This window comes from Salmo salar, chromosome ssa16 (assembly GCF_905237065.1).
Source record: "Salmo salar chromosome ssa16, Ssal_v3.1, whole genome shotgun sequence".
NCBI lineage: Eukaryota > Metazoa > Chordata > Actinopteri > Salmoniformes > Salmonidae > Salmo > Salmo salar.
In genome coordinates, this window is record NC_059457.1 from 35,484,926 (window position 1) to 35,628,051 (window position 143,126).

The 143,126-nt window shown below is 41.7% G+C and overlaps 8 protein-coding genes and 2 long non-coding RNA genes across 19 annotated transcripts; 6 read left to right on the forward strand and 4 right to left on the reverse strand.

The window, feature by feature from the left end:
• Positions 1 to 11,138: 11,138 nt before the first annotated feature.
• Positions 11,139 to 25,273, reverse strand: LOC106573643 (casein kinase II subunit alpha'). 3 transcript variants are annotated; one of them, XM_014148881.2, is made up of 12 exons: positions 23,957 to 25,273; positions 16,731 to 16,842; positions 16,368 to 16,469; positions 15,491 to 15,541; positions 15,153 to 15,212; positions 14,933 to 15,016; positions 14,456 to 14,566; positions 14,193 to 14,294; positions 13,811 to 13,911; positions 12,132 to 12,280; positions 11,942 to 11,988; positions 11,139 to 11,698 (listed from the first exon to the last, which is right to left on the reverse strand). In XM_014148881.2, the coding sequence occupies exons 1-11, from the start codon at positions 24,058 to 24,060 to the stop codon at positions 11,948 to 11,950; spliced, it is 1,017 nt and encodes a 338-aa protein (XP_014004356.1). In that variant the 5' UTR covers positions 24,061 to 25,273; the 3' UTR covers positions 11,139 to 11,698; positions 11,942 to 11,947. The 3 variants fall into 3 exon arrangements, with proteins under 3 accessions (XP_014004356.1, XP_014004355.1, XP_045553165.1); XM_014148880.2 differs by having other exon boundaries at positions 11,942 to 12,024; positions 23,957 to 25,253; XM_045697209.1 differs by lacking the exon at positions 15,491 to 15,541 and having other exon boundaries at positions 11,942 to 12,024; positions 23,957 to 25,263.
• Positions 25,274 to 26,263: 990 nt separating this feature from the next.
• On the forward strand, positions 26,264 to 35,257 carry cfap263 (cilia and flagella associated protein 263). 2 transcript variants are annotated; one of them, XM_014148877.2, is made up of 8 exons: positions 26,264 to 26,398; positions 26,537 to 26,675; positions 27,067 to 27,228; positions 29,339 to 29,494; positions 29,690 to 29,926; positions 30,188 to 30,295; positions 30,427 to 30,582; positions 30,817 to 35,257. In XM_014148877.2, the coding sequence occupies exons 1-8, from the start codon at positions 26,268 to 26,270 to the stop codon at positions 31,030 to 31,032; spliced, it is 1,305 nt and encodes a 434-aa protein (XP_014004352.2). In that variant the 5' UTR covers positions 26,264 to 26,267; the 3' UTR covers positions 31,033 to 35,257. The 2 variants fall into 2 exon arrangements, with proteins under 2 accessions (XP_014004352.2, XP_014004353.2); XM_014148878.2 differs by having other exon boundaries at positions 30,854 to 35,257.
• Positions 35,258 to 35,259: 2 nt separating this feature from the next.
• On the reverse strand, positions 35,260 to 44,025 carry LOC106573640 (zinc finger protein 319). 4 transcript variants are annotated; one of them, XM_014148875.2, is made up of 3 exons: positions 43,670 to 44,025; positions 39,404 to 41,028; positions 35,260 to 39,238 (listed from the first exon to the last, which is right to left on the reverse strand). In XM_014148875.2, the coding sequence occupies exons 2-3, from the start codon at positions 40,719 to 40,721 to the stop codon at positions 38,919 to 38,921; spliced, it is 1,638 nt and encodes a 545-aa protein (XP_014004350.1). In that variant the 5' UTR covers positions 40,722 to 41,028; positions 43,670 to 44,025; the 3' UTR covers positions 35,260 to 38,918. The 4 variants fall into 4 exon arrangements, with proteins under 4 accessions (XP_014004350.1, XP_014004347.1, XP_045553164.1 ...); XM_014148872.2 differs by having other exon boundaries at positions 35,260 to 41,028; positions 43,670 to 44,023; XM_045697208.1 differs by having other exon boundaries at positions 35,260 to 41,028; positions 43,746 to 44,022.
• A 17-nt stretch (positions 44,026 to 44,042) lies between these two features.
• On the forward strand, positions 44,043 to 46,108 carry LOC123727817 (uncharacterized). Its single transcript, XR_006759747.1, has 3 exons — positions 44,043 to 44,725; positions 44,900 to 45,071; positions 45,192 to 46,108. It is a non-coding gene; the product is annotated as an uncharacterized lncRNA (long non-coding RNA).
• Positions 46,109 to 60,033: 13,925 nt separating this feature from the next.
• On the reverse strand, positions 60,034 to 67,477 carry LOC106573641 (phospholipase A2 group XV). Its single transcript, XM_014148876.2, has 6 exons — positions 67,182 to 67,477; positions 66,063 to 66,219; positions 63,083 to 63,201; positions 62,862 to 62,960; positions 61,618 to 61,842; positions 60,034 to 61,465 (listed from the first exon to the last, which is right to left on the reverse strand). The coding sequence occupies exons 1-6, from the start codon at positions 67,327 to 67,329 to the stop codon at positions 60,954 to 60,956; spliced, it is 1,260 nt and encodes a 419-aa protein (XP_014004351.1). The 5' UTR covers positions 67,330 to 67,477; the 3' UTR covers positions 60,034 to 60,953.
• Positions 67,478 to 77,464: 9,987 nt separating this feature from the next.
• Positions 77,465 to 82,311, reverse strand: LOC106573639 (phosphatidylcholine-sterol acyltransferase). The gene is made up of 7 exons (XM_014148870.2): positions 82,240 to 82,311; positions 81,805 to 82,041; positions 79,393 to 79,549; positions 79,069 to 79,184; positions 78,891 to 78,986; positions 78,531 to 78,755; positions 77,465 to 78,252 (listed from the first exon to the last, which is right to left on the reverse strand). Exons 2-7 carry the CDS (start codon positions 81,953 to 81,955, stop codon positions 77,705 to 77,707), a joined length of 1,293 nt encoding a protein of 430 aa, XP_014004345.1. The 5' UTR covers positions 81,956 to 82,041; positions 82,240 to 82,311; the 3' UTR covers positions 77,465 to 77,704.
• A 7,952-nt stretch (positions 82,312 to 90,263) lies between these two features.
• LOC106573799 (uncharacterized) lies at positions 90,264 to 91,782 on the forward strand. The gene is made up of 3 exons (XR_001321428.2): positions 90,264 to 91,035; positions 91,132 to 91,307; positions 91,512 to 91,782. It is a non-coding gene; the product is annotated as an uncharacterized lncRNA (long non-coding RNA).
• Positions 91,783 to 95,913: 4,131 nt separating this feature from the next.
• sae2 (SUMO-activating enzyme subunit 2) lies at positions 95,914 to 121,409 on the forward strand. Its single transcript, NM_001141649.1, has 17 exons — positions 95,914 to 96,082; positions 96,654 to 96,737; positions 97,368 to 97,438; positions 97,525 to 97,589; positions 97,722 to 97,822; positions 97,948 to 98,069; positions 103,444 to 103,511; positions 103,652 to 103,773; positions 103,901 to 104,000; positions 106,716 to 106,864; positions 107,005 to 107,098; positions 107,666 to 107,778; positions 108,051 to 108,206; positions 108,466 to 108,562; positions 120,081 to 120,186; positions 120,293 to 120,432; positions 120,654 to 121,409. Exons 1-17 carry the CDS (start codon positions 95,942 to 95,944, stop codon positions 120,857 to 120,859), a joined length of 1,935 nt encoding a protein of 644 aa, NP_001135121.1. The 5' UTR covers positions 95,914 to 95,941; the 3' UTR covers positions 120,860 to 121,409.
• Positions 121,410 to 124,354: 2,945 nt separating this feature from the next.
• LOC106573638 (SUMO-activating enzyme subunit 2-like) lies at positions 124,355 to 125,068 on the forward strand. The gene is made up of 2 exons (XM_014148868.1): positions 124,355 to 124,532; positions 124,754 to 125,068. Exons 1-2 carry the CDS (start codon positions 124,370 to 124,372, stop codon positions 124,957 to 124,959), a joined length of 369 nt encoding a protein of 122 aa, XP_014004343.1. The 5' UTR covers positions 124,355 to 124,369; the 3' UTR covers positions 124,960 to 125,068.
• Positions 125,069 to 126,370: 1,302 nt separating this feature from the next.
• On the forward strand, positions 126,371 to 139,028 carry LOC106573636 (carbonic anhydrase 5B, mitochondrial). 4 transcript variants are annotated; one of them, XM_014148866.2, is made up of 7 exons: positions 126,371 to 126,389; positions 129,382 to 129,579; positions 130,037 to 130,155; positions 131,116 to 131,211; positions 133,899 to 133,961; positions 136,259 to 136,417; positions 136,553 to 139,028. In XM_014148866.2, the coding sequence occupies exons 1-7, from the start codon at positions 126,386 to 126,388 to the stop codon at positions 136,721 to 136,723; spliced, it is 810 nt and encodes a 269-aa protein (XP_014004341.1). In that variant the 5' UTR covers positions 126,371 to 126,385; the 3' UTR covers positions 136,724 to 139,028. The 4 variants fall into 4 exon arrangements, with proteins under 4 accessions (XP_014004341.1, XP_014004339.1, XP_014004342.1 ...); XM_014148864.2 differs by lacking the exon at positions 126,371 to 126,389 and adding an exon at positions 126,625 to 127,189; XM_014148867.2 differs by lacking the exon at positions 126,371 to 126,389 and adding an exon at positions 126,629 to 126,743.
• The last annotated feature ends 4,098 nt before the right edge of the window (positions 139,029 to 143,126 follow it).

The window sequence follows — 143,126 nt, forward strand, 5'->3', positions numbered from 1 at the left end:
CCAAACTGGAAGTCTTCCGACTAACTTGGAAAGACAGTACCGTGCAGTATCGAAGAGCCCTCACTGCTGCTCGATCATCCTATTTTTCCAACTTAATTGAGGAAAATAAGAACAATCCGAAATTTCTTTTTGATACTGTCGCAAAGCTAACTAAAAAGCAGCATTCCCCAAGAGAGGATGGCTTTCACTTCAGCAGTAATAAATTCATGAACTTCTTTGAGGAAAAGATCATGATCATTAGAAAGCAAATTACGGACCCCTCTTTAAATCTGCGAATTCCTCCAAAGCTCCGTTGTCCTGAGTCTGCACAACTCTGCCAGGACCTAGGATCAAGGGAGACACTAAAGTGTTTTAGTACTATATCTCTTGACACAATGATGAAAATAATCATGTCCTCTAAACCTTCAAGCTGCATACTGGACCCTATTCCAACTAAACTACTGAAAGAGCTGCTTCCTGTGCTTGGCCCTCCCATGTTGAATATAATAAACAGCTCTCTATCCACCGGATGTGTACCAAACTCACTAAAAGTGGCAGTAATAGAGCCTCTCTTGAAAAAGCCAAATCTTGACCCAGAAAATATAAAAAACTATCGGCCTATATCGAATCTTCCATTCCTCTCAAAAAAAATTGAAAAAGCTGTTGCGCAGCAACTCACTGCCTTCCTGAAGACAAACAATGTATACGAAACACTTCAGTCTGGATTTTGACCACATCATAGCACTGAGACTGCACTTGTGAAGGTGGTAAATTACCTTTTAATGGTGTCAGACCGAGGCTCTACATCTGTCCTCGTGCTCCTAGATCTTAGTGCTGCTTTTGATACCATCGATCACCACATTCTTTGGAGAGATTGGAAACCCAAATTGGTCTACACGGACAAGTTCTGGCCTGGTTTAGATCTTATCTGTCGGAAAGATATCAGTTTGTCTCTGTGAATGGTTTGTCCTCTGACAAATCAACTGTAAATGTCAGTGTTCCTCAAGGCTCCGTTTTAGGACCACTATTGTTTTCACTATATATTTTACCTCTTGGGGATGTCATTCAAAAACGTAATGTTACATTTCACTGCTATGTGGATGACACACAGCTGTACATTTCAATGAAACATGGTGAAGCCCCAAAATTGCCCTCGCTCGAAGCCTGTGTTTCAGACATAAGGAAGTGGATGGCTGCAAACTTTCTACTTTTAAACTCGGACAAAACAGAGATGCTTGTTCTAGGTCCCAAGAAACAAAGAGATCTTCTGTTGAATCTGACAATTAATCTTAATGGTTGTACAGTTGTCTCAAATAAAACTGTGAAGTACCTCGGCGTTACTCTGGACCCTGATCTCTCTTTTGAAGAACATATCAAGACTGTTTCAAGGACAGCTTTTTTCCATCTACGTAACATTGCAAAAATCAGAAACTTTCTGTCCAAAAATGATGCAGAAAAATGTATCCATGCTTTTGTTACTTCTAGGTTGGACTACTGCAACGCTCTACTTTCCGGCTACCTGGATAAAGCACTAAATAAACTTCAGTTAGTGCTAAATACGGCTGCTAGAATCCTGACTAGAACCAAAAAATGTGATCATATTACTCCAGTGCTAGCCTCCCTACACTGGCTTCCTGTTAAGGCAAGGGCTGATTTCAAGGTTTTACTGCTAACCTACAAAGCATTACATGGGCTTGCTCCTACCTATCTTTCCAATTTGGTCCTGCTGTACATACCTACACATACGCTACGGTCACAAGACGCAGGCCTCCTAATTGTCCCTAGAATTTCTAAGCATACAGCTGGAGGCAGGGCTTTCTCCTATAGAGCTCCATTTTTATGGAATGGTCTGCCTACCCATGTGAGAGACGCAGACTCGGTCTCAAACTTTAAGTCTTTACTGAAGACTCATCTCTTCAGTAGGTCCTATGATTGAGTGTAGTCTGGCCCAGGAGTGTGAAGGTGAACGGAAAGGCTCTGGAGCAACGAACCGCCCTTGCTGTCTCTGCCTGGAAGGTCCCCCACTCTCCACTGGGATTCTCTGCCTCTAACCCTATTACAGGGGCTGAGTCACTGGCTTATTGGTGTTCTTCCATGCCGTCCCTAGGAGGGGTGCTTCACTTGAGTGGGTTGAGTCACTGACGTGGTCTTCCTGTCTGGGTTGGCGCCCCCCCTTGGGTTGTGCCGTGGCGGAGATCTTTGTGGGCTATACTCGGCCTTGTCTCAGGATGGTAAGTTGGTGGTTGAAGATATCCCTCTAGTGGTGTGGGGGCTGTGCTTTGGCAAAGTGGGTGGGGTTATATCCTGCCTGTTTGGCCCTGTCCGGGGGTATCTTCGGATGGGGCCACAGTGTCTCCTGACCCCTCCTGTCTCAGCCTTCAGTATTTATGCTGCAGTAGTTTATGTGTTGTGGGGTTAGGGTCAGTCTGTTATATCTGGAGTATTTCTCCTGTCTTATCCGGTGTCCTGTGTGAATTTAAGTATGCTCTCTCTAATTCTCTCTTTCTCTCTTTCTTTCTTTCTTTCTCTCTCTCTGAGGACCTGAGCCCTAGGACCATGCCTCAGGACTACCTGGCATGATGACTCCTTGCTGTCCCCAGTCCACCTGGCCGTGCTGCTGCTCCAGTTTCAACTGTTCTGCCTGCGGCTATGGAACCCTGACCTGTTCACCGGACGTGCTACCTGTCCCAGACCTGCTGTTTTCAACTCTCTAGAGACAGCAGGAGTGGTAGAGATACTCTCAATGATCGGCTATGAAAAGCCAACTGATATTTACTCTTGAGGAGCTGACTTGTTGCACCATCGACAACTACTGTGATTATTATTATTTGACCATGCTGGTCATTTATGAACATTTGAACATCTTGGCCATGTTCTGTTATAATCTCCACCCGGCACAGCCAGAAGAGGACTGGCCACCCCTCATAGCCTGGTTCCGCTCTAGGTTTCTTCCTGGGTTTTGGCCTTTCTAGGGAGTTTTTCCTAGCCACCATGCTTCTACACCTGCATTGCTTGCTGTTTGGGGTTTTAGACTGGGTTTCTGTACAGCACTTTGAGATATCAGCTGATGTAAGAAGGGCTATATAAATCAATTTGATTTGATTTGATATACAGCAGCTCACCTTTATGCTCAGTGGAATCGCACCCCTGGTCACAGAGTAATAAAAGAGTCCTCTAATGTGGTCTAAGTCAAGAATGAGTGCCAGGGGCCCATTAAAACAATTAAAGTATGACACAAAGCGCACCTGCTACTAAGCTTCTCCCTCATCATTCCCAGAATTACACTTTAATTCACACCCCTCTGCTTCTAAATTTACCCCCAGGGACAAAAGCCTTCTTAATAATTAAAAGCTTTGTGGTGCTGATTTTCTGAAACATGAGACATCCTCTTTGCTGTGTTCTGTGTGTGGTGTGTGGGTGCATAAAGAGCAGTGAGCTCACTGAGTGATGTCAGAAGTGGGCAGGTCTGTTCTGTATTGACTGGAATGTAACTGGGCCTGCCCTATTCAGCATCACTGTCTCAGAAAGCTATAAGAAGGTGGCATGTCCGCAGAGTGGCTCAAAGTTACCCTCCCAGCTGAACTACAGCACTTTGAACAGATCAAGCAGTCTCTCTATCTCTCCATCTCAGTCCATGGCAACTGTAGTGCCCGTGAGTATTTATTTATGTGTTTGGGTTATAATAGTGGTATGTGAAAATGTGGGGTATTTTTACGAACGATCCTCAACAGAACTGGATCAGCAGAAAAGTTTTTATGAAATGATGGTTATTATGTTAAATAGACAAAGGGAAAAATAGGAAATATTGGACAGGAGCCTCGGTTGATAAACTCCTATGTGTCACTGTACCCATGGAGGGGCTTCAGTTCAACTGTGTGTCTGTAGCAGACTAGGTTGTCTGGTAGTCAGAGTGAGGATGTTCAGTCAATGCTCTCCATGAAGATCAGGTGTCACGTAAAATAATCTGTTTGTCTGGAGCCTCACTGTGAGGTAGAAAGAAGGATGCAGTCTGTGTGTGTGTGTGCTAGGCTTGGGTTTCTGATGGAGAGGGGGATTTTTTTCTCAACTTCTCAACTGTTTACTGAAATTCTGGACAGAGACAAAACAGTTTGCATTGTGTGAAAATGATGAAATTAATGAAACAATGTTCACTGTGTAAAACTAAAATGAACAGAACTTTTTTTATTTTTGTGCTTTTGAAAACAAGTTTTGAATTATTAGGGTCCTTTATTTTGGCACTTAAATCCACAAAATAGACATTGTGTTGCTTCAAAATGCTTAGCAAAAATCTGTATTTTTCTCTCCCCATGTCTCCTCCAGTTTGCTTCCTGTTATGGAAACAGCACTCTCCATCAGCCTCTCCAACTATTTGGGAAGGGCCCCAAGTGTGGTTACATGTCCCTCATCGCCTACCGCGGCCCTCGTAATGACCCCCACCCACGTCTGGCATGCAATACTCCTAAGTTGACCCTACGTCAGATCTACAGAATGCTGTGTGTGATGCGTTATGAGGCTGCTGCTGCAGCCAACAAGAGGTGAGGCCAAATCCCAATGCTGTACTACCCTGCAACATCTCTCTGGATGCACTGTTATCAGTCTTATTTCTCTTCAAGCCCTGTGTGTGTAGGTAGCATACACAGTGCATTCGGAAAGTATTCAGATCCCTTGACTTTCTCCACATTTTGTTACGTTACAGCCTTATACTAAAATGTATTAAATTGTTTTTTCCCCCTCATCAATCTACACACAATACCCAATAATGACAAAGCAGAAACAGGTTTTTCGAATTTTTAGCAAAGTTATTAAAAATAAAAAGCTGAAATATCACATTTACATAAGTATTCAGACCCTTTACTCAGTACTTTGTTAAAGCACATTTGGCAGCGATTACAGCCTCAGGTCTTCTTGGGTATGACGCTACAAGCTTGGCACACCTGTATTTGGGGAGTTTCTCCCAATCTTCTCTGCAGATCCTCTCAAGCACTGTCTAGTTGGATGGGGAGGGTCGCTGCACAGCTATTTTCTGGTCTCTCCAGAGGTGTTTGAGATGGGGAGATGTCATACGTGACGCTTGGCATTCAGGCCAAAGAGTTCAATCTTGGTTTCCTAAGACCAGAAAATCTTGTTTCTCATGGTCTGAGAGTCTTTAGGTGCCTTTTGGCAAACTCCAAGCAGGCAGTCATGTGCCTTTTACTGAGGAGTGGCTTCCGTCTGGCCACTCTACCATAAAGGACTGGTTGGTGGAGTGCTGCAGAGATGGTTGTCCTTCTGGAAGGTTCTCCCATCTCCACAGAGGATCTCTGGAGCTCCTTCAGAGTGACCATCGGGTTCTTGGTCACCTGCCTGACCAAGGCCCTTCTATCCCGATTGCTCAGTTTGGTCCGGCGGCCCGCTCTAGGAAGAGTCTTGGTGTTTCCAGGCTTCTTCCATTTAAGAAGGATGGAGGCCACTGTGTTCTTGGAGACCTTTAATGCTGCAGAAATGTTTTGGTGTCCTTCCCCAGATCTGTGCGTCGACACAATTCTGTCTCGGAGCTCTACGGACAATTCCTTCGACCGTATGGCTTGGTTTTTTCTCTGACATGCACTGTCCAACTGTGGGACCTTATATAGATAAGTGTGTGCCTTTCCAGATCATGTCCAATCAATTGAATTTACCACAGGTGGACTCCAAGTTGTAGAAACATCTCAAGGATGATCAATGGAAACAGGATGTACCTGAGCTCAATTTCGAGTCTCTTAGCAACGGGTCTGAATACTTATGTAAATAAGGTATTTCTGTTTAAAAAATATATATACATTTGCTAAAATTATGAAAAAATGTTTTTTCTTTGTCATTATGGGGTTGAATACATTTTAGAATAAGGCTGTAACGTAACAAAATGTGCATTAAAAGGGTCTGAATACTTTCCGAATGCACTGTATCATCTAGCACTGTCAAAATGTGCTATATTCGGGGTAGGTGATACACTCTCAGAAAAAAAGGTTCTACCTGGAACCAAAAAGGGTTCTACTATGGGGACAGCCAGAGAACCCTTCTGGAACCCTTTTTTTCTAAGAGTGTAGGGTCTTAAGCTGTTTTGTCAATTGAATGAAAAAAAAATCCCGTTCTGAATATTTTAGAGGATGTAGATGTTAAATAATTACCTCAATTTATAGATCTCTGACTCATGGTCAAACTCTTTGTGTTTCAGGAAGCAAGCATCTTCTCCTCCACCACCCGGTTCTCCGACCAGGTCAGACAGGAGATGTCTGCCTTCCTGCTTTCGTCGTAGACGTATTACTCCTAACATAAAAAGATTTGGATGATAATAGCACCTTAAGAGTCCCCCCCCCCCCATTGGGAGCTACGATTAATTTGGGGATGAGCCCCCTTTACGTCTCCACACAAACCAGTACATAGGGGCACAGACACCAGGACACTCCTGAGACACAGCACACCTGTATTTTTCCATCTGGAGGGGTCAGAAGTGGAGTAGTGACTGATAGACTTAGCTTCATGTTAGAGCCCAGTGGGCAATGATTCACCATTGATTCAGAAGATCTACTATTTTTTCCTTTCTCTATGGCAACCACAGTGATTTTTTTTTGTCCTATATATGTAATTTCAGCAGGTGAGACTCACCTTTGCTCACTGCACAGGTCCGACAGTAAATAAACCTGTGGAAAGTTACCAGCGGTCAGGAAAGGGGACTTAACTTTTTCATGTTCCTCTGGTGTGGGCTGGGGGGTTAGGTGTTGGGTTGTTGTCTTTTTTAGGTGTGTTGAAATCTGGGTGTACATTGCTAAATGAAAGGTGTAATTGACTTACATTTGCACTGTGAAGATTTAATAAAGCTTTGACTGTTTAGATCAACTTAACTCGTCTGTTGTATTTTGCTGTTAAAGGTTTGTGTTTCTGCGACCATTTTATCAAATAGATTACTGTCCATTGAAGTGTATACTCTGGGTTACATAGAATGACACTGTATTTACAAAGTAACACACATAATACCATCACCTGTATACTTGTGTCATACATCATTTAAAGCATTTGCCATTCATTCCAAATGGAGGTAAGTAATTACCACAATGCAGTAATTATTGGCTGGGGGGAGGTTTTACTGACTTACTTCTCAATCTCGTTCCACCCCATGCCAGATCTTTTACTATCTACTTCTAGTTCCTGCCTCCAGGTGTTTTTTGGGTGCACTGTTTTCCATTTTCCTTGCAGGTTCCAGGATAGAGCTGGAGGGAAGTTCAGACACAATCAGGAGAAAAACATGATGAACTGTTATGCTGTTCAGGTTTCATTGTTTCATTGTTTAATTGAGAACATGAATCCAGAAGACTCACATGAATTATCCTCTTTCGCACAGAGGCAGACAGACAGAAAGAAAAGGGAAGAATAGGTAACAATTAGACACACCAGACAGTAGGCACTTAAAATAATAGAATAGACTGGACACTTTAAAATAGGCTACAACGCTACACTAGAGACTTAAAACAATAAAAAGACACTGGGCCCTTAAAAACAACACTAAACACCTAAAATAAGCCCTCCTATCAATTTCAAATGATTAATATGGTTGTTAAACGACATAGAAAACCCCGCTCACAGCCCCTGCTGTAAACACAGATTCCTGTTCTCTCTCTTGACTACAGCCATGCTGACCGGTCCACAGCTGACCAGAGCCGGGCCCCAGCTGATCTGACAAGGCCCCTGCTGAAACTTTGATGGGGAGAGATGTTGTCTGAACGTGAGGAGCAGAGGAGTCAGGTTGCAGGACAGGAAACTCGCTCTCAGTTTTCATCTTGAGGAGGAAGTGGATATTTCAGTCATGCTACCCTGGGATTACGCACGTGCATCTCCTTTAAACTGCTACTGTGCGTGCAGGTGCATGGAGCAAACATCTTGTCCTTCACTCAGGGTCAATTCTCATAGAAATGGTGATCATAGCTTACTCATTCAGAATCATGGAACAGTCGGATTTTACACTAAAACACAACTCCATAGTCCAGCCACCACCGCCTTGCACAGAATGGTGAACAGGGCTCTGAGGCTGGGCTACACACTCATTACCAAAAACAAGACGTGATGCAGCTGCACATGCAAAAATAGGTCCCAATGGCATAGCTAAACATAAACAGATGTAGGATCTTAATTTGAACCAGTTTGCTACAGTAGGAAAATAATCATGCAGCAACAGGAAATGTGAATTATTATGTGGAATATAATTAATGGACAAGTTCTCCTGCAACAGGGTGATCACGATCCTTCATCTGTAGAGTGAAAAGCAAACCCCTGTGGTGCAGACACTGGATACACAATCAATAACAACGCCTCTCAACAAAAGGTTCTTCTAAACGTAGGTCTGCGCAGGAGGGCTCTATGTTGTTACTGATAGAAAAACACACATTTAGCTAAGTGGCTGTTTGGCTCCAGCACCAGTTACAGTACTTATTTACATCATGTTAATTGGCCTCCGGTTCCTTTGGTGGAGACATACTAATTAAATGGTCAATGGACCCCCTATACAAGTCAATGTAGTTTGTTACATTTTAGTCATTTAGCAGACCCTATTATCCAGAGCGACTTACAGGAGCAATTAGGGTTAAGTGCCTTGCTCAAAGGCACATCGACAGATGTATCACCTAGACAGCTCGGGAATTTGAACCAGCAACCTTTTGATTACTGGCCCAACCCCTTAAATGCTCGGGGTGTGAGAGACAACCCACTAGGCACAGACATCAATTCAACGTCTATTCCACGTTGGTTCAACGTAATTTCATTGAAATGATGTGGAAACAAAGTTAATTCAACCAGCCCAGTGGGAACAAGTTGATGTATGTGGTCTGAGAGGGACATCAGATCTGTACTGTACTATACACGCACATCTTCTCCATCTCACCAAATGTTCTTACTCCTGTATTCTGACATCGAGGTCAAACAAATTAAGGAGCCAATTAGTGTGACCTGCTACAGTCTCACCACAAAGTGTACTGCATGGTGTCCATAACACTTACCAAGATTACCATTAGCCTACATGTATCAGCTAAGCTTGCCTCATTATTACAGACATACAAAGAATCAGGGGCTCTGATTCAGATAGGTGGACATTTTGGCAGAGGATAAGTGTTGTGGAGAAACTGAATCAGTTCCTGAGTTGATCACAGACACTTGTGAGCAAAAGTGAAGGACACTGTACTAGGTCACCTGCCCTCCCAGTAATTCCATTCACAAGAGCTCCTCCTGTGGAACAAGGATGGGGCTGCGCCTTATGCACTCAGGCACAGCAAGTGTCCGATGACAAAGCTTTCCAGTAGCACTGCTCTACTTACAGTAAGGGTCACAGCATGAATGCATCTACAGTACCTTCATAAAGTATTCATCCCCTTGACTTATTTCACATTTTGTTGTGTTACAGGCTGAATTCAAAATGGATTAAAAAAAATGAACTTCTCACCCCTGTACACTCAATACCACGAGTGAAAACATGTTTTTAGAAATGTTTGCAAATGTATTGAAAATTACTAATTTACATAAGTATTCACCGGGGCAGGAGAAAGAGAGGATAGGCCGGGGACATCATTTTTTATAGGCTACTCTGACACTGACAAGCTGAGATCAATCTGGTCTTGAATTCAAACAATAGTCCAGGCCATATATATATATATAATAGGCTACAGTAGGCTACTAAATAGTGTCCAGTGGCACACTGACTCACCTAATGACGAAGATGAAGCCATAGGCTACTACTCACGGAGATGGCCGATGCGCTCCTCTTGGCAATAGTCAATCACTTCTATGGATTATGTCTATGCAGTGGTGTAATGTTTTTAAGTAGTACTTTAAAGTATTTTTACTGAAGTAGTTTTTGGAGTATCTATACTTACTATTTATATTTTTGACTACATTTACTCTACTACATTCATAAAGATAATAATGTACTTTTTACTCCATACATTTTCTCTGACACCCAAAAGTAGTGGTTACATTTTGAATGCTTAGCAGGACAGAAAATGGCCCGATTCAAACACTTATGAAGAGAACATCCCTGGTCATCCCTACTGCCGCTGATCCGGTGGACTCACTAAACACAATTGCTTAGTTTGTAAATTGTCTGAGTGTTGGAGTGTGTCCCTGGCTTATATATATTTTGAAATAACATTTACTTTTGATACTTAAGTATATTTGAAACCAGATACTTTTAATCTAGTAGTATTTTACTCTGTGACTTTCACTTTTACTTCTGTCATTTTCTTTTAAGGTATCTTTACTTTTACTCAAGTAAGACAGTTGGGTAATTTTTCCACTACTGTGTTTATGGCCACAATGCAACAAGCTGTATTTTTGGTGAGCATGCTGCCCAAATTGCAGCCTTTCCGACTGTAAGCAACTGGTAACTGCCCAAATAAAGGAAACACTTGAGTAAATCGCACAAAGCTGAACAGATTACTCACTCAGTGAATGAGCACTGATGGTTCACATTGGATGGTTTGTCAAAACATTTTCTCTGTGTCTAGGGTGAGTGTGTTTTGGAGCCAAGACCATTAAGGGTTGTGGTAGCAACTTGGTGTCAAGACAAGACTTTGCCACCTTCCTCAGCAATTAATGGCATATGACCCACTGTTCATTGACCACCAGATACTGGGGTTGTTTGTGGTTGTCTCTGAATAATTACTGTAAGACTGTCTGAACAACAATAAGTAAGATAAAAATGGAACACACCATAACAGGTAGCCTAGTGGGGCGGCAGGTAGCCTAGTGGGGCGGCAGGTAGCCTAGTGGGGCGGCAGGTAGCCTAGTGGGGCGGCAGGTAGCCTAGTGGTTAGAGCGTTGGGCCAGTAACGGAAAGGTTTCTAGATCAAATCCCTGAGCTGACAAGGTATAAATCTGTCGTTATACCCCTGAACAAGGCACTGTTCCTAGGCTATCATTGTAAATAAGAATTTGTTCTTAACTGACTTTCCTTGTTAAACAAAGGTTAAATAAAAAACAAAGGTCGGCCGTGTGCAGCTGTCCTATCGCCTCTGACCACAGAACTGTGGCAGTCATTTTCTTTTCATTTCCTGACAATTCTACATGTTGTTAAACCACCGTTCGTCAAACACCCAGCAGGTGATCTACTGCTCATGGCAAATACATTTCACAAAAAAAAAATCACACTAACACATCAGTCTAAATAAAAATCATTTATTTTCATTAATATTATTATCATCATTCTACCTAGAGCAGAGAAAAGGTCCACCATGCCACTTCAGTACTACAGTGTGTGGAGGCTGAGCTCAAGTCTGCCGAGGGGCTGAATACTGAACACAGACGGACAGACAGACAGACCGAGGGAAGGTGGGGGGCAGGCTCACGCTCCTTTTCATTCTTCATGCTTAGTTTGGGGGGGGATAATGACAGGAAAGTATCCTTTTTTTCTAGTCTTTGAAACTTTCTGTATACCTAATGATAAGAGGAAGGGGGGCAGGGGCAGCAGTGAGACATCAAGCTCATTGGTCTGGCTGCTTCACATGTAACTGGGGCAAGCCAACCATAGACTGACACAGAGGAGGGTGTGAGTGTGTTCATGTGTGTGTGTGTGTGTGTGTGTGTGTGTGTGTGTGTGTGTGTGTTCCGTATGAACATCTGAGTGTATTATTGGTCGGCGGTGCTTTGATCCATTGTCACTGTACACTTGAAGAGGATTCTGCCACAAAGGGGTCAAAATTTGAGGTAACAAAATGTTCTTCTGAAAGACAAAAAGGGAAGAGAAATGATACTGTTGATGCTTATTTATCTTAAGAAATCTAAATGTGATTTTATAAAAAATATTTAAATAGCAGCGTTACCACAGAGCAATAGAATAATTGAGAACAATGGAACAATTTCAGTGAAACTGCTTGGACACCTGACACGGAGCTAAATTTCTCTCAGACCAAAAGAATGTCAGAATTTACAATAAGACCACAGTGTTGGTGTTTCTCTCACTCACCTGCTTTCATCGAGCTGTAGTGGATCCACTGGACACCATATTGCCATCTGCATTAGAGAGAGACTGTTCCTTCAGCACAGGATCTTAGTAGAAGAGTCATCATGTTAAAGATCATATCCTCAATGCCATAATAACCGGCAATTCACAACAGAGGTAGTCAAACAGGAGTCATTCAGGTTGTATTACTCACAGAAGTAGGGGTGCTCCATGGCCTCTGTGGCCGTCAGTCTCTGCTGGTGGTCGTAGCGCAGCAGCTTATCCAGCAGGTCCAGAGCCTCAGGGCTCACCAGGTGCTGGTTGTCTGTCTGGACAAACTGCTCCCAGCGTTTCCGTGTCTGCCTGAGGGTGGAGACAGAGAGCTAACTTACCCTAGGCTGTCACTTCAATACAACAGTATTATCACCTGGGAAAGAATGTTTCCTTTTCTGGATCTATAAGGCCACTGTCTGATAAAGATGGTCTACATCTATAGGGATTCATCTAGCGTAGAATTGGTACTTGTGTGGAACTGACCCATCTCTATAGTCTACACTCAGTTAAGTTAAATACAGTGCCTTCAGAAAGTATTCACACAACTTGACTTTTTGCATATTTTGTTGTACAAATTAATTAAAAATGAAAATCTGAAATGTCTTGATTGAATAAATATTCCACCCCTTTGTTATGGCAAGCCTAAATAACTTCTGGAGTAAAAGTCTACAATCTGCTTAACACGTCACATAATAAGTTGCATAGACTCACTCTGTGTGCAATAAGTGTTTAACATGATTTTTGAATGACTACCTCATCTCTGTACCCCACACATACACTTAGCTGTAAGGGCCCTCAGTCAAGGAGTGAATTTCAAACACAGATTCAACCACAAAGGCCAGGGAGGTTTTTCCAATGTCTTGCAAAAAAGGGCATCTATTGGTAGATGGGGTAAAAAAAGCACACATTGAATATCCCTTTGAGCATGGTGAAGTTATTAATGACACTTTTGATGGTGTATCAATACACCCAGTCACCACAAAGATACAGGTGTCCTTCCTAACTCAGTTGCCAGAGAGGAAGGAAACCGCTCAGGGATTTCACCATGAGGCCAATGGTGACTTTAAAACAGTTACAGAGTTTAATGGCTGGGATAGGAGAAAACTGAGGATGGATCGACAATGTAGTTACTCCACAATACTAACCTAAATAACAGAGTGAAAAGGAAGCCTGTTCATAAAACAAATATTCTAAAACATGCTTCCTGTTTGCAATAAGGCACTAAAGTAAAAATGCAAAAAACGTGGCAAAAAAATTCACTTTATTTCCTGAATATTAAGCATTATGTTTGGGGAAAATCCAACACATCACTGAGTAACACTTTTCATATTTTCAAGCATGGTGGTGTCTGCATCATGTTATGGGTAGACTTGTCATCAGCAACTACTAGGAAGTAAAAACTTGTTTTTATTAAATGGAATAGAGCTAAGCACTGGCAAACCCCTACAGGAAAATCTGGTTCAGTCTGCTTTCCAACAGACACTGGGAGACAAATGAACAGGTAATTATAATTTTAGGTTACTACCTTTCAACAGGTAATAACCTAAAACACAAGGCCAAATATACACTAGAGTTGCTTACCAAGATGACATTGAATGTATCTGTGTGGCCTAGTTATAGTTTTGATTAAAAAAATTGTCTTGAAAATATTAGAGACTTGAAAACTACTGTATAGCAATGATCAACAACCAATTTGACAGAGCTTGAATAATAAAACAATTTTAAAAAATGGCAAATATTGTACAATACAGGTATGAAAAATGTGGAATAAGTCAAGGGGTATGAATACTTTCTGAAGGTACTGTACATGTCTCAATGGCACTCCCTGTTGGTACTCACTGGCCAAGAAGGTCCTTGAAGCGTGGATCCAGTTCAATGTGGTATTTGCGCAAGTAACCAAAAAGCTCATCTGTCCCCAGGACTTTGGCAATTCGGACCAGCTGAAACCAGAACAGTGTCAAATTTACATATGTTTTTCTGTTTGTCTTAGGAAATATTTGTTCATGTTTAATCTAATTTGGTAAGTACATGTTATCATCAGGTAGTGAATGTGTTATCTGCTCTAATAGATTGTAGCAGTCAGTGTTATCATATTATGAGAGGTCTAGATGAGACAAGTTAGTAGTTATAAAGGTTGGAATAAGATGGGTTGTAGTGAGATTAAAGGAAGTTTGGTAGTGACAACAGAAAGGGTCAGTTCAGTGGTAAATGAATGGGATACCTGGTCATAATTGTCCTGGCCATGGAAGAAGGGCTCTTTCTGGAAGATCATACTGGCCAGCATGCAGCCCAGACTCCACATGTCCAAACTATAGTCATACATCTGACAGGAAACCACAAAACACATCAGTTACGGTTATACATCAATACACAGACAGCTACCAATTACAATTAAATTGGTACACAATAACACTGGAGCACTATTCATTTACAGGATGACCTTGTGTCAGTGTGTCTGTTTGCTTGCATGTGCTAGGGATTTACCTGGTAATCCACCAGTAACTCAGGTCCCTTAAAGTAGCGAGATGCTACTCGGACATTGTATTCCTGTGCAGGATGGTAGAATTCTGCAAGGCCCCAGTCTATCAGGCGTAGCTGCAGCACAAAAACAAACCACATAGTGTTAGAATAGAAACCACACTGAAAATGTGCCACACAAGGGATATTGCTGCTGTGACTAAAAAAGTTTTGAAGTCCTGTATGTGCCGTGATGCCATCTGGTGGCAATGACAAAACTGTATTTGACAAAGACTAAAATACTTTAAACTGCCATTCAATATTGGCAAAGAAATAACTGAAGTCACTTCAGACAAATCTCTGACAATTTATGTAAGCTTTGTAGACTTTTCAAACAGCTTGAGCAGAGCCAAAAAACTTTTGGACAAGACACATATCATCTGACTCCGAGCTTAGCAAGGTTGTACACAACTAAGGTTGAAAAAGGTTAAGAGCTCCCCCTACCTTCCTCATCTGGTGGTCAATCATCACATTGTGGGGCTTGACGTCACGGTGCATAATACCCATACTGTGACAGTAGTCCAGAGCCTGAAAACACAAAAACACAAATCATGTCAGAGGCAGCAAAATAATGACCTAGACACCACAAACTAATCCTAGGAAGGTGTGAAGGTAGGACTGGGAGTGCATATGAAAACACACAGGGTAAAACTGCAAGGCTCACCTTTAGTAGTTCATACATGTAAAAACGTATATCAAAATCTGTTAACTTCTGGTAGAGCTCCTGGGGAGAGAAGAACAGTTTAAGATTTAATTTGCAGAAAGCAAGTATCATGATGCAACACACACTGTTTAACTAAACGCTTTCAACCAACCATACAGACACACAGAAACACATTGGGTGCAAAATTCTCTGGACAATGCAATGCTAAGTCATGGCTACCAACATGGTATTTGAAACTAATAAGCTATACAAGCCTTATTGGGTAACATGACCAAGTTCCCCACTCATGACACCATCCCAAACCAGTAAAACCCCATGCCTAGAGGGAATGATTATACCTTAAAATCTGTGTTATTGATGCATTCAAAGACAAGAGCAGGCGTTCGGGACTGCAGAGAGATGAGAGAGAGAGAGAGAGAGAGAGAGCGAGATGAGAACACATAGAGGGGGGGGGGGGAATCAGAGAAACTTGGAAATATTCCAATCTCATTGATAAATCATTGATAAATCAACATTAAAAATGACATCAGGCTATGAGCCATATTTACTGGAAAGAAAAGGTAGAGCACACATCATTGTGCAGTGGCTTAACACCCTTAACACCCATCACACACAGCAGAAGCACATCAACACAGATAAAGCATGAAATAATATAATTACAAGGCATCACATCCCAATTTTGTCCCGGCTGCTATTGAAATCATATGTTTTGTAATTAAAGATAAAGCCATGTTAATATTAGCCTTATTAATTCCCATGATCAAAATTCCCATTTATGTTATTGTAGGTAGCAGCATAGTGAACATGTGATGAAGAAATTATTTGATGAGGTAATTGTATCTCCCTTGCATCCATAAACATTCTCAAAATAACCCTGCCAAAATGTGAGAAAGACTGAGTCCTGTTTCACCTGCTTTAGATCATTAGTCTAAGACTTCATATCTGAGTAAGACGACTAGTTTGCAGAACTTTCAAACAGTCAAGTGAACCCCACTAAAAGAATATCAAACACGTTCACAATCTGTAAAGTAAATTGTGCTGATATTATAAAGTGTAAGAATGTTAATTCAACAGCCATTATATGTATAGGAACATTCACAAAATGAATTCACAATATAAACAAATCTGATCTTTGAAGGGGTAAGGAAGTGGCCAGGTAATCAGGTGACTAAGAACTAGCCCATGGCTAGAAGAAAGCAGAGCTGAAAGACATACCACAGGGTCTTTCACTGTGTCTACCAATCGGATGATATTGGTTCCCCCTCGCAGATTCTCCAGGATCTTGATTTCCCGCTTGATTTTCTTTTTCTTGACAGGCTAATCAGGGTCATAATAACAGAGACATACAATCAGACCAGGATGTAGCCTAAACGTTTGACCATGCAGGATGTAACTTCATTTATAACAACATATAGCCTAACTGTAATGGTGACAGTATCATCCAGGTATCCACCTTACCTAGATACTTAGATGTTTTCCTGGTTGATTCTTACTTAGACTAGGTGTTTAAAGAAAAAGACTACAAATCCACCTCTACTGGGGTATACAGACAAACAAAGCAGCCCTTGAACAACTTACCTTGAGGATCTTGACCACCACCTTCTCATTGTTGCTGATGTTGATGGCCTCAAAGACCTCACTGTACTTCCCCCTGCCGAGCTTCCGCACCAACTGGTAGTCTTCCTGGTTACTAGATGAGAGAGAATAGGGGAAAAGATACAGAAAGTATTCACACTCCTTGACTTACTCCACATTTTGTTGTGTCCCCCTGACCCATGTACACACACACACAACACCCCCTAATGACAAAGTGAAAACATGTTTAAAAATGTTTTTGCAAAATAGTTGAAAACGAAATACAGACACAGTGGATTCGGAAAGTATTCAACATTTTGTTACGTTACAGCCTTATTCTAAAATGTATTAAATCGTTTTTCCCCCCTCAATCTACACACAATACCCCATAAATACACATTTATTTAAGTATTCAGAACCTTTACTTTGGCAGCGATTACAGCATTGAGTCTTCTTAGGTATGAAGCTACAAGCTTGGCACACCTGTACTTGGGGAGTTTCATTCTTCTCTGCAGACCCTCTCAAGCTCTGTCAGGTTGGATGGGGAGCGTAGCTGCACAGCTATTTTCAGGTCTCTCAAGATATGTTAGATCGGGTTAAAGTCCAGGCTCTGGCTGGGCCGCTAAGGACAGAAGCCACTCCTGCATTGTCTTGGCTGTGTGCTTAGTGTCGTTGACCTGTTTGAAGGTGAACCTTCACCCCAGTCTGAGGTCGAGAGCTCTCTGGAGCATACCCTCAGCATGATGCTGCCACCACCATGCTTCACCGTTTCCTCCAGACGTGACACTTGGCATTCAGACCAAATAATTCAATTGTGGTTTCATCAGACATATCAAATCCCACTGTTCCTAGGCCGTCTTTGAAAATAAGAATTTATTCTTAACTGACTTGCCTAGTTAAATAATGGTAAAATAAAAAAAGTATTAGCTAAGTTGCCACTTGTTGTTTGCCTATTGAAATTGAACTTCAGATCATGAAAATAAATAGCTAGCTAGCAACTTAACCCTGTTGCCCAAAACTAATGTTATAAGCAGCCAGCTAGCTTCATCTGGCTAGTGAGGCTCGACCGGACTGGGTTATGTGTTGTGAAGCTAGCCACAATAGTTGAATTTGCGGTTTGCCTTCAAAATAAAGGTATGTAATTGACAGTGATACAAATAGTACAATTATACCATACTTTTATTTTAAAGGCTAACCGCAAATTCCACTATTGTGGCTAATCCTTATTGTGGCTAGCTACACATAGATGGGTCCAACCACCATTAATCAAATTAGAAGGGTTTTATAAATTAGGGTTGTTTTAGATGACGACACCTAGATTATGACGTTTTGCTATGTTTTTGGGGAAGAACATTGTTTGCATCCATGAGCTAACTAGCTTTTTTTTTTATGACCAGCACTGTAAGTGTGCGAGACAACTTTACCAGCATCATAGCATATGTATCGATGAATGTTGTGACGAGTGATAGTGTAATCAATGTGTCATAACTACGTGAAAAATTATGAACGTGTTAAATTATTATGTGACGTGCAGTCATATTCAGGTCCTGATTAGTTAACAGGCTTATTTGACACGTCAAATAGTGTTATTTGACACGCAAAGACCCAAACGGCGTTCCATAGAAATCCTGGTTGAGAATGAAACGACTGAACAAATGAACAACGAAACAGCACAGCAAGTAAGTGAAAGAAATAGGTTTTGATCATGTTTTACTGGTAATGGGGACATATGTAAATGCCAACAAACTAACTTTTTGGTCAGAATGGTTTGTGTGTAACCTTTATTTAACTAGGCAAGTCAGTTAAGAACAAATTCTTATTTACAATGATGGCCTACCCCGGACGACGCTGGGCCAATTGTGCGCCGCCCTATAGGACTCCCAATCACGGCCGGATGTGATACAGCCAGGATTCGAACCAGGGACTGTAGTGACGCCTCTTGCACTGAGATGCAGAGCCTTAGACCGCTGCGTCCGTGTGTGTGTGTTAACTATTTAACTGTACTAGAATGCTTAAAACGCCGCTAAAACTTTAAATATCGGTTATCTTATTTTTTTGCCAAGGAAAATATCGGATATCGGTCAAAAATATAATATCGGTGCGTCACTAATACCTATATGATTAATTTAGAGTTAATATAACTTTAGTTGTTCCACAAACATTGGGCTATGTTTTTATTTTTAATACATTGTCAGTCTGCATGATTCGACTAATGAGGATTTGAAAAAAAGTAACTTGAAAAGGCATGAGCTCTGCTTAGTTTTTTGCACAGGCTGTACACGCTATATCAGTCACTCATTCACAATTTGACAAGCACTTGACAATGCCTAGAATTGAACGGTGGCATCCCGTTTGTGTGCAGTAATGCACCCTAAAAGAATCCAAGCCGTTTGCAGCCAGTGGCCGTTGTGCCCTTCTCCCTGAGTGCTGCACGCTCCAACACATGATCAGGTCTTTCTCACAGGCTACAAGTGAAAACAGACACATCGGGGACGCAACTGTGCGTGTCCTTATCCAATTCCAAGGTGCATATTGAAGATATTGGAAGAACTGTCCACATTTACTTTTCGTCAGCCAACAAGATGTGTTGGCCTAACGAACAGCAAAAGCACTAGCCTATGTCAACCTACTATCTCCCATAGCACAAAGGTCAACCTATTCTATTCTGTGTGAGAAATAAATATTCCAAACATTGTCTGGGACAGTTGTGGGATGCGATAGATCCCACATTAATAAAACCACTAGCATCAACAAAACTTTCACGCAACCGATCAGAACGTTTAGCTTAAAATGTTGATCAACTATTAGGCTATATCTTCACATTATAAGCGCAGCAATGCGCACATGGTAGAAGGCTATAAACGCAAATGTTCCATTAGCGGAAAAAACATTATCAAAAGTGACTGCAAATGCAATTATGCATGTAATGCTTTTATTATAAAGGTGCATTTTTATGGTGAAAATTATCTTCCCCAAACTTGAAACTCACGTGCCGCTCATGTATTCCAGTTAATCTGCTTTACAAGGGGTGTTGAGCCTAATGTGCTTAATTTTAAGAAGTTATTTGGCCACTTTAGATGTGATACAAAGCTTATTAAAACATATAGGCCTATAGGCTAGGCTACATGAAGTGTGTGACTATGATTTGAAAAAGTAGCAAGAAAAGGCTTTGTTTCATATGCTGGGCATCATTCACAAGTGATAAGCAATATTGTCACCAATATTGTTGATTTAATTTTGTATTTACATATACTAAATAATATATGTGTGAAATTTGTTTTGATTTAGAATGGAACATTATCATGCACCTGTATCGAAACAGGGGCAGCGGAAACAATAAGTAATCTATGCACTTAAATAGTGAATGGAGGATGCTTTTCCCCATGGTTTATTTTCATGCCAGCCAGGTAGGTTATACTCCTGTTGTAAATATAAGCAATGTGCTTAATATTAGGAAAGTTAAGAAATAAACAGAGTAGGCCTAGCCTGTAGAAAGCGAATCCTCCTCTTTGTAGAGGCCATCACTCTGTTTTCTTGCGCAACTGCATAGCCTATTGAAATGTTGCGCAACATGAGCTCATGGGCTCTGATTAAGTATTTGATTAGATTTTCAAAAAACCATTTGCATGGATGTCAGAGTGACAATAGAGTGTTGAGTAACTAATGACCATCAGCAGCATCAGAGCTTGGAGAAGCCTAATTACCGTGACTAAACAGTCATGTGGAATTTGACTGCTTTCATGACTCGTGATTGCCGGTGTGGTGATAATACGGTCACTGCAACAGCCCTACTCATGGGTAGGTGTCAGTAAGAGCTGGAAGAAGTGACATTAACTGGAAAATTTGAGAGAGAAAGGCAGGGGGAGGGAGAGGTTGTCCAGACTGTTAAAACAGTGTTGGTTTGACCACCAGACAACAGAAAGACAAAGAAAACTGCTATGAGCTGAACATAACAATATGCCAGTAAAAGGGAGGACAGTAGCAGGTGAACCAACTGTGGTTTGTGACTATTATGATTTCCCATTGTAGCCAATTCAGCTGCAGTAATTCCGTTCGTTTTTTTTGTAATTCTGTTACCAATTTGATAACGGAATTGAGTTTTAATCACTTAATAATTCATAAACAAAATGTATATCAGTAAAATCAATATAACTAATTGGTAGGTCTACTATTACTTGTTATGGAATGGCGCCGGAGAGGATGGCTGCCATTTTACGGGGATCCTAACCAATTGTGCTATTTTGAGTGTTTTTTTTTGCATTGTTTGTAACTTATTTTGTACATAATGTTGATGCTACCATCTCTTAGGACCGAAAAGAGCTTCTGGATATCAGAACAGCGATTACTCACCTCGAACTGGACAAAGATTTTCTTTAATGAGTTGGACACGAAGGACATAATGTTGCTCCCAGACAAGTCCCAAATCCCATAATTCACATGAAGAAAATAAGGAAATACAGGGAGCGGAGATCAGGGTGCCTTGTGAGAATTCGTCAGCAAGTGGGTAATCCGCCTCTACCATCCGTTCTATTAGCCAACTTGCAATCACTGAAGAATAAACTGGATGAGCTCCGTTTGAGACTATCCTACCATTAAAAACGGTAATATCTTATGATTTACAGAGTCGTGGCTGAATGACGACACGGATAATATACAGCTGGCTGGGGTTTCCGTGCATCGGCAGGACAGAACAGCTATGTCTGTTAAGACGAGGGGTGAGGGTGTGTGTCCATTTGTCAACAACAGCTGGTGCGCAATGTCTAATATTAAGGTAGTATTGAGGTATCGCTCGCCGGAGGTAGAATACCTCATGATAAGCTATCTACCAAGATAATTTAATCTATATTTTTTGTAGCTGTCTATTTACCACCACAAACCGACGCTGGCACTAAGACCACACTCAACGAGCTGTATAAGGCCATAAGAAAACGGTCATCCAGAAGCGGCGCTTCTAGTGGCCGAGGACTTTAATGCAGGCAAATTTAAATATGTTTTACCTCATTTCTACCAGCATGTCACATGGGCAAGCAGAGGATTAAAAAATTTAAAAAAAACTCTACACCACCTTTACTCCACACACAAAGCTTTCCCTCGCCCTCTATTTTTTATTTTTTAAACCTTTATTTAACTAGGCAAGTCAGTTAAGAACAAATTCTTATTTTCAATGACGGCCTTAACTGCCTCGTTCAGGGGCAGAATGACAGATTTTTACCTTGTCAGCTCGGGGATTCGATCTTGCAACCTTTCGGTTAGTAGTCCAACGCTCTAACCACTAGGCTACCTGTCCGACCTATTTGGCAAATCTGTCCATAATTCTGTCCTCCCGATTCCTGCTTACAAGCAAAAACGAAGTCAGGAAGTACCAGTGACTCGCTCAATATGGAAATGGTCAGATAACGCGGATGCTACACTACAGGACTGTTTTGCTAGCACAGACTGGAATATATTCCAGGATTCATCCAATGGCAATGAGGAGTATACCAGCTCAGTCACCAGCTTCATCAATAAGTGCATCGACGATGTCGTACTGAGAGTGACCGTACGTACATATCCCAACCAGAAGCCATGGATTACAGGAAACATCCGCACCGATTTAAAGGCTAGAGCTGTTGCTTTCAAGGAGCGGGACACTAATCCAGATACTTACGAGAAATCGCGCCACGCAATTTCTCACCGACAACGATGGGAGAGCCTATAGGGAGGAGGTCAGAGGCCTGACAGTGTGGTGCCAGGACAACAACTTGTCCCTTAACATGAGCAAGACAAAGGAAATGATCGTGCACTACAGGAAAAGGAGGGCCGAACACACCCCCATTCACATTGACGGGCTGTAGTGGAGCGGGTCGAGAGTTTCACGTTCCTTGGTGTCCACATCACCAACAAACTATCATGGTCCAAACACACCAAGAAAGTTGTGAAGAGGGCACGACAATGCCTCTAGTCACCCAAGTCATAAACTGTTCTCTATGCAACCGCATGGCAAGCGGTACCGGAGCGCCAAGTCTAGGTCCAAATGGCTCTTTAACAGCTTCTACCCCCAAGCCATAAGGCTGCTGAACAATTAATCAAGGGCATACCCCCCCTCCCCCACCCACTTTACCCCTACCTACATGTACAAATTACCTCAACTAACCTGTACCCCCACACATTGACTCGGTAGCAGTATGCCATTATTGTTATTTTATTGTGGTATATTTTTTTTTTTTACCTTAGTTTATTTTGTAAATATTTTCTTAACTCTATTTTCTTAAAACTGCACTGTTGGTTAAGGGCTTGTAAGCATTTCATGGTAAGGTCTACACCTGTTGTATTCAGCACGTGACATAAAATTAGATTTTAACTTTCATCATCCTCCCTCCTTATGAGGGAGAGAAATGTGAAAATATCTTAAAGATTTGTGGGTTTCTGGTAACTGAATTTCAAGGCACAAGGCAATATTTCATAAACTTACAGAAGGTAAACAATTTATCTAAAACTAAAGTGTTGATATTAGTTGGCAGGGGTCTTTATGTCAGTATTGTGTTTTGATGCATTGATGCATACCTTTTAAGACTTTTTCTGGTAGCTGAATTCTAAGACCCCTTTTCCATCTGTTTATCCAGAAAAATGTATCTATCTATGCCTTTAATTTCCCCAAAACATACTTGGTTTTCATTTGACATGCCCCTAAGAAGTCCACATGTTGGTGCTTATGTGGAAATATCGAAAAGTAGAAAATAAGAAGTAGCTACAGTAGTAAAATTCACAAGCGTCATTCGGTACTGCCTTGTCAGCGTCAACTACCAGCTTGGCCTGCTCGATCTTGCAGATTGATGACTTTCCCATCCCAATCAAGAGTGACATAACCATGCACGTTCCCGACAAAACTTTAGATCACCAAAAAGACATATTATTCTCCAAATTAGGTCGTTTTCAAAATACGCCTTATTGATACTAATGTATTATTATGATATATAAAATATCAATATTGCATCCGCCCACAAAGAACCAAAAGCAATCGAACAATATTATGGCCATTGGAACATAATCCAGTAGTAAAAGATTGTGTCGTTGTAGTAGCTGGACATCGCTGAGTATTTAGACATACAATAAAACAAAAGACAAATAGAATACACATGTATCGACATCAACAGTGTTATCATACGGTTGATAAAGCATTTGCCAATAAAATACTAATTAGTGCATTATGATGTTTTAATATCTTGGTCTTGAATATCTAAACATCTCACCTCCAGCTAGGCACGTGGGCTTCATAGTCCCAATATTCCCTGCTCTTCAAAGTGTTGACATCGGCGTACACCCGAGATTTACTGCCGGCCGCCGGGCCGGGCATTGCGAGCACCGGAGCACCGTCTGTGTGGAGGATTCGATTGCCACAGAGCTCTTTTCCTGGCAACACAGACCACCGTCTTCGTGTCGGAGCCCGAGGTCTCGCGCTGTCCGAGTAGGGGGGGTCCAATTATGTGATATCTTCCCCACGAGAGATGACCACAGTGTGCTGCGAGCTGTTACCACTGAGCAGCGATCGTTGCACAGATTGCCAGAAGCAGCTAAACCGAATTGGACTCCAAGGTTGATGGGGAGGAAAGGGGCCGTCAGATATAGCTAGTGTTAACTAAGACGGCTGGGAGGAGAATTGAAATGAAGTGTTGAGGTAGAAAGGAAAAATCACGAACTGGTCCTATTTACGTAAAATAAGTTTAAACATTGTATTAAAACTGACCAAAACACTGACCGAGATGCCAGGCTTTGGGGAGTTTATGAATGAAATTATTGCGGGTTAAACCCCCGGGGGCCTTAAATCCCGAATCCGATGCAGGGATCCTACAAGAATAGTCTTGCGATGGCCCTCCCAAGTCAACAATCTTCCAGTGGTGTGGATGGATGTGATGAGGAGGAATTGAATGGGCAAGTTGGGTTTTGCAGCTCACCCCTAGCTGCTGGGTATTGCCTAGTAGCTACAGCCGGTTAGAGAGGGGGTGGAGTAGAAATCGATGTTGTTAGCTAGTATGCTAACGCAGAGAGAATTGCACCACCATTGAGCGCCGGTGCAATGCACCCTCGCCGGGGCGCGTAGCATATGAAAGCGGAGGGAACACCGCTTCAAAATCCCTTGAAAAGCCTGTTGGAGGTCGGGTTTTGAGGCTTTCTTTTAGAAACGCCCCGGTCCTTATTCCGAACCGCAGGGAACCGGATTGCGATATAAGGCGCACCCGGAAACGAACATCATCTAGATACGCTTGTGGAATGGCCATATCAAAGACAGTACAGTATGAAGATAGGCTCAAACTGCTTCTCCAATTTAAATCCCCGATCACGTTTGTAGGCGACGTTGGCTAGCAAAGCTCATGCGTAGAGATATGTTATAGGGTCCAATGGTCGTCTCGCGCCAAACTGCGCGTGTGCACACAGTATCAAAGACACTCTTTGATATAAAAACTAAAATGAAAACGTTTCAGTTTGTCACTTTCACGAAGTTGGAGTAGTAACATGTTCATCTACTTTAGACATAGGCTCGAATCTAGGTTTAGAATTCGATTAAAAAACAACAACTAAGGAAGACATTTCCACTTCTCTCATTGACTTCTCAAGTCCCAGACCCTGGACTGTTTGTTCTGTTTCGCGAACGTTCCCGGAAGTCTCGCGATGTTGCACTTCTAGGTTTAGAAACTCTGTGGCCACATGGCTCCAGGTTCAGCCAAGGCTGCAGCGCCTTCTAGTGTGTAGGATATACAAATGCATTGGAAACAATTGTTCCATCACTAACCACGTTCTCGTTCATTTTTTATGCGATTAAAATCATACAATTTTTTTTTAAATGGTGGAAACAGGTAGTTTCTGTACAATTTTATAAATGGCAACAGATCATTTGTTCATTTGACATGGTGGGATCTATTTGTGTCGGTAAAATTAATTTTGTGATGGAAACGCCTTTATGCGCAAATATTAATATAATAACCATCATATCAAAGTACATTTGGAGTCACACGATTGGTGTGTGGTCCTCCCACTATGACCATGCAGTTATTAGTCTACAGATGAAATACAATTATGATTAACTTCAAGGGGTGCTGAAAGTGCTCCTTTCCTAAAAATATCGAGGGTCTTATTCTTGTGACGTGATGATTGTTGCTTGACTGCTGTTTGACAAACTCGCATATTATCGCTGTTATCCATAATAATCTTATCATGCAGACTAGCCTACCCGCACTGTATCTGCAAACTGCTTGACCCATCTGCCGAAACCAGAGTAGGCACGTATACTATTTAACGCAACAGTTTTTGTGACAAAACTATCCATAGAGTTGAAAATATGATGGAAAGACATTGAACGATTTTTACTACTAATATTTGCATGAAAATCGATCGCTGATTGGATAGAAACCTAGCTACTATATATATATATATATGTTTAGATAATTGGTTTCCATCCAATTGGCACAGATTTTCATGCGAATATTCTAAATCCGCAACACTTTCCTCTTATAAATGATCAGATTTTACGTGTGCTAGTCACGTAATTTAGAACTCTATCCGTTCATGGCTGGTCTGCGCAGACGCAGCAACCGCCTCCCCACCAGTTTGTTTACCTTAGCAACCATGGCAGAGACGGTTCAAGATGTTTCTGAAGCAGATAAGCGACATCTCGTTGAACTCGTCAAAGAACTCAGGTATAAACATATTTTTCAGTTTCAACACTTCTTAACTCTTGTCTTAACTCACAGATTTGCTACATAGAGTAGCAATTTGTGGCCGCAAAAAAACAAAAGGCCTAGCACAGCCGTGTCCCTCACTGCCTCTTTTTCCAGACGCTCCAATGCGGTGCTACGGGCAGAAACTGATATGTATGAGCGGTATATAAGCCGCTTGGACCCCAGGGACTTGGTTCCTCAGCCTTTATCAGATTCCCTGGGAGCAGCTGCAGCATCACAGTTGGAGATTGGAGGGGTATGAGAAAGCATCTTGCACAACTTCCATAAACTTAATGTGTTGAATGAAATGGATTTCCCTACCCTATATGTTCTTTGACCTCTTGTGATTGACTCATGCACTATTGTCTCGTCGTCCACTATAACCACGTAGGTATAAGCCTTCTACTGTGCAAGTTTGAAAAACATATCCATCCTCGTGTTGGCCGGTTATTAGTTCCAAGTATGAGTCCTGTTAACTTTCTCAATTTCAGGATAGTGGGGCTGGGGATGTATAGCCCTAAGCCTTCTCTGTATTATTATATGGTTGGCTAAGGCTTGTGTGGGAAATACAAAGTGTGTGTGTTATTACCATAGAAAAATAAGGGTTTTTACTGCATGTTTGAATGCTTGTATTTCTGTGGCTTTAGGGCCGTGGGAGAAAGATGAAAACACGGACAACGGCTCTGGAGCAGTTACAACGTCTGACATTGGAGCAAAAGTGTGACGTGGCACAGAGAGAGTTAGATGAAACCAAGGAGGACCTGGAGAAACTGAAGGAGAGCTCAGAGAGAGTGCTCCACAACTATAAGGTAAACACAATATACAAACAGAGAGAGAACGGATAGAGAAAGACTATTCTGGATCTGTGTAACCTGCAGAGGAATTTGTGATTTGGTTTAGTTGTTGTCTATGTAGTTAAGATGCACTGAAACCCATTCAGATTTCTGGCATTATTACAGTACCAGTCAAAAGTTTAGACACACCTCCTCATTCCAGGGTGTGTCTTTATTTTTACTATTTTCTACATTGTAGAATAACAGTCAAGACATCAAACTATAAAATAACACATATGGAATCATGTAGTAACCCATTTTTTAAAAACAAATCAAAAGATATTTAATATTTGAGATTCTTCAAAGTAGCCACCTTTTGCCTTGATGACAGCTTTGCACACTCTTGGCATTCTCTCAACCAGCTTTGTGAGGTAGTCACCTGGTATGCATTTCAATTAACAGGTGTGCTTTGTTAAAAGTTAATTTGTGGAATTTCTTTCCTTCTTTATGCATTTGAGCCAATCAGTTGTGTTGTGACAAGGTAGGGGTGGTATACAGAAGATAGCCCTATTTGGTAAAATGCCTAGTCTATATTATGGCAAGAACAGCTCAAATAAGCAAAGAGAAATGACAGTCCATCATTACTTTAAGACATGAAGGTCAGTCAATCCGGAAAATTTCAAGAACTTTGAAAGTTTTGTTGTGGAAATTCTTACACAAGGACACGCAAAGTCAATCTTAAATTAATCATTGTTTATTATAAGAGCGCTGGAGAGGTTCCAACAAACCCGATGCGCCATAGTGAATGTCTGTTATGAGCTCTGCTGCAGCAGTCCCAGCAGTTGCCTTATATACAGCTATATACAGACAAGTTATATTTGCATGATTTATTTATTTGCATAATTAATTAATCATTACCGTTTTTCAATCATGTGACCGACCAATACTTGTTCATAACATGTGACAGACCAATACTTCACGAGGCTTCTTCTCTCTAAGCTGAGACCTTGAAACTGAGATATCTTTCGTTCTCAAAACAAGGTCTGGGCGTACTGCAAAATTGCAGATACTGATAAATGAGGATTTGTTCAATCACTCACTTGCATGAACATAGGAATTGGTTATTACAAAAGCACATGTATAACATTTCCATCACAGTTTCTTCAAGTGCAGTCTCAAAAACAATCAAGCACTCTGATAAAACTGGCTCTCATGAGGACTGCCACAGGAAAGGAAGACTCAGAGTTACCTCTGCTGCAGAAGTTCCTTCGAGTTACCAGCCTCAGAAATTGCAGCAAAGAGACTTACTTGGGCCAAGAAACACGAGCAATGGAAATTAGACCGGTGGAAATCTGTCCTTTGGTCTGATGAGTCCAAATTTGAGAATTTTGGTTTCAACCGGCGTATCTTTGTGAGACGCAGAGTAGGTGAACGCATGCTCTCTGCATGTGTGGTTCCCACCGTGAAGCATGGAGGAGGTGGTGTGATGGTGCTTTGCCGGTGACACTGTCAGTGATTTATTTAGAATTCAAGGCACACTTAACCAGCATGGCTACCACAGCATTCTGCAGCGATACACCATCCCATCTGGTTTGCGCTTAGTGTGACTATCATTTGTTTTTCAACAGGGCAATGACCCAACATACCTCCAGGCTGTGTAAGGGCTATTTGACCAAGAAGGAGAGTGATGGAGTGCTGCATAAGATGACCTGGCATCCACAATCACCTGACCTCAACCGAATTGAGATGGTTTGGGATGAGTTGGACCGCAGAGTGAAAAGCAGCCAACAAATGCTCAGCATATGTGGAAACTCCTTCAAGACTGTTGGAAAAGCATTCCCAGTGAAGCTGGTTGAGAGAATGCCAAGAGTGTGCAAAGCTGTCAAAGGCAAAAGGTGGCTACTTTGAAGAATCTTCAACATAAATTATATTTTGGTTTGTTTAACACTTTTTTTTGGTTACTATATGATTCCATATGTTTTATTTCATAGTGTTGATGTCTTCACTATTATTCTACAATGTTGAAAATAGTAAAAAATAAAGAAAAACCCTTGAATGAGTAGGTGTGTCCAAACCTTTGACTAGTACTGTATATTGTATCAAAAGCTTGATAACTAATAATTTCTGGGCCCCTTCCCCATATTAGGCAACTCTGGAGGAAGCAGATATTCGACTTGTGGAGGTCAAGAAAGCAAGTTATGAGTTTGACCGTGATGTCGCTAAGGTGTTGAGGGAGAAGAGAGGTGTCATGATGGGAGCAGAGAAGGTCATTCGTTATTTTGAGGACAGGATGAGAGCAAAGGTAAGCAAGCAGCATGTCAGGCAGGGTGGTCAGGTCAGAGTTCTTAAATCACATTTGGTTCCTCACTTGAATTACAAATCTTGGAAGTAATGCAAGCTTCAATATCAGCATTCACTGTTACCGACTGCTGCTCTGTTTCTCTGACCTCATCACCTGTTCGTCTCATCCTGCTGCTACCTTTACTTCATCCTACAGGACACACTGGTTGAGAAGTTGCGGTTGAAGAATGCAGCTCTCCATGTGCAGAAGAGGAAGTTGCAGTTACAGCTACGACAGAAAGAGGAAATGGGTGAAGCCCTGCACGAGGTGGATTTCCAGCAGCTGAAGATCGAGAACAGCCAGTATCTCGAACGTATTGATGAAAGAAACCAGGACCTTCTGCGCCTAAAACTCCTGGCAGGAAACACCCTACAGGTTCTCAACTCCTACAAGGTTTGATTCCTATTCAAACATTATTGTATGTACATGTCTCTTTTCTTGTGCAGGGGTGTGATCAGGTTCAGGAGAGCGGAATTATATATTCTTGGTTGGGGAATCTGAACTTGAGAGGTAGATCCCTTGAGATAAACTGATAAAACTCAAGGCTTATTTTCATCACCCAGGCCCAACGAAGGTACTTGACCTTTGTTGTGTTAGTACGTACGTGGGGGTTTGGGACTTTGATAAGGAAATGTGTTGTTGTTCCCATTGTAGAAGAAGCTGCAGAGCATGACATGTGAGTCAAAGCTGCTTAGTAGTGACATCACCTCCCGTAAGGAGATGCTGGTGAAGATCGAGGAGGAGACTCTGCAGGCAGAAGAGGTCAATTTAACATTCACCTGTTTAGTTTTGAACCAAAATCATATGATTTTTGTAGCCAACTATTCAGCTATGTTTGCAACACTGCTGGTGGGTAGGCTAATAAATATCCCCCTCTCTGTGTCCTTGGGCAGGAGCGAGCCAAGGCAGAGACTCTTAACAGGAAGCTGCGAGGCCAGCTGGCAGATTTCCGTGTTCCCCACGTGCTGCAATACATCACAGCTAAGGCCTCCCATAGCCAGCTCGAGCAGAGTGTCCGAGCCTGGGAGCGAAAAGTTGAGATCTCTGAGGTGAGAGTCAAAGTTGTAGGTTAGTTATAACTTTACTTACGAAGGGTACCTACAGAAGGTAAGTACATACTTCATAACACATTCATAATAATATTTTCATGTTGTATTGCGGTTGGCTTCTGTTCTGCTTATGAATTTGTAAATGTTATGAAGTCCTTACCTACATAGGTATCCTTTTTAAGTAATGTTATCAAGCTGGGTAAGGGACATGCTGTTCTGAAATTATCATTATAGAACCAGAAAGTTCCTGATTTCCATGCCATCCATACAGATGGCTCTGAAGACACACACCAAGACCTGGAACAAGCTGAAGGAAGCTGCAGGAGCAGGACCAGTCACAGCCCGGTGAACCTGGACATGCTTCCTAATAAATCTATTCTCTGCAAATATTCAATCATCCAAAGCAGTCAAAAAACAATCATATATCCGTCAGTCTCTTTTGTAAACTAGCTGAGATATGCCCTTATAAAGTAACTCATGTGTTTTAGCTGTTTTTAACTTGCAGCATATGGAATATTTGTAGAATGGTTGAACAATCATGCCTTAAGTCAAAATTGAACTTATCGCTGATAAATCATTCACTTTTTGATAAAAACACCAAATATGTACCCTGAAAAGATTTTAATATGGAGCCACCCCAGATTTGACCTCTGGGGGGGTGTGGCAGCCATTTTTTTTTAAATGGCCCCCAACTAACAACATTTTACAATTCAGAAGGACTGCTTTGAGGTAAAGGCACCAACTTTGTCATAGACCCTAGATTTATGGTCCCTGAAAAGATCTTGATATGGAGCCACCACAGATTTGGCCCCTGGGGGCTGTGGCGGCCATCTTACAAAATGGTTGCCGATGGTAGCCTTAGATACCCTTAAAAGATTTAGATATGGCGCCACTGCAGATTTGGCCCTGGCAGCCATCTTACTAAATGTCCCCAGACTGTACCACTATTTTGCAAATCATTAATCTACTAAATGTCATGGCCTATACTTATTTGACTTAAAAGTAAAGTACTTCTTGGCCTGGATCTCCTGAAACACAAAAGGTTTAACAGTTACACACAGTATAATACAGGGATCAACTAGATTAAGCTGCAGACAATTTTTTATTGAACGGATGGTCAAGGGGCCGGAACATAATTATAAATAATTTGCAAATTGACCGCAAGAAACCCAAACAGATATAACTAAAACATAATTTCAATTCTTGCTTTCATTTGTATACGATCACATATACCTCTCTATTATGTGTGGGAATACTATGGAACAGATTTCAAAAATTAAAATCACTTAGAGCTAATTTGCTGGTGTTTTTACAGTCTTTTATGTCCAAAAAATAAAAATACTACATAATTTTTTTTTTTGTTGCTCAAAAACCTGGGAAGGGGCCAAAAAAAAGTTTGACCTGGGAAATATCCCAGCCATTAAGTTGGAATAGTTCACAATTGTTGTGGACAATTTTCTCAGTCAGACAAGAGCTTTAGCTGGCACACATTATCTTTTACTTTTAAAACTGTTTCCTTAACAAAAGTATGACACTAGTTTTTCTATTAGCAGTTTAATATAATTTACTGCTATTTCATCAAAGTAAAGGCTATGCAACAGTTTAGTATACCATGGACTTTTGGTGGTGATTGTTGATCTGAGAGACCCCCAAACCATCATTAGGGGTTCACAGCAAAGTTGTGAAACCTATTGTTATTCTTAGATTTTAAAACATTCCTTGACTTGGTCAAATAACTCATACATAGATTGGTAACTTTTTTTCTAATTTGGCACACAGGAACTAGAGGCAATAAGTAACTTGGTCAAAATGTGTGACAAAACTGCACATTTTAGAGTGGCCTTTTAATGTCCCCAGCACAAGGTGCACCTGTGTAATGATCATGCTATTTAATCAGCTTCTTGATATGCCACACCTGTCAGGTGGATGGATTATCTTGGCAAAGGCAAAATGCTCACTAACAGGGATGTAAACAAATTTGTGCACAAAAATTGACAGAAATAAGCTTTTTATGCATATGGAAAAATTCAGGGATCCTTTATTTCATCTCATGAAACATGGGACCAACACTTTACATGTTGGGTTTATATTTTTGTTTAGTATATTAACAATTCAGGGTTTTTTTTACAATGTAACACTATTGCTTAAAATAATCTTGTCATGGAATAAGTGTGATTCACTCCAAATTTGGGCTCATCACAATGGTCCATGAAGAGTTTGAAAAATAATGTTGATGCATTCAAAGATGGCCAAACTATACAAGTAGATGCATATTAGCAAATGTTTTATTTAGACTCATGATTGCACATAAAGGAAGATAGTTCCTACATGATAGTGCTTGCTTTGTTATCCAACTGGTCTTGTGTCCTTTGTTATCCTGTGAACCTCATTCATTTCTGCTTGCAGCTATATTTTAAGATAATTACAGTGCATTCGGAAAGTATTCAGACCCCTTGAATTTTTCCACATTTTGTTACATTACAGCCTTATTCTAAAATGCATTAAATATTCCCCCCCCCCACTCATCAATCTACACACAATACCCCATAATGACAAAGTGAAAACAGATTTTTAGAAATGTTTGCTAATTTATTAAAAAAATAAAAAACATTAATACCTTATATTTACATAAGTATTCAGACCCCTTCCGTTGAGACTTGAAATTGAGCTCAGGCGCATCCTGTTTCCATTGATCATCCTGAAGATGTTTCTACAACTTGATTGGACTCCGCCTTTAGTAAATTCAATTGATTGGACATGATTTGAAAAGGCACACAGAAATAGAAAGCATCAACTGAATGTTAAATGTGTTTCCTGTCAGGTATTTTAATTTTCTGTATTGTCTACTTGTTGAATGTTTGTCTTTATTTGTGGTTGTTTGTAATGTCTTGATAATTGGTGTTGGACCCCAGGAAGATTAGCTAGCGTCACAGCGTTAGCTAATGGGGATCCTAATAAAAATTACAACCTGGACTACATAAGGTTCCACAGTTGACAGTGCACATCAGAGCAAAAACCAAGCCATGAGGTCGAAGGAATTGTCCATAGAGCTCAGAGACAGGATTGTGTTGAGGCACAGAACTGGGGAAGGACACCAAAACATTTCTGCAGCATTGAAAGTTTAAGAAAATAGTGGCCTTCATCATTCTTTAATGGAAGAAGTTTGGAACCACCAAGACTCTTCCTAGAGCTGAGCAATCGGGGGAGAAGGGCCTTGGTCAGGGAGGTGACCAAGAACCCACTTGTCAATCTGACAGAGCTCCAGAGTTCCTCTGTGGAGATGGGAGAACCTTCCAGAAGGACAACCAAAGTTTCTAAAAACCTGTTTTTGCTTTGTCATTATGGGGTATTGTGTGTAGATTGACGAGGGGAAAAAAACAATTTAATCACTTTTAGAATAAGGCTGTAACGTAACAAAATGTGGAAAAAGTCAAGGGGTCTGAATACTTTCCCGAATACACTGTATTATTGGATCAGTGGAGCAAAGCAGAATATCAAAAGAGATGAGCACAGAATCAAAAGCACTGTAACTAAGCAGCTAACTTACTATTGTCTACTAAACAAAATCTTGTGGCTTTGGACCTGACCAGACAGCTTGTATTCAATTGTATGCTGTACAATGTACATCAACCAATGCCATATATGAACCAATAGCAGGTATGTTACCAAAACATTGGGAGATGTACACAAGAATCTCTAAACTATAACATACAGTACAACATCTTGCCTAATTGGGGTCAAATGCATTTAAGAATGCTGCCAGACCTTTTCATTGTACATACATTCATCTCTGTACTAAAGTTGTGTTTCTCTAACAAAAAAAGCCTTCAGAACTGTAAAGTATTACCAATAGTGGCCATTTTGTAAGATGGCCGTCACAGCCCCAGGGGCCAAATCTGTAGTGGCTCCATATCTAAGCCTGATCTTAAATTTGGAGCCTCTCTCTTAAAATAGTCATTGTAAAATATTGGTACTGCTAGGTAGTCATTTTCAAAGATGGATGCCACAGCCCCCAGGGACCAAATCTGTGGTGGCTCCGCATCAAAATATTTTCAGGCTACATAAATCTACTCTGCCAAATGCATTTCTCAAAATAGTCCTTCTGAACTGTAAAATAGTTAGTCGGCAGCCATGTTGTGAGATGGCCAAAATCTGGGGTGGCTCCACATCTAAATCTTTTCAGCTCTGACTAATTTGGTGCCTTTACCACAAAGCAATCCTCTATATAAATTGTATATTAGGCCATTTAGAAAAAATATTTTCAGGGTATACACATCTACAGCTGTACCAAATTGGTTGCTTTTATCACAAAATGAACGTAACATTTTGCAGCATAACCACTGTACTATTGACAGACTATGTAAACAAATAGCATCTGACCGAATTATGCAAGATTTTGGTTCTGGGTTAACAGAGATTACAATTAACTACAAAATGAGTGTTATATTTGTACATTACATTATCAATGGTAAGTGCAGTGTATTTCTTCTGGGTGGCATAAAGGACATGTTATAGTCTGTATTTAAGCAAGCATTACACACCCTATTACAAATGAGAAAATGTGATTTTACTGAATGTACACATCGTCATATTGTTTAACTACCTAATCTACATACTTAAAAATCCTGAAAGAATTCATGCCAGTCCCCTCTGCAATTAAACATACATGACACCCCCCCCTTTATAAAAAGTTTATTTGTTAGTGCTGTGTGTATTGAATGCTACATACAGATATTTTAGCATGAATGTACACATACTGTACATTGTCACAATTATTTTTTCACATAACAATTTGAAAAAAGCTATGTGGGAATAAGTGCCATCTGAAGCACTAATACCTAGGACAGATTACAGGAACTAACACAGCAGGCATGCACAGAACAGAGAAAGCAGGGTCAATAGGTAGGGGCTAACCGTTATGCACTACACCAGATCAAAAGTCATGTCAATCACAGTCCTAATGACCCTTCCATCAGTCAAACATCTCCCCCCATTACATCCTAAAAGGCCCTGTTACCTCCTCCCAAGAATGGAAATATTCATATAGATTTTAAAATAATATTTAAAAATGTTTTATATAAACTAAACATATACAGTACTTTTCAATTCAATTCGCAACTGCTTTTTGATGTTGTCTTAATGCCAGATGAAAGACGAACGACGACAGACAAATGACAAACTGTTAGCCCACCTCAGGTGACGATGGAGAAAACAAAAAACACAGCACAGTACAAGAAACAGAGCAACAACATTGAGGCAGTCAGTTCTGGAGTAGAATGGGTTTCTAAATAACCCTGACCCCAGTTTAACAGTCTACTGAAACTGATTATAAAAAAGAACCTTCCTCAAAGTTAGCATTACCTTATCATAAAATAGTTTTCCAATACTGCACTCAAACCACAACCAAATACATCCCCTTGAAATACTTCCTTTGAAAAAAGACCCCCTCCCCCCCTCTCCACACACACAAAATCACTTTGAGCCACATTGATTTGCCCTCAAAGTTGACACAGATTTTTGCCTTATTAGTTGTCTTACCACTTACAGACTATAAAGAGGTTCAATCCATAACTTTTGCAATCAAACTTAAGCAGCCCATTTTGGTAAGGATGCTATAAAAAAAAAACAAGGCTATAAAATCCAGACGTTAAAATGATCTGCACAAATATACTGCAGATATGTTTGACATAACTGGGGTTAACAAAAACTATACAGACCTGACAAAATTCTACACCAGATGTATGTTTTATACAATTCACTTCACAGCCAGAATTCCATTTTCACAGACATGATTCAACAATCATTCATCCAAATAAACACAAAGGAGCACCAGGGGTCAGAATCCTTGTAGGGCTTAGAGACAGAATGTTCTCCTTGGAAACTTGCAACATACCACCACTATGATAACTATGACTTCAAAAGATGAAAAACATTTAAAGTCCTCATATGATAAAAAGTTGTAACATACAAAACAGCCAATGCAGTTTTAGAAACAAGACAGTTATGCAACTTCTGTAACCGAACTGGTAAACATACGCACATACATATTGTACTACATACACGCCGTAAGAGGAAGCTTGATCAGGTTTTAGACATTTTCAGCACAGATACTCTTCACTGATCTCTGTAGGAATATGAACTGTATATTAGTGTGAAATATATATTTCTATATACCAGTGAGATGTCTTGATACTTCAGCTGGTTAATCTCCACACCTTTGGGATCTGCTGCAGTACAATGGTGTTTTGGTACAAACTATAGTTGCCACAATGATGGCCACATATACTTCCATATACAGTCACAAACTTTTGTAATATTTCACAATAGCACAAAAACAATTTTAAAAAAAGAAACCACCTCTAGTTGAAGTTGATTCATGTACATAAAAAAAAATCATAAAAATACTAAAGCAAAGAGTAGAGGTGTCTGATTTTATTGTATATGCGTCAGGGGTTGGAACCAAAATTATTTTCCAATTGTTTCGTTCTGAAGAACAGAACCATTATTTTTTTCATTGCGTTGCACTGTTCCCACCAGCAAAATTAATGTTCTGAACCGGTTCAAACCCAAGAAAGTAATGATTTATATAATTCCTTTTTAAACCTTTACATTTAGCTCAACATTAAATTACTTCACCAATCTGTGAGGATAGAGCAGCTTGCTATGGCACTGGGCAAGCGATAGTTGTCTGACATCTACTGCATGTGTAAACAACTGTAGGGCGCGAGATGCGACTGAAATTTTGCAGGTGGGGAAAGATCGAGAGAGGGTGGAGGAGGCTTGAAGCCCTGGGCATCTTGTGATGACATGAATTATCTGAACTAGGCCCACAGAATTATACCTACGGAGGAGCGGCTTATATGAAGGAACTTTGAATGTCTTTGAACTTGAAAAGAGATGGCTTAAAGTTGGACGAGAGCTAGCTAACAAGCTTGTGTGTGCAGAGCGGCATCAGAATTAAAATAAAAACACATCTTACCTTTTTGTAGTTAATAAATCCAATGCGAGACGTGATAAGGATACTATAGTTAACCAGCATTGATAAAGTTAATCCATTCTTCTCTAATAATTTATTTTTTTTAATTTAAAAAAATCACACACACACAAAGATTTTGAGTGACAGAGTGAGGGCGTTGCATAGGCGCATTGTTGTGTTTGTGGGACTGTAAAAAAATACCTGGAACGTAAAATAACATTATTACCCAGTTCCCATGCTTTTAAAATAACGGTTCTGTTCCGGAAAAGTATAGATCACTTTCGTTCCCGGTTCTGATCCTCGTTTTTTTTTGGTGATATTTCTGGTTTTCTGTTCTGTTCCCTGAACCGGTTCCATTTCCTGATATGCATACACTGCTACTACAGTGATTAGGTTGTGGAAAAGTAACCAATACACAATAATTTCAACCCTCCACCCACCAAACAATTTTTTTTATATTAGAGTTGATACAGCGTCATTGATTCCAAAATTTAAAAAAAAGCAAGAGGCCATCAGTAGACTGTAGCAGCTGCTGAAACTTAGCAATCATAAAAGTCTTCAGTATCCTGGGTAAGAGAATGGAACATTAATGCATGCAGGATCTCTGTAGATGCATTCTGGAGTGACAACCACTGTTGGCAAGAGAATAGTTCTGGGTCATGGTGCAACACACCAGTCAAGCAGGTCATCACAAGGGAAACTGGTCCACATCCCCTTTTTTCTTTTTAATCTACAAGGTAATTTATGTACAAATGCAAAGCTTTTCATAGACAGAAATGTAGGCTAATGTGGTGATTTACATTTATTTTGTTCCCCACTTGCAGGGAAGTTGATTCAAGAAGGTAAGGATAGATAGAGTAAATGACCTGGGCTAGAACATCCACCCTAGAGTTTGAAGTGAAAGACATATCCTTGTTGGTTTCTCCTCCTCTGTCCAGTAGCCCTAAAGCAGTGACACTTGGCAGTGACTTCTATTTATTTTTTTTTTTTTAAACAATTATAAATTGTATGGGTTTCTTAGGGTGGGGAAGTGGACTAGTATCAGTTTTCAGATGGGAAGTGAGGGTATGGATTGTATATGCTGGGGGCAAATTAAGAGTAGGCAGGGACATTTGCTATGGACTGGATAAGAAGTGGCACAGAGTAACCTACCATCGGGTAACCCTCCCTTTAGATTTGTGCTGGACTGTGTGCTCCTGCAAGGCTCCCAGGTCTCCAAAGCATTTGAACTGGGTATCTCTGGAAAGCACCAGAGTGTGCACTCCAGAGATGCCCAGTTCAAGTGTGTTAAGCTGGGTGCTGCAAATTAATGGTAGACAGGGACGTTTGCTATGAACTTGTACAGAGCGGAGGGGCGTGACTATATGCAAGGTGGCACAGGGTAACCCCCTCCTTCAGCTGTGTGCTGGACTGTGTGCTCCTGCAAAGCTCCCAGGTCTCCAAAGCGCTCTCCACACCAAACACACTTGAACTGGGCATCTCTGGAATGCACACTCTGATGCTTGGCCAGGTGCTCCCGTTGCTTGAAGCCTTTATCACAGCTAGCACACTTGTAGGGCTTCTCCCCGGTGTGGACACGCTTGTGCCGATTCAGGTCAGATGAGTACTTGAAGCGCTTCTCGCATTCGGGACACTTGAGGGGCTTCTCTCGGGACGGGTCGCAGCGGTGCTGCACAAACTCTGAGGATGACAGGAAGCGGCGGTCACATAGGGAGCATTTTAGGGGCTTCTCTTGACAGTGCGAGTTCTGATGTCGCTGCAGTGTCGAACTCTTCTTGTATCCCTTGCCGCACACATCACATTTGTAAGGCTTGTCTGTCTCCCTAGATGAAGAGGACGACTCACCGCATTTGTGGCGCAGCAGCTCTCCTGACTGACTGAATTCCTTCTGGCAGGATGCGCACTTAAACAGGTTCTCCATGCCGTGGACGTGCTGGTGGTATAGCAGATGGGATGGCTGCAAGAAGCCTTTGTCACAAAGGTTGCATTTGAAGGGGCGGTCAGATGGGTTTTTGTGTGTGCGCCTGTGGCGCACCAGGGCATACTGCTGTTTGAAACTCATCTGGCACTCCTCACAGTGGAAGGGACGCTCCTCAGAGTGAGTGCGCTCATGCTGCCGCAGGTCTGATGGACGCTTGAAGCCCTTTCCACAGGTTGCACAGCGGAAGGGGCGTGCCCCTTGTGGGTGGCATGGATGATGCAGCAGCTCAGAAGACTCCTTGAAGTGCAGTTCACACAGGTTGCACTTAAACAGGTGCTCTCCGGAATGGGCGTACATGTGGCGCACCAGGTGGGAGCGGTGCTTGAAGCTCTTGTCACACACAGCACATTTGTATGGGCGCTCAGAGCTGTGGGTGCGCTGGTGATGGGCCAGGTGAGAGGACTGGCTGAAGCTCTTGTCACATGTGTCACACTTGAAGGGCTTCTCTCCAGTGTGCACACGCTCATGGCGGGCCAGCTCTGACAGGTGCCTGAAACCCTTCTGACAGACGGAACACTTGTAGGGCCTGTCACGGGCCGATGGAAATGTAATTGAGGAAGAGGATCCCACTGCCACACTCCCACTGGAAGAGGCTCCATCAGCAGACGGCTGCTGAGGGTTGGTGGCAGAGGAGGAGGGCGTGGTGTTCCCAGAGGAGCCCGGTCGGTAGGTCTTCTCACAGATGGAGCATTTCATGGGGTTGGTACTGTTGTGCGAGGTGTGGTGCTGTGCCAGCGAGGTGAGCAGGGAGAAGCCCATCTTACACACACCACACACAAAGGGCTTCTGCTCCACCTGCACACACTGGTGCTCCAGCAGATCAGTGGCCTGGTGGAAGATCTTCATGCACTGGGTGCATTGGAAGGAGCGGTCCTGGCTCACCATACACTGGTGCTCATGTGGGTTGGCTAGGTGGGAGATGTCGTGGCCGCATGCTCCACACTTGTGACCGCCCTCGCCCCCTACCTGCAGAGAAGGCTGCTGTACCTGGGTAGGGTGTTGCTGCTGCCCATGCTGCTGGCTGTGCTGCTGGCCATGCTGGTGCTGCGACTGCTGCAGAGCGGGGTCAGGCTGCAGGACGATACCATAGACGGCGCAGCCCAACGCATTCTCCGCCCCCGGTGGTATGGTGTGCACCACCGGAGGGGGAGCAACAGCATGCTGCTGCCACGCCTCACTCATCCTGGCTCTCGTGTAGGGATTCAGTTTTGTATCGTAGTGGGGGCTTTTATGAAGAAAAATCAAAGGTACATTGATTGGTGGATGGGTGGGTAGGGTGGAAAGTCAGTCTGAAATTTAGTCTGCCATTTCGGTGGAGAACATCACTAAATATAAAAATATATACATATAAAAAGGGCTTGTTTTTAGGATGCAATAGATTGGGTGTCTGAAAATTATATGCAGAGGAAGAACACCTGCTGCAAAGACATTTAAATTTAGAAAAAATTAAAACCACTGTCTCCATGCGTCTTCAGTCCTCTTCTGATGACTGCAGAAAAAGGGAACAATTATTATTAAACTATTCACTAGTACTGTGTGCGGTATGGCATCCTAGAAGAAGTGCAAGATCTCAGTTTCACAGAGACTTCCCCTGAGACAACAAAATAATTATCAGAGCACAAAAGGATAGACTTTAAAAAAATATATATATATATATATATTTAACTAGGCAAGTCAGTTAAGAACAAATTATTTTTTACAATGACGGCCTAGGAACAGTGGGTTAACTGCCTTGTTCAGGGGCATAATGACAGATTTTTACCTTGTCAGCTCGGGAATTCGATCTAGCAACCTTTCAGGTTACTAGTCCAACACTCAAACCACTAGCCTACCTGCCTCCCCAGACTTCAGAGGAAGCAGGTCAGAAAACAACACTGCTACTATTATATCCATCCATCAGATTAAAAGCAGCTGTGGAGGGCTACTTCATTCCTGCTTACTTGTCTAATGATCCATCATCACAAACACACTACAAGATAGCCATATCCAAACAATCAAAATCAAAAGACATGCCCTTATTTTCAACCTGGTATCATAGACTAGACATAACATAGTAAAATGTAAATCCGGCACACACAAATTACTATGATATGTTAGGTTTGGTATGGTTACATAAGATAGGTTACTTCAGGCAAAAACTAAAAGGAGGATGATTGGTCTGGGAGGATGGGTGGGCATATAAAACGCAAACGTCTGGCAACCCAAAGGCGGCATGTTCGAATCTCATCTCGGACAACTTTACTTAGTACCCAGCTAGCACAGTGGATCTGGGCAGATTCCAGCTGAGAGTCGGGGTACTCAGCTGAGAGTCTGGGCCGCCTTCGGCAGTATTACTTATGTCTAGGATGCGGGGATTGAGCTTGGGCCGATTCCGATGTAAGTTATCTGGCCCAAATGTATTACTTGGGGCTTGGGCCGATTCCGATGAGAGTTGTCTGGCCCAAATGTATTACTTGAGGCTCGGGCCAATTGGGGCTACTCCCTGGCAGATGATTACACAGGCTGCTATATATAATTAACATGTATTTATTTATTTATTTTTCCTCATTGTTTCTGTGATTAAAAAAATACAATTAACATTAAATTCTTAAAGAGTCCTGTGTAGTATTTTGATACTTTGGTCAAGGCAATAGATAAGCATTAAAAACTTTGTGGCGCAGCGGTCTAAGAAACTGCATCGCAGTGCAAACTGCATTTCTACAGATCCTGGTTCGAGACCCTTCCCGGCCATGACCGTTAGACCCATGAGGGGGCGCACAATTGTCCCAGCATCGTCCCGAGTTAGGGGAGGGATGGCCTTGTCCCGTTGCGCTGTAGCGACTCCTGTGGCAGGCTAGGAGTTTCCACTGAGACAAAATGGTTTTTTTTTGTGGATGGGTATAATTTGTATGTATAAAATGTATAATAGTAATATTTAAAATTACTAAAAATCGGGTCATTTTGTATATATTTATTTAAATTTGCATCGGGGAGATTCTGGTAAGATGCCGGCAAAGTTGGCTGAATTCTGGTAGACGGAAATGGCCCAATGTACTTGGTCCGATTCTGGGCAGTCATTCATTTTGATTCCGGACAGAGTCCTACACCGGGCCGATTCAATCAGTTCCAGCCCCACGGAAGAGGGCCCTTCTTGGCCAATTCCTCATTGCTAGCTGGGTAGCTATTTTGCAACTACTTAGCATGTTTGTTAACCCTTCACCTAACCTTAACCCGGCAAATAGCCTAGTGGTTAGAGCATTGCCTTAACAAGGCAGTTAACCCACTGTTCCCCAGTATGCCATCTTTGTGAATAAGAATTTGTTCTTAACTGACTTGCCTAGTTAAATAAATGTAAAAAAATAAAAACCTAACCCCTAGCCTAGCTAAAATTAGCCACCTAGCTAACGTATCACACCTATTTACAAATTCGTAATACATTTTACAAATTGTAATTCGTAACATATCTGAATTGTAATTTGTAACATCATATTTGGACATCCACAAATTAATACATACCATACGAACGTAACATATACTAAATGAAGGGAAACACGTTAAATGTACTATATTCCGTCTTCCACTGAGTCCAGGTTGTTATTTATATGTATTATAGGGAGGCAGACAGTATTTAAACTGGTGCGTCCGAGGACATCGGGCCATTTTTCAAAACATTCTATAGGGTGAGCACTAATGCCTAGTAATGCTCTTAACGTTACTCCTTGATGAATATGTAAATCATACTGGTTTGGGTTGATTTACGATCGGTGTTCCCCAAGATTACAGTATTGGTGACATGCATATTCAAATCATCCACAGCGTGCGCAATCAATAAGCAACCATTTGGTCGGTGTTTGCGCACGAATGTAAACCGAAGAAAAACAACTCGATTTACCTAGGTAGTTACCCCATTGCATTTTCCACACAAGAGAGAAAAGCATACGGCCCATCATTTGTTAACGGAGCCGGGCGGCAGTCGCTGTCTCATATAGCAGAAGCATAGTTGCATACGTCTGTATGGCGAGCTAGCTAGCTAACGTTGCGTTTGCTTGTAATGTTGGGATTGGAAAATATTCAGCTATTGTATTAAACTGCTCTATAGACGCAGTAAATAAATGAGTAACATATTTGGGACAGTATTGCTGGTAACATACCTTTAACGTTTTGCGGCGAGTTTTTTGTAGCGTCTGACGATTTTGACAGAAAAAGTATTCGTAGGCCCAATAATACCTCCTTTCATATCCGCATTCAGCCTCGGTCAGTCGAATATCTGTCTGCTCTCTTGTCAAGCGGGTTTGGCACCAGGGCCGAAAAATGCAGAGCTTTTGTGTCGTTCTAAATGACCCCACTAAATGTGTAATATTCTATTTTGCCCAGAATGGTTAACTTTGTCAACGCCCTGTCAATATGTGATCGCTAGGCCATACTCCTCCCGCTTAAAAAGGCGATTTAAAAAAATAAAATAAAACGTTAGCTAGCTAACTGACTAGCCTCAGAGATCCTGCCCAGGCACGGGAACATGAATAATCCAAGGTTTAATTGGCACGCTCACAACATACACCCGGAACCTGCAACGAATAGCTTTTATCTTTCTTCAGTGAATATCCATTTATAGCTATGCATTACAGTAATATTGTTGTTTATTTTCACAAATAATGTCATTGATTGTAAGTAAGGGAAAGCTATATAAATGTGTGGTGCCTTGCTATGTTTTGTAACCCACGAAGATGCTTATATGAAGAGGTTGTTTCAGATAATCACTTATGTTCTGATAATCACATTTAAATGAAAATATACCATACACGCAGCTACTTAAATTATACTACCATTATGTAAATTATGATTAAATATAGTCTACTGTGAAAATGTTTTCAGAACCAATTTGATCGGTTGTTTGTTTCAGGGGGACATAAATGACCACAACAACGGTTTGTTTTTATCGGAAGTATCTTGCAAGCCTGCGCAATCCGTTCATTGGTCAGTGCTTCTATAACTTCAATGTTCCCATTTCTTATTTTTATGTTACAAATCAAGAAAGTTTATTTATGAATTTGTATTTGAAAGCTTCGCATATTAAAATGTTAGTCAGTTACAGTAGCAGCTCTGAAGAGGAAATACAAAATGTACTATTAGAGGATGTAACAAAAAGGCTACGATGTTAACTCATTAAGGAAGAAGCACAAATCAGAGGAACACGCCACCAAAACAAGGTAGCATCCTTTCCCGAACATTGTTTAAACTATTCTTTGTTATCAATAAGATGTACTAGTTTGAGCGATTTCATAGTAGGCTGTCTCGTTGATTTATCTTGCATTTTCCTAAATTATTTCATGCATGTGTATCTGCAATCACAATCCCAGTTTAGCAAGTGTCTCTGTGCATAGGGAGGAAGATGACTCCAAGTCCAGACTGCCTCTTCCTGGCAGTTTGCTGGACATTTTTACAGAGGAAGATGATGACCCACAGACTGTGGACAGCATACAACATGGTGGACGGATTCGCTCTTTCAAACACGAGAGGAGAGGGGAAACTGGGCCACTTATGTGTACTTTCCATGTAAATGTCTTATCTTCAGAGCTGCATACACTCGCATCACATGCACAATGGTTTTGTCTTGAAGAGTTGTTTGCTCTCTGTCTTAACATCCCACTACTTCTTCTTATGTTCCTCCATTAGACATCCCAGAGGAAGGGTTATTGGAGCTGCTTGATAAGATGACTAAAGTAGCAGGATCCCATGACATCTCCCTCACTCATACAGACGAGTTTCACCTCAGTCTAAGACAGTGGTTCTGAGGCATCACTGGATCCAGCCTTCCATACAGTCCCTCAGAACAGGCTTGGCACATGGCAGGAGATCTGCTATAGTACAAACAACATTTATGTTTTGTCCCTTTTGTTTGTGGAATTGGTGTTACTATTCTCTGTTATATTTTGGTTAGAGGATGCATGTCACCAGAGGTATGCTGGCAGGAAACAAATACTCTGCTAAATAGTCTGAATGAGGTAAAGTGATTGCAATCTTTTGTATAGGTTAATTTCTTTGGCTGAGAAACTGAAGGTCCACTCTAATGATGATAAAACCAGGTACAGTAGGATCTCTTATCAAAATGTGCCAAGCCTGTTCCGAGCATGCCCCCATTCACATCGACGCGGCTGTAGTGGCGCGGGTCGAGAGCTTCAAGTTCCTCAGTGTCCACATCATTAAGGATCTATCATGGGCCAAACACACCAACACAGTCATGAAGAGGGAAGGACAACTTCTCTTTCTCCTCAGGAAGCTGGACAAATTTGGCGTGCGCTCTCAGATCCTCAAAAAGTTCTACAGCTGCACCATTGAGAGCATCATGACTGGCTGCACCACCACTTGTTATGGCAACTGCTTGGCTTCCGACCGTAAGGCACTACAAAGGGTAGCTCGTACGGTCTAGTACATCACTGGGGCTGAGCTCCCTGCCATACAGGACCTCTATACCAGGCTGTGTCAGAGGAAGGCCCTAAAAATTGTCAGACTCCAGCCACCCATCATAGACTGTTCTCTCTGCTACCTCTCGGCAAGCAGTACCGGAGTGCCAAATCTGGGACCAAAAGGCTCCTGATCAGTTTCTAGCCCAAAGCCATAAGACTGCTGAACAGTTAATCAAATGGCTACCTGGACTATTTGCATTTCACTGTCTCTATGCACACTCACTGGACTCTACTCACACATACTACACTGACATTCCAACACACACTACATACACTCACACAGACATGCCACTCACACAGACACACTTTCACAATCTTCACATACGCAGCTGGTACTCTGTTTATTATCTATCCTGATTGCCCAGTCACTTTTACCCCTACCTACATGTAAATATTACCTCAACTACCTCGTACCACTACATATTGACTCAGTACTGGTACTCCTTGTATATAGCCTTGTTATTTTGTCACTATTTCCTTTATATTTAGCAAATTTAGGTTACTTTAACTCTGCATTGTTGGGAAGGGGATCGTCAGTAAGCATTTCACTGTAGTCTACACCCCCAAAAAATTATTGATTTGACAGCATGATCATGTACTAGATCATAGTCTTATGATCTAGTATTCTGCTCTCCCCTACAGGACATTCCTGGCTATGGAAGTCTCCACAGGACAGGCTCAGCTACTAGAGCTTATGAAAGCAGTGGACGGCACCATGGAGTAGTTCACCCTTGACAATTTTTACAAGGTCTGAACACAAAAGCATGTAGCGAATTACAAATACACTATTCAATTCCAACCCATTACTGTTCTCTTTCACCAGTTTCTTCTGACACCTCATGTAGGCTGTCATTGTAAATACGAATTTGTTCTTAACTGACTTGCCTAGTTAAATAAAGGTAATTTCTATTTATTATTACATCTCCCAAACATCTTTGTTCTTATCTTATAGCCCTCTCTTTTGTTAGGTGCATTGGTTTTATGTCGCTGCAGGAGCATGTTTCAGACGCTAGTAGCGCATGAAAACGGTTTGGTCCTAGAACTTGTTACTTTCGGTACTTCTGTCAATTGTGTCTCACAGATCAAGTCTGTCCATCAGCACAGCCGATGTCCCCCACTGAGTGCACCGTGCCTGCTCCACATACTCATTGCTAACCTGCACTGGGAGTCAGGGATGGATCATGTTTATCTCCCCCTCATGCTGCGAAGAAGTTAACTTCTTAGGGATAGCCCCTTTTTTCAATTTTTGCCTAAAATGACATACCCAAATCTAACTGCTTCTAGCTCAGGCTCTGATGCAAGGATATGCATATTCTTTGTACCATTTGAAAGGAAACACTTTGAAGCTTGTGGAAATGTGAATGTTGGAGAATATAACACAATAGATCTGGTAGAAGAAAATACAAAGAAAAATCCCACTGTTTATTTTTCTACCACCATCTTTGAAATGCAACAGAAAGGTTCAATTTCTAGCCATCACTCTGGTTGTAATTCCGATGGTGTCCACAAGATGGTAACAGTGTATGTGCAAAGTTTCAGACGGATAACTTGAAGTATGAGCTCACTACATGACATTTAGTATAATGTCACCCAGGTACATTTGGGCAAATTGTGAAGGAGACATACATTTGCATACATTTTTTTCTGCAAGAATATCGTCAAACCTGTATACTTGGAGTTTTTATAACTTCATAACTCTGAATATTCTTATAATTTTTGTCCAAAAGGAAAAGGCATGCTGTCGCACAAGGTTAGCAACTACATTTTGAGACAGATACAGGGTTTCTGGATACTCCCGTAAAGGCCAGCTCATTGGCTATCTAGCTAGCTTTGTTTGACCCCGATTGGTGCTTATTCGACAAAGTTAAGAATCAATGAAGTGAAGACCGCCCGCGTCAACGGCGTGCCATGAAGGCATCGCTCTCTGAAAAAATTTGGTGTCCTATAGGATATACTACACCCCTAATGATATAGTGAAGCCTGGTTATGCTCTAGGATCTCTGAGGAACACATACGAATGTGATTTGACTGGTTGAAACAACGTTTAGGGTTAGATTCCTTTTCTTTGTAAATTGAACGAGTGGAATTACAAAATTGATTGTGCATGCTATATCGACCTTTTTAGGATGTGAAAAAATATTTTATCTAACAAAACGACACTTCATGTTATCTCTGGGACCCTTTGGATGGTGAATTTATCGAACTTATCGTAGTGAAAAAAGTGTTTTGTTGTTATGAGCTCTTAAACAATGCCATGGCATTTTTTTCCGCAGTAATAGCTACTGTAAATTGGACAGTGTAGTTATATTAACACACTTGAATAATGCGACATGGCATGTAGAAATGTAGAAACTGTAACTTACTGTTCGCAAAACAATGTCCATACAGGCTACAATAACTTTACAATGCAATAAGTTACCTGTCGCTTCCAGCTTTGTAGGCCAACTTCCTTGCTACATTACATTACATTACATTTAAGTCATTTAGCAGACGCTCTTATCCAGAGCGACTTACAAATTGGTGCATTCACCTTATGATATCCAGTGGAACAACCACTTTACAATAGTGCATCTAAATCTTTTAAGGGGGGGTTAGAAGGATTACTTTATCCTATCCTAGGTATTCCTTAAAGAGGTGGGGTTTCAGGTGTCTCCGGAAGGTGGTGATTGACTCCGCTGTCCTGGCGTCGTGAGGGAGCTTGTTCCACCATTGGGGTGCAGAGCAGCGAACAGTTTTGACTGGGCTGAGCGGGAACTGTGCTTCCTCAGAGGTAGGGGGGCCAGCAGGCCAGAGGTGGATGAACGCAGTGCCCTTGTTTGGGTGTAGGGCCTGATCAGAGCCTGAAGGTATGGAGGTGCCGTTCCCTTCACAGCTCCGTAGGCAATCACCAGGGTCTTGTAGCGGATGCGAGCTTCAACTGGAAGCCAGTGGAGAGAGCGGAGGAGCGGGGTGACGTGAGAGAACTTGGGAAGGTTGAACACCAGACGGGCTGCGGCGTTCTGGATGAGTTGTAGGGGTTTAATGGCACAGGCAGGGAGCCCAGCCAACAGCGAGTTGCAGTAATCCAGACGGGAGATGACAAGTGCCTGGATTAGGACCTGCGCCGCTTCCTGTGTGAGGCAGGGTCGTACTCTGCGAATGTTGTAGAGCATGAACCTACAGGATCGGGTCACCGCCTTGATGTTAGTGGAGAACGACAGGGTGTTGTCCAGGATCACGCCAAGGTTCTTAGCACTCTGGGAGGAGGACACAAGGGAGTTGTCAACCGTGATGGCGAGATCATGGAACGGGCAGTCCTTTCCCGGGAGGAAGAGCAGCTCCGTCTTGCCGAGGTTCAGCTTGAGGTGGTGATCCGTCATCCACACTGATATGTCTGCCAGACATGCAGAGATGCGATTCGCCGCCTGGTTATCAGAAGGGGGAAAGGAGAAGATTAATTGTGTGTCGTCTGTATAGCAATGATAGGAGAGACCATGTGAGGATATGACAGAGCCAAGTGACTTGGTGTATAGCGAGAATAGGAGAGGGCCTAGAACAGAGCCCTGGGGGACACCAGTGGTGAGAGCGCATGGTGCGGAGACAGATTCTCGCCACGCCACCTGGTATGAGCGACCTGTCAGGTAGGACGCTTGCTAGTTAACAGCTGAAACTAACATCAATGCACAACCCAAGTACTTTGTTTGTGATGCAAAATATGCTAATTTCAAAGCTTGTTGCCACCAAAACCGCTATTCATTCACTTAATCGGTCTCTCCCTCAGCCAAAGTTTCTATTACCTTAGCGAACTGAGGGCTCTGTTGCGGTAGGTTCCTTGTTCCTTGTCAATCATTGGTGCAATCAGACAATATCTTTAAGTAAATCAATCAAACGTTTATTAATGCAATTGCAGACAGAAGTTGACAACGGGAACATAGCACGCATGTTTCCGAGTAAGTTCTGCAAAATAAAAAAGTCCAAGTTGCTTTAATATGCTTGCAGTCAACCCCTAGTGATGTAACTGCCTATGTCAACACCTTCTACTCATGGACCAACCCCATGCATATACAGTTATACAAACTTGCAGGAGAGAACAATAGTTTAGTGTTTTCTAAGGGCTCAGCAGTAATTTTCCACTCCTGTGTGGCTTACAGTGGTATGTCTGACTTGTCTCTTATCTCTTCCACTCCCCTGCAGGGTTCTGTGTCTATGAATCACCTTTAGCCTTGAGGCGCTTTTAAACAGAGTGCAATCGTCTGTCCTCGGTTGAAACGCTCACTAATAATTTTGCTCTTTATTTAGCCTCTTACATATAAAACTTCATTTTTTCATCGAGAATTGTGAATAACTCACCACAGGCTAATTAGAAGGGTGTGCTTGAAAGGATGCACATAACTCTGCAATGTTGGGTTGTATTGGAGAGTCTGCCTTAAATCATTTTCCACACACAGTCTGTGCCTGTATTTAGTTTTCATGCTATTGAGGGCTGAGAATTAGGGCTGGGCAGTATACTGTATTTTACTATATACCGGTATTGATGCACGGCCCGGTTTGAGTTTTTACTTGACCTTCTATAATGGTATTTTAATGTTTGGTTTGTTAAATGTGTTACGCCGTGTGTAACGTCCATTTGTATAGTTTACTCCGCTACTTGAGTCATCGCTCTCCGCTCTCTCTCTCCATGCCACTTTCTACACAGACCTAGTCCCACCCCGTCACTCAAGGAGCGCATATGTTGTTGCTTTACCATGAGACACTTTCGTTCAATCTGCATGGTCAATGCAGCATATGCAACGATGTTGATGACAACGATGGTTTTTACACTTTAATCTTAATATAAATCCACAAGCATTCTATAATTACAATATTAGTTTGTGTTTCTTACATCTGCAAACAGCTAGTTTGTATTTTCTTAGCAAGTTAAGCTAAATTGTGTTAGCCACTAATGCTAATCGCTAGTTTATAAAAGTACTAAGTCAGTGCAAACGTAGCTAGCTAATACAGCCTGATACCAGTCAAGGTGGAGGCCTAAATCAGAATGTTGTTTATGCAAAAATATCTTCAAAATCGAAGAGGAATAGACGAAGAATGAATATGTTGGCTACATGAATAAAGATTGAATGTAGCCAAATATTATAGGGTCCCCTAGGAAACACTGAGCATCACTTTGGTTTCTACCCTGCCACAATAACTCGTCCATGGCATTTCCATTCGTTGTCATGTCAAACACTGTATTTAAAGTGCCTACTATTATTTATATTCTAACTATAGAATTAGAATAAACATTCTATTTCCATGATTCTAAAAGTTAACCCAAGTGTTTTGATCTAAATCGCAATTGCAACTTTTGGTTAAAAATAAGGCCTAGTTTTTTTCCCCATATCGTGGCAGTGTGGAAATGATCTCAAACGAGTGCAGGAAATGCAGGAAATTATTTTAGGTTGAAGTTGAATTGAACAGTATAAAACAATTCTAATGGAGAAAGACCCATTGAAATAATTTAGAATATATGTGTTGCCACCTGTGGCAGATGAATCAGAATTAGTTGGGTAACATAGATAATTAAATGTTTTTTTTTGCATAAAATGCTTACGTGAGATACTTGTCATTAGAATGTATCCCTTTGGATAATGAATGTTGGCAGTTGCACTTTTCCCTTAGCTGGGGCTCAGTCACTTGGGGCCCAGAGCGTGGAGAGGTCAAGCTTGTTTTTTACCTGTCCCTGGTGCTATGCAGAATATCAGAAAGGGAAGAGGACAGGATGGAACATTGTCTTCATATGTGAATGTGTCTTTACCTATTCTTAAACCATGTGAAGGGATGGCGTGATTAATGGGGAACCAATTACTTGTCTCCACAATGTCTGTGCGCAATTCACTCCCCTCAGTGAGCTTGTCCAGGAGTGGGATCAAGAGGGGGTTTACTTGAGATGGGAGTATCTAGAGTTGCCAATTGATATATGCCATTGGATGAGTTGGTGTTTTTGTACTATGAAGTACCAGGAACGAGATTAGAACCTCGTCTTGGGGACCAAACTGAACGATAATTTATAGTGAATGTTATCTGGCTAAGGGATACTCCTTTCTCAATTATAAATTCCCTTTGTGAACTGTTCCTAAGATCTGTGGTTCGTCATGTACGTTGAGAGGGGTGTATCTTGGCTATAAAAGATCTTTGTACTTTTGTGTAGTCACTTTTCAATGGTTCATTAGAGATAGCGCATCATTGAAAGTCAAAGGGCTTTTGCAAAGGTCTTATTATTAAAGATGTAGTTTAAGTATAACTCTAACTGGTGTGTGAAGTTTAACTCTCCTCATTTGATAATGCAGAAATTAGCCACCACACACCCTAGGGTCACGCACTACTCATAAAGCAAATTGTTATAAATCAAAACCATAAAATATCGTCAAATGCCATCATACCGTCAAAAATGTGAAAAATACCATATGATATTTTGGCCGTATCGCCCAGTCCTACCGAGAATCCACTCTCACATAGGTACGTGGTTGCAAAGGGCATCAGTGTCTTAACAGCGTGATTTGCCAAGGCAGGATACTCTGAGCGCAGCCCAATCCAGAAATCTGGCAGTGGCTTCTGATTTAATGTAATTTTCACAGAACAGCTCGGTGCAATTTCGATGAGGTTCAGATAACAGTAAGTGGACTGGAGGCAGGGCATGAAAGGGATAACGAATCCAGTTGTTTGTGTCATCCGTTTCAGAAAAGTACCTAAGTAATTGTGCATCCAACTCACTCAGGTGCTTCGCTATATCACATTTGACATTGTCCGTAAGCTTGAGTTCATTTGCACACAAAAAAATCGTACAATGATGGAAAGATCTGTGTTGTCCTTGTTAATGCAGACAGAGAAGAGCTCCAACTTCTTAATCATAGCCTCAATTTTGTCCCGCACATTGAATATAGTTGCGAAGAGTCCCTGTAATCCTAGATTCAGATCATTCAGGTGAAAAAAAACATTGTCATCATGCAAACGGTCAGACAAGTGAAAAATGATGGTCAGTAAAGGAAACTTTAAACTCGTCTCTCAATACTGTGCACCTTGATAACCAGCGCACTACTGTATGTTGTTAAAGTGTTACATGGTCGCTGCCCATATCATTGCATAGTGCAGAAAATACACGAGAGTTCAGGGGCCTTGCTTTAACAAAGTTAACCATTTTCACTGTAGTGTCCAAAACATCTTTCAAGCTGTCAGGCATTCCCTTGGCAGCAAGAGCCTCTCGGTGGATGCTGCAGTGTACACAAGTGGTGTCTGGAGCAACTGCTTGCATGCGCGTTATCACTCCACTCATATCTCCCTGTCATGGCTTTTGCGCCATCAGAACAGATACCAACACATCTCAAAGTCCATTTGATGTCACAAAGCTGTCCAATACTTTAAAAATATCCTCTCCTGTTGTCCGGGTTTCCAGTGGTTTGCAGAAGAGGATGTCTTCCATAACCTGTCTGGGCTAGGGGGCAGTATTTTCACGGCCGGATGAAAAACGTACCCAATTTAAAGAGGTTACTACTCTGGCCCAGAAACTAGAATATGCATATTATTAGTAGATTTGGATAGAAAACACTGAAGTTTCTAAAACTGTTTGAATGGTGTCTGTGAGTATAACAGAACTCATATGGCAGGCCAAAACCTGAGAAAAATCCAAGCAGGAAGTGAAAAGTCTGAGAATTGTAGTTCTTCTTTTGATTCTCTATCGAAGCTACAGTGTCTGTGGGGTGACGTTGCACTTCCTAAGGCTTCCATTGGCTGTCTAAAGCCTTTAGAAAGTGGTTTGAGCATTTTCCTGTCACTAGGCAGATAATAGGAGCTCAGTTACTGAGTGGTCTGCCTGGCAACAAAGGGATTGGATATTAGCGGTCACGCGAGCACACCGTTCCTTCTTTTTCTTCTTGAATGAATATGCTATTGTCCGGTTGGAATATTATCGCAATTTTACGTTAAAAATACCATAAAGATTGATTTTCAACAGCGTTTGACATGCTTCTAAGTACGGTAATGGAACATTTTGACTTTTCGTCTCTCGTTCCGCGCTCGCGCGTTATGCCTTTGGATAAGTGATCTGTACGCACGAACAAAACGGAGGTATTTGAACATAAATATGGATTATTTCGAACAAAAACAACATTTCTTGTGGAAGTAGCAGTCCTGGGAGTGTATTCTGACGAAGATCAGCAAAGGTAAGAGAATATTTCTAATACTAATTCTGAGTTTAGGTTGCCCGGACTTGGCGGGTGTCTGAATAGCTCACAGTGATGGCTGAGCTATGTACTCAGAATATTGAAAAATGTGCTTTCTCCGTAAAGCTATTTTAAAATCTGACACAGCGGTTGCATCCAGGGGTAGTCTATCTACAATTCTTAAAATAATTGTTGTATATTTTGTCAACGTTTATGATGAGTATTTTTGTAAATTGATGTCCACATTCACCGGACGTTTTGGTGGGAATACATTTTCTGAACATCACGCGCCAATGTAAAATGCTGTTTTTGGATATAAATATGAACTTTATCGAACAAAACATACATGTATTGTGTAACACAATGTCCTAGGAGTGTCATCTGATGAAGATCGTCAAAGGTTAGTGCTTCATTTAGCTGTGTTTTGGGTTTTATTGACACATGTCCTTGCTTGGAAAATGGCTGCGTGATTATTTTTGTCTATGTACTCTCTTAACATAATCTAATGTTTTGCTTTCGCTGTAAAGCCTTTTTGAAATCGGACAATGTGGTTAGATTAACAAGAAGTTTATCTTTAAAAGGGTGCAAAATAGTTGTATGTTTGAGAAAGTTGAATTATGACATTTTGTTGTTTTTTGAATTTGCCACCCTGATATTTCACTGGCTGTGTCCCGCTAGCGTCCCACCTAGCCCATAGAAGTTAATTGACCCCCCCATAAACGTAGTGGATATATACCAGGAGCTGTTGACTGCGAAGCAGTAATTGTTTCAAAACATCTCCTGCCACATCACTGATGCACCGTGAAACAGTATTGTTTGATGAAGGCACAGACACATAGCGTCCCACCTAGCCCATAGAAGTTAATTGACCCCCCCCATAAACGTAGTGGATATATACCAGGAGCTGTTGACTGCGAAGCAGTAATTGTTTCAAAACATCTCCTGCCACGTCACTGATGCACCGTGAAACAGTATTGTTTGATGAAGGCACAGACACATGCATACGCACACATTGTGATATTGTTGTATGGTGTTATTGAACATCTTGTGTTGTGGATATGTAGTGGTGTAGGGATGTTATGACGTACTGTTTTTTATTTTTTAGCTCATTCAGTAAAAACAGTTCAGTTTTATCTTTTGTTTTACATGTAATGTGGGAGCTTTGGTGTGTTTGGACCCCAGGAAGAGTAGCCGTTACTGGGAAAACCTGTTTTCGCTTTGTCATTATGGGGTATTGTATGTAGATTGATGAGGGTATTTTTTTTATTCCATCCATTTTAGAATAAAGCTGTAACTTAATAAAATGTGGGAAAAGTCAAGGGGTCTGAATACATTATATGTATGTGTCTCCGTCCTGTCTGTTTTAAATGTACAGTTGAAGTCGGAAGTTTACATACACTTAGGTTGGAGTCATTAATACTCATTTTTTCAACCACTCCACAAATTTCTTGTTAACAAACTATAGTTTTGGCAAGTCGGTTAGGACATCTACTTTGTGCATAACACAAGTAATTTTTCCAACAATTGTTTACAGACAGATTATTTCACTTATAATTCACTGTATCACAATTCCAGTGGGTCAGAAGTTTACATACACTAAATTGACTATGCCTTTTAACAGGGGCGGAAATCCCGGGGGGGACACGACCCCCCCATCCTGGGAAAAATATGATTTGTCCCCCCCAATATATCACTGAAACATAACTATGTAATTTAAATAATATTAATAATACGCAATGAAAGCAATTGTGCTGACTATAGACACTTAATAGCGCGTTTTTAAGTTTCAAAAGATTGCAACCCCCCCCACCCTTTGCCTCACAATGGTTTGATCCACTGCCAGTTCATTAGCTTGCTACGTAACTGACGTGAGGTTAATCCAGTCAATCGCGCACACACACTAGCTGAATATGCAGAGCTAGCGCGCAAATATTAACTATTAAGCTAGCGAGTACCTATTCCATTTATGTGGCGTCGTCAAAGATGGAATCAGCATGCAGATGATGTAAATTAGTGCTTCAAAGTCCCTGTGATAAGGTTAGCGATAAACTGAAATCCAAACTGAACAGAACTACACTCTCTTCTACCATTGTCTTAAATATATTTAATGGTCTCGTTGCAAAAGCTAAATTGTCGCAAGTGAACTTTTATTTATTTATTTTATTTCACCTTTATTTAACCCGGGTAGCAAAGATTATAGCAAACACCACTGAAACTGAATTGGTGCTCGCTAGCTTTGCAAATTCAGCTATTGTTGGAAACCAGCCAATATGAAACAAACTATTAAAATTACAAAAGGTTGCAGCATATGTTGTGTAAATGGTGAACTCATACAGCTGTCAACTCTTGTCATTTTAATCCGTTTCACATTTGCTAGCTACCTTTTAGATCGAAGCCCAAATAGAATGATTGAAGATGATAGAAGCCCATCTCCTACTGTAAATAACCTACACACTGTGTGTGTAGCCAGCCAGCCAGCCAGGTAGAAAAATGGAAGAAAAATAAAAGACGGACATCAGAGTATTTTTCAATACACCAAAACGCATAGTAAGAACCCTAGTAGCCTAATATCTCAAAGACTAGTTCATAAAATGTTCATAAGAAAGAAATGAAATTCTAATGGAAATGCTTCACAATGATGTCATTAGGCAGAGCAGGCAACAGATGGCACACAGACAGCAGAGTTGGGGACAGATATGCAGGGACAGACTGGCAGAGACAGGGAGTCTCAGGTAAGTTTGTTGAGTCTTTGTTTGGCAACATTATGAAAGTTTCTCAATTTTTTTGACTTGTAAAATAGGAACATAATTGGAAAATGCCATGGATACCCCCACTCTCAACTTAAACTGGTGACTGAACTAAGATTTGTTAAAGGCAATGGTATTGCTGTTGTGATTAGTTGTGTAGTTTTGGGTACCGGTAGTTAGGAGTACGGCAAACACCTTATTTCTTTGGTTCCTCAATATACATTTACCATATTACAATGTAGGCTATGTGTTACAGCACTACTTTTGGTGTCCCCCTCAGGAATTGCTTTCATGTAATTGTCCCCTCCAAAGTTGATATCAGATTTTCGCCAATGCCTTTTAAACAGCTTGGAAAATTCCCATTAGAAGCTTCTGATAGGCTAATTGACATCATTTGAGTCAATTGGAGGTGTACCTGTGGATGTATTTCAAGGCCTACCTTCAAACTCAGTGCCTCTTTGCTTGACATCATGGGAAAATCAAAAGAAATCAGCCAAGACCTGTAGACCTCCACAAGTCTGGTTCATCCTTGGGAGCAATTTCCAAACGCCTGAAGGTACCACGTTCATCTGTACAAACAATAGTACGCAAGTATAAACACCATGGGACCACGCAGCCGTCATACCGCTCAGGAAGGAGACGCGTTCTGTCTCCTAGAAACGAACGTACTTTGGTGCGAAAAGTGCTAATCAATCCCAGAACAACAGCAAAGGACCCTGTGAAGATGCTGGAGGAAACAGGTACAAAAGTATCTATAGCCACAGTAAAACGAGTCCTATATTGACATAACCTGAAAGGCCGCTCAGAAAGGAAGAAGCCACTGCTCCAAAACCGCCATAAAAAATCCAGACTACAGTTTGCAACTGCACATGGGGACAAAGATCGTACTTTTTGGAGAAATGTCTGATGAAACAAAAATAGAACTGTTTGGCCATAATGACAATTGTTATGTTTGGAGGAAAAATGGAGGCTTGCAAGCCGAAGAACACCATCCCAACCGTGAAGCACAGGGGTGGCAGCATCATGTTGTGGGGGTGCTTTGCTGCAGGAGGGACTGTTGCACTTCACAAACTAGATGGCATCATGAGGAAGGAAAATGATGTGGATATGTTGAAGCAACATCTCAAGACATCGGTCAGGAAGTTAAAGCTTGGTCGCAAATGGGTCTTCCAAATGGACAATGACCCCAAGCATACTTCCAAAGTTGTGGCAAAATGGCTTAAGGACAACAAAGTCAAGGTATTGGAGTGGCCATTACAAAGCCCTGACCTCAAACCTATATAAAATGTGTGGGCAGAACTGAAAAGGCGTGAGCAAGAAGGCCTACAAACCAGACTCAGTTACACCAGCTCTGTCAGGAGGAATAGGCCAAAATTCACCTAACTTATTGGGGGAAGCTTGTGGAAGGCTACCCGAAATGTTTGACCCAAGATAAACAATGTAAAGGCAATGCTACCAAATACTAATTGAGTGTATGTGAACTTCTGACCTACTGGGAATGTGATGAAAGAAATAAAAGCTGAAATAAATCATTCTCTCTATTATTCTGACACTTCACATTCTTAAAATAAAGTGGTGATCCTAACTGACCTAAGACAGTGAATTTTTACTAGGATTAAATGTCAGGAATTGTGAAAAACTGAGTTTAAATGTATTTGGCTAAGGTGTATGTAAACTTCCGACTTCAACTGTATGTAAATTGTCAAGTATTTTTTTTGTCTTGTTTTGTTGTCAAACTCCAGGAAGACTAGCTGTCGCCATTGGCGTCGGCTAATGGGGATCCTATTAAAAATCATAAATGCAAGCAATAGCCTAACTTCATATAGTTTCTGCCATATTGATCTCACCGGCTATCTAATCCTATCAGGGGAATTTATTTCACCTTTATTTAACCAGGTAGGCCAGTTGAGAACAAGTTCTCATTTACAACTGCAAAGCAATGCGACAAAAACAACAGTTTCACATGGGATAAACAAACATATAGTCAATAACACAATAGAAAAATCTTTATACAGTGTGTGCAAATGTAGTAAGATTAGGGAGGTTAGGCAATAAATAGACCATATAAGGCAAAATAATGACAATTTAGCATTAACACTGGAGTGATAGATGTGTAGATGTTAATGTGAAAGTAAATGAAACAGCCCCAGTGTCTCACTCAGAGCATAAAGTCTTGTTCTCTCCCTCGTTAGGGTCTGGTTGACTCCCATGAGGATGGAGCCTTCCTGTTGAGACTGGACTGTCAAGAGTTGCGACGTTAGTCTGGGAACAAGACCTTTTCCTTTCCGCTACACTGACAACCAGTTCTCATTCATTCTGTGGTCAACTGTAATGTTGTGGAACCTGACAAATGTTCATAATGAGACAGTCAATGGTAACATCTTCAAGTGTGAGGTTTGTTTTGATAAAACACTTATGTATGCTATAGAACAGGCTCATTGTAATGACTGGAATAGAATTAATGAAACTATTAAACCTATGGAAACCACATACGGTGTTCCATTCCAGCCATTACAATGAGCTGTCCTGCTATAGCTCCTCCCACCAGTCCCCTCTGGTATGCAAGCATTGCTCCTTCAGGTAATGTATGACAAGACCTGAGAAGAGTATTTCAATGTATCTTCAATCATTATTAACCAAGTTAAAAGCAACATGACCTACAGAATGAAACAGTGGTTGTCAACTAAAGCTTGTTTGATTAAGCTTTACAGGCCTAAATCCATTTTAAGTGTGACTTGTGAACTAGAAAGATAGAATTCATTAATTAACCTTTTTGATTAAAGAGGATCGAATAATCCTGGACTAACACTCCAGACGATAGGAACCAATGACTTATGGCGCAATCACGCATGGCTTTCTGATGAAGAGTTCAGAAACCCTGATTAAGTGTTGCAGGTTCATATGGTAGGTCCTGTTTGATCCGTGAAAGTACTGAAGTAGATGTGTTTAGACGTCTGAGGGGAAGAGGTAGTCTCTTTCGCCAGACAATGGGCGCGCTGCACGCACACTCCACGGCAGCTGTGAGAAGAGACTAGGGAAGAGGAACCTCTGAGGCTGATGAAACAGAGTTCCAATTTTCACTCCCTCTTACTTTAACAGAGCTCCCACATAAGGCCAACTTAATGCAATGTTCAACATCACATTTTACTTAATCGTCACAGGGCAGCACACAAACAGATCATGATAGTTCCAGAAATAACATTTTGGTCAAGCCCAACCATAGAGCAATGGCACAGTTACAGTCAAGCTGATTGGACAGCATCTTCCTGTGCTGTCCCAGTAAACAATCTAGCCTTGACAAAAGGCCCTGAATTTATGCATTAGTCACAGCTCAATACTGGACATACTGCTACTTCTGAGGATCACATATTAAACAGTTAACATTCTCATAACCTGGTTTGATTTAGATTGGAAGTGTTAAAAAAAATGTTAAGAATAGCTGACATGTTTTAGGAACAAAATTACTGGCATTACCGTAATTTATTTTCTTATGTTATACATATAGAATATGAACCGGTATGCTATACATACAGTGACCTGGGGAACAAAACAAAATGTAACAGTTTGTAACAGCAGAAAAAGTCTGAAAAAAAAAAATCATACTAAAGTTATTATTTCTGTGTTCACATGGCTAATGTGTACAGTAAAATCACTGACGTTAATGGTACAAATATTACTGACTTATTGTAGCTATGCCCCCAATGCTTTAAATACAATATGGTAAAATCTGTATATAAAATCACAACGTGTTTTGGTTTAGCACAACAGGAAACAATCTGGTAATCTGAGTTAAATGGATTGGAAAAGATCTTAGAAAACTGAATCATTACGTATAAGATCAATTAACTGTCAAATTTGGATAGACATTATGGGGGGGGGAAAAACACTCTGCTCAGGGGACAATTTAAAATACAAAAATCAGGAATAGGGTAAAACATTTCCTCTTCAGGCTCCGACGTCATAATCTATCCACAAGCCTATCGTTCATCTTCTTTGTACTATCACAGTTTTTCATGTTTGTGACTCTTAAGATCAGATCTAGTTGGTCGCTCAAGGGCCAAAAAGGACAGTCTTGATGTAGGCGACCGTGGTAAAGTTAAGCAACATGGCCACATGCTCATTCCCTTCCAGCTCAAGCATATGGACAGGCTGATTCTGGTGGCCTATCCAACGCTTGCACTGGGTGGCACTAAGCAGGTTGACTGTCCCATCCCCATCTCCAATAATCAGTGTGGGGTCTGTATCAGGAAAGTTGGTATAGAGGAAACCCTCCGCTGTGGGCACTCCACTGCCGTATAGACAGTGTATGGCCACCCCAGGGGGCTCCAGTGCACTGACCAGTGGCGCAGTGTCTTGACGCATCTCCCAGCCGTCTTCGAAATCAATATCCTTGAAGAAGCGCTGGTAGTCCTTTACGGTGTAGTTGGTGGTGGGTGTTTGGATCAGGACCTGGTCAGCGGGCCAGGAATGTGCGTATGGGAACAGCCATGTGGTTGAGACTGCAGAGCGCTGCTGTGAGCGGATTTTTAGTGAACTGATGACTGGAATACGGTTATTATCACCTACAAGGAAAGACCAAATATAAACCACTGCAATAGTTAATATAAAGTACATAGTTGCTAGACATTATGATTGGTATGCAGCCCACAGTAACTCCACTATTGTGTTTGACTCCTATGTAACTTCATGCCGAAAAGCCTACTCAGACTCTTACCAGAAGCCACAACTTTCATGGTTTTGGCCACTCCAGCCCAAGGAGCACCCAGGGACACAAAGGCCTTGATGTAGCGATCCTTCCAGGTCTGGGGCTGATGGTTTAGGAAATACAAGGTATACATGTTCCCCATGCTGTGGGCAATCAGTACAACCGGACCTCCAGCCTTCTCTGCCATCTCTTCAATCATCTGTTGCAGACTCAAAAAGTAGGCCTTGTTCTCATCTGTCAAAATCATATAAAAGCAAGGGGGAAAACTTGCATGAGACTGGTCATTCTAAACTACTGCGATTCCTATAACAATATTTTAAAGCAAACAATTAATACATCTACAAGATCTAAATTGACATTCTGTTTCTCTTTTAAAATGTTGATCATAATGCCAATGACTACCGTAATTTCCAGACTATTAAGCGCACCTGAATATAAGCCGCACCCACTGAATTAAAAAAATATATATATTTTGAACATAAATAAGACGCACATGTCTATAAGCCGCAGGTGCCTACCGGTACATTGAAACAAATTAACTTTACACAGGCTTTAACGAAACACGGCTTGTAACAAAAAATAAAAAATTAGCAGTAAGCTTTAGTTGTCTTTTTGCACTGAGTCAATTCCTCACGCTGCTGTTTCCAACGTTTTATCATCGACTCATTAAGACCAAGCTCCCGTGCAGCAGCTCTATTTCCTTTTCCAACAGCCAGATCAATCGCCTTCAACTTGAAAACTGCTCATATGCATTTCTCCGCGTCTTTGCCATGATGAGGGTGACAAAATGACTACCGTAATCAGAATGATGGGAAGTTTGAGAGCGCTCGATTTAATCTAAACAGTAAACAAAAAAGTTGTTTGACCTTAACCCGTTCGGCAATTTCATTGGTCTAATGAAAGCTTCATGCCGCCAAAAAACTGAGCACGTCACAGAATGTGTTTTTTTGGAAAAAGAAATTGAAAGCGGGAAAAATCCATATATTAGCCGCGTCATTGTTTAAGCCGCGAGGTTCAAAGCCTGGGAAAAAAGTTGTGGCTTATAGTCCGGAATTTACGGTAGATACAAAGTAATACAACTTACAGGCTAAAATCTACCCAACAACACTATAAAGGTTGGTGGCAATAACACATAGCTAGCTCTTAACACAAGGAAATGCAATTCATCCAAAGACCTGTTGCCAACAAGCTCGGTTCATCAGACCGCAAATGTAACAGAATGCAATGGACTGTAAGGGGTGTAGGCTACTTACTTGGAGCCTTGCGCCAGTCATACGGAGCCCCTCGAACATCGTCATCTCTTGTATATCCCCATTCTACCAGCGACTGCACTATGGTGACGAAATACATACCTGCAATACACACAATAGTAGCTTAGTCAAACCCACACACAAGCAAAGACTGAGATACTAACACTATTAGATAGACCGTTGAATAAATACTTTAGGCACGCTACTATGATGGGCCCACTCACCAACGTCACGCTTGCTGGGGTCAAGGTATTCCAGAGAAAAGGTCTGTCCAAAGCCAGGCACCCTGACATCTACCCCCGGAGGAGCTTCTGTCTGCCTTGTTGTGCGGTTGTAAATCAGTCTAATACACAGATAGATGCCAGAATATTAGAAAAGTTCATTACAGTATACATTCTAAGTATTATGAAGATGACATGGGATAGAACTGGAAACTTCACTTCACTTAATTCATGAGTTGTTCCTGAAATAAACCCACAGCACACTGACATGTGGTTATTTTGGTTAGAGACCCCACAAGCAACACCTGTTTCAATTCATTTCAGTATAGAGGGCTGCACCTGCGGGTCCCTACAGAGATCATTGTGGAACGGTCTGCATTTTTCATGCTGTGGTTGGGAGCGGGCGGTCAGACAGAATTAAAATATTTTTTGTTGTCCCACAGATTATTTGGAAATGGACATCTTTCTGCTTTGTATGCATTAGCCACGCTCAGAATTCACAAGTTAAGTAGCCTACCTCTCCTCTACTAGTTGGGCGTGCGAGATCAAGTGCGCCTAGTATACAGTGCATTCAGAAAGTATTCAGACCCCTTGACTTTTTCCACATTTTGTTATGTTACTGCCTTATTCTAAAATGGATTAAATAAATACATTCTGCAATCTACAAACAATACCCCATAATGACAAAGCGAAAACAGGGCTAGATATTTTTGCTCATTCATTACAAATAACATAACTTAATGACATAAGTATTCAGACCCTTTGCCATGAGACTCAAAATTGAGCTCAGGTGCATCCTGTTTCCATTGATGATCCTTGAGGTGTTTCTACAACTTGATTGGAGTCCACCTGTGGCAAATTCAATTAATAGGACATGATTTGGAAAGGCACACACCTGTCTATATAAGGTCCCACAGTTGACAGTGCATGTCAGAGCAAAAACCAAGCCGTGAAGTCAAAGGAAATCAGGAAAAGAGCTCCGAGACAGGATTTTGTCGAGGCACAGATCCGGGGAATGTACCAACATTTTTTTGGGGGGGGGTTCAGAGACTAGTCAGGATTGAGGCAAAGATGAACGGCGCATAGTACCGCAAGATCCTTGATGAAAACCTGCTCCAGAGCGCTCAGGACCTCAGATTGAAGGGTCACCTTCCAACAGGACAACGCAGGAGTGGCTTTGGGACAAGTCTCAATGTTCTTCAGTGGCCCAGCCAGAGCCTGTACTTGAACCCGATTGAACATGGAGAGACCTGAAATCGCTGTACAGCAACACTCCCCATCCAACCTGACAGAGCTTGAGAGGATCTGCAGAGGAATGAGAGAAACTCCAAATACAGGTGTGCCGACAATATTTTTTTTTTTTAAATAATAAGGCTGTAACGTAACAAAATGGGAAAAGTCAAGGGATCTGAATACTTTTCAAATGCACTGTATGTGTGGTCTCAATGAAATCGAATAGGCTGCCTATGCATGTACAGAATCACGTTCGTCATCTTTCCGAGTAAATGTAATATGATTAGACTAGCGTCTAAAATGTTGATTATGGAAAGTGGAGGGTGCTCAACCAAAGTGAGTCGAGGTGCAATCAAAATTTGATAATTGAAAAAAGGCACAACCATGGTAAGCGAGCATTGCGCCTTGTCATTTTCAATAAATATTGATTACCCATTTATGTCTGCAAATCGTCCTTGTAAACAATCAGGTCTCAAAGCATTTTGTATTCTGTATGTAAACCCGAGACTCCATTTAGGATGTTACATTTCGTATGGTATGTATTCATTTGTATGTCCAACCATTTCGTATTTGCTAAACGCACTATACAGTGTTACGAAATTGAAAAAGTACTGTTACTAATTTGCAAAATATGTTACAAATTCTAGCTAGGTGGTTAACGTTAGCTCAGGGTTTAGTAGTTTAAACGGTTAGGGGAAGGGTTAGCTAAGGTTAGCTAAGTAGTTAGTTTCTAATGAGCTAATGTTGGGTTTTATTTCACTTATTAGATGTGATGCATTACCTTTTACAGTAGATGTAGGCCTAAGTATGAACGGACTGTAATGCACTAAGAGGTTTATATTGTATTAACATAGATTGAGCAACATATAATAGACATGACTAACTGGAGGGTTGCTGGCTAGTAGGAGTGTAGGCTGAGTAGACTCTTGACACACACACACACACACAATGCCTGGTTGTGGGGCCGCTCAAGGACAGGTGTACAGGAGGGGCTGGTAGAATGGAAGCAGAAACTGTCCTAACTAGCATAAAAACAGGCACTGTCCTTGGGTGTCTGACTCTCGGGTACACACATGAAGATAAGCTAGAAGACCACTATGCTTGGCAACAAAGATGCGTCTAGAGGCTGGGACCAGCCGGCACGCCAACGATAGGATGAGTAAGTTTAAACCACGCTCATCCTCCCTCTGACAGGCCAGCAGTGAGCTAGAACTATCTCTGTCAGAGTATTTAATGAAGAACTTGTGATGTCATTTTCAGTTCTGTTTGCCCTGCGAGGTGTTACAGTGAACCCGTATATACGAAGATTGCATTTACCATTTATTCTGCTTGACTAATTCTATTAATAAACAGCTGAAAATATATTCAGTAGCCTAGTGTTACATTTTGTTCTGATAGCAGAATTGAATTGACGCAGCCCTAACACTAAAATGTCTGACGAGATTTGAACTCGCAACTGGTTGTGCACTACGCCTTCTATTAAATACACTATGCTCAAAGACAGAGTAATTGTTGAAAACACTGATTACAAAAGGGATTCAAATGTCAATTTGTACAATAGTCAGAAGATAACCTAGGCTACAGAAACAGTTCTAGCACATCGCTACTCAACCAGCTCCTTAGTAGTATTAAACTAGAATATTATTAAGTTGCCAGTAGTAGAGATGGTATCAGTAGCCTTCTACCGAGCTCATATTAACCAAATACCCAACACCCTGCTTTTCCTCCTCACATAGCACTAAGTGCTAACCTTATGTTATCGATCCAGCAGTCGATGGCCACCGGCACCAGCAGTTCCAGGTTGAGCCATAATGTGAAATAGACATCAGTCTTCTTGTAGCAGATGTAGTGAACCACGCTGGGCTTGTCCAGCTTGGCCTCCAACTGATTCCCTAGGTCTCCAGGAACTGTGGGACAATACAATAGGTTGAGGATGGCCAATCAGACTGACCAAAGGCAGAACACTATCAATTTAGTGTGATAGCAATGAGTTAACATTAACATATGACAACTCAGTTTCTGGGATCTTTAGAATGGCGAGATTAGTGTTTACTCTGGCCAGACTTAGATTTCAACATGTGAGGTAGTGTCTATATACAACCTTTAGTGACCGAGGCAACCACAAGTTAGAAGTCTAACCCGAAAGGAGACCCTAGGGCAAACTAAACTGATTGCCATCACTGCCATGTATGGCGACAAACAAATAGCCTACTGCTAGGGTTGTAACTTGCCAAATAGAAGATAAGGCAGTGAAATACCCTTTGTTGGAACACAGAACAGACTACTAATGTCTTGGCTTGCAATATGTATTTTTATTCTCAAGGTGTATTAAAAAGCTGTGAAAATAAAGGTGAAATAAGACAAACAGCATTAGGGAATTTACAAGTTGGTTAAATAGTAAGATGCATTGCAGCGCGTGGGGAAACATGTTGGCAAACAGCGTCGGTCACATTTTGTTCCATTTGCCAGTCATATGACCGTCATATGACCACCAGTCGCTCGAGCATAGCGTGCCTGAATCTCTGCTCATGAGTAAACAATCCGACAGCTAACTGCATTGTAAAGTTGGAGTAATAAATGTAATGTGCACAGGGATAGATTATTGACCAACAAAAGTTAACGACGGTATGTATATTAGCTAGTTTTACCCGCTCTCTAATCAAGGAAATAAACAACGCCTTGCTGTTCATTGAGGGACATCGCAAAACAAATCTGATGCTGCGTAACAGGTCAATAGTTTATGCTAACTAGCCTAACGTTAACTGTCTGACGTTAGCCAAGAAGCTGGCGAGGCAATCTGTTACAGTATTGACTATTTAAAAATAGCAGCGCTATCTAGTTAACGTTAGCTACAACAATTGGCACTTACTTAGGACTACGGGAGGTCTTTCCGATCGACATGACTTGTCCGTGAGACAATTCTCCAATGTTCTGCCGTTGATGTATGGTGCCAAAAACAACAAACACAGCTGAAAGAGCGCTGGGATAGTCAAACCACAGGATACCATTTCTCCCATTCATAACGCTGTTTCCCCTGATGAGGAAATGTGGGTGTTTATCAACACGAAGAAATCCCTTTGCAGACACACATTTCATAACATGAAAACAAAACTGCGCAGAATTTGAAAGCAGGGGTGCAACAGATCATTTATCAATCTATTGACCTTCTATGGTATTATGACGGTCCGCAAACAACACTAAATGTGCATGCCGCCACCTACTGGATGGGATGAAAACGGTTCAACTTGAACGCACAATTGGGACAAGGTAAAGGTGGAAATAAATATACAGTACTTCTAATATTCAGAAGTAAACAACTATACTCCAGTCAGATTCAAATGTATTTTCAGATCACTACACAGGCTCGGGTACCTGGGAGGGGGAAACCTCTTCATTCAGTATTCCCTGTAACATTTGGGCTGTAAAGTCCAAATGGTGAGTAAGGCTGAGCAAGGGCCAGTGATAACTGTTGAATGGCATGGATATTGGATCACTACACACATGATGCCCACAGGCTGAGAACAAGATATATTTCAAAGTAATAACCTGATTGCCAAAAAAATTGTTGTGCACAATCAAGACCTCAAGTGGAAGAAACCTATTGATTTGGTGACCACTTGACATTTCCTCTAGCGTCACCATCAGGCCTTTTCATTTCCATTTTGTTTTCCATTTCCACTTTTACAGCTGCTTATTTTCTAGTTGGTATGTATATTTAGTTCAAAAATCTGCTGCTGATTTTTATCATTTTGTTTGTTATATCATTCAAAGATGATGTTAATTTATTTTAATTGAAGAGGTTAATGTATATAAGTTATATTTATTTTAAGTTATTCATGTTAGGAGAATTTTCCATTCAAGATATTTACCATTTAAAATGACATTTAGACTGTAAAAGATAGCCTTTAGCACATTTCTTATAAAGGGTATCAATCTTGCATCAAATAGTGAATTTCACTGTATGCAGAATGTTGCGTGCATGTCTGCACAGTGTTATATTTTCATAGCTCCATGTCAGTAAATATTGGACTACAAGAGCCTGCAAAGGTAGAGTTATTTAAAGCTTAGAAGGGGTCGATTGGGTTCTGGAGGTGTGTGGTTACAGCAATTGCGCAGGGTTGATGTGTTGGTGGGGCCCAATGTGATGTCTTTTCATGGGGCCCAAAATCCCTGGTGGCACCCCTGGCTGTGGGACATCCCTATCAAACATCACAGTTAAAACCTTACTATAAACTGAGTAGTTTGTCTCCTTGATGCTGATTGGCTGAAAGCCATGGTATACCACAGGTATGACTCAAAATTACTTGTTTACTGTTCTAATTATGTTGGTAACCAGTTTATAATAGCAATAAGGCACCTTGGGGGTTTGTACTATATGGCCAATATACCACAGCTAAGGCCTGTATACAGGCACTCCGCATTGGGTGGTGCATTAGAACAGCGATTACCTGTGGTATATTGGCCTTATTGCTTAATTATACCTCAGTGATTAAAACCCCCACTAATCAAGGGCAATGTTAACCTACCAATTACAGGACATGTTTCTGATTTTAAAATAACAAAGATGATACATTTATTGAAAATAACTAACAATATATTATTGAAATCTATTAACAAAGATCGATTTACTTTTTTTTAATATAATAATACAACAGAAGTATTAATGGTTTTAAACTACTGTCAACTCTTTTGAAGAGAACATTTTCACATTGGCCCGTCCAATTTTTACAGGGCCACAGTGTCCCCCAACCCCCACTCAGTCCCTAGTATCTATGCTACAATAGCCTACGTGTCTAGGCTGTTCTGAGGGGAAAATGGGGTGCAACTCAATATTAGGAAGGTGTTCCTAAGGAAGGTGCTCGTAATGTGTATATTGTTATAAGTTAAATAATTAGCTGGTGTTCCAGCTGTTCCTGTTACTTTTGTTAGTCAGGAATTTAAGTGTGTATATTGCTGAAATTTAGAAGTGCTTCGCAAAATTCCCCAAATAAATAGAAATTGGCGGTAATACTACATAATTGTTGTTCCATTTAATATTTATTCAAGCCATTGCGCAATGATCATTCTAAATTTGAAGAACACTCAAACAATTATTATATTATTGTGCAAGTAATACTTATGAATTCATTGGCAACACATGAGAGACAAATTTTAACAATACTATGCATTTAAAGGAGTGGTTCATACATTTTCATTTGCAGTCAATGTGGCCTTTATGAATGTATTTTCTACCAGAATATGTTGTATGGAATAAACCAATTGTCTTAGTCCCACAGAAATGAGAAACCTATTGTCAACTGAATTTAACACTGGGGCAATAAAGTTGTAAATGTTTCATCAGAATTGATTTGGTATCAAAAGATAGACCTTAGTAAAAAAAATATTTAAAAAATACAGATAACACATACAGTAAAAAAATGGCACAACAGTCTACATGTAGAATTTATAGATGCATTGTTCTCAATTATCACATTTTATTTGTCATATGTGCCGACTACAACAGGTGTAGACCTTACAGTGAAATGCTTACTTGTAAGCCCTTAACCAAAAATGCAGTGTTAAGAAAAATACCTAAAGAAATGAGAAATAAAAGTAACAAATAATTAAAGAGCAGCAGTAAAATAACAATAGCGAGGCTATATACAGGGGGTACCGGAACAGAGTCAATGTGCGGGGGCACCGGTTAGTTAAGGTAATATGTACATGTAGGTAGTTATTAAAGTGACTATGCATAGATAATAACAGAGTGTACGCTGCTGCTACTGAGGCCCATTATCAGCAACCATCACTCTTGTGGTGTTCGAGATCTTCAGTTTCTTGGCAATTTCTCGCTTTGGAATAGCCTTCATTTCTCAGAACAATAATAGACTGACGAGTTTCAGAAGAAAGTTTGTTTCTGGCCATTTTGAGCCTGTAATCGAACCCACAAATGCTGATGCTCCAGATACTCAACTAGTTTAAAGAAGGCCAGTTTTATTGCTTCTTTAATCAAAACAACAGTTTTCAGCTTTGCAAACAACATAAAGGCAAAAGGGTTTTCTAATGATCAATTAGCCTTTAAAATGATAAACTTGGATTGGATAAGTGTGCCATTGGAACACAGGAGTGATGGTTGCTGATAATGGGCCTCTGTACGCCTATGTAGATATTCCATTAAAAGTCAGCCGTTACCAGCTACCGTAGTCATTTATAGCAATGTCTACACTGTATTTCTGATCAATGTTATTTTAATGGACAAAAAATGTGCTTTTCTTTCAAAAACAAGGACATTTCTAAGTGACCCCAAACTTTTGAACAGTAGGGTACGTACAGTCACTGTGGGGACGACATCATCAATGCACTTATTGATGAAGCCAGTGACTGTTGTGTTGTGTACTCCTCAATGCCATCGGAAGAATCCCAGAACATGTTCCAGTCTGTGCTAGCAAAACAATCCTGTAGCTTAGCATCTGCTTCATCTGACTACTTTTTTATTGACCGAGTCACTGGTGCTTCCTGCTTTAATTTTTGTTTGTAAGTAGGAATCAGGAGGTTGAATTATGGTCAGATTTGGCAAATGGAGGGAGAGCTTTGTAAGCATCTGTGTGTGGAGTAAAGGTGGCCTAGAGTTTTTCTTTTTAAATGTTATTTTATTTGTATATTTTTTCCCCCTCTGGTTGCACATTTAAAATGCTGGTAGAAATGAGGTAAAACTGATTAAAGTTTCCCTGCATTAAAGTCCCCGGCCACTAGGAGTGTCCCCTCTGGATGAGCGTTTTCCTGTTTGCTTATGGCTGTATATAGCTCATTGAGTGCATTCTTAGTGCTAGTATTGGTTTGTGGTGGTAAATAGACGGCTACGAAAAATACAGAAACTCTCAAGGTAGATAGTGTGGCCTACAGCTTATCATGAGATACTCTGCCTCAGGCGAGCGAGACTTCCTTAGATATCGTGCACCAGCTGTTGTTTACAAATATACATAGACCATCACCCCTTGTCTTACCAGAGGCTGCTGTTCTATCCTGCTGGTACAGTGTAAAACCCACCAGCTGTATGTTATTCATGTTGTCGTTCGTTCACGACTCAGTGAAACATAAGATATTAGTGTCATGACGTGGCCCTTTCTGGGTGTAGATCGTGGCTTCCCCCTCTCTCACTTTCTTCTACACCCAGGTTCTGTTATCTCAGTTCATCAATTCCTGGTGGAGACTCTCTCACTCTGGCCATGCATAAAGAGAATACAGAGAGAACAAGGGATTTTACTTGGCCAAACTCCTAAATCCCCATTTTGGAGACTAAACTATTTCCCCCTTTCCCGAATGTGGTAAGGGTCCGTGAACACTTAACTTCTCTAGGGCCAGTGGGACGATTTCGTCCCACCTACGTAACAGCCAGTGGAATCCCGTGGCGCGTTATTCAAATACCTTAGAAATGCTATTACTTCAATTTCTCAAACATATGACTATTTTACACCATTTTAAAGACAAGACTCTCGTTAATCTAACCACACTGTCCGATTTCAAAAAGGCTTTACAACGAAAGCAAAACATTAGATTATGTCAGCAGAGTACCCAGCCAGAAATAATCAGACACCCATTTTTCAAGCTAGCATATAATGTCACATAAACCCAAACCACAGCTAAATGCAGCACTAACCTTTGATGATCTTCATCAGATGACAACCCTAGGACATTATGTTATACAATACATGCATGTTTTGTTCAATCAAGTTCATATTTATATCAAAAACCAGCTTTTTACATTAGCATGTGACGTTCAGAACTAGCATAACCCCGCAAACTTCCGGTGAATTTACTAAATTACTCACGATAAATGTTCACAAAAAACATAACAATTATTTTAAGAATTATAGATACAGAACTCCTCTATGCACTCGCTATGTCCGATTTTAAAATAGCTTTTCGGTGAAAGCACATTTTGCAATATTCTAAGTAGATAGCCCGGCAAGCTATTTAGACACCCACCAAGTTTAGCCCTCACCAAAGTCAGATTTACTATAAGAAAAATATTATTACCTTTGCTGTTCTTCGTCAGAATGCACTCCTAGGACTTCTACTTCAATAACAAATGTTGGTTTGGTTCAAAATAATCCATAGTTATATCCAAATAGCGGCGTTTTGTTCGTGCGTTCAAGACACTATCCGAAAGGGTAAAGAAGGGTGACGCGCCCGACGCGTTTCGTGACAAAACAATTCTAAATATTCCATTACCGTACTTCGAAGCATGTCAACCGCTGTTTAAAATCAATTTTTATGCAATTTTTCTCGTAAAAAAGTGATAATATTCCGACCGGGAATCTGTGTTTTAGTACAAAGAGAGAGAAAATAAAAACATGGGGTCGCCTCGTGCACGCGCCTCAGTCTCATTGTCCTCTGATAGACCACTTACCAAAGGCGCTAATGTTTTTCAGCCAGGGGCTGGAATTACATCATTCAGCTTTTTCCCGGGTTCTGAGAGCCTATGGGAGCCGTAGGAAGTGTCACGTTACAAAGATCCTCAGTTTTCAATAAAGAGAGTCAAGAAGAACAAGAACTTGTCAGACAGGCCACTTCCTGTAAGGAATCTTCTCAGGTTTTTGCCTTCCATATGAGTTCTGTTATACTCAGACACCATTCAAACAGTTTTAGAAACTTTAGGGTGTTTTCTATCCAAAGCCAATAATTATATTCATATTCTAGTTTCTGGGCAGTAGTAATAACCAGATTAAATCGGGTACGTTTTTTATCCGGCCGTGTAAATACTGCCCCCTAGCCCTAACAGGTTAAGGGACGGGTATGACGAGGGTTTCATTTGGGGACCTCAGAGGACAGGACACACCTTTATCTCTGAATGTGTACATTTCTCAGTTATGAGGTTTGCATCTAATTCTTGTGTAAAATGAATGAGTGAAGATAAAACTATTTGTGACATGATGTGATGTTAAACCTTTAATGTGAGAGAATTGTATTCCCTTTAAAGTTGAACTAAGTCATTGGCCTGCCCCCGTGAGCACAAACATGATCTGGCGTCATGGAACTGCCTTTTCTATTGTTACGAATAAAACCCCCTCCTGAGGAAATCCTCTTCAGACCACGCATACATCGGCGTAAGCTTAGGCGGCACAGGTTTGAGTACCAAGACTAGAAAACCATACCACGTGGCGCATTGGCTACACGGCTGGAAATGGTTAAACTCTGAGACTATCGATCCCTACAGAATAAGAGCAAATCTTAGATAATAATTACTAGTCTGCAGCTAGAAATTATGTAAACCTGGGATGTGGATACTGACAACCGCCGAAACATCTACTCTAAGAACAATGGATGTCTGACGTATCCATTACAACAGATACTATCAGGAGCCGCCGATAGAGCAACCAACATGAGTAACCAGAGGCTGTCAATCGGTTTAGCCCACTAGGGGATCTTCCCTATCATAGTTAGTAACCAATAGCAACTGTTTGTTTATGCATTTCTGTGATTAGTTAGTTAGTAAATAAATGATTAAGCCAATTGGTGTATGGATGAGTTATAGTTTAGTCTGGGTTTGTGCAGATGACCAACAATTTTCCGACGTTTGGAATGAGACTGACGTGAGGTAAAGAATAATTCATTAATAGAAGACTAATTGATCAGATATTAAAATATCTGAAGAGTTATATTCGGGAAATTATAACTTTGTAATCTGAAGATTTTCCGTGGTACCCCGACTTCCTAGATAATTACATTTATGTGATTTGTTTAATCATGTAGTAATTGCAGAGAATTGATTTGATAAAATAAGTCTTCACCTTTTAATGATACTAAAGACACAACAACAGTTTGTAATGTCCCGTTGGTAGGATATACGTGTTTTTAGTTTGTCCATTTTATTATCCAGCGATTGTACGTTGGCCAATTGTACCGATGGCAAAGGCAGATTAGCCACTCGTCGCCGGATCCTCACAAGACACCCCGATCTCGTTCCGCAAAACCTCTCTCTTTCTCCTGTGAATGACGGGGATGAAGGCCTGTTCAAATGTCTGGAGTAAATCCCTCATCTGACTCATTAACTAAAAATTCTTTGTCCAATTCAAGGTGAGTAATTGTGGATCTGATGTCCAGAAGCTTTTCGGTCATAAGAGACGGTAGCAGCAACATTATGTACAAAATAAGTTACTAACAAAATGGCACGGTTGGTTTTTAAGAGCCCATAAAACGGCAGCCATCTCCTCCGGCCTCGTACTTATCAACACTGCTATGGTGATACATTCTATAATAATGCATTGGTAACTGTTACTGCTGTGCTAACTGTATTCACTCTCTCCCTCTCTTCCCCCACTCTCCCCACCTCTCAGCAGAGTGAGTGTCTGTACAGGAAGCAGCTCTGTCTTTCTCCCTGAGCCTCTCTGTTCATCTGGGGTGTAGCTGAGGAGTCCCTTTTGTGGGGGATTGAGTCTGTCCTCAGTGCTCTGGCAGGATGTAAGAAGCTGAGGGAGCTGTCGAAGATGGAGAGTGAGACAGAGACCAAGCTTTCCATGAAGGAGTTTGCTCAGGAGTTTGAGAACCTGGCCAAAGATAGGTTAGCCTTTTTCTTTGTTACAGGGTAATGCATATTACTGATGTGCTGCAGCATTTTTGTCAGGTGTTGAGTGTTAAACCCTTCCTCTCTCTAGAAGTGTTCAGTGACTGCTACCAGAGCAGTGAGAGCCACTTCTTCACCCTTTATTTTTTAAGGAAGTCTCCCATGTGAGGTGTAGCAGATGGCCACAGCAGTTGACACCCGCCTCTTCTTCAGCCACCACCAGTGGTGTAAAGTAAAAATACGTTTATGTTTTTGGGGATATCTGTACTTTACCTTACCATTTTCAATTTTGCCAACTTTTACTTCACTACATTTCCCCCAAAATTATGTACGGAAACCCAAAAGTACTTGTTACATTTTGAATGCTTAGCAGGACAGAAAATGGTCCAATTCACTCACTTATCAATAGAACATCCCTACTGTCTCTGATCTGGCTAAATTCTCTGTTTGTTAATTATGTCTGAGTGATGGCGTGTGCCCCTGGCTATCCGTAAATACATTTTGTATTTTTTTTTAACACTAAAATTGTGCCATCTGGTTTGCTTAAAATAAGGATCTTGAAATTATTTATACTTTGACTTTTGATACTGAAGTATATTTAAAACCAAATATTTTTACTCAAGTAGTATTTTACTGGGTGACTTTCAGTTTTTTTCTATTAAGGTATCTTTACTTTACTCAAGTATGACAATAAGGTACTTACTAAACACAGGGCTCAGAGGTCTTTGCATGTGTGTGGTTTGTCATTCCTCCTTATAAAACTAACCAGACCCTTCGATGTCCCGAGTTTGTGTGTTGGAACATGGAGGGTTGTTAATTGAAGTTTCTCAGGACTAACTCTACTACATTTTTCTTGAAATGTTTGTAGAACAATTGTGCCATCAAACGATTCATACCCAATGATTTATTCCACATTTTGTTGTCTTACAGCCTGAATTTAAAATGAATTACATTACATTTACATTTAAGTCATTTAGCAGACACTCTTATCCAGAGCGATTTACATTACCCTCACAGTCCTGTGATAATCTGTTGAGGAACACAAACTAACGTTACCCTCACAGTCCTGTGGTAATCTGTTGAGAAACACAAACTAACGTTACCCTCACAGTCCTGTGGTAATCTGGTGAGGAACACAAACTAACATTACCCTCACAGTCCTGTGATAATCTGGTGAGAAACACAAACTAACATTACCCTCACAGTCCTGTGGTAATCTGTTAATTAAGGAACACAAACTAACGTTACCCTCACAGTCCTGTGGTAATCTGTTGAGGAACAAACACAACAAACTAACATTACCCTCACAGTCCTGTGGTAATCTGTTGAGGAACACAAACTAACATTACCCTCACAGTCCTGTGGTAATCTGTTAAGGAACACAAACTAACGTTACCCTCACAGTCCTGTGGTAATCTGGTGAGAAACACAACAAACTAACATTACCCTCACAGTCCTGTGATAATCTGTTGAGGAACAAACACAACAAACTAACATTACCCTCACAGTCCTGTGAAATCTGTTGATGAGCAAAGTCAACAAACTAACATTACCCTCACAAGTAATCTGTTAAAAAACACAACAAATGAACAATACCCTACCAGTCCTGTGATAATCTGTTGAGGAACCAAGACAACAACAAAAAAATCAATTACCTCACAATGACAATGTTGTTGAGCCATCCTCAGTTTTCTCCTATCACAGCCATAAACTTCTGTAACTGTTTTAAAGTCACCGTTGGCCTCATGGTGAAATCCCTTAGCGGTTTCCTTCCTCTCCAGCAACTGAGTTAGGAAGGACACCTGTATCTTTGTAGTGACTGGGTGTATTGATACACCATCCAAAGTGTCATTAATAACTTCACCATGCTCAAAGCGATATTCAGTGTCTGCTTTTTTAAAATTGTATTTTTTTAACCCATTTACCAATGTGTGCCCTTTTGTACGAGGTATTGGAAAACCTCCTTGGCCTTTGTGGTTGAAATTCATTGCTCGACTGAAGGACCTTACAATTAGCTGTATGTGTGGTGTACAGAGATGAGGTAGTCGTTCAAAAATCATGTTAAACACTATTGCACACACGCAACTTATTATGTGACTTGTTAAGCACATTTTTACTCTTGAACTTATTTAGAATTTCCATAACAAAGGGGTTGAATACTTAATGACTCAAGACATTTATTTTTTTATTAATTAGTAAACTTTTTTTTTTTAAACATTGTGATTGTTCCACTTTGACAATGTTATACTTTTTAAATTCAGGCTGTAATGCAACAAAATGTGGAAAAAGTAAAAGGGGTGTGAATACTTTGAAGGCACTGTAGATATTAAATGGGAAGTGTTTTGTACTGTTCAACCAGAAATGATTTCCTAATGGATACGATAAAGTCCATATCAAGCATTGTAATCAGTGCATTATGTCACACTCAGATTGAGAAGCTTACCTACATCCCTCTCCCAGAGGAGCCTGCTAGGTCCACACGCCCCACAACCTGAGTTACGGTGACTTGCGTAAGCTTGACAAAAAGAAAGAAGGCTACTCTGGGGCTGACATCAGTATCATTGTACGAGATCTCCTCATGCATCCTGTCAGGAAAATGCAGTCAGCCACACACTTAAAAATGCTCATTTATATACACATGATATAGGAACTCTATTGCAGTCGATTCTAGTACACCCCACTAAAGGTGTAGCACTTTCTCTACTATTAAGGACATTTAAGTTAGTTTGTAATGGTACTCTACAGTGTAGGTGGGAGGGCCATCCCATGCACCATCTTACAGTGTCGATTTGGGAGGCTGATCCAACAGGGGCCGGTCTTGCATGACTGTGGGGTCAACAGGAAGTTCATCAGTCATGGAATTCATAATCCTCTTCCTCATATCTTCCTTCCAGGATACTCTGGACCACGTTGAGCACCTTGCTACTGAATACTATTTCCAAGTGGGGCATGGCCCTGAATTCCTTGACATGGACAGGTTGCGCTTGCTGCCCTATCCAGCGCTTACATTGACCCATGCTAAGACTATCCACTGTATCATCCCCATCAGCATACACATAGTCTATAGGGTCTACATTTGGGAACTGGTCATCATAAATATAGGTAACTGGTGTAGGCAGCCCCACACCATAGAAGCAGTATATCTCAACACCAGGAGGGGGCAGACCTGCGGTCAGGTTTCTGGTGTCTTCCCACATGAACCAGCCATCCTCAAAGTCGATATCTTTGAAGAAGCGTTGGTAGTCCTGGTGGGTATAGTTGAATGAGGGTGTGGAGATGAAGGTGTGGTCTGCAGGCCATGCCTCTTCAAATGGAAGCATCCAGGGGTTTGTGGTGGTCATTCGTTGCTCCTCCCGCATCTTGATGTTAGACACCATTGGGATGCCATTATTTTCACCTGCGGAGACAAATTTATATAATTGTTTTTATTTTGTCAATCTCCAGCCAATGTGTGACTTGCCAAAGTAATCTAGACAAACCAGTCTTACCACCCTTTCAAGAAAATTAAGATGTGGGCATCATCTCAAGTAAAACGATTTTGCAATATGTAGCGATTTACTGTCAATGTGATCTATGGGACAATAAGAAGTACTTCAGCACGGTTTCAGATTGTTTTAGGTTATGTTTCCACTATGGGTGATGTTTCAATCTGTCCACCGGATTGTGACAGAGTACCTGATGCTAGCACTCGAAGGGGCTTGACTGCCCCACCCCAGGGTGCACCGAGTGAAATGAAGCCTTTGATGTACTGGTCTTTCCAAGCCTGGGTCTGCTGATATAAGAAGTAGAGGACATAATTGCTTCCCATGCTGTGTCCCAGGAGGTAAATTGGTTTTTGATACTCCTCATACATATCCTCAACCAGCTTCTTCAGTCGTGCAAAGTATTCATCCTGCTCATCTGGTTAGTAGAGACAAATAGACAGTCACATGTGTAACCATGTTTGCACAAACAATGAATGAGTTGTACTTGTAATTTTGCTGACAGGAAATTGATTGTCAGTTGGATGGTGTGTTTGTCCATGATGTCACTTACTTGGAGCTATCCTCCAGTCATATGGCGCTGCTCGGATGGTCTCATTGCGGACATATCCAATGTTGACCAAATGAGTAACCATAGTATGAAAATAACCTGGTAAGACAAATTTTAATGAAATTATAATTAAAAAGAAAACATTTACAGGAAAAGATGGCCTCATTATGGTTATTCTCACCTGCCAGCTTGTTGGTGTCTAAGAACTCAACACTATATGTTTGCCCAAAACCAGGCACTCTCACTGTCACCCCTGCAGAATTGGAGGTCTTGCCAGTTGTCCTGTTGTATAAAATTCTGTAGCAGGAAATATGCAGTATGTACAGAATGTTATCCCAACCACTCAAAATCATGAAAATAGTTGTGGTTATATGCTGCTCTCTTACAGTGCATTATTTATTGATACAATGAACAATTAGCAAATGCTCCATAAGTGTATAAATTGAAATTAATGATCATATCTAAACAGAATTATGACATTGAATATAGTAATTCTCCTCCTCACCTTATATTATCAATCCAACAGTCAATCCCAATTGGCATGAACATATTTAGGTCAATCCAGAGTGTGAAAAAGTCATCAGTCCTTTTGTAGCACATCCAATGCACAAGGCTTGGCTTGTCAATCTTGGCCTCAAGTTGGTTTCCTAGGTTCCCTGGCACTGGTCAAAAGTGATACACTTTTAGAACTTTGTCTCCAACTTGTTCAATCAGCACAACTTGAATTAAAATATTTGAAAAAGAGCATACAACAATGGGAGATGAGAAAGAAGAGGATGACAGGAATGTGTGATTTGTCCCATGAAACAGACTCAAGACATTGACCAATCCCATATAAATAAAACACACGAGCCCCAACCCTAATCCAAGCCCTACCAGTTCCCCAACACAGCACCTCCTAGGACATCATGTGTGGCATTACTGCCCCCATAAAACATTTATTAACCCAACACTTTCTCCTCTCCAGGCAGATTTGCTGATTGACCCCGCAAATGCTGAAAAAGGAATACCAGTACGCTCTTCACCCCAGTCCAACCCTCAGCAAATGGCATTAGGAATCCTGTGTGGTTCAGTTGGTTGAGCATGGGGCTTGCAACGCCCGGGTTGTGGGTTTGATTCCCACAAGGGACTAGTATTCACATAAAAGTAAGTTGCTCTGGATAAGACCGTCTACTAAATGTAAATATACAGTGCATTCGGAAAGTATTCAGACTCCTTGACTTTAACCACATTTTGTTACGTTAAACCCTTATTATAAAATTGATTAAATAGTTTTTTTCTCAATCTACACACAATACCCCATTTTGACCAAAAAATGGAAATGTCACATTTAGTATTCAGACCCTTTACTCAGTACTTTGTTGAGCAATGATTACAGCCTTGAGTCTTCTTGGGTATGACACTACAAGCTTGGCACACCTATATTTGGGGAGCTTCTCCCATTCTTCTCTTCAGATCCTCTGAAACTCTTGTCAGGTTGGATGGGGAGCGTCGCTGCACAGTTATTTTCAGGTCTCTCCAGAGATGTTCGATCAGGTTCAAGTCCGGGCACTAGCTGGGACACTCCAGGACATTCTGAGACTTTTCCTGGAGCCACTCCTGCGTTGGCTTGGCTGTGTGCTTAGGGTCATTGTCCTATTGTAAGGTGAACCTTCACCCCAGTCTGAGGTCCTGAGTGCTCTGGAGCAGGATTTATTTTTGCTCCGTTAATCTTTCCCTCGATCCTGACTAGTCTCCCAGTCCCTGCCGCTGAAAAACATCCCCACAGCATGATGCTGCCACCACCATGCTTCACAGTAGGGATGGTGCCAGGTTTCCTCCAGACGTGGCGCTTGGCATTCAGGCAAAAGAGTTCAATCTTGGTTTCATCAGACTAGAGAATCTTGTTTCTCAAGGTCTGAGAGTTTTTAGGTGCCTTTTGGCAAACTCCAAGTGGGCTGTCCTGTGCCTTTTACTGAGGAGTGGCTTCTGTCTGGCCCCTCTACCATAAAGGCCTGATTGGTGGAGTTCTGCAGAGATGGTTGTCCTTCTGGAAGGTTCTCCCATCTCCATAGAGAAACTCTGGTGCTCTATCAGAGTGACCATTGGGTTCTTGGTCACCTCCCTGACCAAGGCCCTTCTCCCCCGATTGCTCAGTTTTGGCCAGCTCTAGAAAGAGTCTTGGTGGTTCCAAACTTCTTCCATTTAAGAATGATGGAGGACACTGTGTTCTTGGGGTCCTTCAATGCTGCAGAACAATTTTTGTACCCTTCCCCAGATCTGTGCCTCGACACAATCCTGTCTCGGAGTTCCACAGACAATTCCTTTGACCTCCTGGCTTGGTTTTTTTCTCTGACATGCACTGTCAACTGTGGGACCTTATATAGACAGCTGTGTGCTTTTCCAAATCATGTCCAATCAATTGAATTTACCACAGGTGGACTCCAATTAAGTTGTAGAAACATCTCAAGGATGATCAATGGAAACAGGATGGACCGAATCTCAATTTCAAGTCTCATAGAAAAGGGTCTGAATACTTATGTAAATAACGTTTATTTTTATTTTTTATTCTATAGTTTGCAAAAAATTCTAAACTGTTTTCGCTTTGTCATTTGGTATAGTGTGTAGATTGATAAGGAAAAACCTTAAATGTATTACATTTAGAATAAGGCTGTAACGTAACAAAATGCGGAAAAAAGGGTTTGGATACTTTCCCGAAGGCACTGTATATCCCAGGACCATGCATTCACACCAACACCTGTTAATGAGTTAAAAAAGCTAAATCATTGTAGACGCCATAGAATACACGTTTGTCTTTCAGTATATAACAAAGCCAACAATATTACAATTATATAAAAACATGAACATAATCTAATGACACAATCCAATATAGGCCTTTCACATCACAGCAAACTAATCAAGAAATAGAAACGCTCACCAATAAGAACCGGCGGAGTGCTATTGTTTGCCACTTTGTTTTGAAGTTTGGCAATTGGTGGGAAGACCACATCGAAGAGCCAAAACCCAGTAGATTGATGTAGCGCAAGGTATCCTATAACGAGCACGGTACAGCAGTATGTGTATCCCATTATGTACAAATCTTGACCAAATCTTTCTTAAAGCTCAGTGTTGTCTTGTCTCTCACTGGGTCAGGAGGAGAACTGGCCTATTAATCCTGTGCGGGAGAGAGGTGGGACGCGAAATCAGAGGGAAAACGTGAGGTTAGTTATTCGTCGTCGGAACGCACTTTCAAAGCGCTCCTCGCAGCAGGAATAAAGGAGTCAACATGATAAAGATGCACATATTATGTCCTGCAATAAGCGCATCTGTGTGCTTCTACCGAGTATAAGTAATACGTGTTACAGTAGTTTACCTGCATTTCTATGAAAATGTTAACACACATACAGAAGGGGGACAAACATGACGTGTACCACCTACCTACCCATTGACCTATTGATTGTTGTATAAATTCCATTCCGTCCAGGCTGTTTGCACAATGGTACCAAGGTAAATGATTAACAATCCGGCATTTAGAGATGTCTAAATATTAGTTACCAACGAAACATCTTGGTGAAAAAAAACATATAGTTTGCTAAATATCACCAGCGTTGTGTTAATCTTGCAATACATGTTTTTGCTTATGTTATATAAATATAATGACACTCAAACGAGCCAAATGCAGAAGCCAGTTACTTTACAATGAGCCTTTATTATAACCTTATTATTGTGTTGTGAACGTTTTTTTGTGATATTCCCATGTGATGTAAAAAAAAAAAAAAAAACGTTTCTGGAAAATGCAGCTATGCGGCCCTTTTTCGTATCGAGGACAACTGGTTTGGTTACTTTGTTGCTTTATAGACTAGTGGCCAATCCTCAAAGGGCTTTCGTTTTTGAGATACCCCTACCCGAGGTATAACGAAGTATAACCATGTTTTTCTATATCTCTGTCTCCCATTTATGAAATGGATGGTTGGGTAAAAATATTTTAGTGAAAAAGTGGTTAAATTGATAGATATTGTGACACACCCCCTAAACAAAAAAAATGCCATAATAATGCCTGGTTAGAGGGGGGATGGGTCACATAAGGTCATGTAACCAAGTATTGCAAGTTCTGATATTGCTAAATCACTTGAAAAATATTAAAATGTTTATAATAAAACAAAAAGAATTTCAAAAATGCAGTTCAGAATTGAGACACCCTGTTTGTTGTTTTGTGATGTATTGTGTCACACCCTGATCTGTTTCACCTGTCTTTGTGCTGTGTCGCCCATCTTCCCCATTATCCCCTGTGTATTTTTGTTTGTCTGTTGCCAGTTCGTCTTGTCTTACCAGGGTTCTTTCCCGCCTTCCTGTTGCGCTAATTCTGTTTCCCGGTTCTGACCATTCTGCCTGCCGTCCTGTACCTGTCTGACTCTGACCTGATTACGAACCTCTACCTGCCCTGACCCTGAGCCTTCCTGCTGTCCTGTACCTGCCTGACTCTGACCTGATTACGAACCTCTGCCTGCCCTGACCCTGAGCCTTCCTGCTGTCCTGTACCTGTCTGACTCTAACCTGATTACAAACCTCTGCCTGCCCTGACCCTGAGCCTTCCTGCTGTCCTGTACCTGTCTGACTCTAACCTGATTACAAACCTCTGCCTGCCCTGACCCTGAGCCTTCCTGCTGTCCTGTACCTGCCTGACTCTGACCTGATTACGAACCTCTGCCTGCCCTGACCCTGAGCCTTCCTGCTGTCCTGTACCTGCCTGACTCTGACCTGATTACGAACCTCTGCCTGCCCTGACCCTGAGCCTTCCTGCTGTCCTGTACCTGCCTGACTCTGACCTGATTATGAACCTCTACCTGCCCTGACCCTGAGCCTTCCTGCTGTCCTGTACCTGCCTGACTCTGACCTGATTACGAACCTCTACCTGCCCTGACCCTGAGCCTTCCTGCTGTCCTGTACCTGTCTGACTCTGACCTGATTATGAACCTCTGCCTGCCCTTTGCATGCCTCGTGTTTCTAATAAATCATCTGAGAACTGTACTATCCGCCTTCCGTGTTTTCATCTGGGTCATATCCTGAGTCGTGATAGTATTGTTGTATTTCTGTGCATCATCACACCACCTAAACTCAAAGTGCAGAATAATGCCTGGATGGAGTGGGGATGGCCAACATAAGCTCATGTAACCAAATATTTCAAGTTCTAATATTGTTAACATTTGGAATACAAGTTTTCAGTTGTCTGCCCTACATAAACAAAAAATAATTAAGATCTCTTAATACATCTTGGAAATATAGACAGAGATATAATAGGTGGAAATATCAACTATGAATATTTACGATGAATGTAAGCTTTACTTTTTGGTAGCTGATTAACCTCCTAGAGTCGGTTGACGTACCGATAAGTAACGTTAAAAAAAAATCCTCGTTAAAAATCTGTCAGTTTAAGTTGGAGCCATGTTTTTTCCATTGAATTCGTCTCAATCCACCACATCCGCCTATCACTTCCGCATATGCGGTGAAAGGTGTTAGAGCTAGAGTGGTGTTTGTCAGACCATGAGACATCCCGAAAACGTCTCTAGCATCCAAACCATTTGGGCTACAAACTAACCCCATGGTGGAAAGGGGAGATTCTCACAAACATGGTGTTCTCCGTTTTGATCTACAACCCCCACAAGTCTCACAGCACTTGTCTGAGGTAAACGGTACCGGTTTAAATAAATGAATGGAAGTACATTCTATATATATACGTATGTGGACACCCCTTCTACTTAGCGGATTCGGCTACTTCAGCCACACCCGTTGCTGACTGGTGTATAAAATCGAGCACACAGCCATGCAATCTCCATCAGCAAACATTGGCAGTAGAATGGCCATAATGAAGAGCTCAGTGACTTTCAACGTGGTAACGTCATAGGATGCCACCTTTCCAACAAGTCAGTTCGTCAAATGTCTGACCTGCTAGAGCTGCCCTAGTCAACTGTAGGTGCTGTTATTGTGAAGTGGAAACATCTAGGAGCAACATCAGCTCAGCCGCGAAGTGGTAGTCCACACAAGCTCACAGAACGGCCGGCCGAATACTGAAGCGCATAGCGTGTAAAAACTCGTCTGTCCTCGGTTGCAACACTCACTACAGAGTTCCAAACTGCCTCTGGAAGCAACATCAGCACAACTGTTCGTTGGGAGCTTCATGAAAACGGTTTCCATGGCCGAGTAGCCGCACAAAAGCCTAAGATCACCATGCGCAATGCCAAGGGTCGGCTGGAGTGGTGTAAAGCTCGCCACCATTTTACTTTGGAGCAGTGGAAACCCGTTCTCTGGCATGATGAATCATGAATCACAACCCTTTCCTGTTTCAGCATGACAATGCCCCTGTGCACAAAGCAAGGTCCGTAAAGAAACGTTTTGTCAAGATCGGTGTGGAAGAACTTGACTGGCCTGCACAGAGCCCTGACCTAAACCCCATCAAACGAACACCTTTGGGATGAATTGGAACGCCAACTGTGAGCCAGACCTAATCGCCCAACATCAGTGCCCGACCTCACTAATTCTGTTGTGGTTGAATGGAAGCAAGTTGCTGCAGAAATGTTCCAACATCTAGTGGAAAGCCTTCCCAGAAGAGTGGAGGCTTTTATAACAGCTAAGGTGGGACCAACTCCATATTAACACCCATGATTTTGGAATGAGATGTTGTCCACATACTTTTGGTCACGTAGTGTATGTTGGGAATCCAATATCCCCACCATAATTGCACTCAAACACCTTTGCCTGTGTATATAAAAGGCAGCAGACTGCCTGGCATGGCAACACCAAGTATTTCCATTCACAAGCCTCTTTGAGGATCAATGAGGCAATGATGAGGCTCCAATGAAAGGAAAGAGAATACAACCATGGACTCGGACACCCGCTCCCTCGCTTTACAGCTTGCCCCCACTGTGGAATATAACTTTAGCCTACATAATTGGGCTATAATGTCACCTCCTTATCATTTAGAAGTGATTTTTGATTCATATAGTCCGATATGGCTGCCTGAATCCAACATTACCTTCTGCTGGCTTACTGCATTCGTGATGCACATTGACATGTTCTGGTAACACCCATTGTTGACCAGCCCATGTGACACCTGAATTGGACTGGCATATGAAGAATGAGCTCTCATGCTGGGGTTATTCATGCATTGGTCTGGGAAACTGTTCCTTAATCCCAACATCCCTATAAGGACATGCCATATATTTCAAACAAGGCACCTTAGGATGGTCAAATTTAGACAAAGATAAGTGAGATCGTGAATGGTGGCTGGGACTTGACTGTGAGATAGTGGCCTTTGTGAACCATTCTTGATCAACTCCATTGATCAAATGATTTTGCGTCAGACTCGAATCAGACTCGAATCTACAATCAAAAAAATTGTAGTCAACTGACTGCGCCGCTTAGTTCATAGCCGTGGTTACGTGAAACTCCCAAAGTAATCCACCACTCTAATAAATGTAAAGCAATTGCTGTGTGTGGTCAACTATAATTTTAGCACCGTTTTGATTGGGACAGCGCCATTGTCCTGCTTTGAGAAAAGCATGGGATCTCGTCTTGACAAAATCAATCAACATCAGATTGTTTTCACTGACTCTTTATTTGGTTACAATTAGGCTGGGAAGTGTTAGCTAAATTGAGGTGAGTGCTCATGACCATTAGTTTAGCAATTGAAAATGTAAATTGTCTGGTGGCGATTTTTATGACTTGTTCAGCAGTCTAATGGCTTGGGGGTAGAAGCTGTTGAGGAGCCTTTTGGTCCTAGACTTGGCGCTCCGGTACCGCTTGCCATGCGGTAGCAGAGAAAACAGTCTATAACTTGGGTGACTGGAGTCTCTGACAATTTTATGGGCTGACACCGCCTGGATGGCAGGAAGCTTGGCCCCTGTGATGTACTGGGCCGTTCACACTACCCTCTGTAGCGCCTTACGGTCAGAGGCCGAGTAGTTGCCATTCCAGGCGGTGATGCAACCGGTCAGGATACTCTCAATGGTGCAGCTGTAGAACCTTTTGAGGATCTGGGGGCCCATGCAAAATCTTTTCAGTCTCCTGAGGGGGAAAAGGTTTTAGTGTGCCCTCTTCACGACTGTCTCGGTATATTTAGACCATGATAGTTCGTTGGTGATATGGACACCAATTAACTTGAAACTCTCGACCCGCTCTCAACCCGCTCTTTGTGTTTGAAGCTGTGTTTAAAATTTACTTCTCGAATGAGGGACCTTACAGTGTCACGGCTGTCATAGGAATGAGCGGACCAAAGTGCAGCGTGTGTGTCGTTCCACATTTTATTTATACTGTGAAACTATGCAATACATAAATAAACTGAATGACAAAAAAAAGTGACACAGAGGTGAAACATACACAACTCAAAATTAATCGCCCACAAAACCCAGGTGGAAAAACCCCTACTTAAGTATGATCTCCAATTAGAGACAACAAGGACCAGCTGCCTCTAATTGGAGATCATCCCAAACAAAACCCCAACATAGAAATGCAAAACTAGATCCTAAACTGTCACGCCCTGCCGCTCTACCATAGAAAATAACATATTTCTATGGTCAGGACGTGACATACAGATAATTGTGTGGGATACAGAGATGAGGTGGTCATTCAAAAATCATGTTAAACACGATTATTGGTCACAGAGTGAGTCCATGAAAAAAGGACAAAAATATTCCACTTTGACATGATGGGGTATTGTGTGTAGGCCAGTGACACAAAATCTCAATTGAATCCATTTTAAATTCAGGCTGTACAGGGTATGAGCAGGTGGTGGTGGAGTGCTTAACATCCTTATCATTTATCGCCCTCCAGGTTCCCTTGGAGAGTTCATCAATGAGCTTGACGCCTTGATAAGTTCCTTTCCTGAGGATGGCTCACCTCTCACAGTTCTGGGTGACTTTAACCTCCCCACGTCTACCTTCGACTCATTCCTCTCTGCCTCCTTCTTTCCACTCCTCTCCTCTTTCGACCTCACCCTCTCACCTTCCCCCCCTACTCACAAGGCAGGCAATACGCTTGACCTCATCTTTACTAGATGCTGTTCTTCCACTAATCTCATTGCAACTCCCCTCCAAGTCTCCGACCACTACCTTGTATCCTTTTCCCTCTCGCTCTCATCCAACACTTCTCACTCTCCCCCTACTCGGATGGTATTGCGCCGTCCCAACCTTCGCTCTCTCTCTCCCGCTACTCTCTCCTCTTCCATCCTATCATCTCTTCCCTCTGCTCAAACCTTCTCCAACCTATCTCCTGATTCTGCCTCCTCAACCCTCCTCTCCTCCCTCTCTGCATCCTTTGATTTCCTCTGTCCCCTATCCTCCAGGCCGGCTCGGTCCTCCCCTCCTGCTCCGTGGCTCGACGACTCACTGCGAGCTCACAGAACAGGGCTCCGGGCAGCCGAGCGGAAATGGAGGAAAACTCGCCTCCCCTGCGGACCTGGCATCCTTTCACTCCCTCCTCTCTACATTTTCCTCTTCTGTCTCTGCTGCTAAAGCCACTTTCTACCACTCTAAACTCCAAGCATCTGCCTCTAACCCTAGGAAGCTCTTTGCTACCTTCTCCTCCCTCCTGAATCCTCCTCCCCCTCCCCCCCTCCTCCCTCTCTGCGGATGACTTCGTCAACCATTTTGAAAAGAAGGTTGACGACATCCGATCCTCGTTGCTAAGTCAAACGACACTGCTGGTCCTGCTCACACTGCCCTACCCTGTGCTTTGACCTCTTTCTCCCCTCTCTCTCCAGATGAAATCTCGCGTCTTGTGACGGCCGGCCGCCCAACAACCTGCCCACTTGACCCTATCCCCTCCTCTCTTCTCCAGACCATTTCCGGAGACCTTCTCCCCTACCTCACCTCGCTCATCAACGCATCCTTGACCGCTGGCTACGTCCCTTCCGTCTTCAAGAGAGCGAGAGTTGCACCCCTTCTGAAAAAACCTACACTCGATCCCTCCGATGTCAACAACTACAGGCCAGTATCCCTTCTTTCCTTTCTCTCCAAAACTCTTGAACGCGCCGTGCTTGGCCAGCTCTCTTGCTATCTCTCTCAGAATGACCTTCTTGATCCTAATCAGTCAGGTTTCAAGACTGGGCATTCAACTGAGACTGCTCTTCTCTGTGTCACGGAGGCTCTCCGCACTGCTAAAGCTAACTCTCTCTCCTCTGCTCTCATCCTTCTAGACCTATCTGCTGCCTTTGATACCGTGAACCATCAGATCCTCCTCTCCACCCTCTCCGAGCTGGGCATCTCCGGCACCGCGCACGCTTGGATTGCGTCCTACCTGACAGGTCGCTCCTACCAGGTGGCGTGGCGAGAATCTGTCTCCGCACCACGTGCTCTCACCACTGGTGTCCCCCAGGGCTCTGTTCTTGGCCCACTCCTATTCTCGCTATACACCAAGTCACTTGGCTCTGTCATATCCTCACATGGTCTCTCATATCATTGCTATGCAGATGACACACAATTAATCTTCTCCTTTCCCCCTTCTGACAACCAGGTGGCGAATCGCATCTCTGCATGTCTGGCAGACATATCAGTGTGGATGACGGATCACCACCTCAAGCTGAACCTCGGCAAGACGGAGCTGCTCTTCCTCCCGGGGAAGGACTGCCCGTTCCATGATCTCGCCATCACGGTTGACAACTCCCTTGTGTCCTCCTCCCAGAGTGCTAAGAGCCTTGGCGTGACCCTGGACAACACCCTGTCGTTCTCCACCAACATCAAGGCGGTGACCCGATCCTGTAGGTTCATGCTCTACAACATTCGCAGAGTACGACCCTGCCTCACACAGGAAGCGGCGCAGGTCCTAATCCAGGCACTTGTCATCTCCCGTCTGGATTACTGCAACTCGCTGTTGGCTGGGCTCCCTGCCTGTGCCATTAAACCCCTACAACTCATCCAGAACGCCGCAGCCCGTCTGGTGTTCAACCTTCCCAAGTTCTCTCACGTCACCCCGCTCCTCCACTCTCTCCACTGGCTTCCAGTCGAAGCTCGCATCCGCTACAAGACCATGGTGCTTGCCTACGGAGCTGTGAGGGGAACGGCACCTCCGTACCTTCAGGCTCTGATCAGGCCCTACACCCAAACAAGGGCACTGCGTTCATCCACCTCTGGCCTGCTCGCCTCCCTACCTCTGAGGAAGCACAGTTCCCGCTCAGCCCAGTCAAAACTGTTCGCTGCTCTGGCACCCCAATGGTGGAACAAGCTCCCTCACGACGCCAGGACAGCGGAGTCAATCACCACCTTCCGGAGACACCTGAAACCCCACCTCTTCAAGGAATACCTGGGATAGGATAAAGTAATCCTTCTAACCCACCCCTTAAAAGATTTAGATGCACTATTGTAAAGTGGTTGTTCCACTGGATATTCTAAGGTGAATGCACCAATTTGTAAGTCGCTCTGGATAAGAGCGTCTGCTAAATGACTAAAATGTAAAAAATGTAAATGTAAATGGTTCAATTGAGACGGGTCCAAGACAGCTGGGGAGGATGTAGCAGAATGGATCTTCCTGGTGTCTGAGGACAGGATCCAAGTGACATACCACCAGGAGGATGACCAGGTTATTCCTACTTGGAGAAACTTCAAGCCCAGAGATTCAGGGGATTCCCAGAACCCACACTCCTTCACCCTTCAGATGGCTCCCACCTATCCACCTGGCATCCACCTTTCAGGTGTAATCTTCAGGGGCAATAAACAGTAGCTAAACAATCTACAGAATTTACAACTGGCTTAGATCATCTATTTGGTGCCACCAGCAATTTGAGATAAAATGTTCTTCCGTTATGTGGGTTAAGTAACTATGGTGTTTGTCCAATGGTCTTTATGGATGTGCTTTCAGGTAGATCCATTTTAGAAGCCAAGTAAGAATCTCTGTATGAAATGTTAGTCCATATGATGAAGGTGGAGGAGAATGTTTCACAGTCAAGGAGTCTGAGAAAGAGGTGTGCATGTGTTGTGTATGTACTTTGGCATGAATTAATAGACCTTTTCCGACATGTCTTCAAATTAGAGAAATAACAATGTAACAAACAGTTAGTATTTTTGCTCAGGTGAGGGCAATACTGGGTGTAAGAGAACAAGAAGAGGGCAGTACTGAGCTTCACATCTCCATCTACAACACAGTGAGGAATGAGAGAGCACGCTGTCACTGAGAGGCACTAGTAAGAATTACACTCACCCTCTCATCACAGAAGGCTGACCCTCGGTGCCTCCTTCTTACCCTACAGTATATCCTCTCTACCTCATGTCATGTCCAGGAGAGGATGGCCAAAGAGGAGCGTCTTCGACAGAAGGTGAAGAAGCTGGACATCTTAGCACCGTTTTAGGCCCAGTTGGGTGACCCAGAGAACCTGACCAGACAGGCTGCTATACAGCTGACCTGAAGAAGTGGCTCGTGGATAAGGCCAACCTCATACATGCACGTTTTGAGAGGGTACTTCAAAACATACGATAATCGGATAAACATAGGATAAAATCTAAAGAACTAAAGGGTTCTTTACAGACAATAACTGTGTCATAAAAATGTGTGGTTGATTTGTAAAAGATGGTTTTAATTTTGATAGATATGTCTGTATTTTTCTAATGTTGGTCTGTATTGCTGTTATACAGTATAATGTAATACATAATATATCTGTAGGAGACCCAGGACCTTCAGCAGAAACAGCAGTGCTACCAGAAAAAACAGCCCACTATGACCAAGGAGGATGAAGATGAATACCTTGCTTACTGCTCTGATGCCATGTGCACGATACATATTCTCAAACTGTTTGAGCAGGTAAAGCACTGTAAAGGCTTGATTAATGGTAAAGAATTATTTCACATGAAATCAAATGCAACTATATTTGTCACATGCTTTGTATACAACAGGTGTAGACTAACAGTGAAATGCTTACTTACGGGTCCTTTTCCAACAATGCAGAGTTAAAGATTTAAAAAAAAAATAGTGATGAGGAATAAATACACAGTGAACAAATGACAATTAAAAAAAAAAACATGACTATAGACAGGGAGTACCAGTACCGACTCAATGTGCAGGGGTAAGAGGTAATTAAGGTAGCTATGTACAGTGCCTTCAGAAGTATTCATAGCCTTTGACTTATTCCATATTTTGTTGTGTTACAGCTTGAAATCAAAATGGATGAAATGTTCTTACCCATCTACACACAATACCCCCATAATGACCAGGGGAAAACATGTTTTATAAATGTTTGCTCATTTATTGTAAATTAAATACATAAATATCTCATTGACATAAGTATTTACACCCCTAAGTCAATACTTTGTAGAAGCATCTTTGGCAGCGGTTACAGCTGTGAGTCTTTCTGGGTAAGTCTCCAAGAACTTTCCATACCTGGATTGTGCCACATTTGCCAATTATTCTTTTAAAAATTCTTTAGTCTCTGTCAAATTGGTTGTTGATCATTGCTAGACAGCCATTTTCAGGTCTTGCCATATATTTTCAAGTATATTTAGGTTAAAACTGTAACTCGGTCACTCAGGAACATTCACTGTCTTCTTGGTCAGCCACCCCACAATCTTAGAAAAAAGGGTTCCAATAGGGTTCATTGGATGTCCCCATAGGATAACCCTTTTTTGTTCCAGGTAGAACCCTCTGTAAAAAGGGTTCTACCTGGATACCTGCAACCAAAAAGGGTTATCCTACGGGGACAGATGAAGAACCTTTTAAGGTTCTAGATAACATATTTTTTTCTAAGAGTACAGTGTAGATTTGGCCTTGTGTTTTAGGTTATTGTCCTGTTGAAAGGTGAATTCATCTCCCAGTGTCTGGTGGAAAGCAGACTGAACCAGGTTTTCCTCTAGGATTTTGCCTGTGCTTAGCTCCATTTTGTTTGTTTTTTTACCCTGAAAAACTCCCCAGCCCTTAACAATTATAAGCATACACATAACATGATGCAGCCAGCATTATGCTTGAAAATATGGAGAGTGTTACTCAGAAATGTATTGGATTTGCCCCAAACACAACACACTTTGTATTCAGGACAAAAAGTTAATTGTTTGGCTATTATTTTTGCAGTTTTACTTTAGTGCCTTGTTGCAAACAGAATGCATGTTTTGGAATATTTTGATTCTGTACAGGCTTCCTTCTTTTCACTCTGTCAATTAGGTTAATATTGTGGAGCAACTACAATGTTTTTGATCCATCCTCAGTTCTCTCTTATCACAGCTATTAAACTCTGTAACAGTTTTAAAGTCATCATTGACCTCATGATGAAATCCCTGAGCGGTTTACTTCCTCTCCGTCAACTGAGTTATCTTTGTAGTGACTGGGTGTATTGATACACCATCCAAAGTGTAGTTAATAACTTCACTATGCTCAAAGGGATGTTCATTGTCTACTTTTTATTTTTACCCATCTACCAATATGTGCCATTTGTATTTGTATTTATTATGGATCCCCATTAGCTGCTGCCAAAGCAGCAGCTACTCTTCCTGAGGTCCAGCAAAATTAAGGCTGTTTATACAATTTAAAAAACATTACAATACATTCACAGATTTCACAACACACTGTGTGCCCTCAGGCCCCTACTCCACCACTACCACATATCTACATTACTAAATCCATGTGTATGTATGTATGTTATCGTGTGTCTGTGTGTGTGTGTGTGTGTGTGTGTATGCATGGGTCTGTGCCAATGTTTGTGTTCCTTCACAGTCCCCGCTGTTCCGTAAGGTGTTTTTTCATCTGTTTTTTAAATCTAATTTTACTGCTTGCGCCAGTTACTTGATGTGGAAAATAGTCAAAATCAAATTTCACATCGAATTTATTTATAAAGCCCTTCTTACATCAGCGGATATCTCAAAGTGCTGTACAGAAACCCAGCCTAAAACCCCAAACCGCAAGCAATGCAGGTGTAGAAGTTCCATGTTGTCATGGCTCTATGTAGTACTTTGTGCCTCCCATAGTCTGTTCTGGACTCGGGGACTGTGAAGAGACCTCTTGTGGCATGTCTTGTGGGGTATGCATGGGTGTCCGAGCTGTGTGCCAGTAGTTTAGACAGGCAGCTCGGTGTATTCAACATGTCAATACCTATCATAAAAAAAGTAGTGATGAAGTCAATCTCTCCTCCACTTTCAGCCAGGAGAGATTGACATGCATATTATTAATATTAGCTCTCGGTGTACATCCAAGGGCCAGCCGTGCTGCCCTGTTCTGAGCCAATTGCAATTTTCCTAAGTCCTTTTTTAGGACCTGCCTTGTTGATAGTGTTGTTAAGAAGGCAGAGCATTGCTTTATTATAGACAGACTTCTCCCCATCTTAGCTACTACTGCATCAATATGTTTTGACTATGACAGTTTACAAACTAGGGTTACTCCAAGCAGTTTAGTCACCTCAACTTGCTCAATTTCCACATTATTTATTACAAGATTTAGTTGAGGTTTAGGGTTTAGTGAGTGTTTTGTTCCAAATACAATGCTTTTATTTTTGGAAATATTTAGGGCTAACTTATTCCTTGCCACCCACTCTGAAACTAACTGCAGCTCTTTGTTGAGTGTTGCAGTCATTTCAGTCGCTGTAGTAGCTGATGTGTATAGTGTTGAGTCATCCACATACATAGACACTCTGGCTTTACTAAAAGTCAGTGGCATGTTGTTAGTAAAAATTTTAAAAAGCAAGGGACCTAAACAGCTACCCTGGGGAATTACTGATTCTACCTGAATTATGTTTGAGAGGCTTCCATTAAACAACACCCTCTGTGTTCTGTTAGACAAGTAACTGTATCCACATTATAGCAGGGGGTGTAAAGCCATAACACATAAGCTTTTCCAGCAGCAGACTATGATCAATAATGTCAAAAGCTGCACGGAAGTCTAACAAGACAACCCCCACAATCATTTTATCATCAATTTCTCTCAGCCAATCATCAGTCATTTGTGTAAGTGCTGTGCTTGTTGAGTGTCCTTCCCATGCTGAAATTCTGTTGTCAATTTGTTTACTGTGAAATAGCATTGTATCTGGTCAAACAGTTTTTTCCCCAGACGTTTACTAAGGGTTGGTAACAGGCTGATTGGTCGGCTATTTGAGCCAGTAAAGGGGGCTTTACTATTCCTGGGTAGTGGAATGACTTTAGCTTCCCTCGAGGCTTGAGGGCACACTCTCTCAAGTAGGCTTAAATTGAAGATGTGGCAAATAGGAGTGGCAATGTCGTATGCTATTATCCTCAGTAATTTTCCATCCAGATTGTTAGACCCCGGTGTCTTGTCATTGTTGATAGACAACAATACTTTTTTCAATTCTTGTCTTTCATAATTTGGTCGGATATACTTGGATGTGTAGTGTCAGCATTTGTTGCTGGCATGTCATCCCTAAGGTTGCTTATCTTTCCAATGAAAAAGTCATTAAAGTAGTTTGCAATATCAGTGGGCTTTGTGATGAATGAGCCATCTGATTCAATGAAAGTGACTAGGCAACAGGATAGATAATAGACAGTAGCAGCAGTGTATGTGGTGAGTGTGAATTGTGTGTGTGAGGTGTGTGTTGGGGTGTGAGCATGTGGGTAGAGTCTAGTGGGTGTGCATAGTCAGTGCAAGAGAGTTAGTGCAAAAGTGGACTTCAATATATATGTTTACCACCACTCAAAGCAATAAACTAGTTTTATGTCAGTGATACTCTGGCTCTCAATCATTTTCATCATGACTACTTGTTTTAGCTTGACTGGATGTTTTTGTCAATCTGAATGGAATTAATTTGCCACTGCTCTATCTTGAACTAGCTATATCATCAAAACTGGTATCCAACAATATCTTCCCACCCACATAGTGAGAAAGGCAGCAACAACGCCTATTTTGGTCATGGTTTTGGTGTGCAGTTCAGCACTGTACTGTCAGAGAAGGAAACTCAACGAACTCAACTCAAAAGCCTAAACCTCGCCTCTCCAGAAGGCGGCACTATAGGCATAGTGTTTGATCAGTCTTTGTGTGCTTATGTGGAAAGGCCCCCTTATCGGAGTGAGGAGGTGGTGCCTGCTGCTAGCTAGCTTGTTAGCCACATAGCTAGCTCCTCTCTCTTCTGGTCTACTGCAGTTTCTGTCTTTTTCTGATCAACAATGGTACAACTAGTGGGGTCTCTCCGAAAAGAGCTGGCTGATTCCTTATCCGCTTGCCGGGTGCTGGTGGTCGGAGCTGGAGGAATTGGTTGCGAGCTCTTGAAAAATCTTGTACTCACCGGCTTCAAAAATATAGAAGTTGTAAGTCGTGCAGGGGGCGGACATTTGCTGGGTCTTTGTGCAGCTACGAGCTGATGTGTGAAAGGCCTAGCGTGCTAGCATATAATGTAGCTAGCATGCTAGCTAGTCTGAAATAAGTGTATATATTAGAACATTTTCACATGGACCTGGCTATATGTAAGTGGTGGAGTTAGCAATGTAGTTATATAGCTAGCTAGTTACATGCATGTGTATATAAAAACACAACATTTAGGTCACTTCGTCCAGAATTTCAATTGCGCGCCATGTTGTTCCGACCTCTTTGTGGTCTGCTAACGTTAGCTAGACAATGCTATGCTGCCCATACCGGTATGCTTGAAGGCTAATTAGCTAGCTGCTAGCAATGCCGGTGATAAGCAATGTAAACTACAATGCAGCTAGCTAGATATATCATAACGCACGGTAGGTAGCTAACTAGCTAACGTTATACACTTTGTAGCAAAGTCTTTCATACCACGTTCAACTTTTTTGTGAACCTGTCTTGATCTTATTAATTGCATTTTTTCTATCAGTAATTGTGTTTTAACTTCGATTTGCTGTGTCTCATTTATAGATTGATCTGGACACTATTGATGTGAGCAACCTGAACAGACAGTTCCTGTTCCAGAAGAAACATGTGGGGAAGTCCAAGGCGCAGGTAGGGGACAGATGCTTTGTTGTTCTTTCACAAACATGAGATCACTTGGTCGTGCATTCTAAAATACAGAGTTGACAAAACATTAGGAACACCTTCCTAATATTGAGTTGCACCCCCTTTTGCCCTGTGGCTGTTCAGATTCAATTCGTCAGGGCATGGACTCTACGAGGTGTCAAGCGTTCCACAGGGATGCATGCCTTGTTGACTCGAATGCTTTCCACAGTTGTGTCAAGTTGGCTGAATGTCCTTTGGGTTGTGGAACATTCTTGATATACACAGGAAACTGTTGTGTGAAAAACCCGGCAGCGTTGCAGTTCTTGACACACTCAAACAGGTGTGCCTGGCACCAACAACCATACCCAATTCAAAGGCACTTAAATATTTTTTCTTGCTCATTCACTGTCTGAATGGCACACATACACAATTCATGTCTCAAGGCTTAAAGATCCTTCAGTCACCTGTCTCTTCCTCTTCATCTACACTGATTTGAATTGGATTAAACAAGTGACATCAATAAGGGATCATAGCTTTCACCTGGAAAGAGCAGGTGTTCCTAATGTTTTGTACACTCAGTGTATGCTGTACACAATCTAAATACTATTTGTAAACTTACGGCTGGCTGTCTTGCAGGTGGCCAAAGAGAGTGTGCTGCAATTCTGTCCCACTGCCAACATTACAGCCTACCATGACAGCATCATGAAGTAAGTCATCTAGTGTTGTGAGTTGCCGGTGTGAGAACTTAATGTCCTTGATCCTGTTTAATGTTTGGTATGTTTGTCCTTCACAGCCCAGATTACAATGTGGAATTCTTCAGGAACTTCATGCTTGTCATGAATGCTTTGGACAATCGAGGTATAGTAATATCTACTTCCCCCTAATTACACCCTCTTTCCCTACCCCTAGTCTGTCCGTAGAGTACGTTTGGTATCTCTTCCCTGTTGTGGTCCTGGTCTTACCGCCAGCTGAATCTTTTCATCCTTGCAGCGGCTCGTAACCATGTAAACAGGATGTGTCTTGCAGCTGACATTCCCCTGATTGAGAGTGGCACAGCTGGCTACCTTGGGCAGGTGACCGTTATTAAGAAGGTAAGACACGGATGAAAACAACCTGTGGATGCCGATTAGATGCATGGTCATGTTCAGTGCAGTAAAAATTCATTAGATACAGAGTGAAATAATCACCTCCCTCTCCTTGCTTTTCCACACTATAGGGTCTTACTGAGTGTTATGAGTGCCAGCCCAAACCCACACAGAAAACCTTCCCTGGTTGTACCATTCGCAACACCCCCTCTGAGCCTATACACTGCATTGTGTGGGCCAAGTACCTGTTCAAGTAAGTGTTGTTGAAGTGCTTTTTAAATTATTTTTTTATTTATATCACCTTTATTTAACCAGGTAGGCCAGTTGAGAACAAGTTCTCATTTACAACTACGACCTGACCAAGATAAAGCAAAGCAGTGCGACAAACAAGTTACACATTGAATAAACAAATGTACAGTCAATAACACAATATAAAATTCTGTATACAGTATCTGCAAATGAGGTAAGGCAATAAATGGGCGAATAGTGGCGAAGTAATTACAATTTAGCAATTTACACTGGAGTGATAGATGTGCAAGTAGAAATACTGGTGTGCAAAAGAGCAGAAAAACAAATATGGGGTAGGTAGTTGGTTGGATGGGCTATTTACAGATGGGCTGTGTACAGCTGCAGCGATCGGTAAGCTGCTCTGACAGCTGACGCTTAAAGTTAGTGAGGGAGATATAAGTCTCCAACTTCAGCGATTTTTGCAATTCGTTCCAGTCATTGGCAGCAGAGAACTGGAAGGAAAGGCGGCCAAAGAGGTGTTGGCTTTGGGGATGACCAGCGAAATATACCTGCTGGAGCGCGTGCTACGGGTGGGTGTTGCTATGGTGACCAGTGAGCTGAGATAAGGCGGAACTTTACCTAGCAAAGACTTATAGATGACCTGGAGCCAGTGGGTTTTGCAACGAATATGTAGTGACGGCCAGCCAATGAGAGCATACAGGTCGCAGTGGTGGGTAGTATATGGGGCTTTGTTGACAAAACGGATGGCACTGTGATAGACTGCATCCAATTTTCTGAGTAGAGTGTTGGAGGCTATTTTGTAAATGACATCGCCGAAGTCGAGAATCGGTATGATAGTCAGTGTTACGAGGGTATGTTTGGCAGCATGAGTGAAGCAGGCTTTAAAAAAAATAAAAAAATGTCACCATTGTTTAACCAGGTAGGCTAGTTGAGAACAAGTTATCAGTTGCAACTGCGACCTGGCCAAGATAAAGCATAGCAGTTAGACGCATACAACACAGAGTTACACATGGAATGAACAAAACATACAGTCAATAATACAGTAGAAAAAAAGAAAACAAAAGGTCTATATACAGTGATATACAGTTTTGTTGCGAAATAGGAAGCCGATTATAGATTTAACTTTGGATTGGAGATGCTTAATATGAGTCTGGAAGGAGAGTTTACAGTCTAGCCAGACACCTAGGTATTTATAGTTGTCCACATATTCTAAGTCAGAACCGTCTAGAGTAGTGATGCTGGGCGAGTGGGTGCCGGCAGCGATCTTTTGAAGAGCATGCATTTCGTTTTACTAGCATTTTAAGAGCGGTTGGAGGCCACGGAAGGAGTGTTGTATGGCGTTGAAGCTCGTTTGGAGGTTTGTTAACCTCTCTAGGGTCGTTGGGACGAAATCGTCCCACCTACGTAACAGCCAGTGGAATCCTGTGGCGCGTTATTCAAATACCTTAGAAATGCTATTACTTCAATTTCTCAAACATATGACTATTTTACACCATTTTAAAGACAAGACTCTCGTTAATCTAACCACACTGTCCGATTTCAAAAAGGCTTTACAACGAAAGCAAAACATTACATTATGTCAGCAGAGTACCCAGCCAGAAATAATTAGACACCCATTTTTCAAGCTAGCATATAATGTCACAAAAACCCAAACCACAGCTAAATGCAGCACTAACCTTTGATGATCTTCATCAGATGACACGCCTAGGACATTATGTTATACAATACATGCATGTTTTGTTCAATCACGTTCATATTTATATCAAAAACCAGCTTTTTACATTAGCATGTGACGTTCAGAACTAGCAAACCCCCCGCAAACTTCCGGTGAATTTACTAAATTACTCACGATAAACGTTCACAAAAAAACATAACAATTATTTTAAGAATTATAGATACAGAACTCCTTTATGCACTCGCTATGTGCAATATTCTGAGTAGATAGCCCGGCATCACAGGGCTAGCTATTTAGACACCCACCAAGTTTAGCCCTCACCAAAGTCAGATTTACTATAAGAAAAATGTTATTACCTTTGCTGTTCTTCGTCAGAATGCACTCCCAGGACTTCTACTTCAATAACAAATGTTGGTTTGGTTCAAAATAATCCATAGTTATGTTCAAATATCCTCTGTTTTGTTCGTGCGTTCAAGACACTATCCGACGTGTAAAGAAGGGTGATGCGCACGACGCACTTCGAAGCATGTCAATCGCTTTTTAAAATCAATTTTTATGCCATTTTTCTCATAAAAAAGCGATAATATTCCGACCGGGAATCTGCGTTTTAGTACAAAGAGAGAGAAAATAAAAACATGGGGTCGCCTCGTGCACGCGCCTCAGTCTCATAGTACTCTGACCGACCACTATCCAAACGCGCTAATGTTTTTCAGCCAGGGGCTGCCTCGACATCATTCAGCTTTTTCCCGGGTTCTGAGAGCCTATGGGAGCCGTAGGATCTTTGCTGTAACGTGACACTTCCTAAGTTTTCAATAAAAAGAGTCAAGAAGCTCAAGGAATGGTCAGAGAGGGCACTTCCTGTACAGAATCTTCTCAGGTTTTTGCCTGCCATATGAGTTCTGTTATACTCACAGACACAATTCAAACAGTTTTAGAAACTTTAGGGTGTTTTCTATCCAAAGCCAATAATGATATGCATATTCTAGTTTCTGGGCAGTAGTAATAACCAGATTAAATCGGGTACGTTTTTTTATCCGGCCGTGTAAATACTGCCCCCTAGCCCTAACAGGTTAACACAGTGTCCAAAGAAGGGCCAGATGTATACAGAATGGTGTCATCTGCGTAGAGGTGGATCAAAGAATCACCCGCAGCAAGAGCGACATCATTGATCTATACAGAGAAAAGAGTCGGTCTAAGAATTGAGCCCTGTGGCACCCCCATAGAAACTGCCGGAGGTCCGGACAACAGGCCCTCTGATTTGACACAGTGAACTCTGAGAAGTAGTTAGTGAACCAGGCGAGGCAGTCATTAGAGAAACCAAGGCTGTTGAGTCTGCCGATAAGACTGTTGTGATTGACAGAGTCGAAATCCTTGGCCAGGTCGATGAAGACGGCTGCACAGTACTGTCTTTTATCGATGTCAGTTATGATATCGTTTAGGACCTTGAGCGTGGCTGAGGTGCACCCGTGACCAGCTCTGAAACCAGATTGCATAGCGGAGAAGGTACGGTGGGATTTGAAATAGTCGGTGATCTGTTTGTTCACTTGGCTTTCGAAGACTTCAGAAAGGCAGGCAAGATGGATATAGGTATGTAACAGTTTGGATCTAGAGTGTCTCCCCTTTGAAGAGGGGATGACTGTGGCCGCTTTCCAATCTTTAGGAATCTCAGATGATACGTTGTTGTTGAACAGACTAGTAATAGTCGGCAGATAATTTTAGGAAGAGAGGGTCCAGATTGTCTAGCCCAGCTGATTTGTAGGGATCCAGATTTCGCATCTCTTTCAGAACATCTGGTGTCTGGATTTGGGTGAAGGAGAAGCGGGGGGGGGCTTGGGCCAGTTGCTGCGGGGGTGCAGAGCTGTTGGCCGGGGTTGGGGTAGCCGTAGAGAAATGCTTATTGAAATTCTCATGGATTTATCAGTGGTGACAGTGTTTCCTATTCTCGGTGCAGTGGGCAGCTGGGAGGAGGTACTCTTATTCCCATGGACTTTACAGTGCCCTAAAACTTTTTGGACTTAGTGTTGCAGGATGCACATTTCTGTTTGCTTTCCTAACTGACTGTGTATTGGTTCCTGACTTCCCTGAAAAGTTGCATATCGCGGGGACCTTTTGAAGCTACTGCAGTACGCCACAGGGTGTTTTTGTGCTGGGCAGTCAAGCCTGGAGTGAACCAAGGGCTATATCTGTTCTTAGTTCAATTTTTTTTGAAAGGGGTGTGCTTATTTAAGATGGTGAGGAAAGCACTTTTAAAGAACAACCAGGCATCCTCTACTGACGGGACGAGGTCAATATCCTTCCAGGATACCTGGGCCAGGTTGATTAGAAAGGCCTGCCCGCTGAAGTGTTTTAGGCAGCGTTTGACATTGATGAGGGGTGGTCGTTTGACCGCGGACCCATAACGGACGCAGGCCATGAGGCAGTGATCGCTGAGATCTTGGTTGAAGACACCAGAGGTGTATTTAGAAGGCAAGTTGGTCAGGATGATATCTATGAGGGTGCCCATGTTTACGGATTTGGGGTTGTACCTAGTAGGTTCCTTGATAATTTGTGTGAGATTGAGGGCATCTAGCTTAGATTGTAGGACGGCTGGGGTGTTAAGCATATCCCAATTTAGGTCACTTAGTACGAACTCTGTCGATAGATGGGGTGTAATCAATTCACATATGGTGTCCAGGGCAGAGCTGGGAGCTAAGGGGGGTCTGAAAGCTATGATCCCAACAGTGAGGCACTTATTTCTGGAGAGATGGATCTTTAAAAGTAGAAGCTCAAACTGTTTGGGTATAGACCTGGATAGTATGAACGAACTATGCAGGGTAACTCTACAGTAGATTGCAATTCCGCCCCCTTTAGCAGTTCTGTCTTGACAGAAAATGTTGTAATTGGGGATGGAAATTTCAGAATTTTTGGTGGCCTTCCTAAGCCAGGATTCAGACACGGCTAGGACATCAGGGTTGGCGGAGTGTGCTAAAGCATTGAATAAAGCAAATGCATGAACCCAAGGCTTTTACAGTTGCAGAAGTCAACAAATGAGAGCGCCTGAGGACACACAGGGCCTGGGTTAACCTCTACATCACCAGAGGAGGAGTAGGATGAGGGTACAGCTAAAGGCTATAAGAGATGGTCATCTAGTGCTTTGGGAACAGAGAATAAAAGGGGCAGATTTTTGGGCGTGGTAGAATAGATTCAGAGCGTAGTGTACAGACAAGGGTATGGTAGGGTGCGAGTACATATTGCGCTGTGCAGACTGGCAGGTATTATCCGGGCTAAAGCGTCTGGAGTCCGAGCTAAAGGTAAAGACCGCTAGCAGTGGCTAACAATGACTAAATAGCCAGTAGCTGGCTTGCTGCTGATGGAGATTCCAGTTATAAGGTCTAAAAAATAGCAGAGCCGTACCACCTTGTGTAAGGCGGGTTGATGAAAGGTATATTTAATTTGAAAATGGAAACAAATGTATACTTAAAAACCCTGAAAAAGACTGAATATTTACATGGGACGAAAACAAACACGTCTTACTGCTACGCCATCTTGGAAGATAACTTGTATGTATCTCACGAGTTGTAAATCAATGAGGAATAGGTCATGATTGTTATCTACATCCTTAGGTGAGTGGTGGTATTGCTTGCAGAGATATGTTTTATTGCTGGGAGGTTGAGATTAAGCCCATGATAGTGACAATCCAGTTTTATTTTAATCTCCACCTCAGCCAGCTCTTTGGAGAGGAGGATGCAGATCAGGAGGTGTCCCCTGACACAGCTGACCCAGAGCTTTCATGTGAGTAGAGCGCAACACTAGAGAATTCTAATACTGCCACCTCCCTGCCCTCCATAGACCAGAGGGGTGAGATGCACTGACACGTATGCAGTAAAAGGCTGCTGTGTACACTGGTTTTCATTGAGGTCTCCTATTCTCAGGGAACCCTGCAGACACTGAAGCCCGAGCCACAGCATCTGATCAGGATGGAGACATCAAGCGGGTGTCCACCAAGGACTGGGCACGATCCACAGGCTACGACGCAGTCAAACTCTTCAACAAGGTAGGCTTTAGTGTGAACAAGCATTTACTAAAGGACTGCTTAAGTGAAAGTGTCCCCTTGTCTTGTCAACAAGCTTATTAGCCCCTCGACTTTGGCTAATAGCCATTTGATTTGTGTGGTCCTCCAGCTTTTCAAAGATGACATCCAGTACCTCCTGACCATGGACAAGCTGTGGAAGAAGAGGAAAGCGCCACTCCCTCTGGATTGGCTAGAGATTCAGAAACTTGGTAAGATATTAGCATCCTACACTGAACAAAAAATATAAACGCATTGTGTATTATGTTGGTCCCATGTTTCATGAGCAGAAATAAAATAAAAGCTTATTTCTCTCAAATTTTGTGCACAAATTAGTTTAAATCCCTGTTAGTGAGAATTTCTCCTTTGCTAAGATAATCCATCCACTTGACAGGTGTGGCATATTAAGAAGCTGATTAAACAGCATGATCATTACACAGGTGCACCTTGTGCTAGGAACAATAAAAGGCCTCTCTAAAATGTTCAGTTTTGTCACAATGCCACAGAGGTCTCAAGTTAAGGAATTATGCAATCGGCATACTAACTGAAGGAATGCCCACCAGCTCTGTTGCCAGAGATTTTAATGTTCATTTCTCTACCATAAGCCGCCTCCAATGTCATTTTAGATAATTTGGCAGTACGTCCAACTTGCCTCAACTGCAGACCACGTGCATGTCGTCGTGTGGGAGAGCGATTTGCAGATGTTAAGAGTGCTCTACGGTGGGGTTATGGTATGGGCAGGCATAAGCTACAGACAACGAACACAATTGCATTTTATCAATGGCAATTTGAATGCACAGAGATACCGTGACGAGGTCCTGAGGCCCATTGTCGTGCCATTCCTCCGCCGCCATCATGTTATGTTTCAGCATATAATGCACTTCCCATGTCGCAAATATCTGTACACAATTCCTGGAAGCTGAAAATGCCCCAGTTCTTCCATGGCCTGCATACTCACCAGACAGGTCACTCAATGAGTATTTTTGGTATGCTCTGGATTAGAGGTCAGCCGATTTATCATTTTTCAACGCCGATACCGATTATTGGAGGACCAAAAAAGGCCGATACCGATTTAATCGGACAATTTTTATATATTTGTAATAATGACAATTACAACAATTCTGAATGAACAATGAACGCTTTTATTTTAACTTAATATAATACATAAATCAAATCTATAATAAAATCTATTTAGTCTCAAATAAATAATGAAACATGCTCAATTTGCTTTAAATAATGCAAAAACACAGTGTTGGAGAAGAAAGTAAAAGTGCAATATGTGCCATGTAAAAAAGCTAAAGTTTAAGTTCCTTGCTCAGAACATGAGAACATATGAAAGCTGGTGGTTCAATATTCCCAGTTAAGACATTTTGTAGTTATATGAATTATGACGCGTCAACTATTTCTCTATACCATTTGTATTTCATATACCTTTGACTATTGGATGTTCTAATAGGCACTTTAGTATTTCCAGCCCAATCTCTGGAGTTGATCGGCTTGAAGTCATAAACAGCGCTGTGAAGCAAGCATTGCTAAGAGCTGCTGGCAAATGCATTAAAGTTTGAATGAATGCTTACGAGCCTGCTGCCGCCTACCACCGCTCAGACTGCTCTATCAAATCATAGACTTAATTATAATATAATAAACACAGAAATACGAGCCGTTGGTCATTAATGTGGTAAAATCCGGAAATTATAATTTCGTAAACAAAACGTTTATTCTCTCAGTGAAATACGGAACCGTTCTGTATTTTATCAAACGGGCAGCAACCCTAAGTCTAAATATTGCTGTTACATTGCACAACCTTCAATGTTATGTCATAATTATGTAATATTCTGGCAAATTAGTTCACAGTTCGCAACGAGCCAGGCAGCCCAAACTGTTGCATATAACCTGACTCTGCGTGCAATGAACGCAAGAGAAGTGACACAATTTCCCAACTTAATATTGCCTGCTAACATGAATTTATTTTAACTAAATATGCAGGTTTAAAAAAAGTATACTTGTATTGATTTTAAGAAAGGCATTGATGTTTATGGTTAGGTATATTTGTGCAACGGTTATACTTTTTTCATGAATGCGCTTTTGTTAAATCATCACCCATTTGGCGAAGTACGCTGTGATTCGATGATAAATTAACAGGCACCGCATTGATTGTATGCAACGCAGGACAAGCTAGTTAACCTTGTAATATCATCAACCATGTGTAGTGAACTAGTGATTATGTTAAGATTGATAAATTGTTTTTTATATGATAAGTTTAATGCTAGCTAGCAACTTACCTTGGCTCCTTGCTGCACTCGCGTAACAGTTGGTCAGCCTGCCACGCAGTTTCCTCGTGGAATGCAATGTAATCGGCCATAATCGGCATCCAAAAAGGCAGATTACCGATTGTTATATGAACTTGAAATCGGCCGTGCCGATTTAATCGGTCGACCTCTACTCTGGATTGACGTGTACCACAGCGTTTTCCAGTTCCCGCCAATATCCAGCAATTAAGCACAACCATTGAAGAGGAGTGGGACCACATTCCACAGGCCACAATCAACAGCCTGATCAACTCTATGCGAAGGAGATGTGTCGCGCTGTACGAGGCAAATTGTGGTCACACTAGATACTGACTGGTTTTGTGATCGACGCCCCTACTTTTTTTTCTTTCTTTTTTTACAGGTATCTGTGACCAACAAATGCATGTCTGTATTCCCAGTCATGTGAAATCCATAGATTAGGGCCGAATTAATTTATTTCAAATGACCAATTTCCTTATATGAACTGTAACTCAGTAAAATCTTTGAAATGGTTGCGTTTATATTTTTGTTCAATACATATTATGTTGCTCCAAGCTGCAGTAGAGTGCAGTGGACCAGTGGATTTTTTTTGTGGTAGTTTTGTCATTGTCTCTCTCTCTCTTTCTGGTTGTGCGATAGCGTGTCCCCAGGAGGTGACTGGGACGGGACTGAAGGACCAACAGGTGTTGGGTGTGGCAGGTTACTCCCAGCTCTTCTCCCGCAGCGTGGAAACCCTGCGCTCCATGCTGGCTGACAAAGGGGATGGAGCAGAACTTGTGTGGGACAAGGTGAGGACCGAAGGATGGGACATTGCAGAATCAACACTGCCCCACTGGAACAAAATATTTTGGTGGAGATAGAAAATAGACCTGGGAAGATGATGCTCTTTTGGCATTGCATTTGAGTAACATTTTCCTCCTGTTGCTAGGATGACCCTCCAGCGATGGACTTTGTGACAGCAGCCGCCAACTTGCGCATGCATATCTTTAGCATGAACATGAAGAGCCGTTTTGACATCAAGTGTGGGTATTTTGGGTGAAAGATGTCGAGCTGTTAAGTTCTTATTGTGACAATTTATTATTTATACAGATTCATACAATTGATTTTACTTTCTTGCTTTAAAGTTCCAATGCTGCTGTTTTTATCTCGATATCAAATAATTTCTGCTTAACAATTAAGTACCTTACTGTGATTGTTTGTTTTTAATTAAAATGGTCAATTTCTCAAGCAAGAATATGGCTAGGACTGTATGGGAGTGGTCTGAGTGGGCAGGGGGAAACTGAAAACGATATGTTATTGGCTGAGAGGTTTGGAACTTTTTGTTATTGGTCTGTTAACTAATGTACCACTTGATGTCACAAGGCAGGCCAAAACTCCATCCCACCAAAACAGGCAGAAGTTTTAAGCAGTCTTTTCAAACAGCTCTTAGACTAAAAAGAGCATTATCATTTTCATAATTTCACAGTATTATTCCATCCTCATATTGTGGAAATGTATATAAATCATGTTTTTGACTGCACTGGGCATTTAAATGTTTCTAAGACTGATACCTATTATGGTGTTTTGATTTTGTAAATTGTTCCTTGCAGCCATGGCAGGGAACATCATCCCAGCAATCGCCACAACCAATGCAGTCATTGCTGGCCTCATTGTGCTGGAGGCTCTGAAGATCCTGTCTGGAGATGTGGAGCAGTGTCGCACGGTGAGAAATCAGGAGAGATCCCTTCTACTCTTAGAGGGTGGTACTCTACCTTTGATCATCTTCCCCTAGTCTGCACACTCAGGGAAGCTTTGACAGTATGAATGGGGCGCTATTTTCAAAATGCAGAATATCACTTACTTGGCCCAGCATTTCATTCACTAATTGTAGCCATGATGGTTGTAAATAATTTAATAGCAGATTATGGGTGTTTGGTGTATGCCTACTGTGCTCTGAAACATTTTCTAATGTTCCTTCCTGTATGGTCTTCTTAGATCTTCCTGAACAAGCAGCCTAACCCCAGGAAAAAGCTGCTTGTTCCATGTGCTTTGGACCCACCCAGTGCCAACTGTTATGTGTGTGCCAGCAAGCCAGAGGTTACAGTCAAACTGAATGTGCACAAAACTCTTGTGCTGGCCCTTCAAGACAAGGTAATGTATGCCTCTCTGGCTCCTGTATGCGTGTGACCATCCTTACAATCAGACTGATAAAGACAGACAAAAACAGACTGGTATGGACGTTGTTGGCCAGTGATGAAGACATTTTTGACCATAGAGGCAGAGATGAAGCCAGATGGATATTGACTATACAAACCAATCTGGTTTGCTTGTTTGTTGCAACCACCACAACACAGTGAAAAGTGATCAGCATATCTATGTGTTCCGCTAAAGATTCTTGTTTCTTTGTTAGATATTAAAGGAGAAGTTTGGGATGGTGGCGCCAGATGTGCAGATCGAGGATGGGAAAGGGACAATCCTCATCTCCTCTGAGGAGGGTGAAACTGAAGGTATAAGACAATCACAGAATAATATCAGACTGTTCCCAAGGAGACCAGTAGAGGATGCCAACCTGTTCCCATTGTGACTGCAGGCCTTGACATTCATTTTTTTTAGCCACTTTACAAATAAAATGCATTATTATATTTTTTTTACCCTCAAGAATCAGACAAGAAGGTAGGCTAGCTACACTCTGCCTATTGGCTTCTTTGCATAGTCCAGCCTACACTCTGCCTCTTTAAGGCTGTCCTGAAAGATGGTTGGCCACCCTTGGTAGCCTATAAAATAATGCAACATTACAAATACAACCAAATACTTTTTTGGTTTATAAAATAATTCCCTCCAGGGCTTGAAATGAAGGGTGTCCCGTTGTCCCTGGGACGATAAACAATGTCTACGGTTCAAAATACAACCACTGCACATATTATTTTTAAAATCAAATCACATTTTATTGGTCACATACACTTATTTAGCTGATGTTATTGCGGGAGTAGCGAAATCCGAAAAGCAATGAGGTCGATGCAACAGATCAGACCATTTAGCTTAAAATGTTGATAGTTTTATTTCTTCATATTATAAGCTCAACAATGCGCTCATGGCTGTAGGCTACATACAAATGTTCCAAAAATGCAATTAGCGGGAAAACACTCGCTTTTAAGTTAGTTTTAACAGTGGTCAAGTAGGCTACTGTGGCTATTTGATCATAATGTAGTCTAAACAAGAGTAGCCTACCATCAAAAACAATGGAGAATGCATCCAATAACATTTTAACATGGAAATAGAACAGCTATCTTTCAGCCTACAGTAGCAGCCAATGTGTTAGTAGCAGCCAATGTGTTCAATATAAGCCTACTTTGAGACTTTGGAAAAAAACATTAACCAGGGCTCCCGAGTGGCGCAGCGGCCTAAGGCACTGCATCTCAGTGCAAGAGTTAAATAAAGGTTAAATACATTTTTAAAAACTGTTTAACCACGTGACCTTCAGACAAGGTGACTGAACATGTTGTTTGATGCAAGAAACCACTTTACAATATAAAATGCATCATTATTACAGTGAATCAGACAAATTATTCTACTCTCTGCCTATTGGCCACTTAGCTTATTCAAGCCTGTATCAAAATACAACATTGCCCCTTTAAGACAAAAAAAGCTCTTTAGCTGACTGACTTTTCAAAGATGTCTTGAAATGCACACATTTGTGCTCTTGTAGGAATCAGTCACTTCCCCATTGCTGACTACAAATTATCAATAACTGGGTTAATAACTCACTAACTAGCAAAGGATATGAACAAATGTACACACGTCCCTACATGAAGCTCTCGCTTTGATCTCAAAACAAGTACATCTACTCTCGACTGCTGATGCTAAAAAAAAGTCCAGTTCAAAGTGAATGGCACAGATCTATATATGGCAATGGTCTAATCCTGAATGCTGATTGGTTAAAATAGAATTCCCAGCCGGTGTCTATTCCACAAATTACCACCAGCTAAATCTATGAAGTTAACGTCTATGGGCTAGGTGGCACGTCACCGTCCCACTCTATTCAACAGCCAGTGGAACAGCGTGGCGCGAAATACAAAACCTAAAAAATGCAATAATTTCAATTTTTCAAACATACGACTATTTTACACCATTTTAAAGACAAGACTCTCGTTAATCTAACCACATTGTCCGATTTCAAAAAGGCTTTACAGCGAAAGCAAAACATTAGATTATGTTAGGAGAGTACATAGCCACAAATAATCACAGCCATTTTCCAAGCAAGCATATATGTCACATAAACCCAAAACACAGCTAAATGAAGCACTAACCTTTTGATGATCTTCATCAGATGACACTCCTAGGACATTGTTATACAATACATGCATGTTTTGTTCAATCAAGTTCATATTTATATCCAAAAACAGCTTTTTACATTGGCATGTGATGTTCAGAACATGCATTCCCACCCAAAACTTCCGGTGAATTTACTAAATTACTCACCATAAACGTTGACAAAATACATAACAATTATTTTAAGAATTATAGATACAGAACTCCTTTATGCAATCGCTATGTCAGATTTTAAAATAGCTTTTCGGCGAAAGCACATTTTGCAATATTCTGAGTACATAGCTAGCCGTGATGGCTGAGCTATTTTGACACCCGCCAACTTCGGGGCTCACTAAACTCAGAATTACTATTAGAAAAATTGTATTACCTTTGCTGATCTTTGTCAGAATGCACTCCCAGGACTGCTACTTCCACAAGAAATGTTGTTTTTGTTCCAAATAATCCATAGTTATGTCCAAATACCTCCGTTTTGTTTGTGCGTTCAGGTCACTATCCAAAGGGTAACGCGCGAGCGCATTTCGAGACAATTAAAAAATAAAATAAAAATTTCTTTACCTTACTTAGAAGCATGTCAAACGCTGTTTAAAATCCATTTTAATGGTATTTTTCTCGTAAAATAGCGATAATATTCCAACCGGACAATAGTGTTTTCATTCAAAGAGGAAAAGAAAAAACAGCATGGTCGTGGGACCACGCATACCCAGTCTCTTAGTCACCAGGTAGACCACTGACAAACTGAGCTACCATACTCTGCCCAGAGACAGGAGACGCCTCAATCCGCTTTCTGAAGGCTTTAGAGAGCCAATGGAAGCCTTAGAAAGTGCAACGTAACCCCAGAGATACTGTAGTTTCGAAAGGGACTAGAAAGAACTACAAATTGTCAGACAGGGCACTTCCTGCTTGAAATTTTCTCAGGTTTTTGCCTGCCATATGAGTTCTGTTATACTCACAGACACCATTCAAACAGTTTTAGAAACTTCAGTGTTTTCTATCCAAATCTACTAATAATATGCATATTCTCATTTCTGGGCAAGAGTAGTAACCAGTTTAAATCGGGTACGTTTTTTATCCGGACGTGAAAATACTGCCCTCTAGCCCAGACAGGTTAAAATGTCTATTTAATCTGTTCCATCTGACTGCGCAGTCCACTGTCTCATCAGCCCAGCCAGGTACTTTATAAACTTGATCTCCACTATAAAAAGAATATAGACATTATCTCACATTTCTTTTAGACTAGACTAACATTTTCGTTTTCAACAGGAGATTTGTATTAATCTTGCTGTCTGTCTCTCCGACATTTGCAACATTGTCTCAATATTGAAATTCGATCTTAAGCATTCCCACAGTAGTGAACGTGTCGGGACGAGAGTCAGGCAGCGTTTCTCAGCCAGTTGAAATCATGAATCAGCTGGCATCATTTGTATTTATACAAAGAAATATCAATTGAAAAAAGGTGAAACGATGTGCAGCTAGTTTGCCGTCTTTGCAGCTTCAGTTTGAAGTGATTGTGTTAGCTGTGTTGTTGACTAGCGCCTCTGAACAACAGTGTCCTGACACAATTGTGCCTCATTAGCTCATTGTTATGGATGTATCCAAATAAATGTCACTAGAAAACAGCTTAAATGCAAATGCGGATAAGAACATTGCCAGCCAGTATGGCAATGGAACATTTATAACGAACGACTGAGTCGTGTCCATAGATGCAGAACAAAAAGACTGAACGACTGGGTCGCATCTCTAGCAACCGAACCAATAGAACGAACGACCAGCCGGCTTGGGTAGCAACCCTAGATTTGTGTCGTGACTGTCTTTTGGAAGGATGAAATGGTATGAATAAATGAATCAAAACCTTTTAAATTAGAATATAGCAATCATTATTTGAATATATTGGTAACCCGTTTGTATAAAAGTGATAATGCCCTCGAAGCCGGTGTTTGAGCTGCAGTAGGCAGCCAGAGAATAGCAGAGAAGCCGGTGTTTGGAGGATATATTGGCACGGGTGTTAGGCCCGAGACGGCAAACCATGCCAATATATCCTCCAAACACCGGCTTCTCTGCTATTCTCTGGCTGCCTACTGCAGCTCTGATTTGGTTACAATGCACTGGTCTGGGTAGTGCTGCCTGAATCGTGCCTGTCATGCAATAGACTCCAACTCAGATGTGTTCTGCCTACAACAAAATCTCTTAAATAGTTTGTTTTGCATACTAAGTCTTGCATAGTTTGTTTCGGTATGTTGCATTGAAAGTGGCTAATATTGCGTAGATTCCATCACAATTCCCACAGTAAAGGGAAAGTTGATAGTGTTAACTAATGGGGAAAACTAGAAAGTTGAGTGAAATCCACTCTCGTGCTTCTCTGTGAGCACTGATATTTCTTCTGCATGGCAGTCCCGGGGGGAGCTCATGCACAGCTTAGAGGGAAAACTGCTCTCCAGTCTTGTGACCATTTGATCTGAACGAACCGTGCCTCGAGTATTTTGACAGAATCCAGGCTTTTGTACGTTAATGTTAATTATCCTTCATTATATTTGTCAAACATGACTGCCATTTAGCCTATATGTTATTAAAAGTTTGGCAGAATGTTCTGGCGCCTCATGTCAGCATCGATTTGGACATAATATGAGGCTGTAGCCAATATGCATAGCACCTACACTTTGACATGTAGGCATTTATTTATGTACATGAGAAATAGATTATAATATTGGCCCCTCTTATCCAATTCAGACTGGAGTAATTATTTTATATTGTGATGTGTGCTTTGACAATTTTTTGTTTTTTGGACTTAAATCTTATTTTTATTTTTTGCTTGTCCCGGACAAAAGGACAAGTGTTGTCAAGCTATGGACTGTATATTGTACTAGGGTTGGAAAATGTCAACATTTGTCCTATTGCGATTATGTACTCGTAAAACATTGTGATATACGATGGTATTGCCCCCTATTGGCCCTAAATTTGGAGAGAGAAAAACAAATAAAATAAACAGTTGGACTACAACTGGACAATTCAGGATGAGATGTTGTTGAAAGCCTGGGCAGAGGCAAACTTCTTATATTCCTTTCTGGTGGAGCTTCAGCGTGGAACAGATTTGTATGCGTGTGTGTGACACTCACATGACGGAGCAAAGTGACGGTCAACTGATGAGGAACGGTCTGTAGTGAGTTAGGTTATAAATCATGGGCTGGAGAGAAGCAAAGTCTACCATCATCAGAACTAGATAATTGCTTTGTCTCATCCTCTCTAAATATTGTTTGTTTAATCTCTCAAAGCTGTGGCTGAGAATAGCCTATGTTTAGGCTATTGACTCCGATTTCATTCTTGTTTTTCAAAGCGGCAACGTTAGGACAACACCTTCTTAGGCTATTATAATATTTGGGAAATAGGCTACTGTTTATAATTGTAACTTTTCTTGAAGCTTCTTTAATGTCTAGTAGGAATATAAACTCAGAAAAAAAGAAATGTCCCTTTTTCAGGACCCTGTCTTTCAAAGATAATTCGTAAAAATACAAATAACTTCAGAGGCCTTTCTGACTCTGAAAAACACCAAAAGAAAGATGCCCAGGGTCCCTACTCATCTGCGTGAACGTGCCTTAGACTGTCCGCAATAGGCTGAGAGAGGCTGGACTAAGGGCTTATAGGCCTGTTGTAAGGCAGGTCCTCACCAGACATCACCGGCAACAACGTTGCCTATGGGCACAAACCCACCGTCGCTGGACCAGACAGGACTGGCAAAAAGTGCTCTTCACTAACGAGTCGCGGTTTTGTCGCACCGGGGGTGATGGTAGGATTCGCGTTTATCGTCGAAGGAATGACGCCTGCACTCTGGAGCGGGATCAATTTGGAGGTGGAGGATCCGTCATGGTCTGGGGCGGTTTGTCACAGCATCATCGGACTGAGCTTGTTGTCATTGCAGGCAATCTCAACGCTGTGCGTTACAGGGAAGACATCCTCCTCCCTCATGTGGTACCCTTCCTGCAGGCTCATCCTGACATGACCCTCCAGCATGACAATGCCACCAGCCATACTGCTCGTTCTGTGCGTGATTTCCTGTAAGACAGGAATGTCAGTGTTCTGCCATGGCCAGCAAAGAGCCCGGCTTTCAATCCCATTGAGCACGTCTGGGACCTGTTGGATCGGAGTGTGAGGGCTAGGGCCATTCCCCCCAGAAATGTCCGGGAACTTGCAGGTGCCTTGGTGGAAGAGTGGGGTAACATCTCACAGCAAGAACTGGCAAATCTGGTGCAGTCTATGAGGAGGAGATGCACTGCAGTACTTAGTATCTGGTGTGGCCACCAGCTGCATTGACTGTTACTTTTGATTTTGACCCCGCCCTTTGTTTAGGGACACATTCAATTTCTGTTAGTCACATGTCTGTGGAACTTGTTCAGTTTATGTCTTAGTTGTTGAATCTTATGTTCATACAAATATGTACACATTTTAAGTTTGCTGAAAATAAACGCAGTTGACAGTGAGAGGACGTTTCTTTTTTAGCTGAGTTTAGGTTATTGGCCATTTGGTTTTCAGACTCACATGGAGGGATTTATTTCATAATAAGCTTAAACTTTGTTAAACTTGTTATTCAATTTTTCTATAGGCTATTGATGTTTGTTCTCTCATTATTAGTCCCCTGGCTACCTTATATTTTTAGGCTATTCAAACTACTTTTTGTGATGTAACTCAGCTAGCATTCAGCATTCATTGTTTGATCAGGAGAACGACATGCATGCATAAAACGATGAAAGCATAGCCTAGCCCAAAGTCATATTCATAGCCTATCGAATGGAGAGTGAGAAGAAATATAGCCTACTTTTTTAAAAACGGCTAGCCACAAGATAGTTAAGGACTGTCCGTTATTTACAGTGCCTTCAGAAAGTATTCATGCACCTTGACTTAGTCTACATTTTGGTGTTACAGCCTGAATACAAAATTGATTCAATGTTTTTTAAATCTCACCCATCTACACACAATACCCCATAGTGACTAAGTGAAAACATGTCTTTGGACATTTCTACACATTGAAAATGAAATACAGAAATCTTATTTACATAGGTATTCACACCCCTTTGCTATGTCACTCCAAATGAGGTCAAGGGCATCCACTTTCCATTGATCATCCTTGAGATGTCACTACAGCTTAATTGGAGTCCACCTGTGGCTAATTCAATTGCATGGACATGATTTAGAAAGAAACACACCTGTCTATATAAGGTCACACAGTTTGACAATGCATGTCAGAGCAGAAACTATACCATGAAGTCCAAGGAACTGTTCGTAGATCTGAGATATAATTATGATGGGGCATATATCTGGGAAAGGGTATGAAACTATTTCTAGTGTTGAAAGTTTCCAAGAGCACAGTGGCCGTCCAACCAAACTGAGCAACCAGGCATGAAGGACTTTGGTCAGGAACCAAATTTAAATTAGTTCATTAGGCCCTAATCTATGGATTTCGCATGAATGGACAGGGGCACGGCCATGGGTGGTACAGGGAGGGCATAGGCCCACCCACTGGGGAGCCAGGTCCAGCCAATCAGAATGAGTTTTTCCCCACAAAAGGGCTTTATTACAGATAGAAATACTCCTCAGTTTCACCAGCTGTCCGGGTGGCAGGTCTCTGACAATCCCGCAGGTGAAGAAGCCGGATGTGGAGGTCCTGGGCTGGGGTTGTTATGTGGTCTGCAGTTGGATGTTATGCCAAATTCTCTAAAACGACGGAGGCGGCTTATGGTAGAGAAATGAACATTCACTTATCTGGCAACAGCTCTGGTGGACATTCCTTCAGTCAGCATGCCTATTGCACGCTCCCTCAATTCGAGACATCTGTGTCATTGTGTTGTGACAAAACTGTACATTTTAGAGTTGCCTTTTATTGTCCCCAGCACAAGATGCATCTGTGTAATGATCATGCTGTTTAATCGACATATTGATATGTCAGGTGGATGGATTGTCTTGGCAAAAGAGAAATGCTCACTAACAGGGATGTAAACAAATTTATGCACAAAATTTTAGAGAAATAAGCTTTTTGTGAGCATGGAACATTTCTGGGATCTTTTTTTTTAGCTCATGAAAGATGGGACCAACACTTACATGTTGCGTTTCATATTTTTGTTCAATATATTTGGCCTGAATGCAAAGCGCCGTCTGGGGAGAACTAGGCACAGCTCATCACCCGTCGAACATAACCCCTACCGTGAAGCATGGTGGTTGCAGCATCATGCTATGGGGATGCTTTTCAGCGGTAGGAACTGTGAGACTGGTAAGGATAGAAGGAACATGAATGGAGTCAAATACAGGCAAATCCTAGATGAGAACCAGCTTCAGAGTGCAAACGACTTTCGGTTGGGGCGAATGAGCCCAAGCATACAGCCAAAGCTACTCTGGAATGGCTTCAGAACAAGAATGTGAAAGTCCTTGAGTGGTCCAGCCAAAACCCAGACTTGAATCCCATTGAAAGTATGTGGAAAGACTTGAAGAATGCTGTTCCCTGGAAGAATGGGAGAAAATCCCCAAATTCAGATGTGCAAAGCTGATACATAGCTTTCCAAGACGACTCAAAGCTGTACTCACCGCCAAAGGTGCTTCTACAAAATATAGACTATGGGGTGTGACCACTTATGTAATAGATATTTCATCTTCCAAAAATGTGCTAACACTTCTAAAAACATGTTTTCACCTTGTCATTATGGGGTATTATGTATAGATGAGTGAGAGGAGAAAAAATCTATTTAATCAATTTTGAATTCGGGCTGTAACACGTACTGCATTGAATAGCCCTCGCGATATGCACCTTTTCAGGGAAGTTAGGAACCAATATACACAGGCAGTTAGGAAAGCAAAGGCTAGCATTTTCAAACAGAAATTTGCATCCTGTAGCACTAACTACAAAAAGTTCTGGGACACTGTAAAGTCCATGGAGAATAAGAGCACCTCCTCCCAGCTGCCCACTGCACTGAGGCTAGGAAACACTGTCACCACTGATAAATCTGCGATAATTGAGAATTTCAATAATAATTTTTCTACATCTGGCCATGCTTCCCATCTGGCTACCCCTACCCCGGTCAACAGTCCTGCACCCCTCACTGCAACTTGCCCAAGCCTCCCCCATATCTCCTTCACCCAAATACAGATAGCTGATGTTCTGAAAGAGCTGCAAAATCTGGACCCCTACAAATCAGCAGGGCTGGACAATCTGGAAATTGTTGAAATTGTTGCAACCCCTATTACTAGCTTGTTCAAACTCTCTTTCGTATCGTCTGAGATCCCCAAAGATTGGAAAGCTGCCGCGGTCATCCCCCTCTTCAAAGGGGGAGACACTCTAGACCCAAACTGCTACAGACCTATATCTATCCTCCCCCGCCTTTCTAAGGTCTTGGAAAACCAAGTTAACAAACAGATCACCGACCATTTCGAATCCCACCGTACCTTCTCCGCTATGCAATCTGGTTTCCGAGCTGGTCATGGGTGCACCTCAGCCACACTCAAGGTCCTAAACGACATCATAACCTCCATCGATAAAAGACAGTACTGTGCAGCTGTATTCATCGACCTGTCCAAGGCTTTCGACTCTCAATCACCACATTCTTATCGGCAGACTCAACAGCCTTGGTTTCTCAAATGACTGCCTCGCCTGGTTCACCAACTACTTCTCAGATAGAGTTCAGTGTGTCAAATCAGAGGGCCTGTTGTCCGGACCTCTGGCAGTCTCTATGGGTGTGCCACAGGGTTCAATCCTTGGGCCGACTCTTTTCTCTGTATACATCAATGATGTCGCTCTTGCTGCTGGTGATTGTCTGATCCACCTCTATGCAGACAACACCATTCTGTATACTTCTGGCCCTTCTTTGGACACTGTGTAACCTACAAATGAGCTTCAATGCCATACAACACTCCTTCCGTGGCCTCCAACTGCACTTAAATGCAAGCACAACTAAATGCGAGCTCTACAACCGATCGCTGCCCACCCGTCCAGTGTCACTACTCTGGACGGTTTTGACTTAGAATATGTGGACAACTACAAATACCTAGGTGTCTGGTCAGACAGTAAACTCTCCTTCCAGACTCACATTAAGCATCTCCAATCCAAAATTAAATCTAGAATCGGCTTCCTATTTCACAACAAAGCATCCTTCACTCATGCTGCTAAACATGCCCTCGTAAAACTATCCTACCGATCCTTGACTTCGGCGATGTCATTTACCAAATAGCCTCCAACAAATTACTCAGCAAATTGGATGCTGTCTATCACAGGGCCATCCGTTTTGTCACCGAAGCCCCATGTACTACCCACCACTGCGACCTGTATGCTCTCGTTGGCTGGCCCTCGCTTTATATCCGTCGCCAAACCCACTGGCTCCAGGTCATCTGTAAGTCGTTGCTAGGTAAAGCCCTCCCTTATCTCAGCTCACTGGTCACCATAGCAGTGCCCACCCACAGCACGCGCTCCAGCAGGTATATTTCACTGGTCATCCCTAAAGCCAATTCCTCTTTTGGCCGTCTTTCCTTACAGTTATCTGCTGCCAATGACTGGAACGAACTGCAAAAATCACTGAAGCTGGAGACTTGTATCTCCCTCACTAGCTTTAAGCACCAGCTGTCAGAGCAGCTCAAACACAGATCACTGCACCTGTACATAGCCAATCTGTAAATAGCCCATCCAACTACCTCATCACCATATTGTTATTTATTTTATTTATTTTGCTCCTTTGCACCCCAGTACTGCTACTTGCACACTCATCTTCTGCACATCTATCACCCCAGTGTTCAATTTGCCATACTGTAATAAATTCTCCACTATGGCCTATTTTTTTGCCTCACCCCCCTTATCCTACCTCATTTGCACACACTGTATATATACTTTCTCTCTTGTATTATTTAACTGTATGTTTGTTTATTCCATGTGTAACTCTGTGTCGCACTGCTTTGCTTTATCTTGGCCAAGTCGCAGTTGTAAATGAGAACTTGTTCTGAACTAGCCTACCTGGTTAAATAAAGGTGAAATAAATAAAATAAAATCGCAACAAAATGTGGAATAAGTCAAGCGGTATGAATACTTTCTGAAGGCACTGTATATATAAAAATGTGGTTTAGGCCGTAAGGCCCAAGCATCCGACAGAGAGAGGGGGGAGAGAGAGAATATTTTCTGAATGGCCAATTTGCGCTGCTTTGGTGTACTACTCTGCTCTGTCTAGCCTACATTCCTCTTGCGTTCTGTATAACATATTTATTGAAATAGGCCAGCCTTCATTAATATGAAGCCTTTCATAAAACAAGATTATAGCAAATAGGAATAGACAAATTACTCAGAATGTCACTGAGCTGCCCTGCCCGACTCCGTTATTTATTGCGCGGCGCTAGTCAAGCTCAAATAGGCTAAACCAGGGGTCTCCAACCTTGTTCCTGGAGAGCTACTGTCCTTTTCGCTCCAACCCCAGTTGTAACTAACCTGGTTCAGGTTATCAACCAAGTATTAGGGTTGGCGTAAAAACCTACAGGACGGTAACTCTCCAGAAACAGGGTTGGAGACCCCTGGGCAAAAAGGTTGTCTGTCACATCACAATGTTGTCACCATTGGCAATTGCCGTCGATCATCGTCGATAGACGATGCTATCATAATATCGCTAAACCCTATATTGTACTCAACGGTATACTCTTATCATCAGGTATACATATTTATTATCATGCACCATTCTCTTCTTATAGCAAACAACAGCAAGTTTCTGTCTGACTTTGGGATACGACATGGTAGCCGTCTGCAAGTGGATGACTTTCTGCAGGATTACACACTCCTGGTTAACGTGATGCACTGGTAAGAGAGGATGGATATCTGTGTGCTGTATAGGCCTTTGCATTTGCATGACTAATGCAAATTTGTTTCCCTAATGTAAATGTATTTCTGCGCTTGTCTGGAAAAGTGAGGACTTGGAGAAGGATGTGGAGTTTGAGGTGGTGGGTGACGCCCCTGACAAAGCCCCAACCCCACCCAGCGCACAAGAGGACAAGAATGTTGCCAACGGCAACAAAGACTCTGCAGAACCGTCCACCTCTTCCAAAGGTGAGCAAAACTGACATTGACAACAGAGATGGACTGTTTTAGACTGTCTAATAATCAAAATCCTGGTCATAAGTCACCTGTCCTGTCCTTTAAACCATTTTGTTTACAGTACTGAGAATCATGTACAGCTATGTTTATTTTGTAGCTGAACGATAACTCTAAAAAGGTACATGTCAATCGTCTCTCGTCTGACTTTCTCTTGTTTTCCTTTCTCCTCTTAGCCCCTGCTGAGCAGGATGATGTTCTGATAGTTGATTCAGACGAGGAGGAGCCGTCCTCCAGCACTATGGATGTCCGCATGGAGTCAGGAGGCCACAAGAGGAAGCTCCATGATGCTGAGACAGGCGAGGCTTCAGCCAAGCGCCAACGCCTGGATCAGCCTTCGGCGGCCGATGAGGACGATGATGACATCATTGCACTAGACTAGTATGTCTCTCCTGGCCCCTCCCCTCTTCAGAAGGATGAAACTCTGTGTTTGTGTTTTCATACGCTGTTCCTCTTACCAAACATGTGTAAATATAAATGTACAAAAACTGTTAAGTGTGCCAGTTTTTTTATTTTGGTCCATCACAGGTGGATAAAATACTTTTAGCTTTTTGTATTTTTTATAATGTATTTGTCATGTCACAAGTCAGGGTGTGGTTTGTAGGGAGACTGAAAGAAACATTTAATAACAAATGTTTTTTCAGCATATTTCATCCAGTAAACTTACACCTCCATTGAAGGAATGTAAAAAAAGTTAACAAACCCAATCATTTCTTTGAGTCAAGCATTGACTGAGTTTTCTTTGTAATTGTTAACCATTGACCACTTGCAGGGTGAGTTGCTTTGTCACAGCTGGTTAAAAAATAAATTGTACTGGAGTTTGTTACTTTATTTATAAATCTTTCACGTGGTTTATAGTTGGAGCCATCATATCCAGGCCTCAACCTCCCTTTGGACCAAATAGATAACGACACAATAAACACTTACAGATCTAACGACCCCAAAATTGTTTTCTTAAGCTTTAGCATACACAGTATTACTGGTATACAGTATTTGTTTGGAACATCAGTACTTTGGCTTGTTTTTACTGGACACACCACCAAATTTCAATTTGCTAACTTATTTGCGGTGCTTTTGTGGGCGGGGGGGACAATGAAGCCCTTTCATTGCTTGGTTTTGGTTAGACAAATTATTTTTGCCACAGTTGTCTTCTAAAGGGTTCAGACTGAGAAAAGGCCTCATAGCAATTACAAGTTTGCCGAAAGAGCGAATGAGTTTCATAACGTCATTTTAACGTTTGTCTTCCAACGTCCTGGGACTGAAGGAAAAACATTTTTCAGAGCAAATATTTTGTAACTGAAGGTGTGTGTGTGCGTGTGTGTAGGGATTAAAGTCCAAAAGAGTCATCTCAGCCCTGTCAGTAAATGGAGTACACAAGAAAAGCCATAACATAAGCATGTTTACAATAAACATGACATTCCTAAGGAGCTTTAGCTGAACATATTCTCAGTCCCATACTAGTACAATGTTTGCAAGACTTCAATGTTATTCAAAATAACCTCATCCAAAAATGTACATTAAATCAGAATAGAACACTTGGGCTGCATGTCAGAGCAGAAACTATACCATGAAGTCCAAGGAACTGTTCGTAGATCTGAGATAATTATGATGGGGCATATCTGAGAAAGGGTATGAAACTATTTCTAGTGTTGAAAGTTTCCAAGAGCACAGTGGCCGTCCAACCAAACTGAGCAACCAGGCATGAAGGACTTTGGTCAAGAACCAAATTTAAATTAGTTCATTAGGCCCTAATCTATGGATTTCGCATGAATGGACAGGGGCACGGCCATGGGTGGTACAGGGAGGGCATAGGCCCACCCACTGGGGAGCCAGGTCCAGCCAATCAGAATGAGTTTTTCCCCACAAAAGGGCTTTATTACAGATAGAAATACTCCTGTTTCATTAGCTGTCCGGGTGGCTGGTCTCAGACGATCCCGCAGGTGAAGAAGCCGGATGTGGAGGTCCTGGGCTGGGGTTACGTGGTCTGCAGTTGGATGTTATGCCAAATTCTCTAGAACGATGGAGGCGGCTTATGGTGGAGAAATGAACATTCAGTTATCTGGCAACAGCTCTGGTGGACATTCCTGCAGTCAGCATGCCTATTGCACGCTCCCTCAATTTGAGACATCTGTGTCATTGTGTTGTGACAAAACTGTACATTTTAGAGTTGCCTTTTATTGTCCCCAGTACAAGATGCATCTGTGTAATGATCATGCAGTTTAATCGACATATTGATATGTCAGGTGGATGGATTGTCTTGGTAAAGGAGAAATGCTCACTAACAGGGATGTAAACAAATTTATGCACAACATTTTAGAGAAATAAGCTTTTTGTGAGCATGGAACATTTCTGGGATTTTATTTTTTTTTAGCTCATGAAAGATGGGACCAACACTTACATGTTGCATTTCATATTTTTGTTCAATATATTTGGCCTGAATGCAAAGCGCCGTCTGGGGAGAACTAGGCACAGTTCATCACCCGTCGAACATAACCCCTACCGTGAAGCATGGTGGTTGCAGCATCATGCTATGGGGATGCTTTTCAGCGGTAGGAACTGTGAGACTGGTAAGGATAGAAGGAACATGAATGGAGCCAAATACAGGCACATCCTAGATGAGAACCTGCTTCAGAGTGCAAATGACTTTCGGTTGGGGCGAATGAGCCCAAGCATACAGCCAAAGCAACGCTGGAATGGCTTCAGAACAAGAATGTGAAAGTCCTTGAGTGGTCCAGCCAAAACCCAGACTTGAATCCCATTGAAAGTATGTGGAAAGACTTGAAGAATGCTGTTCCCTGGAAGGATGGGAGAAAATCCCCAAATTCAGAGACAGACATACCCAAGACGACTCAAAGCTGTACTTACCGACAAAGGTGCTTCTACAAAATATAGACTCGGGTGTGACTACTTATGTAATAGAGATATTTAATCTTCAATAAATTTGTTAACATTTCTAAAAACATGTTTTCACCTTGTCAGTATGGGGTATTATGTATAGATGGGTGAGAGGGAAAAAATCTATTTCATCAATTTTGAATTCGGGCTGTAACACAACAAAATGTGGAGTAAGTCAAGCGGTATGAATACTTTTTGAAGGCACTGTATATATAAAAATTTGGTTTAGGCCGTAAGGCCCAAGCATCCGACAGAGAGAGGGGGGAGAGAGAGACAATATTTTCTGAATGGCCAATTTGCGCTGCTTTGGTGTACTACTCTGCTCTGTCTAGCCTACATTCCTCTTGCGTTCTGTATAACATATTTATTGAAATAGGCCAGCCTTCATTAATATGAAGCCTTTCATAAAACAAGATTATAGCAAATAGGAATAGACAAATTACTCAGAATGTCACTGAGCTGCCCTGCCCGACTCCGTTATTTATTGCGCAGCGCTAGTCAAGCTCAAATAGGCTAAACCAGGGGTCTCCAACCTTGTTCCTGGAGAGCTACTGTCCTTTTCGCTCCAACCCCAGTTGTAACTAACCTGGTTCAGGTTATCAACCAAGTATTAGGGTTGGCGTAAAAACCTACAGGACGGTAACTCTCCAGAAACAGGGTTGGAGACCCCTGGGCAAAAAGGTTGTCTGTCACATCACAATGTTGTCACCATTGGTAATGGCCGTCGATCATCGTCGATAGGCGATGCTATCATAATATCGCTAAACCCTATATTGTACTCAACGGTATACTCTTATCATCAGGTATACATATTTATTATCATGCACCATTCTCTTCTTATAGCAAACAACAGCAAGTTTCTGTCTGACTTTGGGATACGACATGGTAGCCGTCTGCAAGTGGATGACTTTCTGCAGGATTACACACTCCTGGTTAACGTGATGCACTGGTAAGAGAGGATGGATATCTGTGTGCTGTATAGGCCTTTGCATGACTAATGCAAATTTGTTTCCCTAATGTAAAGGACTTGGAGAAGGATGTGGGGTTTGAGGTGGTGGGTGACGCCCCTGACAAAGCCCCAACCCCACCCAGCGCACAAGAGGACAAGAATGTTGCCAACGGCAACAAAGACTCTGCAGAACCGTCCACCTCTTCCAAAGGTGAGCAAAACTGACATTGACAACAGAGATGGACTGTTTTAGACTGTCTAATAATCAAAATCCTGGTCATAAGTCACCTGTCCTGTCCTTTAAACCATTTTGTTTACAGTACTGAGAATCATGTACAGCTATGTTTATTTTGTAGCTGAACGATAACTCTAAAAAGGTACATGTCAATCGTCTCTCGTCTGACTTTCTCTTGTTTTCCTTTCTCCTCTTAGCCCCTGCTGAGCAGGATGATGTTCTGATAGTTGATTCAGACGAGGAGGAGCCGTCCTCCAGCACTATGGATGTCCGCATGGAGTCAGGAGGCCACAAGAGGAAGCTCCATGATGCTGAGACAGGCGAGGCTTCAGCCAAGCGCCAACGCCTGGATCAGCCTTCGGCGGCCGATGAGGACGATGATGACATCATTGCACTAGACTAGTATGTCTCTCCTGGCCCCTCCCCTCTTCAGAAGGATGAAACTCTGTGTTTGTGTTTTCATACGCTGTTCCTCTTACCAAACATGTGTAAATATAAATGTACAAAAACTGTTAAGTGTGCCATTTTTATTTTATTTTGGTCCATCATAGATGGATAAAATACTTTTAGCTTTTTGTATTTTTTTATAATGTATTTGTCATGTCACAAGTCAGGGTGTGGTTTGTAGGGAGACTGAAAGAAACATTTAATTTAAAAAAAAAATCTGCGTATTTCATCCAGTAAACTTACACCTCCATTGAAGGAATGTAAAAAAAGTTAACAAACCCAATCATTTCTTTGAGTCAAGCATTGACTGAATTTTCTTTGTAATTGTTAACCACTGACCACTTGCAGGACGAGTTGCTTTGTTAAAAAAGAAATTGTACTGGAGTTTGTTACTTTATTTATAAATCTTTCATATGGTTTATAGTTGGAGCCATTGTAACAGTGTAGGTTCCGTCCCTCTTTTCCCCCCAACCTGGGCTCGAACCAGGGACTCTTGCACACATCAACAACTGACACCCCACGAAGCATCGTTACCCATCGCGCCACAAATGCTGTGGCCCTTGCAACACAAGGGGAACAACCACTTCAGGTCTCAGAGCGAGTGACGTCACTGATTGAAACGCTATTAGCGCGCACCACCGCTAACTAACTAGCCATTTCACATCGGTTACACCATCATATCCAGGCCTCAACCTCCCTTTGGACCAAATAGATAACGACACAATAAACACTTACAGATCTAATGACCCCAAAATTGTTTTCTTAAGCTTTAGCATACACAGTATTTGTTTGGAACATCAGTACTTTGGCTTGTTTGTACTGGACACACCACCAAATTTCAATTTGCTAACTTATTTGCGGTGCTTTTTGGGGGGACTATGAAGCCCTTTCATTGCTTGGTTTTGGTTAGACAATAAATGATCTGTTTTCGCCACAGTTGTGTTCTGAAGGGTTCAGGCTGAGAAAAGGCCTCCTCATAGCAATTACAAGTTTGCCGAAAGAGCGAATGAGTTTCATAACATCCTTTTAACGTTTGTCTTCCAAGGAAAAACATTTTTCAGAGCAAATATTTTGTAACTGGAGGTGTGTGTAGGTGTGCGTGTGTGTAAGTCCAAAAGAGTAATCTCAGCCCTGTCAGTAAATGGAGTACACAAAAAAAGCCATAACATAAGCATGTTTACAATAAACATGACATTCCTAAGGAGCTTTAGCTGAACATATTCTCAGTCCCATACTAATACAATGTTTGCACAACATTTGCAAGACTTTCATGTTAATCAAAATAACCTCATCCAATAATTGACATTAAATCAGAATAGAACACTTGGGCTGTTGGGAAATGACGCACGTGTGTTCATCCACAATTGGAAACGACACAGTCAATGAGTGAGTTTAAAAAAAACAATTTTTATAGAGAAAGCACTGCACATTTGACCGTGTATTGTATTGAAGATCACGAGGCTCAGATGAATTGTGCTGTTATGACATATGACAAGAACCACACAGACATTTCAACAAAACTAAGCAAAAAGTACACCGAAGATCTATGTCAAGGGTCTAGATCTCGCGCATGTTGTTTGAAACGCCTCTCAGAGGATAAAGCCGATTGGTCGAAAGCCTTACACGAGCCCCACTCAGCGATCTCTTCCTTTTGGAACAACATTATTGATTCGGCGCGTGCTATAGCAGTAGGTAGCCAACATAAATCGCCGCGGTGTTAAAGTTAGCACGCATCAACAGGTCAAGTGAAAACTTTTGGAATTTACGTGAATGTTTCAATCTTGTGAAAGCTTGTCTATTTTCCAGACCAATCAAGCGATAGCGTGGAGAGCCAGCCATCCGAAACTGTCACTGTCATAGTGTGGAAGAGGGGGCATAACGCAACTCCCGTTGTTGTTTCTGATTGAAAACATATGAAACCGAACGACTCGGGAGACGGGAGCAGTTTTAATTTATTTGACGTTTTGCCTTACCTGAAAAGATAACACAACAGCTCATTTTGACTCTCGCAAACTTCGAGTAGCCTATTCGTAGAACCGTGGTCATGGTGGCTCTCTCATCGATCGTAAACCCACTTGCCCGGCATCTGCAAAGACATATCATCAAGCAAACTAAAGGTCAACGGTTGATACCTGTGAGAAGATGCAACCTCACTGCATGTTCAAGCAAATATGTGCTTTCAGCCTGTAAGTGTCTAAACTTTAAAAGTACGGTAGCTTTCATCATATTGCAGTTGAATTCGCTAGCTGTTTGCTCTTCATTTCTTAAGACTGGAACAGTGCCATTAATGGTCAGTCCAGCTGGCAGCTGAGATTACACACTAAATAAGACTGTTTCAATCGCTCAAGCAGCAGTAACGTAAATGTCTACGTTGTAAAGTTTTAATCGACATCCACAATGTCTACAGTACTAAAGGGTTAATTAATGGCGTTGTTTTCATCGCAACCGGTGCACAAAGAATACATGGAAACCAAGGACTGGATTTCTGCATGAGTGAATTGGCGTCACATTTTCAGGGGGAATTAGTTAATTCTGAGCTTCTGGCCGGGTACTGGTTTTGATTGTAACTATGGTGTGTACATACACATGTAAATTTGATCGTAACTGTGATCACAATTTATGTTTTTATCTTTTGTATTTTATTTTTTAACTTGGCCTATTTTACACTGCATGTTTGGTTTATGGTCTGTCCTTACTCAAGACATTCATAAGGCCTGACTTTGCTCTCCAGAACCCAAGGCATTATGCATTATTCCAAGGGTTCTCAGATATAAACACCGCATACCGGTGGGAACATGTGAACTAAAATCCCAGCGCTCTGTTTTAATGTTTAGAACCGTCAATCATTGCTTGCAATACGGTTTTCGAAACATATGGCATTTCTTTCATACTATATAAGCGAGAAATAATATTTAAAATAAATATATATATTCACTTAATGTAGCAGATTTGCACAGATCCATATGGCTGTGTGTCTATCCAGCTGACGAACTACACTTCCGCTACACCTTCTCCCCAGTTACGCTTAGCACAGGTGGTCGCCTCTGTCTTCCGTAAACAAGCATTAACAAAGGTGTTCGCTGGGATTCTTCCACACCGATCTCGACAAACCATTTCTGTATGGACCTCGCTTTGTGCAGTGGGGCATTGTCATGCTGAAACAAGAAAAGGCCTTCCCCAAACTATTGCCACAAAGTTGGAAGCACAGAATCGTTTAGAATGTCATTGTATACTGTAGCGTTAAGATTTCACTTAACTGGAACGAAGGGGCCTAGCCCGAACCATGAAAAACAGCACCAGACTATTATTCCTCCTCCACCAAACTTTACAGTTGGCACTATGCATTGGAGCAGGTAGTGTTCTCTGGCATTCACCAAACCAAGATTCGTCTGTCAGACTGCCAGATGGTGACGCGTGATTCATTACTCCAGAGAAAGTGTTTCCACTGCTCCAGAATCCAATGGCGGCAAGTTTTACACAATGTTTTGTGAAATAGCCACACCCGTCCACATACTTACTTCATGAATATCTAGTAGATTGTAACGAGCTGTGATCTATTAGTCATTGCAGGATAGCTACTGTTTGGCATAGCACAGAGAATTTTCGATCAACCTTAACTTGGCGACACTATCTTCGTCCTCGATTCGGTCAAACATATCTTCTAATAGGTCTGTGTTCAGTTGCAGGTGGTTCATTCGAATTTAGAAAAAAAAGGCCTATCCTTACTAGCATTTTCAGGTACAGTAGCAAAATGGATAATTGGAAATACATTTTTCCATGAAATACCTTTTCCAAACGACCTTTCTACATATATAAGTTAAGCATTGGCAGAGCGGTCAGTGACTGATGTAAATTGCATCATAGGCAGTTATTGTTTCGCAGCCCAATGGCAAAACCAGGAAGTCATAGTAGATGCATATCTAAGAAACGTTCCATTCAGAGCTGAACTAGTGTCTCCCTTTCCTGCTGCGGAGTAGACCTGGTGGGCTGCCAATACATTCCGCGAGTCTGTTTCTGTAGCCTACCCACATTTTACTTATTCTGTAATTTCCTTTCAATAGGAGTTAGTGAAGAAATTCTCTTTTTCCTCCTCCTGCTTTTCTAATTTCTTAAACGGAATCAACGGAGGAAGTTTAGACTACTGGTCTCACCTCTTGACGACTTTGAGACATTTGATCTTATGTTATTTGGGAATTTGACTATTATAGCCAATTTAAGAATGCAGGAAGCTGGAGAGTACACAATGAAAAGTAAGTGTCAGCATTTGTTATAGTAGGCTAAGCAATAGGACCTAATGTGATTTACTGAAGACAAGCTGTTGTTTTACATTTTACTATCAGACTCGATTTAAATCCCATCTCCTATGCTTTGACTCCAGTGCATCCAATGTGGCAGGGACCACTTGTTGCTCCTGGGGGCAACAGACAATCTCCTATCGATATTCGGGTGCGCAAGAGTGTCTTTGATCCGCATCTCAAGCCACTGACCCCGGATTACGACCCCAGGACATGTTCACAGATATGGAATAACGGGTACTCATTCCTGGTTGAGTATGATGACACCACCGACAAATCCAGTAAGCAGTTTCTGTTCTGCCGCTTGACCTCCTAATTTAAAACTGCAATGCCTGCCACGTGGAACGTGGCTTTGATTTACATTTAAGTATCCCTGCCCTAGGCTTATTTCTCAACATCATGGTCTTATTGTTTAGACAGTCTAATTACTCTAATTTTCAATGAAATATTATTTCAGAAATGTATATTTTGTTAACCGCTAGACTTTACATAAATATTTTCATGCCAAGAATACAGTAGGCTAATTGATCTGTAATTTAATTCTTAGTTCTGCTTTTAATGTGTGTTTGTGTGAGAAGAGGATACTTATGTTTTAACAAGTATGTTTATATAATCATGTTTATAACTTGCCACAGCTGTTGTGTGTATTAGTTACGGTTTCTTCTCATTATTGTATGTGTCTCTAACACAACATTGATGAGTGGTCGATTTCTTCTCGTCGATCTCTCTCACACTCAGCACTTAAAGGCGGTCCTCTGGAGGATAACTTCCGGCTGTGTCAGTTCCACTTCCATTGGGGGGAGAGCAACGCATGGGGCTCTGAGCACACAGTGGACCGCCGCCTCTTCCCTGCTGAGGTAGCTACTGCACGTCCTCTTACTTAACATTTAAATACAGACACTATCTGTTAACTTTGTTGAATGACTCTAGCTATGCCATAGTAAGAACCTCCTAACTTGTCAAGTCTAATAGAGCCATAGTCTTCAGGAGACTGTGTCATGGAATGGTAGATAGTAGGGACTGCTTAGTCATCAAGTCAATGCTGATGCCCTAGCCAATCCATGACGACATTGGTATGCAATTTCTGTGACAGGGGGATTGTGTTGTTGGAAACCTCTACATATAGAAGCAGAATGCATTCTGTCCTATCCTTAAGGCCCACCTTTTAATGTGTGATCTATTTTCATATTGTTCCACTCACCTAAAGCATACAATAGAGGGAGTACTACTGCCATGCCCAGCTGGCGTTAGTGGCTGTGAGAATCTGACCATGTCAGGGTTCTCAACACTCCCCAGGTGCAGTGTGTGTACAGAGGCTCAAGTTACGATTACAGCACACAACTCACTCTGTGCCTAATAGGAGCACACCACAGTGTGTAACAGAGGTAATGGATCCTTCTCACTTTACTTATTGGGTTGTACCGTTCTTTATAGAATTGTCCCCAGGTCCCAGGGTGAATAGGGTTCTGTGGTATGGGTTGGGTTGGACACTCAGATGGAGTAAAACAAAGAGCAGCTGCATGTGACCTCAGGGTCAGACAATGCTCCATTTGGTTTAATAGCTACTGAAACCCATCTGTTCAGGTTGGAGGATTTTGAGGTGGATTTCCACATTCAGAATCAGATTTTTTGTTGTTGTTAGTTTTGATAAATGATCACCTTTGTGGTAGAACAATCAATTATCTTGAGAACGATATTAAAGATGATTCATAATTATCCAGCAGCAAATATAATCTGTGACACATTGCATTTGAATTCTCTGGGTGTGTGGATAAATAGGTTCTAATTAATGTATGCGTTGCCTTCTCTGTTGATAGCTCCACATGGTCCACTGGAACTCTGATAAGTACAGCCGGTTTGAGGAGGCGGTGATGGAGGAGAATGGACTGGCTGTTATCGGGGTTTTCCTCAAGGTAACTTATTGCTTCTTGTTAACATAGCAATGCATCCCTACCACATGCAACCCACCACCACCGTCATATATACTTGACCATATACAGTTGAAGTCGGAAGTTTACATACACTTAGGTTGGAGTCATTAACCTGTTGGGGATAGGGGGCAGTATTTGCACGGCTGGATAAAAAACGTACCCGATTTAATCTGGTTACTACACCTGCCCAGTAACTAGAATATGCATATAATTATTGGCTTTGGATAGAAAACACTCTAAAGTGGGGCTTTACCTAGGTGGGGCTTTACCTAGCAAAGACTTGTAGATCACCTGGAGCCAGTGGGTTTGGCGAGGGCCAGCCAACGAGAGCATACAGGTCGCAGTGGTGGGTAGTATATGGGGCTTTGGTGACAAAACAGATGGTACTGTGATAGACTGCATCCAATTTGCTGAGGAGTGTTGGAGGCTCTTTTGTAAATTACATCGCCGAAGTCGAGGATCGGTAGGATGGTCAGTTTTACGAGGGTATGTTTGGCAGAATGAGTGAAGGATGCTTTGTTGAGAAATAGGAAGCCGATTCTAGATTTAATTTGGGATTGGACATGTTTAATGTGAGTCTGGATGGAGAGTTTACAGTCTAAACAGACACCTAGGTAGCAATCGGTTGCATTTAGTTTTATTTGCATTTAAGAGCAGTTGGAGGCCACGGAAGGAGTGTTGTATGGCATGACGCTTGTTTGGTGGTTTGTTAACACAGTGTCCAAAGAAGGGCCAGAGGTATACAGAATGGTGTCGTCTGCATAGAGGTGGATCAAAGAATCACCAGCAGCGAGAGCGACATCATTGATGTATACAGAGAAGAGAGTCGGCCCGAGAATTGAACCCTGTGGCACCCCCATAGAAACTGCCAGAGGTCCGGACAACAGGCCCTCCGATTTGACATACTGAACTCTCAGAGAAGTAGTTGGTCAACCAGGCGAGGCAATCATTTGAGAAACCAAGGCTGTTGAGTATGCCAGTAAGAATGTTGTGAATGACAGTCGAAAGCCTTAGCCAGGTCGATGAATACGGCTGCACTGTAATTTCTCTTATTGATGGCGGTTATGATATCGTTTAGGACCTTGAGCGTGGCTGAGGTGCACCCATGACCAGCTCTGAAACCAGATTGCATAGCGGAGAAGGTGCGGTGAGATTCGAAATGGTTAGTAATCTGTTTGTTAACTTGGCTTTCAAAGACCTTAAAGGCAGGCTCGAATAGATATAGGTCTGTAGCAGTTTGAGGTCTAGAGTGTCTTCCCCCTTCGAAGAGGGGGATGACCGCGGCAGCTTTTCAATCTATGGGAATCTCAGACGATACGAAAGAGGTTGAACAGGCTAGTAATAGGGGTTGCAACAATTTCGGCATATAATTTTAGAAAGAAAGGGTCCAGATTGTCTAGCCCGGCTGATTTGTAGGGGTCCAGATTTTGCAGCTCTTTCAGAACATCAGCTATCTGGATTTGGGTGAAGTAGGGGAGGTTTGGGCGAGTTGCTGTGGGGAGCGCAGGGCTGTTGACCGGGGTAGCCAGGTGGAAAGCATGGCCAGCCGTAGAAAAATGCTTATTGAAATTCGCAATTATAGTGGATTTATCGGTGGTGACAGAGTTTCCTATCCTCAGTGCAGTGGGCAGCTGGGAGGAGGTGCTCTTATTCTCCTTGGACTTTAGTGTCCCAGAACTTTTTGGAGTTTGTGCTACAGGATGCAACTTTCTGCTTGAAAATGCTAGCCTTAGCTTTCCTAACTGCCTGTGTATATTTGTTCCTAACTTCCCTGAAAAGTTGCATATCACGGGGGCTGTTCGACACTAATGCAGAACGCCACATGATGTTTTTGTGCTGGTCAAGGTCAGTCAGGTCTTGAGAGAATCAAGGACTATATCTATTCCTGGTTCTACATTTTTTTGAATGGGGCATGCTTATCTAAGATGGTGAGGAAGGCACTTTTAAAGAATAGCCAGGCATCCTCTACTGACGGAATGAGGTCAATATCCTTCCAAGATACCCGGGCCAGGTCGATTAGAAAGGCCTGCTCGCTGAAGTGTTTTAGGGCGCGTTTGACAGTGATGAGGGGTGATTATTTGACCGCAGACCCATTACGGATGCAGGCAATGAGGCAGTGATCGCTGAGATCTTGGTTTAAAACAGCAGAGGTGTATTTGGAGGGCAAGTTGGTTAGGATGATATCTATGAGGGTGCGGATTTGGGGTTGTACCTGGTGGGTTCACCCAACTTATTGTGGGAAGCTTGTGGAAGGCTACCCAAAACATTTGCCCCAAGTTAAACAATTTAAAGGCAATGCTACCAAATACTAATTGAGTGTATGTAAACTTCTGACCCACTGGGAATGTGATGAAAGAAATAAAAGATGAAATCATTCTCTCTACTATTATTCTGACATTTCACATTCTTAAAATAAAGTGGTGATCCTAACTGACCTAAAACAGGGAATTTTTACTAGGATTAAATGTCAGGAATTGTGAGAAACTGAGTTTAAATGTATTTGGCTAAGGTGTATTTAAACTTCCGACTTCAACTGTACACGTCATATACACACCATTTCAATATTTACTGACATTGAAATGTAAACACCCCATGCAGTGAATGTAAACACACAGCACATGCCTGACAAAAGGACTCAGTGCTCAGACACAGATTATTTTCCTCCTCAGATAGGGAAGAGACACGAGGGACTGCAGAAACTAGTAGATGTCCTACCTGCTGTCAGACACAAGGTGAGTTCAATGATTGACCACTTAAACCATGCAGGTGATTTCGTTAACAAGGTTTCAGAGAGAACGTTTCAAGCAGGTGTTTTGTCGCTGAGTTTCTGAGAAGGCCGCCCAAAGCTTAAGAACATAAGTAGTCAGTTCTGTACGACTCAGGTTGGTATTCTAGACTCTCTCCGGTGGCACACACATGACATTTGTATGGCTATTGGAGTGTGAATTGCACCATGCTATTCGGGGGATTCTCTATCAAATTTATCGGCCTAATAATAAAGATGTAATTTAAATTGTAAAAAATAAATGACCTTTTTATGTGGCATGAACACAACTAGTCATATTTCCATCTGATTGTCAAGCAAATCTCTTCAAAAAGTAGGCATGTTGGTCCACTCCAAAATAATTCCAGCATCCAAACTGCATGTATACTTGCGCTGTTTGACTGTTACTAGATTTGTTACAAAGCACCAAAATTGTGCCTAATGTCATTCAGCGATTGCCATTGATTATTCTTACATTAATTGATGCGTCTTGCTGACAAATTGATATTTTTTGTAGCCTGAAAAGTTGGGACACTTGAAATGGGGCTGAAACTGTCCCGGGAAAAACGGGATGGTCACCCTAACACACGGTCAACCTACTAGACTAGCCTACAATGTGTATTAGCATGAATTTGAAATGGGCCTACCGGTAGTCAGTGATGTAGTGTTTAAAATGAATGCATTTAAAAAAATGTAAAACATGTTTTAAGGTGGGTAAACAACATTTACTTGCGTTTATCCTTCACTAGGGCTACACCATTGCCGGTAGCCTACCCCCTCAGCCAAGGCAATTTCAAACACATGAACACACGCAGTATAGGTAGCTTACATTCAATATAACACAGTTGAATCAAAACATGTTTTACACCCTAGTTCATGAATTGTCCATTAGTCATGAGTTAATGTTTGGACTCTTCACAGATAAGGGGACATAAAACAGTACCTTTCTTTCCTTATGTTAATGACATTTATGACAGTTATGTCATTAAGTATTTAACACTAGAATTAGAATATTGAACTTAAACCCTGTACAAATAATGGATCTTGGAGATCTGGGAAAGTCCACTAAGTGTAACTACGTCTGTAACATTTCATTATGTGATGTTTCGCAGTGAAAACAGTTCTCATGGGCACACAAATCCAAAGTAATGTAGGCCTATTCCATTGCCAAACCGAATGCTTCTAACCAAAAGAGTCAACTACTGTCATTAAGGTAAACTTGTTGGATGGATTGGATGCGCATTGGTGTCTAGCTGTAGGCTAGTTGTCTTGTGATATTGTCGACCATCAGGTGATCCAGTAAAGAAAACCAATATTGATAGAAAATAATAAATGGTCTGGTACTTCTGGGCACGGTTGGCTGGGAGAACACCAGTACCTGCGCACACCTAAAAAACAGCAATGAGTGCTTTAAACAGCTGACTGACAAAAGCAAACAATGATAAATCAATGGATAAATCTAACGCATTGGAATAAAGACACAGGCTATCTTTATCAAGGCTGCATGGCAAACAAATGGCGAAAATGACAAAGTATCTATGCTGAAAGGAGCTGGACTGAAGCTGAAATTCAGCACTAGCCTACTGGATGGACAGCACTGCCACAGAAATAAATGGTTAAAACCATGACAGAGAGTTGGGGGTGTATGTTTCATATTTACCACTGCATTTTAAACAAATAGGAGAATGGTTAAATTAGCATTATTTAAAGACACCCCCACACACACCCCCTTTGTTACCTTCCACAGAAGTATTACTGCAAAGGAACATACTGTATGATCCGAGATGGGGAGACTGTCAACTTTAACTGCCGTCTAGTGGCCATGAGTCAAATTACATGCCACTACAATTATATATATATTTTTAACCTTTATTTAACTAGGCAAATCGGTTAAGAACAAATTCTTATTTACAATGACGGCCTACCAAAAGGCCTCCTGCAGGGACGGGGGCCTGGGATTAAAATAAATAAATACAATATAAATATAGGACAAAACGCATCACAAGAGACACTACAAAAAGAGATGACAACATAGCAAGGCAGCAACTCATGACACCACAGTATGGTAGCAACACAGTATGGTAGCAGCACAAAACATGGTACAAACATTGGGCACAGTCAACAGCACAAAGGTCAAGAAGGTAGAGACAACAATACATCTCACATTAAGGTTGTGGTTGGGAAATGGCAATAATAATTATTATAACTTATGACACGGTTGGCAGCACCATGTAACCCATTCCTCTTCCCCTTTTTGCTCCTTAGGACAGTGTTGTTGAGTTCACTAGGTTCGACCCAGCCTGCCTTCTGCCCACTAACATTGATGATTACTGGACGTATGCAGGGTCACTGACCACGCCTCCTCTGACCGAAGCTGTGACCTGGATTATCATGAAGCAGCACATCGAAGTCAGCCATGAGCAGGTTAGTGTGTGAGTGAGAGTGTGTGTGGTGAAAAGGGAAGGAATGTTAGAACTACTCGTGGACTACACTTTAGTGACTTCTCTCGGCAGTTCCATGTCTGCATAACATTCTCTCCCTGTCCTGTCTCTTCCTCAGCTGGCTGTGTTTCGGAGCCTTCTCTTCACCTCAGCAGAGGAGGAGGTACAGAAGAGCATGGTCAACAACTTCCGTGTGCAGCAGTCGCTGCAGGGACGCACTGTGCGTTCCTCGTTTACGCCCTTCCTGAAGGAGGAGCAACCTGCAAAGGGTCCACACACAGGCCACTGACCTTTACACAGAGACTCACTCGGACCCTTCAAACCAAAATAATGCAATACCCTGGGAAGCACATTTTTGGGCTAACAAAGTCTTACGTTTGACTCTACAGAAGTCATACTGCTGGCATCTTTCCAAACGCTTATGCATTCAGAAAGCACTCGGATTTCACTTAAGTGCCAGGGATTTTATAATTCCAATGTCACCATCTAAAAGCTGTTTTGTTGACCATCCTTGGCACTAGACAGCTGTCTCACTGCCTGCTGTCCTGTCAATAAGTGAAAGGCATCATCAACACATGGCAGGTGTATTGCTATAGTCTATGCTAACAGATTTTTTTAAACCCCTGTCTTAGGTGAATCAGGTTATTTTTATTTTTATAGATGCTCTGAATGTTTAAGTTGTAAACCTTTTATTATTGAGTTCTTAACAGTCCCACTTGAAATGCTTCCAGAAACCAATGAGGGATTCTGCTGAAATACAGGTAACTGTCAAAATAAAGGAAAACACCAACATATATTGTCTTAAGAGGGTGTTGGGCCACCACAGCTTTAGTACAAGTGTCTGGAAGTCTTGGAGGGATGCGACACCATTCTTCCAAGAGAAATTCCAGAATTTTGTGTTTTGCTCCAGGATCTCCCATAAGTGTTTAATTGAGTTGAGATCTGGTTCCCGAGATGGCTATGGCATATGGCTTACATCGTTTTTATGCTCAAAACATTCAGTGACCACTCGTGCCCTGTGGATGGGGGCATTGTCATCCTATGGGGGCGTATCCAAAATAATGATCTGCCCAGCATTTTAATACATCACCCTAAGTAAGCATGATGGGCTGTTACCTGCTTAATTAACTCAGGAAGTGCACCTGTGGAAGCATCTGCTATCAATATACTTTGTTTCCCTCATTTACTCAAGTGTTTCCATTATTTTGGCAGTTACCTGCACTTTTATACTATCACCGATTTTAATAATCTAAAGCATAAGAATATCACACTCGTGTATGAGCAGTACTCTTGCAGTAATTGTTCTCCTTCCTTGACAAAGTATTTGAGGTGAAAGGGCTCCATATATGGATGTGGGATTTAGTTTGAAGGTTTAAGCTCTGAACTTGTTTACTGCACACAGCCGAAGAGATTTGGTTCATTGTATTTGGGCCTAGCTAAGGCTCCAAACTGCACAAATGAGTGTTGCTCATTGCTTTGAAAGATGTTTTAGATTGATTTTATTACATAGTCTATTGAGTGGACTAGAATGTACATCTCACTATCTGTAACTTAGAGGTAAAAATCATATGTGTAGGATGGACACCTTTATAAGGCCTTATAAGCACAGGGACACAGGCATTTGTTACAACTAATATGCAGAACTATTTTGTTGAATTCAATAGCAAACATCTGTATTTTAGCATCTGTATTTTAGCATTTAAGCATATATTCCTCTTGTAATCAAATTGTTCTGTTCTACTAAACAGGAATCTACCATAGTACCTTCTATTTTATGCATCATACTGACACACATGGCGGTCACCTCTGTTCTCATAGATCAATAGCTCACGGCAGTGTGTCTATTCTGTTGGGGCCTGCTGGTCTAACGCATATCGATAATATTCTGCCCCTACCAAGCTTAAGTCGGTCAATTTGTATGTTTTCCAGTTTCTGGTTTAGGCGCTGGGAGAGTTAAGAGGGTATCACATCATTAACCTGTTATCTTGTTGGTTCTGTATTTATTTATTGGTGGAGGTCGGTAGGTTTTTACTTGCCTTTTTAGAAGCACTAGCAGCACACCGACAGAAATCATTCTCCTCCTGATATTTGTATGTCATTTCTTGAGACTTAAGCTTTTTCTGTACTTATATAATTGAGATTTTAAAGTTCCCAGAAGAACTGGACAGGGATTACAGTGGAACAAACTACATGCATCAACTTTAAAACATAACTACACTTAATGTTATGCTTTAATATCGTTCCAAAAGGTTAACTGTAATATAAGCACTGCTATTCCCCATGTTGACACAAAACCATGATACGTGAAATAGCAATTGTAATACCTTGCTGCCTGTTTTCCATTAGCCTACTTATCGTTGCAGTTTTCTGGGTGTGCCTTCCAGTGCTTCACTGTTTTCATCAAAGAAAGGGAGTGATTGGATAAAGAGGGGGGGTCTTATGTTTGCAGTGTTCAGAGAAAGTGAAGTAGGTGCTAAAAAGATTGGAGGAGAAAGGGATTGATTGGTTTGTTCTATAAACAGGGAATGAAAAGGTAGAGCAGACATTGAGGCAACATTTGTATTGTTTGTTCTATAAAGCATTAAGTGAGTGAATGGTTGTCTTCGTGATCATTCAATAACAATGTTCCTGTATAAACTGTCCCTTGTGGGGCCTCTCCCTTGAAAGAGCCACCTGGCCCTCTCCCCACTAGGTCAATTGCAGAGAAGTAGCTTGACACTAACCTGTTTTGAAAACTGTAAAGCACTGTCCAAACACTGAGGAACCGTAAGACTCTTGCCCTCTATACCCAACTGACACTTGCCTGTTTCACTGCGTTCCCTATGAAATTAAAGGTGGCATTTTGTTACACCAGAGTTTAGGGGAACAATGTTGGGGTACAGGGAGGATTTGAACACAGTTATGAATGGTTACACATTTCATATGGGCATTTTTATGGGTGCTGATAGGTTTGATGGTAGTATAGAGATTTTATTTTCTGTTGTACAGGGCCTATTTTCAACTTCCATTTGTCTTGGTCTGTTTAAGTTATGTTCTGCCTTTTTTAATATTTGAAATGATACTCTCCAGTTGGAGGTTTCCATTCATTTAACTATTTTTATAGTTTTCAAATGATAAACGGACACAAATGTTGTTGTACTATAATGACTATGTACTTTAAAAATGGATCATTAGTCTTGGTTAATATGTCCTCTGGTGAACTGCTGTATTTTAATGTGTCTGCCATCAATGCCCGTTTTTAAACGTGTAAAAGTTAGTATGCACAATGATCTCGAGCGATATACAATGTGTACAAAACATTAACACCTTCCTAATATTGCTGGCCAATGTTGACGACAATGCTTCCCACAGTTGTGTCAAGTTGGCTGGATGTCCTTTGGGTAGTGGGGCATTCTTGATACAAGGGAAACTGTGAAAAACCCAGCAGCGTTGCAGTTCTTGATGCAAACCGGTGCGCCTGGCACCGATACTTCAATCTTTCGTCTTGCCCATTCACCCTCTGGCACACACACAATCCATGTCTCAAGGCTTAAAAATATTTTTTTTACCTGTCTCCTGCCCTTCATCTACACTGATTTGAAGTGGATTTGTCAAGTGACTTCAATAAGGGATCCTATCATTCACCTGGTCAGTCTGTCATGGAAAGAGCATGTGTTCTTAATGTTTTGTATACTCAGTGTACATGTTTTACATAAATATGACTTGCAGTACTTCCCCTTTGTTTGCTACTTAGCTGGTGTTTTCCTGGGGCTAGAGGAGTGTTCTGTGTGTTGTACTGTAGTACATGTTGTATTTGTTTGATTGTCGGCGGCCACATTCCTGCCTCATGGGCCTTGAGGAGCTGTGGTTCAAGGGATAAGTTGGGGCCCCTCTTCCAACAGGCCTGTTATTGCACCAGGTGCCGGATTGGCCCAGTCCAGCTGTGCAACCAGGAAGTGGTGCTACTATCATGTCCCACAGGCCTAAAACACCACAGGGATGGACCTTACATCCACTGCTGACAGAAAATGTTTATAAGATTTTAAAGCCTATATTAAAGAATAATATAATAAAGAAATGCCTATTTTATTTTGATGTGCAGGTGGTATTAAAAAAAAATGGGATGGGGTGCTCATCTGGGCCAAGTCATGTAGTTAAAGAAAGGGTGATTGCATCTCCCATATAATACCACAAGTATTTTATAGGACATGCCATCACCTTTTACTTTTTTGGACTTTGCCTTTTTGATTTGATTTTTGTGAGCCCATGTGGTTATGTTATAGGATGGTCATATTGGGGTGTGTTGAATGTCTCTTATGATATCCTCAATAGGGTGGGAAAAGGAGGGAGGGTACAATAGTCAATATTGTGGAAAGATGGTTTGCCTGTGGAACAAGGTACTTGTTGTCTTTAGTTGTTACTCAGCATTGGGCTTGTCATGCTATGAGTCATGCAGGGCAGTAGTAGGCACTGAAGTAGCAGAATATACTGAAGTTACAGGGCTTGTACCTATGAAGCACTTCCATACAATATTCAATACACCAAACACTTTGAATTACATGAAGGTTCCTCTTCACTGTTATGCACGTATGTAATGTTTCGCTGAAATTTCAAGCCAGAACTCCCTACACATGAACTAAGATGAGGGTCTGCAACAGAAACAATGTCACAGAGCTCTGGGTTCTTAAAGGTTTGTCCACAATAATTGTGCTGCACTCCATTGTTCCCTATCAGAGAAGAGCCTAGGCCCAGACATTCAATAAGGACCTGGACCAGGGCTGATAACGCCACAGAAGGGCTAGACGGCACCTTTGAAGACAACAGAGAATGGGGTGTGGGTGTTTATAAATGTTAGGAAACCTGGTTTGAGTTTTGTCTCAACTTGATTCAAACAGACCCCTATTCGTGTTTATTATGGTTCGCCACGGGGGATATAAAAGTGGGATGAGATATCTCCCAAAAGGCTGCATGGTTTCCCATTATTGTATGGGAGAGTTTGAGAAGCTGCTCTTTGAACTATCTAAAAACAAATGGCGAAGTTAAATGAACAGGCGATCAGAGTGAATATTTTTGTGACTACATGGCTATCATTGAGTATGGGAATAAGTGTCATGTCCGTCTGTGGTCCTCATGCTTGAGCTGACCTCTTTCCACTGACCTTAAGTTACAAGATGAATGGCAGTTAGAAGATGAAAGAAAATGTCTAATTAAAGAATTTCTTCTTCTCTTGGTTTTGTTATTTGTTTTAAGATGATATTTTTAGAACAAAAGATGAGCAACCAATCTCCCAAAGCCCACATACTAGGACTGTAAACAGGAACTTGCAGCTTCAAGACATTCTCAGAACTCCCATCCAGCTGCTCTTCCCCCCCCCCAACTCAAAAGTTTGTTTGGTTTATCAGATATTTCAATCTGTTTCTCATAAATAGGGTTTGAGAACTAGAAGTCCTCTCTGATGTGAATGGAAGACCCCAGCTTCACCTGAAATTGGCTCCTTGAAACATAAAAGGAGGATAGTCCAGGCTCTTTGGTTATGAGAATGGTTGGCAGTAGATTGGGCACTCCTCATGCCAGTATGTTTTGTTCACAGGATCTTCAGATGTTGTTTTGAACTGAAGAAAATAACCTGTGTTCATTGTTTTGTCAATCAGAAAATGCAATGTCATAAATGTCTTTATTGATCTCAGTCCAAATCACATCACACAGAGACCATGGGAATGGGGACTTCTGTTCTCTTGATTTTTCTACTGACTTACTGAATTTTTAAAGATGCAGTGAATGTTAGACTACTTCTGAGTAACTTTCTCACCTCAGACAATGTGAGCCTACATCACAGAGCTTGTATAACATTCATTTTGTTGTGTCACTGTATTTACTTATCCTCATTGTTTTAAGGATTGCTGTTCATGGGACTCCTTATCCTAATAGCAACACTATGTACAAACATATGTTCCATGCAATCTCAGCAACAGCCTCAGATCCTCCCTGCGCCCCCGCTGGCAGGCCCTCTGTGGGCTCCATTCAGAGGATGGTTGATTGTTTTTGCTTCCTTATGTTGACCAGCCCTGTATTAGAGGTCAGTCCCACCCTTAGATCACCTGCCGGGAGAGAAAGCAGAACCTCCACATCTGGAGGCAGCAGTACCTTCATCACTCTGCCAGTGATGATCACTTCACCTTGCCATGATGCACACAAACTGCCCAACCACCATCGTGCTTAGTCCTCTGATACCTGGGTTAACGAATGATGAGTCCCACAAACCAGTGATTCGGTTGAGTATATCAGAAGGTATTAAAACGTCTGGACATCATGAGAGGGAAGAGGACAAAAAGAGAACTGGGAAATAAATGAGGGGAAATAAGTCTTCCCATGTGCGTTAACATTTGTGTTCTTGAGACTGACTAAACTAAAAGAAGGGTGTGGAATGTCATTGTGCAATATGAGATCGTAGCAGTGGAAGCTCCTCAGAGGATGGGGAGGACCATCCTCAGTAAAATTCATAAAAAGTGAAACATTTAAAAAGTTATCCTTTTTAGATAAAACTATACTAAATATATTCACGTCACCAATAATTGCTGTAATCTGTTGAAAAACGTTTCTTAAAACAGAAATAAACAAAAAAAATATAAACATATCTGAATTTGCCCAATAGAAACTCTTGTTTCCAACTGATGGGCTAATGATTACACCCTAGATCAGCTAGATGCAGGCAA

Coding starts and splice junctions, on each gene's coding strand:
- LOC106573643 (XM_014148880.2), bottom strand. CDS start 24,060: ATGCCCGGCCCGGCGGCCGGCAGTAAATCTCGGGTGTACGCCGATGTC. Junction 16,843..23,956: donor GCCCACGTGCCTAGCTGGAG/GTGAGATGTTTA, acceptor TCTCTCATCTAG/TAACCAGGAAGACTACCAGT. Junction 13,912..14,192: donor GCCAGGACAATTATGACCAG/GTATCCCATTCA, acceptor TTCTGGTTTCAG/CTGGTCCGAATTGCCAAAGT.
- cfap263 (XM_014148877.2), top strand. CDS start 26,268: ATGGCTGGTCTGCGCAGACGCAGCAACCGCCTCCCCACCAGTTTGTTT. Junction 26,399..26,536: donor GAACTCGTCAAAGAACTCAG/GTATAAACATAT, acceptor CTCTTTTTCCAG/ACGCTCCAATGCGGTGCTAC. Junction 27,229..29,338: donor GAGTGCTCCACAACTATAAG/GTAAACACAATA, acceptor TCCCCATATTAG/GCAACTCTGGAGGAAGCAGA.
- LOC106573640 (XM_014148872.2), bottom strand. CDS start 40,721: ATGAGTGAGGCGTGGCAGCAGCATGCTGTTGCTCCCCCTCCGGTGGTG.
- LOC106573641 (XM_014148876.2), bottom strand. CDS start 67,329: ATGGGAGAAATGGTATCCTGTGGTTTGACTATCCCAGCGCTCTTTCAG. Junction 66,220..67,181: donor AAGACCTCCCGTAGTCCTAA/GTAAGTGCCAAT, acceptor ATTGTCCCACAG/TTCCTGGAGACCTAGGGAAT. Junction 61,843..62,861: donor TGACTGGCGCAAGGCTCCAA/GTAAGTAGCCTA, acceptor TGATTTTGACAG/ATGAGAACAAGGCCTACTTT.
- LOC106573639 (XM_014148870.2), bottom strand. CDS start 81,955: ATGGGATACACATACTGCTGTACCGTGCTCGTTATAGGATACCTTGCG. Junction 78,987..79,068: donor AGACACCAACAAGCTGGCAG/GTGAGAATAACC, acceptor TTGTCTTACCAG/GTTATTTTCATACTATGGTT. Junction 78,253..78,530: donor CCTTCGAGTGCTAGCATCAG/GTACTCTGTCAC, acceptor TTGTCTCCGCAG/GTGAAAATAATGGCATCCCA.
- sae2 (NM_001141649.1), top strand. CDS start 95,942: ATGGTACAACTAGTGGGGTCTCTCCGAAAAGAGCTGGCTGATTCCTTA. Junction 96,083..96,653: donor GCTTCAAAAATATAGAAGTT/GTAAGTCGTGCA, acceptor TCTCATTTATAG/ATTGATCTGGACACTATTGA. Junction 97,590..97,721: donor GAATGCTTTGGACAATCGAG/GTATAGTAATAT, acceptor TCATCCTTGCAG/CGGCTCGTAACCATGTAAAC.
- LOC106573638 (XM_014148868.1), top strand. CDS start 124,370: ATGCAAATTTGTTTCCCTAATGTAAAGGACTTGGAGAAGGATGTGGGG. Junction 124,533..124,753: donor ACCGTCCACCTCTTCCAAAG/GTGAGCAAAACT, acceptor TTCTCCTCTTAG/CCCCTGCTGAGCAGGATGAT.
- LOC106573636 (XM_014148864.2), top strand. CDS start 127,048: ATGGTGGCTCTCTCATCGATCGTAAACCCACTTGCCCGGCATCTGCAA. Junction 127,190..129,381: donor CAAATATGTGCTTTCAGCCT/GTAAGTGTCTAA, acceptor CTTTGACTCCAG/TGCATCCAATGTGGCAGGGA. Junction 129,580..130,036: donor TGACACCACCGACAAATCCA/GTAAGCAGTTTC, acceptor TCTCACACTCAG/CACTTAAAGGCGGTCCTCTG.